We start from the raw sequence: 144179 nt of genomic DNA on the forward strand, positions 1-144179 counted from the left end.
GTGCTCGCTATTAGACTTGGAAAAACCCGCAAGGTTACACCAGGATGCGGTGTAAAAGGGCCCCGGCGTCACCCGTTTATACTCAATAGCCCTTTCCCACCCCATCGACGTCACCGTATGGGACTCTACAGCGCCCACACGCCTTCTCACCTCACCTCACCTGTCGCGTGATAACAAAAGAAAAATATATTGAATAGTTATAAAAAAAAATATCCTCCTTAGATCAATTATGTGATTAAAAGCATCGAAGGAGGGACACCGTAGAGGGGTTTACGTTCCTGGAACCTCCTGGGGCCTTCCTGAATAGCCTTCCGAAGCCTCCTGAAGCCTCATGGGGCCTTCTGAGACCTCGTGGGACCTTCTGGGACACGTGAGTGTAAATATCAGGTAGTGGTTACCTTTCTTGGTCATAGGAACGGTGGTGGTGGTGGCCTTGAAGGGACCCGAAGGAGAAAGTACTTTGGGGAAGGAGGGTGGGTGGGGTGATGGAGGGGTGAGGGAGGGATGTGGTGAGGGAGGGGTGAGGGAGGGATGTGGTGAGGGAGGGATGGTGGGGTGAGGTAGAGGGAACACAAAGAGGCAATTATGTAAGAGAGGCAGACCTGACAATACAGAACTGATGATTATGGCTGAGAATAACACACACACACACACACACGGTGGAGGAGTGGTATCGTTCTTGCAGGGAACCAAGTGATCCTGAAGAGAGAGAGAGAGAGAGAGAGAGAGAGAGAGAGAGAGAGATCACCGTGGGGTACAGGGCAGGTGAGGGCGGTACAGCAAGGTAGTGAAAGTACAGTAAGGTGTCATCATTACCTGGTGGTGGTCGTGGGGCACACAGGGGTGGTGTATTATAAGGTGTTACGCCATGTTGTCCCCCGTGTTGTGTGAGAGAGAGAGAGAGAGAGAGAGAGAGAGAGAGAGAAAGACAAACAGATGATAAAAATTACAGATAGAGAATAACAGAGAGATAAATAACTAGAACAACGAGAGAGGGAGAAAGATAGAGAGAAATTATAATACAAATTACAGTAGAGAAAGTAAGAAAGAGAAAGAGAGATAGAGAGAGAGAAAGTCGTTCGGTATGTACAAGTTAGTTACAGTTTTTTTACAGGAGCGGCTTCAAATACAGTGTCCACCCCAGAGTGTTAGGTGAAAGCAAGAGGCTGTTGACAGGTGTTCAGTGCTCAATGTTCTCCAGGTGTTCAGTGCTGATTGTTCTCCAGGTGTTCAGTGTTGATTGTTCTCCAGGTGTTCAGTGTTGATTGTTCTCCAGGTGTTCAGTGTTCAATGTTCTCCAGTGTTCAGTGTTCAATGTTCTCCAGGTGTTCAGTGTTCTCCAGGTGCTCAGTGCTTAATGTTCTCCAGGTGTTCAGTGTTCAATGTTCTCCAGGTGTTCAGTGTTAATTGTTCTCCAGGTGTTCAGTAATCAATGTTCTCCAAATGCTCAGTATTCTTCAGGTGTTCAATGTTCCTCAGGTGCTCAGTGTTCTCCAAGTGCTCAGTGTTCTTTGAGTGACAGAAGAACTCACAGAACACAGCTTCGTGACCCTACCATTACCGCCATGCTCGTTACTGGGTAGTACTCAAGTCTTAGGTGGCAACGATGACTGTCTGTGTGTGTGTGTGTGTGTGTGTGTGTGTGTGTGTGTGTGCTTCCGTGTTAAGGTAGGTAGATAGATAGATAGATAGATAGATAGATAGATATTTATTCAGTAAAATCGTAACAGTGACTCAGCCCCTATACATAGACAGTGCAGGTATATGAACAATGTACACTTGACGCCATGTTAGGTCATAATCTTGCAGTTGGTTTTAAAGATATTTTTTTTTTTTATGATTTATCACTTTCACTTTTAACATCCGGTTCGTTCACATCAGTATTGTGTGTGTGTGTGTGTGCGACCTCTGCAATCTCCAAGTACTAACGTCACACGCAGATCTCAACATCTGTCTAGCTACCACCTGCCTACCAGTGACAGCACAAGCACTCACGAACGGGTTACACATAATATAAAGAAATATACAACAGGTGGTTACTATATGGTTCAAGAGAATAAGGTGAGACAGGTTATGATAATGAGACTGACTGTAGTTTAGACACGTGACAGATATCTAAAAAGTATAAATAAAAGGAATTATTGATCAATGAAGTAATATGAACATAAATATATATAAAAATTATAATATTTGTAAAGTGAAAATGAAAAAAAAAATACGAGTTTCATCTGTTATGGTTCCTGGATTTAAGGATTCATTTGATGACACCTCAATAATAATAATAATAATAATAATAATAACAATAATAATAATAAAGATAATAATAAAACTGTAGATAATATATTAACTACATAAAATATACAGAAATTGTTAACACTAACGAAAGAAAATTAAATAGGTAGACTACAGGGGATACGCAATTAATCAAAACAAAATCTTTCGTTACAAGACATTAAATTTAAATAAACAAATAATATACTGTACTTATTTCACCTACCCGCCCCCCCCCCAAAAAAAAGAAAAATAAATATTCTGGGTATATTTATCTTGACCTTGGTTGGGTATTTGGGTATTTCCCGTGACGTAAACCTCGTACAGTAGGCCTACCCTCACAAAGACATTCTTAACACTTGTGGTGCACTAGGCTTAAAACGCTCCTCCATCCCCTCCCTTACCCCACCTACATCCGGGTTGTCCAACAGGCCTCGGTAATCCAGGTATCAGTAACTAACCGACCAAACACACGCCCCCTCCACCCCCGTACCCTCCCTCCTGCCCTCACCCCTCCCTCCTGCCCTTCCTTGTTCCTTTCTTCAGGTTATTGGGGATGAGGCTCTCTCTCTCTCTCTCTCTCTCTCTCTCTCTCTCGTGAAGGGAGACATACTGGTTAATTAAGGTTATTAAAAGATGGTGACAATTATTAACAAAGACGAGGATCTGTTGACCCCAGAACCTGTTGACCCCAGGACCTGTTGACCCCAGTACCTGTTGACCCCAGTGCCTGTTAACCCCAGTATCTGTTGAGCCCAGAACACCTCGACCCCAGAACCTCTTGACCCTAGAACCTCTTGACCCCAGAACTTCTTGACCCCAGAACCTCTTGACCCGAGAACTTCTTGACCCCAGAACTTCTTGACCCCAGAACTTCTTGATCCCAGAACTTCTTGACCCCAGAACCTCTTGACCCCAGAACCTCTTGACACCTAGAACTTCTTGATCCCAGAACCCCTTGACCCCAGAACCTCTAACCTCCAGAACCCCTTGACCCCAGAACCTCTTGACCCCAGTACCTCTTGACCTCAGAATCTCTTGACACCGGAATCTCTTAACCCCAGAACCTTTAGAACCCAGAATCTCTTGACCCCAGAACCTCTTGACCCCAGAACCGTAATTCCACGCACCTGGCTTCCATGACAATATAATCAATTACCTTATCATTTGGTACCTTAAAAATACAAACCTTTTAATTAACCTCTCTACCTTCTGTTGTACATTACCTTGACATACGAACACTGAAGTTAGCTTAAGCATTATTTATGGTCCATTGAACGATACACGGTAGAGCCAGCGACGAGAAAAATAATGCTCACGTGATGGTAAGAGTGAGGCAGAAAGTGAAAGTACGAGGAGTTCCCCAGGCGTCTCGGAGCAATGGCCGGCCCGGGGCTCTGGTTCAATGAGTTACTCTGGCTTTGTGTAACTTGTTCCTAAGCGCTCCATACCGCCACGATACCTACACGTGTTACTTATTTACTTATATTACTTTTTTTTATGTTCCTGGTGAAGGTGTAAGATCTGTGTGTTTATATTTATACCCATTTTTGAGAGGATAAGGAGTACTCTGGCCAGTCTCTATGCATGCTTGTTTCGTGATAAATTTGATTACTATTTGTCATTACCAGAGTTAGATGGTTACTGGTGCTGTTTAGTACATTCTGAGATCTATATTTATACATAACACACGATATTAACGGTGGACCAACGCCACAGTATAAGAGACAAGAACAGATGCTAAACGCCTTGATTTTCTTTCGCTCATATGTTGGAGAGACGGAGGAGGTGGTAGACGAGCTGGATCTGGCGGGAGGGGGATGCAAGGTGGAGGTGAGACCCAGCCCCTCCTACCTTCCCTCTCCACACCCCCTCTTACCTTCCCCTTCCTCGCCCCCTCCTCATCTCTCCTCCCCCCCCCCAGTCACACCATGAAACAAGACCACTTACCTGATATATTCTAGCCGACATGTAACATAATGGTCTAAATAAGCGTAAAAATAAGAAAATTACCTTTTATTCCACCGTGTTATTCTGGTTGCATGTGATTGGTCATTTTTCTTTAATACAAGACATCTCGTGATTGGTCGACGTGTGTTCCCTCCTCTTGTTGACGTTGATGTGATTTTGTTTTTCTATTTCCAGTACGATCAGCTGTTGTGTTGCTGGGGGATGACGCTTCCAGACACCACATCAGCTCCCAGGGTCTCAAATGTCCTTCCTTGTGACTGGGGATAAAAAGTACCTTCTAGTTACCGTAGAGACTTGATGTAATTACAACTCGACGTCACCTGGAAAAGGAAAAATAAATAACTGACGGTTTCTTGAAGGTGTGGAAGATTAACCAGGTATGGAAGGGTTGACCAGGTGTGGAGGGTTCACCTGAGTCTGGAATGTGAGAGGCTGAGGCTTCCAGGACGTGTTAGAGTGAAGGTTTCAGTTGGACGAGGAAACACGAGACGCTGAGTGAAAGTTCAACAACCAGGAAATATGAAAGATACTCCAAGACCTAAAATATTATTCTCTTGGGTCAAAATTCTTCACCTTTTTCGAACCGTAAACTGTACAACCATTTTCAGTCAACCCCAAAAAATAGTAAAAATAAATTACCAAAAAATATGATTGTTAAATTATTAGAGCCAACAGGGTGACTTAGGCAATTACGAATAATAAAAAAAATATAACAAAAATAATGTATTCTTTGTGAGGGTAAAGTCTATGTTGTTTTGTGGTGATGACTGTAACTGGTGGTGATAGTGATGACTGTAACTAACTGGTGGTGATGAGGATGACTGTAACTAACTGGTGGTGATGCTGATGACTGTAACTGGTGATAACTGTAACTGTCTCACTTCACACACACACATCCGGGATCTCTCTCACTCGTACGCAGCGTATTTCCTGAGATTACGTCAAGAGTATTGCGTATATAGACCACCTCGACTGTCTGCTCTATTTACCCGCCAAAACACTCACGGACGCCCTGTAACCTGCCAATTGTTTCTCTGGTGACGTTATGCTTTGAGGGTGACATTGAAAGCGATAGATCTACAGGCATGTACACACACACACACACAGAAGTATACGTACACGCTCACATACACACATATACACACACACGTACGTACAGACACACAGGTCCCTCTTCTTCTGGTTCTAGAGTTTACTTTTTAGAGACCAAATTTGATCTTTTACCTGCCCTGGTGACACTACACATCGTCTCCCTGTCTCTGTGATGCCCCCTGCCTGCCCTGGTGACACTACACTTCCTCTCCCTGTCTCTGTGATGCCCCCTGCCTGCCCTGGTGACACTACATTTCCTCTCCCTGTCTCTGTGATGCCCCCTGCCTGCTCTGGTACTACACATCCTCTCCTCTCTGTGATGCCCCCTGCCTGCCCTGGTGACACTACACTTCCTCTCCTGTCTCTGTGATGCTTCCTGCCTGCCCTGGTGACACCACTTCCTCTCCCTGTCTCTGTGATGCCCCTGCCTGCCCCTGGTGACACTACACTTCCTCTCCCTGTCTCTGTGATGCCCCTGCCTGCCCTGATGACACTACACTTCCTCCCTGTCTCTGTGATGCCTCCTGCCTGCCCTGGTGACACTAAACATCCTCTCCCTCTCTCTGTGCCCCTGCCTGCCCTGGTGACACTAAACAGCCTCTCTCTCTCTCCTCTGTGATGCCTCCTGCCTGCCCTGGTGACACTAAACATCCTCTCTCTCTCTCTGTGATGCCTCCTGCCTGCCCTGGTGACACTAAACAGCCTCTCTCTCTCTCTGTGATGCCCCCCTGCCCTGCCTGTGGTGACACTAACATCCTCTCTCTCTGTGATGCTCTTGCCTGCCCTGGTGACACTAAACATCCTCTCCCTCTCTCTGTGATGCCCCCTGCCTGCCCTGGTGACACTAAACATCCTCTCCCTCTCTCTGTGATGCCCCCTGCCTGCCCCTATCGTCGGCGGTGGTGGACGGGGGGGCGGCGAGGAACACTCCCTAGTATTACTTTTACCTGAGGAGGAATGTACGTGAGGTGGTGAGCGGAAGGATGCGTCACCTCTTACCATCCTGGAGAGAGGAGGATGCACAGTGCTCTCCCTCACCTCCCTTTGTCATCGCCTTCCTCTAGCACCAAAGAGAGAGGGAAAGAGATTGAGAGAAATGGAATGAATGAACAAGAGAGAGAAAGAGAAATAGAATGAATGAACAAGAGTGAGTGAGAGAGAGAGAGAACGTGATTGTGAAACATTAGAGGGAGGGCAGGCACTGGACTCGAATGGTTAACTACACTGAGTATATAGGTCGTGTCCGCTCTAGGGATCATGGCTGGCCCTCAAGAGCTTCACACACACTCACACCTTCCTTAACTTGTGCATTAAAACCATATCTGAGTTCCTTAACCCACCAAGCAAAGATGGTGATTAAAATTTTGCCAGACACAGGTGAACCAAGGACTAATTAGTAAGACACAGGTGAGATAGGGACTAATTAGTAAGACACAGGTGAGATTGGGAACAATTAGTAAGACACAGGTGAGCCAGGGACTAATTAGTAAGACACAGGTGAACCAGGGACTTTCTAACACCTGAGTCATTGTTGAGGTAATTCCCTCTGTGATTAAAAGTGCCATGCAGGTAATTCTTCCTCCTTCCTCCAGTCATAAACACACACACACACATACACACACACACACACACACACACACACACATACACACACACATACACACACACACATACACACACACACACACGTACATACACACAAACACACTCGTACACAACCACCATGACACACATACCCTTACACCGCCACCACACACACACACCCGTACACAGTCTCACGTCCATAAAGGGGTGGAGGGGGCGTGACACCTCGTGACGCGTGACACTTGTGGCAGTGAGAAACTTTTTATCATTAAGGTTTATAAGTGAGGTGTAAAGTGGCCCTTTAACACAGTCCTGAAGTGGTAGTAAGGCTGGTGGTCTCTCTCTCTCTCTCTCTCTCTCTCTCTCTCTCTCTCTCTCTCTGTCCTCTCTCCAACTACCCCCCCCCCCCCACAGCAGCGTGAGGTAGGTTTTTGCTCACGACACATGAACCCCTTTCTTTCAGACACACACATACGTACACACAACGCTTACACATATACGTACACATACCACACAACGTACACACAATTCTTTCAGACTATTACACATAAACATATATGACTACATACTATTTTACTATTTACAGATTTATATACATATACACACGTACACAGAACACCAATACAAAACGTACATACATACACACACATGTATACACGATGCACACATAGCTCTTCAGTCCTTTCCTTTTTCTTGTGTGTCTGTTTATTTTCACCTCTCCACCTCCCTCACCCCTCCCACCTCCCTCACCCCTCCACCTCCCTCACCCCTCCACCTCCCTCACCCCTCCACCTCTCTCACCCCTCCTCCTCCCCTTCACCTCTCACCTTCCACCTCTCTCACCCCTCCCTCTCTCACCTCCCACCTCCTCACCCCTCCACCTCACAGTCCTCCACCTCCCCTCACCCCTCCACCTCCCTCACCCTTCCACCTCTCTCACCCCTCCACCTCACAGTCCCTCCACTCTCTTCCCTCCACCTTTCACCTTGTGTACTTTCTATGATTTAACTCGTTTGATCAGAGAGTGGCTAATGTCTTAACAGAGAAAGTGAGAGATAAAGAAGTGAGAGGAGAGAGAAAGTGAGAGGAGAGAGAGAGAGGAAGTGAGAGAGAGACAGAGAGTGAGGGGGGTGGGAGAAAGTGAGAGAGAGAGTATTCTATGGTTATGGTCAACCTGCAGGGGTCAATAGACAGGGCAGTGTTATTGTTCCCCTCGTGACCCGGGTGCCGGTACCGGGAGTGAAGGTCGGTGAGTGACGGTCGCCCCGCCTCACACATATAAAGCAGCAGACCTGAGGGGTGGCAAGTTAGTCCACTCTCGCCAGGCGGAGAAGACGCGCGCTCCTGCTCTCCCGACCTCGTCATTATTTATTTATTTATTTATAGTAAATTAATTTCATATAGTGACATCAAGTGCCAATAATGAAGTTTAAAAGTGAGTATGAGATTTATTTCTTTTACGATTTATTTGTGGAAAAACAGTGAAAAGAAAGTGAATTCTGTGGATCTTTGTTGGAGGAAGTTTGTTGTACCTGCCAGGACGTGTGTGTGTGTGTGTGTCTCCTACAGCCAGAGTGAAAGTACCGTAACACTAACTTGTTATATTTGTCTGTAGGTGTGTTGTGTGTGTTGCTGCTGGCGGCGACGACGACTCTGGGGGACGATGACTGGGAGTGGGGCGCCGAGTCCTCCCGTCAGGCCAAGGACATCTTTGAAGATGCTCCAGCACCCGGCATTGCCACTTTCAGCGTCTCCGTCAGCCCAGAAGAGGAACCCCAAATCAGTGCCGTGGAGGAGCTCCTCATCCGTAAGACGTTGGGTGCTAACCCGCTGCCCCTCGAGCCCCACACCTCCTACAGCTTCAGTGTTGAAGCTGGGGACGGTGGTGGGGAGATCGTGGATGGCCTGGTAGTGGCCGAGGGCGGAGACCGCGAGGGACGCTTCCTGGGTATTGGAGAGAAGTTGTGTTCGTACGGGATCGGCATCAACGTGAGTATAGGGCGGCGCCTCACTTCACTTTCTCTCCTGACAAACTGAGTCTCGCTGGTGACTTTCTTCAAGCAACTGCTGCCTCCACACACACACACACACACACACACACACACAACCTACACGCTAGCTGTCCGTTGTACATATTGTTGCTATACTCTGATATTATACACGTTTGATATATTATACTTATGCTGATGACACTGAATTTTTATAAGTAATCTGTTGTTTGGTTTCAGTGTGACAAGAAATATCCAGTGCCTGTCAAGTCTTCTTACGGACCTCCGCCCCCCAGACCACTCGCCCCTCTCAGTTCCTACGGGGCCCCGGTGCCCAAACCCACTTACCCCAACAGGAAACACGGTCCCCCTCCCCCACCAAAGGCTCCATCTTACTCGTCTCCATTTAAGGGACTCTTGTCTGTCCTCGAGCCCTTCATTCCCGGATCTAAGCCCCAATTTCCTCCTAAAGTTGGCCAAGGAGCCCTGAACCCCTCCTACACCGCCCCCAACCCTAACTACGCCCCTCTCTTACCCTCCTACAACCCACCAGCCAACCCCACGTACATTGCTCCCAAGCCCACCTACAACGTCCCTCGTCCGGCTTACACCGCCTCACCACCCCAGTACGTTGCCCCAAAGCCTGACTATCATGCCCCAAAGCCCTACATTGTCAACAACAAGCCTGTTCACGTTGCCCAGAAGGTTGACTACGCTCCTCCTAAGCCCAATTATGGAGCAGTCTTTCCCTCTCATGATGTGCCCAAGGTGTCTTATGTTGAGCCAAAACCCGCCTATGCCAACCCCATCATAACCTACACCGCCCCTGCCATTAAGCCCACCGTGATCGAGCAACACACTCACTCCCACACACACATCTACCAGGACCAAGGAGGTTACCAGGACGATTACCAGGGACAAGGCACTCAGCAGGTCTTCCAGCGACAGGATGTGAAGCAGGATGTCAGTATTGGCTCAACCCATGAGGTAAACTTTGCAAAGAGTCATGGCAGCATCCAAGACATCCAGAACAGTCAGCATCACAGCTTCCGCCAAGAGAGTGCCAGTGCCAGTCACTCATCTCCCTCCATCGTGCCAGCTATTGTCGTGGGTCAAAAGTTCCTACCAGGCAGGATCGAGACAGGGTTCAAGCCAATGCCGTCAGTTTCACAGACACTTTTCAGGCCGCTAGGTCCTACCTACCGCGAAGACTGCCAGTGTGTCCCCAATGCCTTCTGCTCCGACCTAGATGTCGTCGCCCGCAACGCTCCTGGCGACATCAGGGAGCTCCTGGATGCCCGCAACAGTAAAATTGCTATTTACTCCAACGCTACTGATTCCCTTACTTCTGCCAATGAAACTGAAAATGAAGTCTCCAGCGAGAGACCTGGGCGACGAGGAAGAGTTCTGGACCTGAGTGTTGAGGCGGCCACAGAAGACGTTGAAGAGGTGACGGAATTAACGACAGAAGCGGAGACAATTGAGCCAGTGGCAGAAGAGGATGTAACAGAAGCAATGACAGAACCAGTGACAGAAGCAGTGACCGCAGAAGAAGAGAAGGAGGAGACACGGGTCAGGAGGGACGTGGACGACACGGAGGATGAGACCGTAGCACCAGATCCCGTCAGCGACCGTCAGGGAGTAAGTTGGTTCCCTGCTCTGAGGTTTTAGGGTTAAGATATAGTCTCTCTGTCTCTCACACAGTCTAGCAGAAGCTTTTGTTTATCTTGATCTACATTTAATTTGCCTTTATAACGTGTTGAAGAATATGAATGATGTCTAACACTATCTCGTCCTCAGCGCCAGTTGACAGGCTTCACTCCCGGACTCAACGGCTGTGGTCACAATCACGTGTGTTGCCGCAGACCCGTGTTTAAACCCCACCGTAAGCAGTACACCTGTGGTCGTCGCAACGCCGCTGGTCTCCTGGGTCGCGTGAAGACTGCACAGTTCGCCGAGGGAGACTCTGAGTTCGGAGAATACCCCTGGCAGGCGGCCATTCTCAGACGCGATGAAGGGAAGATTATGTACCAGTGTGGCGCCACGCTCATCGACGACAAACATGTTCTAACCGTTGCACACTGCCTCGAAGGGTCAGTATTTTTGTGATTTATTCTAAGAAACATATTTAATACATGTTTACCCATGACTAGAATTAACGAACTAAGAATATTGCATCAGGCAATTTCAGAAAAGAGTGTTTCTTGTAACATCTTTTGTACTGTGTTGCAGTCTCCACCCGTCGCAGATGAAGGTTCGTCTGGGTGAGTGGGACGTGTCGGGAGAGTCTGAGTTCTACACCCACCTGGAGGTGAGGGCTGCCGGCGTCTACCTACACCCTGAGTACTACAAAGGCAACCTTAACAACGATATCGCCGTCGTCAGACTGGAGGCCTCCATTGACTTCTCTGTACAGTGAGTATACTTTTCCTGGGCTGTCATATACAGCGCTGCTCTATGTACTGAAAAAGATGTTGCTGATTTCTTTAATCACATTTCTGACAACATAGTGACCAGTGCTAACACCGCCTCTCATCCCCTCCTCAGCCCCCACATCACGCCTGTGTGTCTGCCGGACAAGTTTACAGACTTTACTCATCAGCGCTGCCATGCCACTGGCTGGGGTAAGGACGCCTTCGGCAGTGAAGGCAAGTTCAGCCAGGTACTGAAGGAAGTGGAGTTGCCGGTGATGGAGGACCTCCAGTGTGAGGCCACCCTCAGACAAACTCGCCTGGGCAGAGGCTTCAAACTTCACGAGGGTAACTTGTGTGCCGGAGGAGAGGCTGGCAGAGACACCTGCAAGGTAAGATTACCTCACATGTTCTCTTGTTAATATTAAAGTTTGATCATAAGGCAGAAGATGAGAGTGATACATACAGTAGTTTTTAGCTCACATGAGATAATGACTCACGTGTGGTGTGTGTGTGTGTGTGTGCAGGGTGACGGTGGCAGCCCCCTGGTGTGTGAGGGGAGTGACGGGTCGGTGCAGCTGGCTGGGGTGGTATCCTGGGGCCTCGGCTGTGGTCGTCCCGGTATCCCCGGCGTCTACGTGAAGGTGTCTCACTACCTCGACTGGATCAGAGACATCACCAGGGCGTAGAGGTCTTCGTCAGGAGGCTCGTTTTATTACTGAATTATCAACAAAGGTAACCTCGGCATAATTTAAGTATGCCAAGTAATCCTCAGCGGACGGCTACAGTCGTGCTGGTCGTCACTACAATATCTTCCACTGTCAGGAGATGTATGTAAGCATGTAATGCTACTCCGTACTCTCAAGTTAGAGATTATTATTATTATTTTACCGTTAATAAAGTGTTATTTTATCATGTACGTTTTATTGTCACGTCGCCAGTAGGTATTAACTTTGAGAAACAATACAAACATTAAGTGTGTGTGTGTGTGTGTGTGTGTGTGTTTATCATCAGCATTTCCTCTCACCACTTTCATCAGCGTCCCGAGCAACACTTTCACTCCACTGTCAGGAAGTTTCTACCTCAGTAAAAGCAACAGAACAACGACCCCTCCCTTCACTTCTCCGCCACCCCTTTCAATCTCCCTCTCCCTCTCCACCACTCCCACCAACAACCCCCTTCTCTCCCCCCCCCTCCACGACCCCCAACTACCTTCGCCACGCCTCCCCCCCCCCTCTCTGGTGAAAGTGAAAAGTGATCACCAACAACACTACGGTAACGCCACTCCAGGTTTCATCCCCTTACGTTTGTTCTTCGGTGAGGCGCTTATACACTGAATACCTGTTCCCCGTGACAGGTTAATCAGGTGTGAGTTTCAGGTGAGTTGTCAGGGTATAGCTGCGTCCATTACCTGTGTCTTCGTTGTAATCTCTCTCTCTCTCCATATTGGCATTGTTGTTATGTAATGTACAATAAATAAGTTTTGTGTAATGTTAATTGATATCTTATTATTAAAAAAATCGTCAATCATGCTTACTTAACGTGATTTATTAATTCATATACATAATTCTTACTATTACTCATTGGCTATTCCTTCTTCTAATAGCCACAGTTTATTAAAGTAATATTGTATCGTGTTATCATATTGTTTTGGGTCTTGAGACAAACAAAAGTGAAGTGTATGTGTATTACGTGTTGACAGTGCAGGTGGAAGGAAGATGGAGCAGGGTGACCAACTGTTCCACGTTATTTCGTATAAAATAACCAAACACCACATTTGATACTCCTTGAATTTCTAAGTATGGAATGTTACATAAAAAAATAAATAAAGATTACGAACATTTATTCACTGAACACCTTTGATTTATACTGACTAAAATACTTAATTCACACTTAATTTCTCCATATATGTTAACCATTCACAATCAGTTATACGAGTTTATTCACAAAATTTCACACCTTATGAATGGGTTGCCAAGTACCACCAACCGGACAGAGTGGGTGTACCAGGTTCATTTGTCGCCAACTGTACGAAAATAAGGCAACTGTTGATTAGAGCATCATAGGTGAGTATCATAGAGGATTAGGGATAATTATGGATGATTATAGGGGATTACGAGTGATTATAGGGAATTATGAGTGATTATAGGGAATTATATAGGGTACATATAGGATATTCTCGTAATTAGTGATGGATTATATAGTAGATTATAGGGATAAACAGAGAGATGTAGGGAATAATAGAGCCACACACACACACACACACACACACGACAACAAACAAAGCAATAAACAGAGACAGTATAAACAATGGAACTTTCACCAACACCTCCACAGACTCTCTCTCTCTCTCTCTCTCTCTCTCTCCTGCTCTCTCTCTCTCTCTCTCTCTCTCTCTCTCTCTCTTTCCTCCAATATATATAACAACTTTCTAGAAACAAAAAAATAACACAAAAGGTAGAACAAGGACAAACAGTCACAACAATTACAGTGGCTTTTATTGTTTCGTGTTTTAAGTAACTGATTAAAGAGGAATAATGGGTTGTTTAAATGACGTCTGTCTGTCTGTCTGTCTCTCCCTCTCTCTCTCACTGTCTCTCACTCTCTCACACTAACTCTCACTGTCTCTCACTATCTCTCATTGTCTCTCACTGTCTCTCACTATCTCTCATTGTATCTCACTCTCTCACACTATCTCTCATTGTCTCTCACTATCTCTCACTCTCTCTCACTATCTCACTCATCTCATCTCTCACTCTCTCTCCTCATCTCTCACCTCTCACTATCTCTCACTCTCTCTCACTCTCTCAGCACCTCACAGTATCGAAGTCATCTCACACGCACACACATGGGGGAGGTGGCTGGGGGTGGAGAGAGAGGTGGAGAGAGGCTGGGGGGGGTGAGAGGGCTGGGGGTGGAGAGAGGGCCGGGGGGAGGTCAGGTGTCTTGTTCTGGGGATACAAACAGCCTCTTGTACGTGTCTTGTAAGTAGGATGGGGTCACCAGATAATTTGTGGACCCCAGTGAATTGTTTGTAGAGTCAAGAGAACTGTTTATGGACCCCTAAGAACTGGCTTAGGGACCCCTGAATTGTTTTAGACCCAAGAGAACTGTTTATGGACCCCAGAGAACTGATTTGTGGACCCCAGTGAATTGTTTGTAGAGTCAAGAGAACTGTTTATGGACCCCTGAGAACTGATTGTGGACCCCAGTGAATTGTTTGTAGAGTCAAGAGAACTGTTTATGGACCCCAGAGAACTGATTGTGGACCCCAGTGAATTGTTTGTAGAGTCAAGAGAACTGTTTATGGACCCCAGAGAACTGATTGTGGACCCCAGTGAATTGTTTGTAGAGTCAAGAGAACTGTTTATGGACCCCTAAGAACTGCTTATGAACCCCGAAAATTAATGATATCTGGGATGCGAACCAGAGACCCTTAGAACGAAATATGACAATCATATCCACTCGGCCATCACACTACAAGTAACAACAACATATGAATCAGAGCATCAACACACGCAACACAGTAGGACATGACGTGTATCGAACTCAAAAAAAAGCAACATTGACGTACGAGAATCACATAAGCCTCTGTAAATGTCCCGGATGTGTTGCGCAAGACAGTTGACACAGAGACAAGTGAGCAACGCACGCTGGAAACTCACCAAGATCCTACGAGAATAGATTTCAGCAACTTGTGGACTTTTTTTTCCCAGGTCAAATGAAATCTGTGAGAGTAGTTTTAACCCCTTTAGGACGTAGTTAATCCTGTGGGTATAATAATTTAGTTAGTTTATTGGTTGATATTATCTTAACCTCTTGAGTACGATGACTTGACCTCTTGAGTATGATGACTTAACCTCTTGAGTGATGACTTGATCTCTACGATGACTTGACCTCTTGAGTATGATGACTTAACCTCTTGAGTATGATGACTTAACCTCTTGAGTACGATGACAACCTCTTGAGTACGATGACTTGACCTCTTGAGTATGATGACTTAACCTCTTGAGTACGATGACCTAACCCCTTCAATACGAACACAACCCTTTGAAAACAATAACCTCAACATCGACGGTCACAAAGATATAGTCAAGTGGTTTGGTTAGGTTAGGTTAGGTTATTGATATACACGACTTTACGATCCAATGTGATTTATAATACCGATGATTGATTACTGTTTTGTGATTCTATGTTTTAGTGATCAATGATACGTTTACTGTTGTTATTGATGGTTATTTACTGGATTATAATGTTGTGTTTTCTTATAGATTAGGGAGTCCATCTGTTATATATGTTATTAGTGAGTAAATAATTCCTGGTTTGTTATTATTTTTTTTTACTCTGCGGTTCACCTTCAACTATAATACAACAAAGTGTGATTCTTAAGCTCTCGTAATGACACTATATTGAACTTTGACCCTAGTAGTGTCTGTACAATATTGAATACTTATGTCTGTGGAACAACTTTGTCTTAAGTGGTAAAAGTAGTAAACATCGCATTTAATTACCGTGACCGTATTCCAATCACTACCTTAGACAATTGTTTGAGCTGTTTTGTGACTTCATATACTTTGAGGTGTTGAAAATTAATCAAAAGTTAATAATTTATGTACTTGTGTTGTCTTATCGTGTCTCTTCTTTCATATTAACATTAAGTAACATATGATAACATGATTCTACACACACTGTTAAATTAACGATAAAAGAAATACATATCAGTGTTTATTTTAACCCATTAAGCGTCACAGCTGTTTTTAAATCCTTATTGTTTAGGTCAGATTACAAAATATATACACAGTGTTACATACATGTCTCTTTGTCTCATATATAGTGACAGAAAAAGTTACATATTTACACAAGTTGAAATAATTAAAGACAGAATATAATACAAATGACGCTGCCATAAAAAGAATTCATCGTAAAGTGACTATGATGTTATATTATCTTTATCAGCTAAACTATGTGAGATGATATTTGAGGTGGTAATGTAGTTAAGATAATGTGTAGATGTGTAATACATAACAGCTCTGACCTTGTTTACCTTAATGATATGGATTTTCCGAGAGGCCCCACCAACCTAGAGCTGTGTGTGTGTGTGTGTGTGTGTGTGTGTTTGGTACATTTCTAATCATATCCATGTTAAGAGGTCCCCTTTATAGCACTGTTTCTACGTATAATTCACTTATCTGTAGTTTATACCTAATCCGTAAATATAGTGATATATCTAAATGAACTTTCTAAATAGAGAAATTATTCCCATTTAACCTAATGCTTGGGTTTTTTCCTTATTTACATAATATTGTGATTAAATACAAGAAAATTGGCGCGTGTTCCCGATGTAAACATTACCAGCTGCCTGAGATGCATCGCGACCCTCATTTGTCTGGCGTTCAAGGGTGTCCAGCCAACATTTTATTGAGCCAACAATGAAGGAAGGTCTGAGCTTCCCGCCATCGCCCACCTCGTCATAAGGTTTTCTTCAGGTGGTCGGGAACCGTGTCGCCAGCCTGTGTCTTGTGAGACGCTCCGCTTCGTCAACATAATGATACAGATAGTTCAAGATCGTCCGGAAACTTGGAAATAAAATAAAGGGGTTAAAACACTCGGAAATGTGGTCTTTGGTGGATTGCTGATGTTCCTTTGTTTTGTTTTTGGTTTAAGAACGTTTATATTTTATCGTTTTATCGTAAGATTTATTGGTTCTTTTAGTTTATTTTTGGAGTGTGTTGAAAAGTTATTGATTTTCACACATGCAGAAATACAGATGTTGAGTGACAGTGACTAGGTGATTCTCGTACCCAAATTAGTGATTTACAACCTCACTGTAAATCAAAAGATTGTAATTTAACTCAAACTCCATTAATAAAAAGGTAAAAAAAAATCCTTTGTTAAATACTTTGTTGAAGGTATAATATGGAGTGGGATTATGGGAAAGGATGGTGGGTTAGGGAGAGGGGTGAGAGGGAGAGGGTGAAGGTGGGACGAGAGGGTGCTATACCTGACGTCTCTCGGGGTTCACACCTCACGGATTGACAACGAAGAGTGTACCAGTCGGATATGTCCTCAACTGTACGTAGACAAGACAGACATACAAACAACGTACTTACATAGATACTGTAACCCCCACTTGCATTTGTACTTATACTTGTATCTGTACCTGTATATATATTACCAGTAACTATACTGACACCTATACTGTTGTTTGTTAATTATAATGTAACAAAATGAACTTCACCTTGACACCAGCCGTCATTGTCCCGCCGTCAACAATGGGCGGGCGGACGTGTGTGTAATTACCAGTCAAGACCCAACACCTCAGTAACGTAACTTCCTGGTGTTGTTCCTCGAGTTCCTTAAGGCCCATCGTCCTGACACTTGGAGGAGCCACTTCTTGAGACATATAGACATACAGACATCTTCTTGGATCGTGAGACACCTACCAGCATGAGAAAGAGACGATGAGATAGATGAGAGAGATATGTAAGAGATATTAAAATAGATATATAGGAATTAAGTAAAATATCCATACAAGTACACAATGATTTACCTTCTATATAGACAATACAGGTATACAAACAATATACGTAGACAGTACAGGTATACAAACAAACGTAAGCAATATGCCGAAAAAAACGTCATATGCTTATACCTTGTCAAAAAGAAATTGTAAATCCAATTATCATCTCCAATATTGAATGATATCGGTACCAGGTAAAAGGCGTGATTCTTACAGGTAGGAAATAGTTCTAAGTTACCTAATTAGCGCAGGTAATATTTTGTAACAGGTGGGTCAGGCAGTGAGAGTGACCAGGTATGTTATAGTGTATACCTGGAGATTTACACCCACGTTATTCATTTGTTTTATAGATGCGTGAGAGGTCTGAGTAGTATTGGTTGTAAAGTAATTAACGAAGACACGTAAATAAAGACAGATAGTTAATATAGACAGATAGACAGACGGACAGACCCATACAAGTGCACACGCGCACACACACACACGCACACACACATACACACACACGTACAGCTCTAGGTTGTTATGGGCTCTCGGAAAATCCAGAATGGGAAGGTCACAGCTGAGGTATAAGAAGCCAGACGCGGGTCACAGCGGCCAGTTGCGGCACAGACACGAAGGAGTGTACACCTCCTCCATAACATAACTTGTTTATTATTTACATATTGATTTCTTTTCCTACTTGACTCGACACAACGCCTGAATGAGAGCAATACGAACATGTAAGTATTGTGTATTTTTGTTGACAACGAGATGAGTAGGTAAGCGCGCGTTATTTGTTGATATTAATTCTTAGGTGAATTTGTCAATCATCAATTCATTAGTTTTAGAAGAAATACTGTAACCTTCGTCTTCATCAAGTACTCGTGAACACTGTTTGTTATGGTGGTGATCCTCGTGAGTGTTATGACAAACATTTTGTGTGGTGCAGGTGTGAGGGCGGCGGTGTGTCTCCTGCTGACCACCACAGCCGTTTTATCAGCCGACGACTGGTCCTGGGGAACCGACGCCGCTTCTGCACCTGCTGCGTCGCATAAAGCTCTCCCCAAGACCCGGCAAGTCCACCTACCACCTCCCCTGGAGCCCCGCCCTCCTCAGAGTGTCCCCAGCAAGGTCTCCACTCAGGGGGACAGGCAAGGCAGGTTCCTGGGACTACAAAAAACACTCTGCTCTCTGGGGATCGGTTTGAATGTAAGTACTCCAGGTGTCCTGCCTCAGTGCCGCACCTGCCCCCCCTATATTGTCGTACGTTTCTGCTGGCACTAGTAACACTTTTGATGAGATGAATATTTGCTTTATAAGATGCATGACTTTAATGTTTTAAATATGATGATACCTGGAGCTGAATGCTGTACACACTGCGTTAATCTTCTTCCAGTGTAACAAGAACACTCAGCCGCACTACCCCAACACCCTCCCAGGTCAAGGCCTCATCTCTCGTCCTCACCCCACCCTGGGAGACCACCTACCCATCCCCCCGTCACCACTCGACGTGACTTACCATCACTCACACACACACGTCCATCTTCGCCCTGATGCCAGACCAACTTCAGTAACTGGTGGCTTCCCTCCTTTGGCTGGCCAACCAACACCACACGGGTTCTCCTTATACCACGATAAGTGCCAGTGTGTACACGCCTCCTTCTGCTCCTCCTACGATATCGTGGCCCGCAATAATCCCGGGGACCTTAGAGACCTCATCGATGCCCGCAGCCGTACATCAGACATCCTTTCTAATGAAACACACGTCGAGGAAAATGTTGCTACCACACCCGCGCCCGGTGGTCACGCCGCCCCTCACACCACTGGTCGTCAGGCGAAGATTTTGGATATCGAGTTAAAGAACGAGACCCGCGTTAGAAGAGACACGCTCGACAACACTCACAAACCTTTCAACGCCACACACGACACTGAAGCCGTAAGTTATACACACCTAGAAGATTTCATTGGTGTCTTCTTGTTTTCACTAGATTCTTATCGTTAATAATGAATAAATACAACTCAAGCGTGGTCTGATCTGTCCGTTGTTATTCCTGAGCAAATGTTGTCTAATAACCAATTTGTACATCTTCCAGCGAACATTATTTTACTACCCGGGAGCAGCTGGTTGTGGTGCAGCCTATGTGTGTTGCCGTAACCCACAAGTTCCTCCTCGACCCTCCAAGTACTCATGCGGCCGCAGCTATACAAGCGGGGTCGCACCTCGCATCAAGACACCACAGTACGTGAAGGGAAACACAGAGTTCGGGGAGTACCCTTGGCAAGCGGCCATCCTCAAGCATGGTGACGAGTACGTGTGTGGCGGCGCCCTGATCGACGAGCGACACATCCTGACTGCCGCCCACTGTGTTGACGGGTTAGTTTCCTTTTACCTGTACATAGACTATGTGTTTGCATCACTGACTGAGAGAAGGTATTAGTTACAAGGATTTTTCTAGGTTTATCACTGCTGTTTTGTTTGTGCAGATTAATCCCTCATCAGCTGAAGGTCCGTCTGGGTGAGTGGGACGTGTATGGACCCACCGAGTTCTACCGTCACGTGGAGATGCAGGTGGAGTTTGTCGCTCTCCACCCTGGCTACTACGCCGGCAACCTTCACAACGACATCGCCGTCATCAGGATGCACCGCTATGTTGATTTCTCAGCCCAGTAAGCTTTTTTTATCGTGCTAATGTTTACTCAGGACAGGTCCAATAGACTCGTGTTAATGTACAGTACCTACACCTCACCGAATGAACCCCTCACGGCCGTCTAGAGAGGTACTGAATGTTAGAATGGTTCTTAGTTTGTGAGTTATGAGTCACGTTAACGGCTGCTACATACTTTAGTGAGAACCAATGGTTTTACACTACGAGGAAAAGTTAATTTCTTACCTCCTTCTGAGTTTCCTTAACTTCCAAAGATGCAATTTTTTTATCCGAGGCAATTTCTATAAAATGAGTTGTATTGGGGTTATTTTCTTGCCTGGTGTCAGAAAAGTTTGTTTTACGTTTTAAAATATTCATAATGTGTCTAACGTAAGACACCTGTCGACGTCACACTATAATTGTCGACTAAATGGTAAAATCTTGATTAAGAGGGAAACTAAGAGTGACACATCACAGTCAACACATCTCTTCCCACAGCCCACACATCTCGCCCGTGTGTCTGCCAGACAGCTACAGCACCTTCGTGGGTCAGCGGTGCCACTCTACCGGGTGGGGGAAGGACGCCTTCGGCAGCCAGGGCAAGTACCAGACCATACTGCAGGAGGTGGAGGTGCCCGTGGTGGACCACTATCGATGCCAACAGGCCCTCAGAAGCACCCGCCTGGGGCCCAGTTTCAACCTCCAGCAGGGCATGTTGTGTGCTGGCGGCGAGGAAGGTCGTGACACCTGTCAGGTAAGGTTCCTCTCCCTGATCACTCACCTACACCTGCCAAAAAATGGCTACACTTGCGGGGATTCCTCTGCCCTCCTGCCTTCATCCACCTCATTACTTTGTTTCTTCTGTGTCAGGGTGACGGAGGCGGCCCCCTGGTGTGTCCGGGTCCTGAAGGCAGGTTCCAGCTGGCTGGCCTGGTGTCCTGGGGCGTCGGCTGTGGCCTGCGAGGTATCCCCGGCGTCTACGTCGACGTTGTTTACTACCTGCAGTGGCTTCACGCCATCACATCAGCGCCATAAATGCTCAATAAAACACAGCATCTCATACCAAAGAAACAACGGTGACGAGATGCTCAAACTGTGTCAGTAACAAGTGGCGGCTTCATCACTGTGAAGAGTCGTGTAGCATAAATTATGCAGTAGTGTCTTCCTTGTTACCATAATCAAAATAAAAACCCTTTTTTATATATGTGTCCACTTGATTTCTCCTTCATGATGATGATCACATAAACCTCTGGTGTTCTATATTTTTCCTCTTCTAATTCGGAACACAACTTGGCCTTAACAAGATAGCCTCAGTGCGTTGATCCAGCCGTCACCACCGCCGGAGATGATCGACCTCACAAGTTCCGGATCAGTCTCCTGTCCTCGTTCTTAACAATTTTCAAATGACAAAAGGCACTTCAATTAATTATGCATTTTGTAGTGTTAATACAGTAAACATTTTATCTTGAATACTGTAATTTGAAAGTGTGTGTGTGTGTATGTGTGTAGAGGAAGGAGGGAGCGTCAGCTGGTGAGGAGACTCGATGATTGTGTTACACCACCTGACACAACACCCTTCACCCCACCCCCACCTTCCCATCCCTTTCCACCCCACCTCCTCCCACCCCACACCTCAAGGTCACCATTACTGCTCAGTCCACTCTCACTCTCCTCCACTCTCGCTTTCTTACAACTCGTCGCGGTTAATGAGAGGTACCGGTAGTGAGAGACAGGTCACTCACCAGTCTGCCCACAGGAGAGTTCGCCCTTCAGGAGGATCAGCAATTTCCTTTTGCGGGGTGACGATGAGAGGCGCTGGCACACTGGAGATGCAACCAGAGCTCCCTGACCCGGGATACCACCTACTGGGCATAACGTGAGGGCAAGGGTGGCTAGGGTCGTGCCCGTGGGTGCTGTGTGGTCCAGGGCAAAGGGAGAAGGTTAAGGAAGGTCCTAGTGAAGTTGGGAGGTGTGCCTGTCAGTGCCTACAACAGATACAGACACACCTCCAACACACAGAGACAAGCACATCACCAACACACAAACATACTCACTGGTTGTGTCGCCCAATAAAGGTCTGGTACACGCGAGTAACGAGCGAGTGAGGCAGTTGACGGTAGTTAGCTAGTTTGTGTGGTGGGTGAGGACACACTTGGCCAGGAATATCAATAAACACGGGGCTCACACACACCAGCTGGTCAGAAAGAGTCAATTTGACCTTAAAACACTCTATCCGGAAGGGTCGCGAGTTTCCGAGCTAAAAGGACATATATAGCCAACTCCGGTCGGGGTCATTGATGAGAGAACTTTGTAATAGATTCGGTAATACCTGATCACTGACACCACACACGACAACAGGTGGTCGCTGTATACTCCTATACCACCAGTGTCAACCATAACACCGTCAATACCAGTCACAACACCACAAGAGCCACACAAACACCAAAACACACCCGAGAGCTGAGAACAAAACGCTCTCGGTGCTGCCCTCTATAACCTCCAGATTCTACCTAAATTTATGTTGACAGTTTTCCTTATTACATTACATTATACTAACACTTATAATCATACTTACGTTCATAAAAGTAACTAAAATTATTAGTATCTTTGTATATCATAGTTATATAGATAATTACATTATTATAGTTATTATTTATACATTAGGCAGTATTCTGAAGGAGGCTTGTGTATCCACGTCTTCATCTATACTTGTGTTAAATATGATGAGTTTGTCATTACTCCACACACTCAGGGCTGGTGGCATCAGGACACTTATTCCAAGACAATAATTAACCAAAAGAAGAGTGATAAGCGCTCACTACGGGACTAAAATTGCGATAATTCATTTAACTGTTGAATTTCCTTTAGTAATCCCGTAGAAAGACTTGCATCATCACTTAATTAAATAAAGGTAGCGTGTTGGAGTAGATTGTTTTATGAAGAAGTTGAGAAGGATACCCCCCTCCCTCCCCCTATTCTCTCTCTCTCTCTCTCTCTCTCTCAAAACAAAAACTAAACGCAGAATCTTACAGCAGGAACAATACATCACTGATTACACCACAACACTGTACAGTAAAGGTGTTGACAGGTGTTAAAGATGTGCTCGCATTTATCTCCGTTCAGGTCGTTCAAAACTCGCCTCTGCTGACCTGATTGATCTTGTTTACTTGCGTGTGAGGGATTTTATTTCAATGTGTGTTTAACGCCACCGATGACCTGTTGTTGAGCAGCTCCGTCGCTCACAACTTCTCACATACAAATTTCTTTGTAATGTTGTGGGAATCTTTTGTTGTGTTTTTCAAATGAGAGTCTTGGCTCACACAGTTGGTCACGACCTGACGTGTATAACTCATGTAACACAAACTTGATAGAGAGTGATCCCAGGGGCGTCTCCTCCTGGCTCCCCCGGGGTAACTCTTCCTTAAACTTGGGTGGTTCAAATTTCCTGTGAGATCTGTTTATCTTTCCACTCACTTAAATTAAAGGCGTTTTGAAAATAATGTTTTGATTATCACAAAGAATAGATAAACATATTACTAAGACATAAGGAAGAGAGATGTAAATTGATAATGCAGGATTAATTTAAATTATTTATTTATATAAATATAACAAAGCATCATGTTGATGAGCTGAAGACCAGCAGCCTCGACACAACAGGTGGACGTCAGTGGGCGATGGTGACTCCCACCTGGTGAAGCCACTCCAGGTAGTAAGCGACGTCGACGTAGACGCCGGGGACGCCTGGTTGGCCACAGCCGACGCCCCAGGACACCAGGCCAGCCAGTTGGAACCTGCCTTCAGGACCCGAGCACACCAGGGGGCCGCCTCCGTCACCCTGGCACAAGAGAAACAAAGTTATGAGGTGGATGCAGGCAGGAGGGCAGAGGAATCCCTGCAAGTGTAGCCATATTTGTCAGGTGTAGGCGAGTGATCAGGGAGAGGAACCTTACCTGACAGGTGTCACGACCTTCCTCGCCGCCGGCACACAACATGCCCTGCGGGAGGTTGAAGCTGGGCCCCAGGCGGGTGCTTCTGAGGGCCTGTTGGCACTGGTAGTGGTCCACCACGGGCACCTCTACCTCCTGCAGTATGGTCTGGTACTCGCCTTCGCTGCCGAAGGCGTCCTTCCCCCACCCGGTAGAGTGGCACCGCTGACCCACGAAGCTGCTGTAGCTGTCTGGCAGACACACGGGCGAGATGTGTGGGCTGTGGGGGAGAGATGTGTCATTGTTACTCTCACTGTTACAATTATCTCAAAAGGCAACTTTTGTAGTTATCCAGCGATTAACAAAGTTCACTTGACTTATCTAATAAGGTAACGTGTGACATATCTGTTACAGAATCAATACAAATAGTAACTGAAGAAACTGGTCTTTACTTCATTAAAGTTAATAATAAATCATGGAGCACTTGTTGAAAATCTTTCTGTCTATGGAACAAAGTTTAGGGATTTTGTCACCAGTATAACTTACTTAGACTGAAGGTCGACGTAGCGGTTCATCTTGATCACGGCGATGTCATTACGGAGGTTGCCGCCGTAGTACTCTGGGTGGACCACCACGAGCTCTGCCTCAAATTCCAAGTGATTATAGAACTCGGTGGGTCCGTACACATCCCAGTCACCCAGACGGACCTTCAGCGGCTGATGGGTCAGTCTATAAAAGAGAAAGAAGAAGAGAAAACTATGAATAACAAGACACTTGAGTCAACGTTCCTCTACACATACTACACTATAACGCACAAGAAAGCTGGAATAATGTACAGGTTAACTAACCCGTCAACACAGTGGGCGGCTGTCAGGACGTGCTGGTCGTCGATCAGAGCGCCGCCACACACGTAGTCGTCGTTAGGCTTGAGGATGGCCACATGCCAGGGGTACTCCCCGAACTCCGTGTTGCCCTTCACGTACTGTGGTGTCTTAACGCGCCCCAGGACGCCGCTGGAGTGTCGACGACCACAGGAGAGTTGCTGGCGTGGCTGGGGACTGACGGGGGTGCGGCAACACACATAGTTAGCGCCGCAGTCACTTACACCAGGAGTGTAGCCGCCGAGTTGTTGCTGGAAACAAGTGGAAAATGAGCACTTGATAATATATTTGTTGTTAAGATGTACACAGAACTATAACCTTTCTTTTTCCTTCACTCACTGTAGTGTCGTGACAATCCATAATAAAATTAATATTCAGACAAACGGTAACACAGGACTTATTTAGTTTCTTGATAGAATATTCACATTATATAGAAAAAAATTTGATGTCAATTTACTGGTCTTATATAGATATTTTTATCAGTAGTAATGAGGTACTGTACCTGCTGGGGGAAAGTGTCGCTGTGGGTAGCAGGGTGATGCAGGTGGGCAGCCCCCAGTGTATCTCTCCTGACGCGGGAGTCGTCGTCTGTGTCCGTCACGGCGGCAGCATCCTCTAGGTTGGTTGAATTTTGACTGGTGACTTCATCATCTGGGGCAACTGTGGTGGTCACCTCGTCCTCGACGTCTGTGGCGTTGGATAAAATATCTGAGCCACGAGAACGAGCGTCGATGAGGGCGCTGATGTCTACCTGTCCGTTCCGGGGTATGATGTCATAGACGGCACAAGCGGAGGCGAGCACACACTGGCAGTCCTCGAAGTATGGAGGAGTTTCTACCTCCACGATGTTTCCTGGGAGGTGTGGTGAGGGGCCGTGGACGGGGAGGTGTGGTGACGGGCGTTGGACGGGGAGGTGTGGTGAGGGGCCGTGGACGGGGAGGTGTGGTGAGGGGCCGTGGACGTCGGTGGTCTCCTGGATTGTGACAGGTGGCACTACACTGATGCCACTCACCGCCACCTGTGTGCCAGCGGGACTGACATCGGCGTCGCCAACTCCCTGGTAAATGTGGGTGTGAGTGTGGAGGTGTTGTACTACAGAGGTGGGCGTCACTTGACCATCTGTGTACGTGGGTGTTGGGACACCATAAGTTGGTTTAGGTGCAGCATAAGTGGGTGTTGGGGCACCATAGGTTGGCTTAGGTGCAGCATAAGTGGGTGTTGGGACACCATAAGTTGGTTTAGGTGCAGCATAAGTGGGTGTTGGGGCACCATAGGTTGGCTTAGGTGCAGCATAAGTGGGTGTTGGGACACCATAAGTTGGTTTAGGTGCAGCATAAGTGGGTGTTGGGACACCATAGGTTGGCTTAGGTGCAGCATAAGTGGGGCGGGGTTGTTTTGGGTGGTTGTGAGGCTGAATAATATCATGTGATGGGTTGAGGTTTGAGGGATCGACAAATGGCTTAGGAGGAATAAAGAAAGGTTTGAAGCCTATGTGAGACCCTTGAACTGGCGGGAGGAAGGTGTTGTGTTGGCTGTGGTCGACGTCATAGGGGAGGGAGGCGTAGGTGCTGGTGGACGGTGCTTGATAGTGAGACTCTACAGCTGACGGGTACTTCTTCTTACACTGTGGGGAGATGAAGGAGTAACTACAACCTCTAATGTGCTATGACCTAAACCATTGCAGTAAACTCTTGAAGAACAATTTTCATACTAGTGTCAGGCAATACAACAGACATTAAAACAAGACAGTAAACAATTTTTTTTCAATACTCACAAGTGCACCGATACCGAGGGCACAGATCCTCTCTCCCAGACCCAAAAATCGAGCATTTCTTCCCTCTACTTCCTGAGGCTCGACATCATCCTTGTTGGGAATATCAGACTCAACGAGGGATTCTTGGTCGACATCGGCGTCGCTGGGGGACGGGCTGGTGGACACAGTCGAAGTTAAGGACACCTGGGGGGAATCTTCGCCCCATGACCAGTCGTCGTTGGCGTGAACTCCGGCAGTCAGGAGAGCTTCAACACCCAGCAGGAACAGCAGCGGCCGCCACACTCCTGAACACATGATAAACTTTAAACACACGTTGAGCGTTACTGTATACCGGCAATACTAACAGATAACGACTTTGATCAGGAAGTTAGAAACATACGTCTATTGTGAAAACGTTTGTGAGTTGAATGATGAAATAACTTTATGGTGTTATTATTACTCACTTCCCATCATCATCTTCTTCTGAGACTGGTAGTAATAAGTTAATAAGACACACAGTGAGGTGAGGTGTGAGCGTGAGGTGCACTCGGCAGCTTGTGGCAGCACACCGGTCGCCTCCCAGTTTTATACGGCATCTGACCGCGACCTTCCTCCACTCCTCCTCCTTCTGAATTCCCAAACTCTAACGCGTGGGTCATCCCCGAAGGTCAGGTGAGTTACGGAAGGAACATAGGAAGGAAAGGAGTTATATCAGTCGGGAAGGAGAGAGGGAGGGAGGAGGGAGACGAGAAGAGATATTTTCCGATCGTAATTAAAAACTAAGAGTGTTTGGTTGATGGTCATCTACAGGTCAACATAGAGTGACAAGATATTAGTGAATGGAAGCCTAACCTTTAAAAATACTTCCTAAACCAATTCTTAGACAGAGATAAAGAATTTTAGATGGTTTTATATATAGGGACAACCATGTAGATAATCACAACACAGATTATAAATGAATAATATCGCCACTAATCTAACCCTCTGGTACACCGCCTCACCCTCCTTCTCTAGGGGCGGTGTGAGGCTGCGGGTGCTAAAGGCAGGACCTACAGTACTCATTTGTTGATTGATTGGTTGGTTGTTTTGGTAAAGTTTGGTCATATTATAATAGTACACAATGTCTTAAATGAGACCTAATCTAACCTAACCAATTTTACCATAGCTGAACATATTATCAATAACATAACAAACACATCAGTTGTATTTCCAAATTAAAGTTTAGGCACGTATCCCTCTTTATTGTAACATAATATACCCAAGATCTTCAGAAACGATTCCAATATTTTAAATGATTATATTATTAAAATGTGGGTATATTTTCGATAATTTTATGTATACTGAAATAAGAAGAGAGTATATGACGTGATAATCTCCTTTAAGCACGTAGTTCCTTGAATTATGTCAGGGCGACCTTGAGCTAATGCCAGTCAATGTTCTCATGCTTACAGATATTTCCTGCGTGGCGGAGGTGAGGTAAGGCAGCGAGGGATGGTGACCTGGTTCGTGTGTGTGTGTCATCAACTCTTGTCCAGCCAATATTAACACGGATCTTCGGCATATTAAACACCCTAGCTTATTTTAACTGAAGATTAATTTATTTAACCTAACACTATATCTGGAAGTGTTAGGTTAGGTTTAGTTAGGTTAGATTTGGTTTGGTTAGGTCAGGTTAGATTAGGTCAGGTTAGGTTAGATTAGGTTTAGGGTGATTAATCTTCAAGTGATCCTCAAACACTACATCATTTATACTCACTCTCCCTTTCTATCTCATTTCCCTATTACACAATCTACCTATCATCTCTTATTTAACCCACTGAGTCTCTTATTAACCTCTTCAATAGTCTCTCATTAGTTCTATTGTCTTCTCTATTGTTTGCTATCGTTCTAAACTCCTTTCACAAGCTAATGCGGCCGAATTACGTCACGCTGAGTTGTCTGGTGTGTAAGTGAACAGCGGGCCGGGAGAGGGGAGGTGTGGTAGGGACGTTGAGACAGAGAGATAGATGGATGGATGGAGATGGACGGATGGATAGATAGATAGAGAGAGAGAGCGAGAAACAGATGGATGGATAAATATATACGTAGAGAGAGAGAGAGAGAGAGACAGAGAGAGAGACAGAGAGAGAGAGAGAGACAGAGAGACAGAGAGAGAGAGACAGAGAGAGAGAGACAGAGAGAGAGAGAGAGAGAGAGAGAGAGACAGAGAGAGAGAGACAGAGAGAGGAGAGACAGAGAGAGACAGAGAGAGAGAGATAGAGACAGAGAGAGAGACAGAGAGAGAGACAGAGAGAGAGACAGAGAGAGAGAGAGAGAGAGAGAGAGAGAGAGAGAGAGAGAGAGAGAGAGAGAGAGACAGACAGAGAGAGACAGAGAGACAGAGAGAGAGAGAGAGACAGTAGATAGCTCTCCAGTTAAATTCTCATATACAAAATAATATACACTACCCCAGCATGTATACACACAACATAGGGTATACATTATACGTAGGCAGTGTAGGGAAATGTGATATATTGGTTAGGTTAGGTTAGGTGTTTGTAGAGTGAATTAACCATCTTGAAATTTATATAAAGAACAAATTTGTGTTTATTGGGAGAGTTAAATTTCGGAATTAGTTTATATATAAAAAAAAATTCAAGTAAAGAATTAAATTTCCAAAGATCACCGAATGGAAGAGTGACGTAATTGATAAAGGGAAAATATTGGTAATAATTGAAGTAGAAAGTGAAGAAACAGAATTAAGAATAAGTATAAATAAGAGGAGAAGAGAAAGAGAATGTGAGAAGTCTTAAGACACTCAGAAGACGTGTGTGTGTGTGTGTGACCTTGACGAGTGTGGAGGTGAGGGTCAAGGGGTGTAGTACCTTACCTGGAAGAATGTACTGTGTCAGCTCTCACTTACCTTGTTCCTCTTTCACTTTCATCTCTCACCTGTCACCTGTCCCTTACCCTACCCCCCTCCCCCTCCCACTCACCCTTGTCACTGTCCCTCCCTCCCTATACCTCCCTCACCCTCACTATTACCCCTCATCTCCTCACCTATCATGACCCTCACTTACCAATGCCGAAAACTTTGTCTTCTATAAAGCTGTAAAAAATATTTGCCTCTTGTTATCTTGTGTTATGTTGTCACGAACCACCAAGGAGTATACAGCCCAGGGAACAGGAAGGTCAAGGAATATAAAACTCAAGGAACATAAAGCCCAGGGAACAGGATGGTCAAGGAATATAAAACCCAAGGAACATAAAGCCCAGGGAACAGGATGGTCAAGGAATATAAAACTCAAGGAACATAAAGCCCTAGGGAACAGGAAGGTCAAGGAATATAAAACTCAAGGAACATAAAGCCCTAGGGAACAGGATGGTCAAGGAACATAAAGCCAAGGGAACAGGAAGGTCAAGGAACATAAAGCCCAGGGAACAGGAGGGTCAAGGAATATAAAACCCAAGGAACATAAAGCCAAGGGAACAGGAAGCCCAAGGAACATAAAGCCCAGGAAACAGGAAGGCCAGATATAGGAAAATCCAAGACGCCAAGATAATTATTTCCTATAAGAGAAGTATAATTAATGCTGATTGTAGGAAACGACTTAAAATGACGACTTTGTTGTTATCCGTGACGTCAATGGGGAGGAGTATTAAGTTCACCATACATTCCTACCTCTATATATACACCCATACATATACAAATATACATTAACCAACCCGTAGCTAAGGGGTGGGGGGGGCTGGAAGAGTCGATTGAGGCCCTGGAAAAAATACTGTATACTCTACCCTGTCGATTAACTCAGAATGTCAGTCAACTTTCTACTCTATATTAAGCAGAAATTGTTTAGAGACTCCTTGACACACACACACACACACACACACAGAGGTTGTATAAAACAGTATCACGCCCACCTCTGAACACCTTACAGGAGCCCACTAATTCTACGGGCGGCTACAACCCTCCCTCACTCCTGTCGTGGTGCTGCTCGAGTTCACCTCCTGCACGGATCTAGTCTCTGTAGTCTAGATGGTTAGGTTAGGTTAGGTTAGGTTAGGTTCAGGGTGGTTAATCTAAAGGTGAAATAAGTTAGGGACTAATTACTCATTATTCAGGTAATCCCAATTTACTGATGGGAAAATCACCTGTAGTAATGATGTACTCAAGTGTGTCACCCATTCAGTTCCGCTTCAAGTGTCTTCAGTCTGTGGCACTGGGACACCTTGGGGATGTGAGTTCTTTCTACTGTTCTTACTTGTTATACAGAAATGTATAAATTACACTACCTGTATGTGCACTGCTATTGGTGAATATATTACGCTCATGTGACTTGATTTACAGGATGGTAGTGACATCAGGCAGGTGTGTCGCAGTGTGTGTGGTGAGGATCAGCTGTGACCAGTGATCTTTTCTTCACCGTAGACCAGGAACAGACCTGTAACGCTTAGAGTCACTTTTAGAAGGAGTAAGAGACTTAGGTAGAGTGACATCACCAACACACTGGCTGGGACTTATTGTTTACATCGTGGATCTCTCACAGTTCAGTATTTAGGGTAATAACAAAAACACGATGATATAAAAATTTTAGCTTCATTGTCCATGACTATTTTTTTGTCAAATTTACGTATTTGATTTAGTGGGTTTTTTATCACAAGAGGGTGTTTAATACAGTTTACGTAGAAGTTATTCTTGGTGTTGAACTTCAGATCAGGCCGGACGTGGCAAGAAGCCACTCCAGGTAGTAAGCGACGTCGACGTAGACGCCGGGGACGCCTGGTTGGCCACAGCCGACGCCCCAGGACACCAGGCCAGCCAGTTGGAACCTGCCTTCAGGACCCGAGCACACCAGGGGGCCGCCTCCGTCACCCTGACACAGGAGAAACAACGTTTAATTATTTCAGATTATTAAAACAACCGTAAAAGGTGATTTAATTAATAAAAAAAGACCAAAAATTGATTTATATTTTATCATCTCCCTCAACTAATAAATGTATGCTGACAAGTAACTCCCATTAATGCTGACAGACCTCACCCCTGTATGGTCGCCCCTACCGCCTCTTCTTCACGTATTAATGACCAGCTACCTCAAACAGCGGCTGCCAGGGTGTTAATAATTATCCTTTCATAAAATGAACAAAATGTTGCGTTGCCGCCATATGCGTCTTTACTTATATTCTATAAGAAAAAAAATATGACTGTTGGGTGTTTCATAACGTCTAGTGAACATTGCTGGTTTACCACCGTTACTTAAGTCTAACTACTGGTAAATTAGTCGCTGTTTGTCAACTGATCTCAAGTGAACCCGTTGTTGTGTGTACTGACAGTTGTCTGAGACTGTGTCGACTATTGTTGGGCGGTGTTGGTGTCACGTCAGCTGTACTCACCGCCACCTGAACAAACACTCACCGTGCAGGCGTCTCTCCCTCCTTCACCTCCCGCGCACACCATCCCCGGGTGAAGGGTGAAGTCAGGGCCCAGGCGGGTGTGCCTAAGGGCCTCCTGGCAGTTGTTGTGGTCCAGCACGGGCACCTCCACCTCCTGCAGTATGGTCTGGTACTTGCCCTCGCTGCCGAAGGCGTCCTTCCCCCACCCGGTAGAGTGGCACCGCTGACCCACGAAGCTGCTGTAGCTGTCTGGCAGACACACGGGCGAGATGTGTGGGCTGTGGGGGAGAGATGTGTTGAGTGGGAGGTTTATCAATCTTACAACTGCCAAGTTATGTGACACTCTACAGTCTACACCTTCCAACTTTACTCACTGCTGCAGAAACACCAAGTCCTTACTTATGGTGGTGACCCCTGGTGAGTGTGTTACTCACAAGGCGGAGAAGTCGACGGTAATCTGGAGGGTGATGACGGCGATGTCGTTGTGGAGGTTGCCGGCGTAGAAGTGCGGGTGTGTGTGGACGGCAGCGACCAAGAGCTCCAGGTGGCCGTAGAACTCGGTGTGTGTCCTCACGTCCCACTCACCCAGACGAACCCTCAGCTGCGACGCCTGTAGCCTGTAGACCAAAGTGTCAATCTCCTGCCGTGTCTCCGTAACTTCTCCTTCATTCGCTTACTTACAGTTTGACTAATAATTTTTCTTCACAAACATGCTATAAGATGAACCAATAATCAGACTATAACAGGTAGGGTTCAGTCTACCACAACAATACTGACCGACTGACGCAGTGTGCAGCTGTCACGACGTGGCGGTGATCAGTAAGCGCAGCTCCGCACACATACACAACTTCACCCTCGTCTGCCTTCAGGATGGCCGCCTGCCAGGGGTACTCCCCGAACTTTGTGTTGCCCTTGACGAAGTGTGGGTTCTTGATTCGGGCCAGAACGCCTTGGGAGTGACGACGGCCGCAGATGAGCTCGTGGAGAGGTCTGGGGATGTGGGGACTCCTGCAACACACGAGCCCCGCCTCACAGCCGCCCTCACCAGGCAGGTAGCCGTCCCCCTCACGCTGCACACAAGTACGTATAACTTTACCAACTTTGTGTTCACTTTATCTGGGTTATTTATGTAATTAGTCATTCTTATTTTACTCCTTGAAATTTATTCGAGAAAATCGTCTCCATAATTAACGCGTCTAGCACATTAAACATTTAGTCCAGTAAAGTGCATCAAAACGTCTCATTTAAGGTTCCATGTCTCGGCAATTAAAATTAAACTAACATGAATTTCTTGCTTGCAGATGTCTCATGTGTTGACTTACAATGCCTTACAGTATACACCGTGTGTGAACCCTGCTTCTAGTAGCTATAAAACAAAATAATTAAGGCGATGAGTTATAGTGGTAAACACGTACTCCCTGGGTGGTGGCTGAGGGGAATGAGTCTCTCCTGACGCGGACGCTGCCTCCCCTACTGCTGGTGTAGTCCTCCTCCTGCTTCCTACTTGGTTTAGAAGGAATGGCGTCATCAGAGGAATTTGAGATAATTTTTACCGACCGAGAGCGAGGAACTATGAGGCCGTTGTAATCGTCAGGAGAACGGCGAGACACTACGTCGTGGGCAGAACAGTGGGAGGCGATCATACAGCGGCAGTCCTCACGGTAGGCTGGCAGCTGAGAAGTCACCTGTGTCGGGTTTACCTCGTCTTGCGTCTCTTGGTTGTGATGAGCGTGAGTGTGGATGTGAATGTGTTGTTGTACTGTGGTCGGTGTTAGTTGAGGAGCACCTGTGTGTGGGGGGGAGGGACGGAGGTGAGGGTGGGCGAGGTGGGGCCTCTCGACCCTCTCACTGGGTGGAGCAGCATCGGCGGGCCTTGACGGGCACTGAAATGATACAAAAGACATGAGGTAAACACCGAGTCGTCGACCCTATTGTTGCATCTAGACCAAGGCTTCTGTTGAGGCAGTTGAACCTTCTCTTAGACACACCACGTCATCAACATAACAGAGAATGAGGACTAGCAACATGTACACGGAGTTTGTTCATCTGTGTACACAAACTTACATTGACACCGACACCAAGCCTACAGAGGCCAAAGCTCCTGGGCTCCGTCTCCTCCATCTCTGACACGCCCCCCTCGCTGCTGACGAGGACGGGGAGCTGCTCGCGTAGCCCCGTCACCCTGGGGGACCTGCCAGCCTCCAGAGCAGCAGCGTTAGAGGATCCCCATGACCATTCCTGGGCGCAGGTAGCTGTTAGCACCACCAGTGTAGCCATCAGCACACACCATCTACCTGTACACACACACACACACACACACACACCAGGACAAAAGTAGAAAGAAATATTAAATGTCTGAAGGTTTATGTGTTTGTTCTAAGATACTTTGTAAAGAATATATCACAGAGCGACCTCATTCAGACATCATTAGAAATTAAATGTAACTAAGATATATGAACCAATGTCATCAGAATACTAAATAATAATAACAAAGTCAACAGTACTCACGTGTAGACATCATGACTCAACACACCATAAGTTTATGAATACTAAAATAAATAGTGTACTGAGCACGAGAAGCAATGCACCAAACCTCCTCCTCCACAGGCGTCCTGTACTGTAGGAGACTGACGACGTTCCATCCTTATATATGAGGAGGTCCAGGGGCGCCCTTCAGGGTCCAGACCCCTCCCCTCCCCTGGGACACTCGCATGGGGACGGGGCCGGGGGTAGGAGCTACACAAGTACTCACCAGCAACCTGTGAGATATCTTAACACAATACAAAATAATTACTACTACCCAAGACTCACATGATTACCTGACCTAATTAGTGTTCTCTCACGGCAGGCTAATTACCATGTAGGTAGTTGAAGGTGTAGCAAGATATAACTGCAAAAGAAAGACTCATTGGGTAGTTGTACCATTAATTATTACTTCATTAAATGTCCTATTTTTTTAATATAAGTTTGATTCAATATTATCAGTTCGTGGGTAACTTTGACACACTGGATACTATTGTCTTCCTTAGCTGGTTTGTGTCGTGGTCGTGAGAAGGAGATGCATTAATGTAACAGCCCAGTGGTTTGAGGTCCAGATTACACCAAGGTCACCCTAAAGCTCCTTGACAACGGTGTTTAATACAATCAAGTGCGTAATATAAGAATGCGAACTGTGAGAATGATAACAGTATATGATGCAGAGATGGATGGCAAGAAAGAGAGAAGGATAAAGAAAGTGGTTATGTTGTGAGGGTGGTGCTGGCTGGGGGAAAGATGAAGCAGTCTGTGGTTTGTGTGCATGACCTGGAAATATGGTGTTGGTGGTGTATGGTGATTGTTGTGTTGGTGATGGGTTATGTTGGGTTGTGTGGTGTATGGTGATGGGTTATGTTGGGTTGTATGGTGTTGTATGGTGTATGGTGATTGTCGTGTTGGTGATGGGTAATATTGGGTTGCGTGAAGCGACAGGAATAAACCAGCTGACTATTTTGGGGTCTTATTGTGTCGGGGAACCCATATTTTAAGGCAATTATTATGGAAGAAGAATCACAACAGGTAAATGAAGGGAGAGCCAGCCATCCAGCGTCACATTCCCAACATAATTTACTGTGATTTCTTTATATATAATACCTGTAAAATGCACAAAATGACATACACAACAAGAACAAGTATGGCCCACGACCACCACCAGGACACGATGATCCCCGTGGTCAAGTTTGGGTTTCCCAGGTAACTTATTTGGCCTTATCTTCTTCCTTAGGCCTACACATACAGTAGGTCCCTCACAACCCAGACCAGGAAATACCACATCTTGTTTGAGAATATTGTACAAGTGTGTATTAATGATCCTTGTTGCTGAGTGACACCTTCAGTTCTATTTTAGTTCTCGCTCGGCTTCGGAGTCACTACACGACCTGACCGCTTTATACTTCATGAATAATGTTACAGAACAACGGGGAAAATTGTGTAACAGAATTAATGGAAGGTTAGGGACACGAGGAGGTGGCTGGGTACACCCATGGGTGACCTTGAGGCGGGGTTATTACACACACGCCTTAGGATAAGGATATTCGGATTTCCCACTTGGCCGGGATACTCCTCCTGGGCCCAGGGGCGGGCCGACGTACTCAACTGTTACGGGCAGTAGGAAGTAGATTGTCGACAGTTGCCAGCCAGGTAAGTACTATATGACGTCTATGAAGTTTATATATTAGCGCGAATTCTAGTTTAACAAAGAGACTATGGCTAACAACAATTAAAAACTAAGAATGCTTCATCTAAGCAGCGATTCTAATACAATATTAGAATCCTTGATATGAGTCATCTCTAGTTACCACACGGTGAGGCTACCCAGGTACTGAGCTCACAACGACGCCAGTACTGTACAGGCGCGTCGGTCTCCTCGCAGTCATTTGGATTATTACCGCTGGAATTCGGTTCAGTGGATAACGCACTAAATTAAAATACATTTTTACTAATGAGAATATGTACAGAATATATTCTCATGGATGCTCAAGCAACTTAACATAATAACTAGAGGTTATATATATATATATATATATATATATATATATATATATATATATATATATATATATATATATATATATATATATATATAGTAAATCACTGTACAGTAGGTGCGCGTGATCCAGGTTATCAGCATATATATATATATATATATATATATATATATATATATATATATATATATATATATATATATATATATATATATATATATATATATATATATATATACATACAGGTATATTGATGAACGAACAGGCTAACCTATGAATGCGTAAGTGAAGCTTAAAACACGTTTTATCCACACGGGATACTCTGTTAATCAGTGTGTGGGTGAGAAGTACGGATGGGCAGTACACTTGGCTCTCCTGCATGCACAGCAGGCATAAAGGTACAGACCTACAAAAAACTAGAATTCATACTGACATTCACAACAAGGATCATACACTGTTTATAGTTCTTGATTCACAGTCCGTCTCCTCACCACCTACCCTGGTTACGGCAGCAACACTCGTTTTGTGTTGCTCTTTCCCTGTAAAACTTCCCGAGGTCGCAACACTTTCTCCTCGCCTCTCTGCCACACATTTTTTTTCTGCACGAAAATAAAAGCAGCAGACAATTGACTGGCAATGAGCTAATTTGTAAAAGTCACGGGCAAGTCTCGTAACTAGTTCGAATGTCGCAGTTTTTGTCGAGAATATCTATTACGAATTATAATTCAACAAATGATATTTTACGGTCCAGTAGTTCATGCCTAAAGAAAGTCAGCCGATGTTATTCATTTCAGCATTGCAGCATACAGTACATACTCACGTAGGCGTCTTTTGATAGTGATAATTGTATGATATCTGGCAAATTCGTATAAAAGAATCAGCATGGAGTGAGTTTTTTTGGGTCAATAGCATGACGCAAATTAATTACTTGTATGCAAGGGGCAAATTTCTCATGATAGTTGCACTTTTTGTTCTGCTCTTTTATAGTACTGTTGGAGGCAAGCTAATTCACTAACAAGATTTACTTATTTTGTTACTTACTAAACCCTGCTAGTTACACACACTCAAACTTTTGCTCAGACTTGTCTGCACAAACAAAAAGATGACATGAATACAGTAGTACATATAGAAGGGAATTGTGAGCGACACCCCCAGAAACTTGAATGTGACAGAAAACATACCCGGGTAGATAGCAACACTTCATCTGCGATAATCATGCTCTTCTGAAATTTCAGAGCGACCTGAGCAGTTTGTTGTTATTACTGCACGTCAACAATGAGGGTCTTTAAGCGTGTGATGTCTGTACAGTGGCAGGTTGTTAAAAAAGTTCCGTATAATAGCCCTCAAAAATATGGAAGTAAACATACTATCGCTTTGATGTCAGCAGAACCGCGAAAAGATTTTTTTAAAATTTCTATAACTTGAAAATAAAACATATCCTTTCTCTCTCTATATATAAATATATATTTTTTTTGAGGGGGGGGGGCAATAGCTTTGTAGTTTTTCGTGTTTAAAATCGCAGTGATCATTATTTTGTAATCACCCAGTACTGTACTTGGTCTTTGAGCTTCAAGCACGAAACATTTAAATGTTATGATACCTGTCCACAGATTATCTTGATACCAGGTCACCCTGTGCAGTCATTATCAGTTCGTCTTCAAGTTAACCACACTTAACAGAGGCCAACCCCTTTTAATCTTTATACAGCAGCCAAAACTAATTGGTTTCGTGTTCCTCCACTTTAAATTTGTGCACATTTTCCAAGCAATTATTCTCTAGGCAGTTTTAAATGGCATTTCTTTCGGTTTAATTTTCTAAACACTACCTACAGCAACCTCTTTAAGTTCACCAAAGACATTGTATAAATTGCCAGTGGTAAATGTTATGCAGTAGGCATCCCACTGCTCCCATAAACAAATCAACAACTACAGAGGTATGTATGCAACTGTGACTGGCAGGGACTTTCACTCACTCGCCAATTGAGTCAAAACTTCCAGGTACCGTATAGTACAGGAAACCTAACACAAACTGGCCCTTTTTACCTCCCACAATGTTCCTGCAAGATACAATCTTACAGCAAATGCTGGCTTTTAGGTACAGTAATCAATAATGCAAGGACAGTACAATTGTAATAATGCTACTGCAGCGAGCAGACAATGAATACAGTACAGTAACGCTGTTCCAGTTTCTGAAACTAATACAAATCATATTTAAGGTAAAGATATTAAAAAACAAAACAAAATATCCCCCTAACTTTATTTATTTTTTCACTTGTACATGAAAGGAAGGACATCCCAAGTCACTTGCTACACAGCAGCAGTGGCATTAGCAGCGGCATGCTTCTCGCGCTTTGCTGCTCTTTGATTCGTAATCTCTCGCTGTCTCTTGCCACTGATGTTGTGTTTGCGGGAAAATTTCATATTTCTTAAGAACTTGGGATCAACCTGTAATGAAAATGAAATACACAATATTTATAAGTTACTGTACATTACAATAATAATGGAAATATCCTTATATTCTATACTTCATAGCCCAGTAATGTGTCTACCATATTTAAAATTAAATTGGGATGAAAAAGTACTCTGGAAAATAGTATTTGCCTGCAAGAGATGAGTGAGAGCATTTCTTACCGAGTGATGAATTTGCAGTTATAAGTTGTGTTCAACTAGTAAACGAAATGACAACTTAATTCTGTCTACAGTTCATGCATTCTCTTTAGATATCAGATTTTGTAGCTTAATACACTTTTTAGTTTTCAAGTTCTTTTCAATGTCTGTCTTACTACAGTAAAATATGTATAGTATCTGTCAACCAAATAGTTTGGAACCAAGAGGCTTCTGTACAATAGACAATTCTGCAAATTGGATATTATCATGAATGGAAAGCATGTAATTAACCATAGTTATATGGTTATATTATTAAATTCTGCAAATTCCTGTACATTAACATAATTCAATATATTCTCTAACACACTCAATGTTATCAAGTCTACAAATAAACTTTCAATGCATTATTATTCTCCTACAATCAACATACAACTTATTCAAACTTAGGAGAAAAGTACAGTAGACACGTCACTCAAACCATCACACACACAGATAACAAGTTAATTACCCAATAGCTAGTCCAATTTCTCTTCATTTACACTTTTGTAAAATGAGGAAAATAAACTAAAATAATTGTTTTCATTATTCTTAAATTTCATGACTAGAGCGCAATTTTTTTGGGTAAAATAAATTATTTTGCAAAGTACTGTATGTACTTATAGATTTTCGGTTGACATATACCTGTACTGTACTTTTCTTAAATTTCATACCGAGAATGCTCAAATCTTTCATAAAGTATATTATTTTGTAAATTAGAATTGCAGTTGACATATACTTGAAAAGTTTGAAAGTAATTCCAGACATGAAACTTGATCACTTTTTTGGGGGGTTTGGCATACTCTGCCCTGAACTTGCACCTATTTCTCTGAGAGCTTATAGAATGTCTAAACAATATAGGCACATAAAACACAAAAGGTCATTCAGCAAGAAACATTACTGGGTGAAGTACCTACAATTACACGAATACTTTTATCATATACACATCATATACTGTACGTACAATGTGTGTACTATCTGTACTTATATCAACCATGTGGTTTGATCACATACACAGCAGTTCAGAAGGATTGCAAGCCAGTACACAATTTTACTTTTGGTCTTCTGCACATGTTAAGTTGACACAAAGCAATATAAACTTCAATGCATTTTAAGGTTGTAGTGACACATGAATACTTTTATAAACCCATCCATAACCCAGGAAGTGCTACGCTTTATACTGTATAATGGTGAACTGTGCCATTTGCCTCTGTCTACCCAGCAGCGATTGAGGACCTGGATGCTAATCAATTTGTGGATCGTATTCTGAGGTAATAGATAGCCAGTGCAGTTGGTGAGTTGTCAGGTCTTCTCAGATTATTCCTAAACACTGGGTCAGGCAGCTCATTAACTTAGTGTGTAGTTGTCGTGTTGGCGACAGCTTTTACACCTTGGTGGCCCAAAGGCCAGCCAGCCATCCTCGAACACAAACGGTAACCCTAATTATTATTATATAAATGAATAAATTATTCAATTAGCCATCCTATACTTATACCTTTTCAAAATGTGGTCCCCTTCTTCATGTGCCACTCAGTACAGTATAGCAGTCTTACACATACACATGGACTAAAGAGAAGGAATATACAACTCACCCCACGCATAGATGGATGCTTTTGCTTCTTGGGACGGCGAATGGGATTACTGAAAAATTAGGTACCATTAATATATTTACTGTAGTCTAAGGAAAGTGTTTTACTTCAGTATAGTCATACAAAGATTTATAAGAAATTTACTTTCGCAAAAGCAGGCAGAATGAAAGCTTCCCAACAAAACTCAAAGGTATATATTTTTGGCAATTATATAACTTCAGTTGAATGAACTACAACTAACCCTCAATGATCAACTAAATTAAAGACACGCAAATCCTTAAAATAACTACATAAAAATTTCTCTAATTTTCTGAGCCACTGCCATGCAATAATGAGAAACACAGAGCATTGTTAGCATGCTCTATCAAGAAGCTGTACCGTACCATCAACAATAACACACTCACCGGTGAGCCTTGCGGTTCTGATTATGATTGGTATGATTCTTGGACTTGGCCATTTTTTATTTCTCTCTTGCCTGAAAAATAAAATTAATTGTAGCAGGAACGAAACTATACAAAATCGGAAATAAAATTTATATTAGACACTGCAATTAAATTCTAGAGTGCACTTTTGTATGAAATTAAAAGGGGAAAGAGGATTCACTTTCTTTGGCATTATTTTTGTTTCGGTCATCTGGGGAATCTTAGGAAAAAGGTTAGATATCCAAACTTGTTTTACCAATGGTTTTTGACATAGTTTGAATGATTTGGACCTTTATATCTGGGTAATTTATAGCAGTGCACCGTTCTTTCTAGGGGTATTAGAAGTGTAACAAAAAAAAAAAAAAAAAAATCACCCCAACCCTAATCCAATGTAATCAGGTGGGGAGGGGGGGTGTTCCAGCGGGGCTCTGATTAAGTTAAGTTAGATAGAACGGTGCACTAATATACAAAGACCCATATATGTAAAAAATCAGTTTGGATATCTATATACAGGTATGACCGAAATTAAAACTTTACCCTTTCTTTCATTCTACTACCTTACTTCAATTTGGCATGAGATAAATTAAATACTAAAAGTGGCATCACCTTAAAGAAGGGGTTAATCACCACAAATGGTGTCTCATTTAGGAAAAAACCAGTAATATACATTATACACACGTCTAACAATAGCCATTAGTTTATTCCTGTTAAAATCTAACAGTTAATAGGATTATGTCACGCTGTTGTAAATTATTAGCAAACACTTGTTGCCTTCACCATTTTTTTCCCGCATAAAAGACTTCTACGTTAAGATACAAAGGTGTTGAGCTTCATCATACTGATTTAAACGGTAAAAAGCGCCATAACATCACTACAAACACAGCCTTAGCGTGTTTTCCCTGGCCTCTCCACCACACTGACATCAGACTACAACATATCCACCAGGAGTCACCGATGGAGTAAAATACATATGGAAATATGCCATAATATTAACATAAGGTTGTTTATTATCAATTATTCCGGCAACCAGCAAAACCTTCGTGATATAGGAAACCCATAGTGATGTTTCGAAAAGATGGCAAGTGTATATTAGAGAAAATACTTATGATTATGATTTTCATATCAACTGAAACTTACAATGTTTACCAAATTCCATCTCAGAAAATCACCTAAATTTTAATCATGTATGTAAATTTGTACATGTTAAAAAATAAAATATACCATACAACACGAATTGAAATGCACTACATCACTTTATAACACAGGATGATGAAGATAATTGACGGTACAAAATATGAAGGTTAGATCCTCACCCGCACGACAGTGGAGGCAGCACACGAAGGACGGGATGTCAACAAACACATGAGTATCTTTAATGAATTATATAAACTTCATACAAATAAAGATTTAATATAATTTTCTATACTATTTTTATTTATAATTAGAATTTATATTAATTTTATAATTATAGTAATGTTTTATAGATTCAAAAGCTAAGTTATAATATATGAAGTAATTGTTGCGCATCTGTGTCGTCTCAATTATATTATAGCTTTTTGAGAAGAAAATTAAGTTTTAATAATATAATGTATTGTACTAAACATGGTATAATTTAATTTAATAACATATATAACATGCGGAAAGCAGACAAACCTTTTAAATAAAATTAGAGTTTGTTTACGTTTGTGGCGGAAGGAGACGCGGGAGTGATCCTCTTAGGGGACACATTATAACACTATGTTTTATCATGTAAGGAAATATTCACCTTTACCCCTTGAGAACAGACTTATAAGTTGATTATATTTATAGATATAAGAGTAAATGAAGCACCGGTATTCTGTTGATAGAGTCGTCTAGTCCATAGTACTGTACTGTCAGGGTTTTATGCTTGACTATGATAATAACAGTAGTGGCTCAGAGCTCTTGGTATCTCACCCTAATGCTTGGTAATGTGTATAATTTTGTCATACCGTTATTGTGCACAACTACATGCTATCCGAGTTACATGGAGTACTGCATGTTGTTAAGCACTAGAGAGGGTAGTTTAGCAGAGAGAATATTGTACAGTGACAAGTGATATGAATGAAAAAGTAAGCAGGTGCTAATCTAGATGAGTTGTGTGCCTTTGCTTCCTACTTTTTACCTTATTTTCTTAATGGTCACTCAAATTAGAGGTGACCCTGCTGAGGGGAGAAGGCCAGTGGTCTTGTGTTCTATTGTACTGTACAGTATTGTCATGTGTAAAATATACCTGTAAATATTTATATTTTGAGTAAAATCCTTATACAAGTTCACTTTATCTTTTCACAATACTTACTAGGTATTTACCGTTCATAGAGTACCCTGTATTAAGGTTTTTTACACCTATGATCACATGGTTATTCCCCCTTTGACAGATCTCTCTGGAACATGAGATATTGTTACATCCAAGATACTTCGGTCCACAGTTAATGGACACAGTGCGACAGATGCTCTTTACAGAAGTGGAAGGAACATGTACTGGAAAGTAAGGAAAACAGAACTGCACTTTCTTGAATCTTGGTTCTCTCATATCTTATCATCACATTTTGTTAAAATGCTAATATTGTATGTATATGATATTCCCAGTTATGAAATGGAGTGTTAACTTTACCTGAACCAGCCAAACTCAATCTAACCTAACCTGGTTAAGCTAGGAGCCCATTTCATAAACTGGGCCAAATGACTGCCCAGTTCATGATCTGGCATTATAAAGCATATAATTTTTTATTGTTTTTAATATTAGATTGATAAACTATAGTATTTTGACAGATATGGGTTCGTCATTGCTGTAACAACAATTGATCATATTGGATCGGGCATGATCCAAGTTGGTCGAGGATTTGTCTTATATCCTATTAAAGTAAGTTAACAGTGTACTGTACAAATTATTCATTACTTGAAGGTAGTAAGTCTTTCTTATCAAAAACAGTGCAGTAATGAATACAAAATGTACAGTTATGCATATCACTTCTCTGGTTGTTCAGTCGTAAATGTTTTTGTTTTTTCATCAATTCCATTTTTTTTCTTTACTGTAATTGTCTCTCCATCCATGGAAAAAATAAGTTTAAAGATCATAGTGGCTTTCAACTGTCAGTTTGTGTGTGAATTGATCCATCCAACCTTCCCCTGTACTACAGTACGTACTGCGTTTGCTGCCCACTGTTTGCTCAATTCTCTCTACAGCTTCCATTTATTGTCACAAAAGTTTTCTTCTTATTTTGACTGATGAAGTTACATTTATATACTTTCTATAAAGGCTGGCATTTACCATATTATGTGTTCTTCATTTCAGTATAAAGCTATTGTCTTCCGCCCATTTAAAGGAGAAGTTCTTGATGCTGTCGTCACCCAAATTAATAAGATTGGTCTCTTCTGTGAAATTGGACCTATGCAGTGTTTTATTTCCAGACATGTGAGTTACCTTGTTAATATTTTTGTGAGGAAGTTCCCGTAAGTCTTAAAGCGTACACTAGTCATTTAAATATTGAATCAGTGAAAACATTGGTACAGTGTATATTGAAGGTTACCCTATAATTTTATATGCTCTAATGGTGACTTCAGTTAATGTACATTTCTCCAAACAGTTCAGAAATAGTTGTGAGGTGTTCTTGTAATAAACATTATGTATAGATAGTTTATGTGGTTCTCTCCAATTTCTTCGTCTTTGAGAAATGTCGATGATGGATATGAGTGTCACCATTGCGTACAACAGTGGTGGGCGTGATGGTGAAGGTAATGATGGTACTGAATTGTTTATCCTTATGTGGTTGAATAGGGTAAGGGCAAGTGTGGATTGTGTCATAAGCATACATGGGGACACCTTTACTAAAACTTTATGTGTGGATATAAAACAGTAATGTTCCAAAATAATTATAAGTCAGAGGTGAGAGCAGCCGAACATCGTAATTTATATAGAGAAGTATATGAAATAATATTTGTGAATTGTTCAAGCTCTGTGAAAGCCTCGAGTCACTTTTTCATCCTCACTATAACTTGAGTATAATTTTTTTTTTTTAGTAGTTTAACTAATTTATTTTTTTTAATAAATGTGTTCACAGAGTTGCTGAAGTTCTTGCTTTTTATTAATTCACAATATGTAAGCCACAGTTTCCTTCATTTCTAATTTCCTCAAGTCCTCTTTGGGCAGTTTACTTGGACATCAGAAAACACGGCCGGAATATAAAAAAATGCTGTGACACTAATCTTGTGTGTTTTCCTTCCTTTCAGTCTATTCCACAAGATCTTGAGTTTGACCCCAACTCCAATCCACCATGTTACAAGAGCAGAGATGAGGTAAGCACTCAAAAATAGATAATAAGGTAAAGGACTGCTGAAATATCACTCTTAAGTTATTCATTTAATGCCTTACACTCCCTTGAGCCCCCCAGTAGTTTCATGCCATTGCTTTACTCAAATTCACTTTTGATCTCTTACAAATTTGTATTGAAAATTTTTTAGTGTAATATTTTTTGTTTTGTATTAAAGTAAGTGCTTCATGCTTACTGTACTACTGTACTCTTTTAACATTGTCTTATCAAAGTAATGTAGTGAGCAGCTTTTCTTTAGAAAAATATAAGGAAACATTTTCTAATAACATTGTATCTCAACGTTTCCAGGAAGTTGTCATACAGACCGATGATGAGATCAGAGTGAAGATTGTTGGTACCAGAGTAGATGCTACTGACATCGTAAGTTATTGCATTCTTTGGCATAGCAACATTGTGTTTAATTTATGGTGTGTGTGTGTCTGTACCTTCAGTTGTCTCATATGAGTAATTATTCCAATTTTATAGACTTTTGTAACAAAATGTCTGCATAAACTTTCGAGTCTTCCTTTTATACAGTACAGTAGTCTTAGTTATATTAGTATGTCACTTATCTAAAATTCATGGCAAGTGTGATAGCTTTACGTCTATTTGTCAGTCAATTATCAACTACACCATCCCAAATTTAATCAAATTGTGTAAATGTTCTGTATGATTTTTTTATTAATGAACCCCCAGTTCTTAACATCCTCTGCCAGATGGTCAGCCCATCCTTGGAGGGATGTGTGTCTACTGAAGGGTTGTGTCTCCTTCAACAGATACACCCAGTAGTGTACTCATGTGTTATTGTTGCCTTGTGTAAAAGGAGGAAGCTCAGTCTTACACTCCAGTTAGGAATTAAATCTGTGACCTTGTTTATAAGATAAACTCTACCATTAAAATTGTTCCCTGGAAGGGATCTTGAACAGGTTTTATTTCCCACCACTTTTTGTTAAAATTATTATTTTACTTCATAAGCAAGTACTGTAGAGATTTATTGGACAAATATTTAATTCCTGGCAGGTTGGCTGTGATCTAAGAGTACACACACACACACACACACACACAGTCATTCATTCATTTGTTCAAATATTACTTATTATTAATGCAACTTATGTTTGTCTTCCTTCCAGTTTGCTATTGGCACCCTCATGGACGATTACCTTGGTAAGATACTGAACAGGGTTTTTTATTTTTTATTTATAATAAAAATAATCTGATTTATTTTATTTAAATTATTATTTTTTAATCAAGTTTTTAAAAAATTAAATAAGATTTTTTCCTTTGTTGACCGACAACTGTTCCCAGTTTTCTCTTCATATGGACTTAGTCATTGGAAACTTAGGTACCACCTTGGTACAGAAAAAGCGGCAAAACTTAGTCCTTTTTTTAAAGTCTTTGAATGCAGACACTGGTCATCGTTACAGAGATGCTTAATTAAATCAGAGCTTGTTGTTTGCAACTTGTTATGTAGCAAAGACTGAGAGATGTTACAATTTTATTTTTATAAATATTAAATGTGATGTATCCAAAAGTGTTGATTTACTTAGTTTTGCACCACCTTGCTTAGTGTTCCCCTTCATCTCTGACACAAAGGTGAGAGAGGAACAAAGATATTGAGATTTGATTTAGGAAAAATAATTTGTCTTAAAAAAATGATAAAACTTTGCCTTAGTCCATAACCACAATGAACTCTTGGTTAAACTTTACACATAACTTCATGCATGTGGGATCAAACAATACTCCTGCTTTAATTTAGTCTTGTTTATTTTGTACTCTTAATGTACTAAATTTAATACCTGAAGAATTAATACAAATTTGTTATTTGTAGCTTGTGCACCTAACATAGCCAATAATTTTAACTACTTTTCTGACATTTCCTCAATAGTTCATAATGCCTTACCTACTTTGAGTGACAGGTTTAATTGTTTGGGTTATTTCAGTTATCTTATAATTAGTAATCTTTATTACTAAAATGAAATTATATTTTGATATTAATTTTTAAACTAATTTAACTAAAAGTACATTTTCTATTAAGATAAATTTCAATTCCAGGCCTTACGAGCTAAACAAGAAATCCTCATCAGCCAAGACCACATCTTGCTCTGTACACAGTACTGTACTTGCTCCTCTGATTTTTATAGTTCATATTTATTTTTCAATTTTTTTTTTTTTTAAATATACTGTATGAGCTGTTACATTCCTGAAGAGTACCAACATGGGAGAAATGTCTTTTCCACTCTTGATGTGGATTCTCGCGAGTCAAATTTCCTCTGAAGTACAAGTTAGTGGTCAGTGGCCATACACTCCCAAACTCCAGACACATCTCTCAAGGGACTGCATTTCTGATATTGGTATCCTGTATATATATCTTCTCTCATATCCCAGGGTTTCACCTGTGTCTGCATCCTGAAGCAGCCCCCCCCCCCCATCCTGTCTATATGTTCCTGCTATTTGTATGAACAAATGGTTCTCTTCCCTTGTCTTATGGCCAAATCAGATGTGTTTGGTATGGCCAGATTTTGAAACCTGAAGCAGTCCCTCCATCATGTCTGTCTCCTTGTGATTGTATGTTAATTTCATCATTCATCTCATGGCCTTAAAAATGTTTTGTAACTACACTAGCAGGTCCTGTAAACCTGACACGTGAAATGATCATAACAAAGTGTTTTGGAAGTATTCTACCATACCTTCACACCCAACATTAACTTTGGAAGGAATTTGATACAGAATACTCATATACAGTACACTGCTGTACTAAAACTTCATTATTGTTGTGTGCATGCTGACTAGTATAAGTTATATAAAAAAAATGAATAAGGAAACTAAAAATGATATGGGAGACTTTAATTTTTCACATGTAATTATTATTTATACCAACAGGTATTAAAATATCTTAATAATAAAGTTTATAAATTTTCCTATTTTAAAGACTATAAATCATTATTTCTTCTTCTCATGCTCTTTTTATTGTCCTGTGCAGCCTTTCTCTTCTTAAACCCAATATTTCCAAGGCTCTCTCGATCACTTGATGAGAGAGTCACAGTTTTTTCTCTGAATGAGACTTCTTGTTTTCTAATCGACACCTCTGGACCATAATAACCTTCTTCAACAATTTGTGGGAGTTGATAGTCTACAGCAGGTTGCTGAGGTTCACTGAAAGATGAGAAAGAAACATAAAACAACTTGACATACTCTGAACTCTTACATATGAAACACAAGTTTAATTTTGTGTCAGGAGTGATTGGTGAGGCATTATTGTGCTGGAGTGTGCAGTGACCTGGCCAACAGATATGTTAAAGACCTAATTAAGTGAACAATCTTTAATTATCTGCAGTTACAAGCTGTGGGAAATGGTATAAAGATTGTTAGTCAACATAAAATTTATGGCTAGTTTATCTCAGCTAAAATGTAATTAGATATATTGTACCAGAAACATGTAAACCTTTAAATCCGAACCTGTCATCTACACAGGTAAACCAGTGTCAAAAATTTTCACCTCTGGTTTATTTGGAAATTTGATTGAAAGCTGTCTGGGACCCAAGTGTGGGCAGGCTGCTTCAAGGTTCACAGTAGTGGGCGGGGAACCTCAAGCTACAACTGAGTAGTTAAGGTGGGGTAGCTTTTAAGCACATCGTGGTCTAGTGGATAAGCTTCCTTACTACCATTGCTGGTGGTCTGGGTTCGAAACCCGGCACCCAGAGGTGAAATTTTATTTACGTGTCAACCTTTCTTGATTATTTCAATTGTTTCAAATATTCATAAACTTTACCAAAATAATTTTTACATACGGAAGAAGAAAAATTATATAATGATTGATGTCATATACAGTATCAAAAATAAACAAGCTTTAGCAACTGAGGTCTAAGAAATTATGAAGATTATCACGAATCCCTACAAATTCACTTTCTAAAAGGCACATCTATGGACCATGAGGATTAAAAATTATATATGGTTTTCTCTGGTTACTTTATTTGGAAAAAATATTAACAGGCAGACAGAAAAGGGATATCACACTACAGTACTGGAAGCCACAGTAATAGATATTAGCTCAGATGGTGCTGCTTTTTGTTCTCAGTGTAGGTCTTACTGTCATTTGAAAGCTGTAATTAGAATCTATGACAAGAGTATAAATATAATCTGTTTAAGCCATGGCGGGATATAATACACAACCTTAGACTGCTTACGTTTGAACTTGTTGCCAGGAAGAATATGCTTCAGCTTTCTTTGCTGGTCCATATGTTACGGGTTGAGACGATACACTGGTACTTTTACTGCTGGAGACTTTAGCTGCTGGTGACTCTTTTTTACTGATGCTGTTTTTAGTGTGTGAGTTTGAATCTTTAGTGTTTTTCTTGTTCAGTTTTTCTTGTTCACTGGTGGATAGAAATCCTTCCTCTGGCACCTCCCATTTAGACTCTGAAAGTAGGTAAAACTTTGAACACAATAATATTATAAATAGGTAGAGAGAGATTGATCATACTGGACACTCTCGAACATCTCATATCTCGAGCATAACCAACTCTGACTCTCGCACTGTTTCAAATAGCACCGAAGGATTGGTTTATATTGTGGAGGAGGCAGGGAGTAGTTCTGTGATATAGTGCCTAACACAAAGGGGAGGAAAAGTGCTGTACAATGACTTGGATGTATGGAGATATTACTATAAAATGGATTTTTTTTTTGTTCTTATTTGCCACAAACAGACTGTACTGTAGTAACATAGCCTTCTTACCTCCTGTCTCAGTGTTCCAGTAATAGGTGTATCCTTCTGGTGATTGGGCCTCATACCAGTTTTTTATCACGGGTGCATCTGAAGTCTTGGTGTCTTCTATCGTCTTTTTATTACCAACAACAATCTCTGCATTACTGGCTGCAGCTATCTCATTGATCTTGGTCCCCGTTAGATCAGGATTTGCTTCAATATCACTCTTATAGGCTTTTAAAGCAGCCTTTTTGAAAAAGAAATATTATTGTACATTAGTTTAAACATTAGTTCAGAATATTTTTTAGTAATATTAATGGAGTATACTGGAAATTAATACATACAGCACAATACTGTAGTAGCATAGGGCTTAATAAACATACTGTAATGAAAACTATATAATGTACAGTACTGAATTGAAATGCGAGAGCAGGAATTTCTTAAAAGTTTCACAACAGTTTATTAACTATATAGCTGTGAAAAGCAGTAATGGTCTGCAATTAAGGCTGCAATATTTCAGCAGGCAACCAAGACTCTTATATAAATTTTCAAATTTGTATGGCAAGTGACACATCTACAGTATACAGTGTCCCATATGCCACACCTCTGACCTGCACATTACATACACCATCTATTGTACTTCATGACATAGCTATAGGAGATTTTCCCCACTCCTAAACCAAACTAGATAAATTATTTATTTAATTTCCCATTAACCCACATGCATATCTTCATTTTTGGAAGATGATTTTTTATTTATTTTACTTTTTTAAGAACTTTCAACTTTTATGAACACTGCACATAGTGGAAATTTGTTTTTACTGCACACATCAACAGAAGGTTTATTGAATAAACATTGACAGGAACCCCCAGGATTGTGTGCCTGAATATTGTTGTGCAGTGCCAAATTGTGAGTGTGTTTCGGGTGGCTGTCACAAAATGTGTAGCTCAGAAGTGTGGACACAAGAGATTAAAAATGAAAAGTAGGAAGAAGGAATAGATTTGAGGTTGACACTGCTAAATAAGAAGAAAGGGACATATGACTGCCAATTACAAGGAAGACATCACAAGGGAGAAGAGGTACTGGACAGGGAAATTAGAAACAATGTCAAGAGAATGATGAAAGAATGTGAAAGCAAATGAAAGGCGAGGGGAAGGCTGTTAAAAAGGCTAATACTGTAACTTGTGGAGGAAACTGTATAGGGCGAGTAAACGATGAGAACAAATGGAAAAAGCAGTTACCCTGGTAAGAGTGAAAGAAGAATTATATCACAATAAAAGGGAGTTGTGGAAAGTATTTTAAACAACAAAATGAAATGTGAATGTGAGGTGGAGTTATTCCGAGTAAGACAATGTAGATTCAATAGTTTCAAAGCAATAAGTGAGGAGGAGGTAAGATGATACAGTAAACCTAGAGTAGCTGTTGAAATACAGTAGATGATCTTATAACTAATAAAAGATCACACGAGCTCACCTCCTCCATAGCTTTAAGGAAGTCACCTTCCTGTTGTTTAGCCTCATACTCTTCTTGTCCTTTCCTTCCCATCTCTGCCAGACGCACTTGAACATTCTCTTTGTGTCGTTTACCTCTTTCATGGAATTCTACACTGGGTTTGTTGTCTGCAATCCAACATTTACAAAAGTCGCAAAACTTGCGTGGATTTGACTTCCAGTATTCAGACCTGAAATGAATACTGTATAAACAACTAAGTCTTCATATTCAAGGTTCTTAATGTCCAGGATTAGCTTCTAGATTTTTTTCTATGGAATCATTATCAATTCTATTGTACGGTACGGTGGCCAAGACTGAGCTGCATAATCCAAGTGTGGTCTCACATACTCAAGATATAATTTAAGGATAACATCACCTGTACTGTTACTAATGCTTCATTTTAAGTTCCTATATATCAATACCCCTAAATCTTTTTCACAATCACATTTCTTCATGTCTGCAGAGAGCAGTTGATAGCTCATTTCTGTTTCCATTCCCTAGCCTTAGAACTTTACTTTTCCACATTAAACTGCATCTATAATTTTTCAGTCCATACTAAAAAAAATTCTTCTTATAGTCTAACCAGCATTGTAGGAAAGGTCTTGGATACCTTGGTGAGGAGGAAAATTGTGAACTTGCTAGAAGTAAACAACATTCTCTGTAACAACGAACGTGGCTTTCGGAAAGGATGATCATGTCTCACAAATCTCTTGTCTATAATAAATGACTGGATAGAGTTAAGTGACATGGGAAACCTCTTTGACACTATTTACTTTAACTTTGCCAAAGCCTTTGACACGGTTCCCATGGACAACTAGCCCTCAACTTCAGAATGTTGGGCTAGTAGACTAGTGCTCACAAGATAAAATATTTTCTCACAAACTGTCGCCAAACAGTAATTGTCAGAGGCCAGCATTCAATAATATCAGAAGTCATGAGTTAAGTCCCACAGGGCTCAGTTCTTAGACCCGTGTTCTTGATCTATATACGTATTAATAACGATCTTCCCAACAAACTCCATTCAAAGTTCAAAGTGTCATATCTTTGCCGATGACACCAAGATTTATAGAAAAGTTTGATCAGAAAAAGATGCAAGAGTTCTTCAAGAAAATATTCAGAAAATAGAAAATTGGTCTGATGTACGGCTTCTCTCCTTCAATGCAGCAAAGTTCAAAACTACACTTTGGACATGGTAATCAAAAAAAAAAATTTATATACTGTACTGTACTGTACTAGATAATAATCAGCCAATTGTAACTGGCACAAAAGAAAAGGACCTTCGAATCATCATCACAAATGACCTAAAATTTGGTACTAATATCAGTAATTGCTGCCAAAACAAACAGTTCCCGGTACATATATTGGATCTTTAATGCCGCAACTTCAGCTATATCAATGACAGAAGCTTCATATCTGTCAACAGCAGTAGACTGTAGAGTATACTGTGTACTGTGTCCAAGTCTGGTGCCCATATCTCCAACAAGAAAAAAACATTCTGGAAAATGGAGACTAAAAATGCTTGAGATTCCAAAGTTGACCGACACGGGACTACATACATGGAAAATTTATTGTAACAATTAAGATTATGAAATATTTAGAGAATGTTAAATCAGGCATTTATTTTTTTGCTCTAGGAGATACTGAAGCCAGAGGACATAGCTACACAAAGCTTGGACAAATCAGACCCATGCAAACAACAAAGTACAGTACAGTATTCTTTCACCCACTGAGTTGTTAACCCTTGGAACAGCTTATCACAAAAGGTAGTTGACTCTGAAAACATTATGATTGCTATATAAAAATGAGAGAACAAGGAGCGGGAAATATCTATACTACAGGTAACTACAAGCAGTGATAACCCATGTGTTCTAATGGTAAGTTCTTTACATTTTTCGGAGTCCTTGTTATATTTAATGGTACTTATTCCGCAAACAATTTATTAATGCAGTTTTATTAAATGCATAATTATTGATCTACATCCTTTCCTATTCTGTCAACATTAACCCCCAACAAAGATGGGCATGGGGTTGAAGTAGTGGGTAAATGTGGAATTAAAAACATAAGTAAAAGAACCTAACCTAACTTAATATAGCCAGCGTACTTATCTACTGAGTAATTATTCCAGAAACACTAGTATATGATTTAGGCAACTTACTTACACGCCTCCAAGACACATGAACCCACCTCATCTGGTAACAGTGACTGAAACAATGAATAAATACACGAGTTATATAAAGGAAATATTTACATTTTTCGTCTTATTTGAAACACACTATGTCTAGCCTTACATGTGTGAGTATTTCTCCTAAACTCCTCGACGGTACAGAGGGAGAAATGATGGACCAGAACCACAACCTTGTTTACAAACTTTGATAGTCTCTCAACTGACTAACATTTAACATGAGGAGGATCTTAAAAGTAGTTGAGTAAATTAAAAAGAATATATTGAAATAATGAAAAATATCATAATTCACTAAATATTATGTATTTATTTTCTTTATAAATTTAAGAAAAATATAAGAGGAATAAAAGTACTGTTTTGATAGTATTCCAATATTTTCAGTAACAAATGATGAGAAATATATGAAAAATAAAATAACATGGCAAGGTTGAGAAATATATTTTTAAAATCTAAATCAAACCACATACTTCATGTTTTTTAATTTGATATGAATTATTAATATTGTAGAAAATTAACTTTTTAAATGTTTTTGGGAACTCCATGAAAATTAGAGATAAAAATGCTCGCGCCTGCGCAGTCGTAGTTGTATTGTTTGGTTTGATCGATGCGGTTGTGAGTGAAGCTTGGATAAATTCCAAATTCATCTCATTTGATGCTCAAAAGTTGTCTCTCTGTACCCAATGATGGCATCCCAAGATGGTAGGTACATCTGGGAATAGCTAAGTCGTAGTATAATAGAGCTTTATCATATTTAGAGTCGTTAATATAATCTGTTAATGTGGCTGATGCTGTAGACTGCCGCTGGCTCTGAGGTAAATTATCTCAAACAATGTGATAATAACAAAGGCATTATTACTACGTGTAGGAAGGGAAACAACATTTTAATCGACCAACAAGTACATCATAATAGGAAAACACATTTTGAGAACTTGTCATAGAAACAACTTGACAATAATGACCTGGTTTGGTTATTAGTGATGTAGTGTCAGGCAAGGTGGTGGTGACTTACCTATTGTGTCTACTAACGTATTATAACCTGTTCTTATTTTGAAAAACATCATATTGGTGTGTCATTTGGTCTTAGATGTACACATTTGAGTATATTATGTATGCTATCTTTGTTCAGGACTAAAATCGACATCATGGTAATTATAATGGATGTTAGTATTGATGTTGGTTGGGTTTTTAATATTACCCGTGAGTGAGATGCGCCATAGTTTGTATAGAAATAATCATTTATGGCAGTAAACACGTGGTAGAGTAAATATGATCCACCCAGACCTGACCTGACTTGACCTGACCTAATGATCTGAAAGTTGGTTGTTATACCGTCTTGTGGGATTCTGTCTTTGTTTTAATCTATTTTTAAAAATTTTATGTATTTTTGTTTTTGTTTTTATAAGTGTCTAGAATTTCTTTTATTGTTTCTACCATTTTACTTTATTATTTTTTTGCATTTGGTGATACTGGAGGAATGTACAGTATTTACCTTAATTAAGAACATGAAATTTTACAATAGAAGATAAAAGCTTTCTTACCACCTGAAAATTCCATAAATTGATGAGCACAGTATTGGCAGTTTGGGTAATATACTCGCAGTTTTTGATTAATACAGCTGTATGATGTCTCTTGGTAAATGTATCTTCAATGTTTATGTTGGTAAGTACTTTGTTTCATACTGTTCCATACACTCACACACAACCAGCAACTTAAGAATGTTTGGGGGCAATAATCCAGATAATACCAACGGATGTGTTCAGTGGTGATATTCGTTTTTAGGGAAAATGTGTAGTTTAAGATATATGGTCCCCCCCTCCCCCCCAGAATACTAAATTCCCACACAAGTGAGCTGGGCTTTGAAGCTGGTGGAAAATGTGGGGGCTATAATTCAGATAACATTGACGGAAAACCACCCAACATAACCATTAATCACAGTAGGTATGTTTATGAAAATACTTTGGGATTTACTGTATTTTAGGTTAGGGTAAGATTAGGTCAGGGTTTGATTTGGTAAGGTTATGTATATTCATATTTTTAACCCCACAGTTTCAAAGCCTTGCCCACTTGTGTGGGAATTTAGTATCCGGTGGGGTGGCGGCATATATCTGAAACTAAAAATTTCCCTAAAAATGAACACAGTACTCAGTATAGGAAATGTAAACAGTGAAACCAGATACCAGATGAATAACGATGCCATTGTGAAATCCGACTGCGAGAGAGATTTAGGAGTAATGATAAGTAGGAATCTTAAGCCAAGTAAACATTGTGTTTTTGCTCGTAACATGGCTAATAAAGTACTTGGGTTCATACAAAGGAGTGTTAGTTACAAGACTAGCTAGGTCATCTTAAGATTATATCTAGCGCTTGTGAGACCTCACCTGGATTACGCAGTTCAGTTCTGGTAACCGTATTACAGAATGGATATAGAATCCTTGGAAAGAATCCAGAGGAGAATGACAAGACTTATCCCGGGCATTAGGAACCTTGAGTATAGAGACAGGTTAAAGCATCTTAATTTGCACTCCCTCGAGGGACGTAGAGCAAGGGGCGACATGATAGAGGTGTATAAATGGAAGTCAGGGCTGAACAAAGGGGACATTACAAAGGTACTCAAACTATCCAACCAGGAGCGAACTCGTAGCAATGGTTTTAAATTAGACAAATTTAGATTTAGGCACGAAATAGGTGAACATTTGTTTGGAAACAGAGTAGTGGATGAATGGAACAAGTTACTAAATATCATCATTAACTCGAATACGCTGGATAGCTTCAAACATAGGTTGGGTGGGTATATGAGCAATAGGGGTTGGGTGTAAATGGGACTGCCCAGTATGGGCCAATAGTCCTGCTGCAGTTTCCTCCATTCTTATGTTCTTGCGTTCTTGTGTCAGAGACGGGCTGGCATGATGACAGTGATATGTTGTGGCTTGTGTTAATCCGAAATGTTTTCCTGTTAATTAAACAGTTTCCTTAATTGGTTCCATGTACTGATGTGAATCTTGTGTTGTGCAAACTCATCTGAAGTGGGGACTGCCTGTGCTTATGGGTATTTACTATTAGATTTATTATACCGGTACTCTATTCCAGTGGTGTCAAACTCAAAACCTTTCGAGGGCCAATTCTTATTTTAGCTACCCTCTTCAGGGCCAACACAAGTGCCATATCACATATTTGCAGGATTGAAGTTTACAGCTTCACACATTGGTTAACCAGGAACACCTCATTTGGGTTTGTCTGATCTTAAGTATGTAAAATTCATTTTACATAGATAGATGTTTTATAATGTGCAAAAAAATAAAAAAAAATATGAACCTGGACTGAACCCGTACACTGGTGAACCCTAGCACAAGGCGGTGGTTAGCGGGTTTGATGCGACCGTCATGTGTGCAAAGTTTCCCTACAGATCTTATATATTCTTTTCATTTCTAAGGATTGACTGCACATCACATATAGTTAGTCATAGCTATAGATAACTGAGTGATTAAAAAGCGAATTATAACTCACGATTTCTCCAAGGAAATGGAGAGGGTCCAACAGCGCACATTAGTTCTCCTCGTCTGTTTAGCCTGGTGTTGTAATGTTTGGCTGCTGCCTTTGTTCTGATGCCAGTAATGGCTGCGGCTTCGATTTTTAATTCTTTAGTGATTTCAATTTATAAGCATTTTCCCTTTACAATAGTGTTATTACAGTGACCCCTCGGTTAACGAACTCAATCCGTTCCAGAAGGTCGTTCGTTAACCGAAACCATTGTTTCAATGGGTTTTTGGGTAATTGGTTCCAGCTCACCGAAAATTTCCTAAATTCAACCAAAATGGGAGAAAAGTTCACTTACTTTGAGGTGTGTATGTAGAAGGCTCCTGGATGATGATGATGATGGGAATTACAATGGGGGTGGAGGAGAAGGAAGAAGAGAAGTCACCCCATGGCACCATTTCACCCATAAAATTTTAGTTCTCTTGGTGTATTTCAAGATTATTTTCTTTAAATCAACACTGCACTGCATTATATATTGTCAATATGTAAAATATATTTCAAAATGACCAATAATTTGCTTGGAAACACAGAAAAAAAGCGTTTAGTTGAAGAGAGTCTCAAGCAAGATGTTACCTCCAGTGAAAACAGAGAGAGACTAACGCCTGTTTGCTGTGTTAAGAGGCTGGATGCTGCGCTTTAAACTAGTCACTTTACCTTCAATTATGTTCAATAATTGTTAAAATGACAAAAAAATTGAATATTAAACTTTTAAAATTATTGAATAGTATAAACTTCTTGATATTTACTAAAATAGTTAGGAATTTAAGCCCTAGAACCGATTAATGTATTGGCGGACTGATACTAAAGCTGGTTGCCCGGCCAGTGCAAGCGAAAACATGTTGAGGTCGGTTCGTAAGAAATTCATTAACTGAATTTTTGTTCGTTATCCGAATTGAAGATCCTTATGGAAGGCAGTTCGTTAACCGAAATTTCGTTAACCGAGGCGTTCGTTAAACGAGGGGTCACTGTGCTAGCATTAACATTATAAATTCAATTATTGCCACAATGATGTAAAGATCATTCCGGAATTTACTGACTTATTCGTATCTGTATTTTTTTCTTCATATCTGTTTCTATCATAATTTCACGGGCTGATAAATTTTACCATCATCCTGCGGGCCACACAGCTGACCATCCCAAGGGCCACATTTGGCCCGTGGGCCATAAGTTTGACACCCCTGCTCTATTCATTAAACATATACACTACAGTATGCAGTACTGGTATTAAAAAGGCATTCAGATGATGGCTTAAATGATAATGTTATTTTTAGGAGAAGTAGGATAGGGGGAAATATTGACGTGTTTTCGTGGCGGAGTGTGGACCATCACTGTGTGTGCAGCAATAGTCAGTGACACTGAGTTGATGTCAGTTATGTCTACATTGAATACAACACATTTAAGAAATCCACACTCAACTTTCAACTGCTGTCCTCCTAAATTTGAGATCTGCCTTAGGAGCAAACAGGGCAAAACTCCACCACTTAGCATTGTTTGTTTACAGTGCCGAACAATACATTACAGTGATGAGTTGCCATCTTGCAAATATAGAGTGAGATCTTCCGTCTTCCCTGCATTTTACCATAAAGCAGCCACCTTGTCTGTCAAGGAGTCATCTCAATGCTAAAAATATAAAGCCGATAATTTATCATGCTGAATTAAGAAGCACTAATACAGGTCTAAATCCCTGAAAGAAGTAAGTATTGTTGAATCACCTGAAAAAGACTGGTGGTAGCAACATACAATGCATTTATTTCTCTGTTAAAATGTGTTTCCATAGCATTTTTACATTTCTACACAATTCACCATTTAGTTAAGGCTTTCACAAGACATGATCCTTTTCCAGTTTAACACAGTCATTAGACGGGTATATCTTGAACAACGTTCCCTCGCGTCCCTCGATTCTCTACTACAATACAGTTCTCTGTTTTACTTGACCATTATTCACAATAGGAGTTTGTTGTATTGACATGCAAAATTTTGCTTTTCTTTCATGATTTGTCAGTGGCACCTCTAACAATCATGATTTCAAAACAAGCATGAAGTGCCAAGAGTTCTAATCACTGTAAACAGATGAGATCAGGCAAATGTTGCAGAAATGCATAATTGATACTGGGGAGAAGTGGAGGAATTTTGGGGTTGTTTAGCATTATGGGGCTGTCCAAAGTAGTCCGCTACTGTCACATTAATATTATTTTGAAAATTTAAGACTAAAACATAATTCCTCAACAATGTACTGTGTAAGTAAAAGAACAAATAGCAAGGCATTATATAGTGAGGTATACCTGTATACTATAAATATCTAAATACTGACTTTACAGTAGTATGGAATTGATCCTTGTTTATACAGGATTATTGTTAACATATCTCAAAAGACGATGGCTTCTTCCTATCAAATAAGGAGGGCTAGTTTTAGATTTGTTGTACTATTATTATAGGTAAGTTGCATTACCATAATATGCACTGAACTAATTGAAAGTACCTGTGCAGTGTACTGTACTTACTGTAATCAATAATATTGTCTACCCCAAAGTTTAATCTGTAGTGTTTTCCTCATTAGTATTGTCTGAGATTAATTTTGTTTTATTTGATCTTCGGACACTAGCTCATAATATTGAGCCTTAGTAATGAAATCAACATCTAACTCATCTCTCTACAGACCTGGGGATGCTTTGGTACGGAGTGACAGGAGTGTCGTTCAACCCAGCTGATCCAGCCGAGGTGATGCTGAACACGGGCACAACAGCTCCCCTGCTATCAGATCACCCACGACCACTTGTTCCTACACCAGTCTCCTACAGTGAGCCCACAGCTCCCCAACACACACAGATGGTACAGTATTTATACATGGTTTTATTGGTGATTTTATTCTTTAATGGCTCACATCTGTATAAACAATCTACCCACCTTCTAGTTTCTATACCTTTCTCCTGGCCCGATTATGTGTGTGTGTGTGTGTGTATAGTTCCTGGGGGAGGGGGGGGATACATGAATACATAACCCCTTACAATCAGGTTGGTGTTAAGTCGTCAACATTTCAAAGACACCACCAAGCTGAGAGACTAGACGTAAGATGACAGGATTTATGACCTTACGTGACAAGGGTTACTGCCACCGACACCAGATTATAAGGAGGGGGGTGGAAGTTATGGTAGGTGATCACAGGTGCCTGGCTCTGATGCCGATTCACCTTACAAAATAATTAGACATTCGTAAAATCATGAACAAGGTTGCCATCGAGCAACCTAGATGGATGTAGATATGATTACATATGAAAAGGCGTTTATTTAAGCTTAGGGGGCTGGTTATTGTATATGGTATATATTTTTCTATTTATTTAACCATCTTCATTCTTCTTAGGTTCATCTTTGAAGTCAACATGTCTATCTTTAAATGGAAGGTAAATTGTTGAATCCTCTCATTTAAGTTTAACCCTTTGGCTGCAGGAAGTTACCCTAAGCTGAATAAAATCGTCTGACGGTAGCCCGAATAAAATGACAAGTGCTGGAATTGCAGCGAAAGGGTTAATATTTCAAGCAGTCTCTATAGATGAATGCACAGAATTGATTTACTAATGCTTAAAATAAAAAAAAATAATAAATCATTGTAAAAAGTGGGCATCGTGGCATCAAGCTGAAATGGATTAATGTAAGTCCGGTGAGGTCATTGGGACAACAGGTTGTTTAATCCCCTAAAATTTCTTGACCAGGAGTCAGGTGTGAGGTCATGTTATTATGATGTAGAGATTACAGTACAGTACAGCATCTATAATGCCTTGATATACAGTACTGTGCAGTATTGTATTGTGTTGTCAGTCTGTGGCAGTCATGTATAGTCATTTAACAACTGCCTTCAAATGCTTTTGGTTGTGTTAATTTACCTTTTATTGTAGCCAGAATTGGGACTTTTTCTCTGGCTTTATTTCTGTTCCCCCCACCCCAATAAAATCGTGGATCTGCCAGTATTTGTGGGTTTACTTCACTGGACGACTTCAAATTATAATACAGTACTGTATTAGAAGCAATCAAACAAATTCTGTAAGAAACCTTTATCGTTTCTAAAATAATTTAAAAGATGAATTTTGGTATCAGACATGTGTTAAGGTTTCATGACGCCTTGAATAACCTTGGCTTTGGCTTCGAACCTGGAGGCGTGGCTTCATCTCCATGCCTGGTAGCTACATGCAGACAAAATAAAAGCTTACTGTAAGAGTGTTACTCCAGGATTACAACAGAAGTTAGTTATTCTTGCTCTTTGATTATGGAAAAGCTGCTGAGCACTTGGATCTGTTTTTGTTTTAATAATGTTTTGTTTTAAAATTTGGTACGTTAGGGTTGAGATATATTGTGAGATAGGGTCCATGGATGTTTGCCATATACTAAATTGCGATATATAATTACAGTACATGTAATCAATGGGAAAAATAGAGTTAGGTTCTGTAGGCCAATAAAAGTTACTAAACTTGAATGAACGAGTTTATTTTCTTACTAACTAAAGCACCAGTGAACACTAGACTCGGGAACACCATTTTCTTTCAATATTAATATCAAGAAACACCAGACTCGGCAGCACACGCCACACTGCCACCCTCACTTGACAATCCCACACCTACATAAACGAACAAACCAAAAATATTAGTGATACTATTAAATATTTTCCATTCTCTTCACTTCACTTTTCACGTCACTAGCAACCCATTTACACTCACCTTAGAAGTCGGAATCTGCAGCAGAGTTGGCTGCTGACCCGTCACTCATTCAGAAAGACTGTGCGGGCGAGCGTGAATGCATGAGTGAGCAGCCATGGTGGCACCTCTGGTGAGCAAATAACACATTTGTTTGCCATGGCGGTAAATTTGAAATATTTCTTGCCCGATTTCCCTCACGAAATAAATAGATTTATCGCTATATATTGGAAAATGTCGAAATTTTGGTAGTCGCTATATAAAAAAGTAAAAAATCACTATATATTCCGACCCTACTGTACAAGATAATACACTTTTATAATAACACCATATATTGTATTGTATAGTACTTAATTGTTACACGGTATTCTTCCCCTCTCTTCACCCACACCTACAAGCATCCCTATCATATTACATGTACAGTATGGTATCTCAGTGTCTTAGTGTTTGCTTAATGTGATTTCACTTAATTCATAAGTGTTTCCAAGTCAGTGGGACAATTGATGTGTAACCTGTACAGTATTCATGTTATAAAACTATGATTGTCACATGTTGATAGACCATTATATCAATCATTTTAATTCTTTCTCAGCTGTATGATCCCAACACCGGAGACTACATCACCCAGCCAGAGTATATGTATGAATCCTATGACGGTTATGATGAAGACTCGTCCGGTAGTCATGTTATGCAACAACAGGGAACACCACCCATCACCGAGCCTGGCATGGTGGGCCAAGCGGACGAGTCTCCACCGCCTATACCCAAGTCCAAGAAACCCAAGGTAGCAATCAGTGTTATGAGGTCTTTTAAGGACATTTTGTATGTATTAAATGTCTTGTAGTTGTATCATGAGCTAAAACTGATCTTGATTTACAAAGAGGTTACAGTACAATCCTGGAAAACCCTCCACAAAAATATATTGTAAACTATGGTCACCCTGTAAACATCCAAAATTATGATGGAAACTCTTCAGAAACGTAGTTTGACTTCAGTTAGCCAAGTTTCAGGTGCTGGTTTGTGCTTACCGGTATATTTATACACGATTAGAATGTATGATAATACTGTATGTCTAACTGTTTATATTATGTTTATACAAGTACTGTACACTAACTCAAACAAATATTTCTTTTGTTTAAGGTTCATCACCATCCAGCACTAAAGCTCAAGACTCCGATTGCATACCAAAAGGACACCGACCTCAATGCTATTCCAATCATGAGAGAAGGAATGGGTAAGTGTGGTTTCAGGATGGAGAATTACATTTATATTTATCATTCATAGTCCTTTTGTGAATTAATGAGCTATGTAAACCTCCTACCTTCCATGCAAATGCAGAACAAAATCCCTAGGTAGTGCAAAACAAAATGATTCCTGTTCATTAATATTCTGCTGAATCAATGGATATAATGATCTTGTCAATCAAATTCTGTCGATGTGATGGATTCATTATTTCATCAGTCAAGAAAATTAGGAGACAGTAGTGAATCTACTCACTGTGTTAATCTCATGTTCTGTGAGAAAGGTTGTTGGGCATGTTGTTTGCTAAAGTAGTTAAGGTACAGAGTCTTTTCTGCTTTTCACTCACAAAACTTTGCCATTTCTAAAGTCTTTCATGTAGTGGGATTTTAAATTTTCATCAATATTATTTTATTCTTTCATATAAAGTTAGATATACTGTAACTAGATGTATTTATCTCAAAACAGCTGTGTGTGAAAAGTGTGGTGCCATTGGAGTCAAACATGCATTTTATGGGAAGGAACGAAAATTTTGTAGTTTAGCATGTGCACGAGGGCCTCTGCCACCCTCCCAACAGGTGCTGGAGAATCACATTACTGAGAAGGAGGTAGTGGAGGAACCAGAGAAAAAGTCACTACCTGTACTAAAGGTAAGTAAAAAAATCATAAAGTTCAATTTAATACAGGGAATTTATTTTAATGTTTGCATCTTTTAATACATGTGTATGAACTCTCAGGTAACAGATCATGTTAAGAGTTCTTGGGTTATCGCTATTTACATTATTACAATACTTTAATTATCCACTTTTTTGTCCTTTAAATATTAACCTTAATGCCTAAATATTATGCTAAGGTAGTTTGCTGTTGGTATGCTGTATTGTCAAGATCTCCATTACTGTACTACACAACGACCCCTATGAACCTTTTTTTTTAGTACAGTACTCTCTATCCATCTGTCCTGGTCCAGTATTCAGGTACCCACTTAGTGAAATGAGCATTTACCACTCCACATAAATTAGTGGAGCTCACATGTGCTCGAAAAAAAAAAGCAATAATGGAACATTTTATCACATATTCTCAAGTTATCTAAAATATTTTTGTGTGTGTTGCAGGTTACTGGTCAACCAGCACTGGTGCCAGAACCAGCCAGTGACCTCCCACCATCCCCTACTGCAGCAGCACCCTCTAAACCTAGCCAGGTGGTGCAACCTCAGCCACCCACAGTGCCTCCAGAACCAGTTGCATCACCCAACTGCCTTCCCCCACCTGAGTCCACAGTCGATCTGGAAGGGACATTTTCTTGGTCTGTTTCATACCTCGAGGACTCCAATTTTAAAGCAGTGCCTGTTAGCTGTTTCAGACATGTAAGTATATCAAAGATGTTGTCCATTAGTGTGAGGAGTCTAGTATTGAAGAGACTGGGATTAAGAATGAGTTAGGTATTGTACTTAAGTATAATATATAATGTATGTCCTTATGATTGTAACATATTGGGGTAGATAGAGTGAGTTTTTGTGTCTTGTTGATAAACCCATTGCTTCTTATCCTGATCTCTATCTGGTGCCCCCCACCCCCCCATAATGCCACTGAGGCACAGTATATAAATGAATACATGTGGTGCAGACAGTAGACAAATAGCTGAAATATATAAATTCATAAAATGTGAAGCATTATCACTACAAACACTATAAACAATGAAGATGGTTGGTACAGCACATAAGAATACCAAACATGAAAACTTAGAGAAAGGAGAGTAAAAACCTATTTATGCTACAATATATTTAAAAGGCTTTACAGGGGCAGATCCAGAAATATCAAGGAGGGGGGAACATGGTGAGCACAGTATGGGCATTTTGAGGCCATTTTGAAGCCATGCACTCTTGATATTAGGAGATATTCTGAAGTCAATAGTAAATACTTTTTACTGTACAAAAATGCCTGAGTACAATACTACATTAAAGAAAAAGTATTGGAGTTTTCTGGTGAAAGGGGGGGGGGTTCTGGACCCTCAGGACCCCCTCCCTGGATCTGCCCTTGCTTTACCTTTTTCAGTTTTGAGTAGGTAGATAAAAAAAAATTCTCCCCTGGCTCTCCATATTCCCCACAATCTCCTCCACTTCCCTATCACCTACAGACCCCCATCACACACACTCCCTCAAGCTTTCAGTTCAGATGTTCCCAAAACTCCTCTCTTTCCTTCTCCCTTTTCTCATTTTGGTGCTTATGCACCAGTTTTTAAATCCTATTTTTAATGAGATCCATAATAATCTCAGGCAGATCCCTTAAATTATACTACACTACTACACATTTCATCACTGCCACATCTTTCACTCTTATTGTTTCATACACATCCTGACTCTATACTTCTAACATGTCCCAGCTCCTTTGCCATTAACTCTTGTTTTGCTCAAGAATAGGTCATCCAGGTTCGTTTCACTTACCACAGTTCCAGACTTGCACTTCTTGTCAATGATAACAACTATGCATATTCAAACTCTCCAATTTCACCCCTTTCCCCCTTGATAACTGGATATAAAGTGGTATTACCATCCCCACTCTCCTGTCCATAAACTTAACGTTATTAAAAGAAAGGTATAAAAAATGGGAATGAAAGAGAATGAATGGGCATGTTTGTTTTGGAAGACCATACAGGTAGCATAGGTAGCTTGATTATAGGACGAGGTGATTCAATCATTATGAAATAATAAACCTATAAGTTTTTAGAAGTCCAAGTGCACGTACAGTACAGTACATGTATAAGTAAACTACTTTGATGAAAACCTTTTATTTCAGTAGAGTGACTTGTACTTTTTTGTAATGAAAACAGTATAGTACTCATATCAAGTGAGTATATATGAGTACATAGTATAATTTCCATTTCTTTTATGGTATGAAATTCATAGATTTCTTAGGTGGGATGTCTAAATGCATCCTGTATTATTACAGTATATAAAAATGTCATATTTCACTAAAATGTGCAAATGTGATGTACGACAGGCACCCATGTCTGAGTGCTGGGAACAGATGAGTGCTGGAATGAAGGTAGAAGTGGCCTGTGGAGAGGAAGGTGTCACAAAGGATGCATTCTGGGTGGCTACTGTTGTTGCTATTGCAGGTAAGAACTGGATAATGTTTTCAAGAGGTTTTGATTTGTACACTACTGTAGTACAGTAATTCACAGGTTGAAAACCAAAGATGTTATGCAGAATTTTGTTGGTGTTATCTCTGTTTTTGTACAAATTGTTCACAGGTTTTTAAAACAAGTAATATATGTTTTGTTGTTCCATAGAGCATACCATTACATTCTATTGCATATATCACAGTTGGAAATACTCTTTGATAATGAGCAATGTAGTTCCTTGTTTTCCCATCCCCTTGTAATTATCTTCATAGATCTCATTAACACCAGACCTACTACAGTGTAAACATCAAGTATTAATAAGTCAAGGGTTCCCCAGTTCTCCTGAAGTACCACAGAAAAAATGCTAATGCAAATAGCAGTAGTGAAGAGATAAAAGATGAATCTGGCTGGCAAATTGAATGAGTATATTTTAAAAAGATTCTATCTATAGTCTTTAGGTATTGTGCATTTTTGGTGAGTTAGTGAGAACCTTAGTGGTGTATAACAACTTAGAGATCTTTCATATTGTGTTATAAGAAAGTATGGTACTGATAAGAAAATGGTGTAGTAAATTCATTGATCATGTTGAGTTAATATAAATTTCCCCCTTAAACAGTTTGTGGTATACCCGTACATGATATATTTTGTCACTCCCCTAAAGCTGATTATGGCTCGCTCTTTTCTTTTAGGTTACAAAGCTAAGTTGCGGTTTGAGGGTTTCGTGGAAGACAGTTCTAAAGACATTTGGGTTGATCTTTGTTCTGAAGAAGTACACCCAGTTGGATGGTGTGCAACACAGGGTCGTCCACTAATACCACCACGCACTATCCAGCATAAGTACCGGGACTGGAAAGAATTTCTGATGCGTCGATTGACCGGTGCTCGTACTTTACCAACCAACTTTATGTCTCGTGTTGTGGAAAGTCAGAAATCGAGGTTTAGGTGAGTGCGACATTATGTATGTATGTCCATAAAAGTACTGTATTGTGTGTTGAATATGAATAAGAGTACCCCCCTGTACGTTGCTCACACTGTGTGATTAGGTAGGAGGTAAAGGATAATACCATACTAGATAACAGCCTTTTTTTTTAAACTTGTATGTAGTGCAACTGTGATGTGTTAACCAAACTCTGACATAAATTAACTTGTTCTTTTCTCATATCTTATTTGTCAGTGATTCATTAAGATGACTGCTTTACAGACCTGGGTTGAATGTGGAAGTTGTGGACAAGAACAGAATTGCACAGATGAGAGTAGCCACTGTTACTGAAGTAGTGGGCAAGAGATTACATCTCAGATATCACGGAGCTCCTCCTGATGATAATGGTATACTTTGATCATTGTCGTTCATGGTTTACGGTCATTTGGTAAAATTTTTTTATTTAGTTTAAGATTTTCTTTGATTAATGATTGTGATTAATACCTTGGCTTTACATTATCCTCCTCTACTGAATTGCTTCTTCACCACCTCTTAACATCTCTACAGTTCATTTCCTTTACGTGCATACCATCTATTTATTGTTCTGTACAGATATGTCTCCGTTGGGGATACTATGCTTAAAAAAAGCAGTTGTTAATTATTGGAACTGTGTTACTACTGACAGATTATAAGAAGTCTTTTAAAGAAGATGGTGAATTATAATTTTATGGTGTTATTTTCTGTCACCATAGATTTATTTCATTATTTTTTGTACAGGATTTTGGTGTCATGAAGATGCTCCTATAATTCACCCAGTGGGATGGTCTCGGGAGGTAGGCCACGAGATTGTTGCCAGTCAGTCCTACCATGAGAAGTGCATCAGTGGGACCTACGATCCTAATGATGCACCGCCTGAATTATTTGCCATCACCCCAATTCCTTCGAATTTCCACAGCTCTAAGATGAACTTTTCAGAAGGAATGAAACTGGAAGCCATAGACCCTCTTAACCTGTCTGCCATTTGTGTAGCAACAGTCATGAAGGTAAGAAATAGTTAATAACATTTAAAATATTACAACTATGTCATCATCATAAACTTACATCACTCCACTACTGGGTGAAAGCCTCCTCCAGGAGTCTATATGTTTTCATAGTACCTGTACCTTTAAGCACCTCCAGATTCTCTAAAACTTTGTATACTTCATCTGCACAGTGCCTGTTATTTGCTCTCAGTAGTAATTTCTCTAACTTCATTATATTTTAAAATGTGTCGGCTAATATGAATACCAGTCCTGAAAGATTGACCAACTCATTTAGAGAGAACTTTTTTCCTGGCCTGCACTAACCAAATCTGTTTTACATGTTTATATGGAATACGACTAGAAATATATGGAAGAAAACTGTTAACCATAAATAATTTGATGATGTTTTTTATATGTAAATATCATACTTTTGTTTCCCATATAGGTCTTACACAATAACTACCTCATGATAAGAATAGACAGTTACGAGTCGGACAATACATGTTCAGACTGGTTCTGCTACCACGCTACTTCACCATGCATCTTTCCCGCTGGATTCTGTGAAATGAATAACATCACTCTCACTCCCCCAAGAGGCTATGAGGGACAGTTCTCCTGGTTTCTTTACCTCAAAAAGACTCAGGCCACTGCAGCACCACCAGCACTCTTCTATAGAGTAAGTAATTGATCACTAAATTGAATGCCACTTGGGCAGGAATTTGTTGAAGATTTTAAAAGTTGCCATGAACACACAAGTCAGCCTTTGGGCTGCAGAACTTTTTCAATAAACCATTAATTATTATTATCAGATAGTTGGTGAGCTGTTTACCTTATGGTCATTGAATGGCCCAGGAAGTCTTGATAGCCGAGGCCCATAAATATTTATATCTAGAAAAATGCTATAACCTATAAGCTGAAAGTCCTGAAAATATATGTAATTGAAGTGCAGTACCTAAGCACCTTAAGGTCACGTGTCCATAAACCACTAAAATAAAACTTATTCTATATAATAAACTTTTCTAAATAAATAAGAACATGTAATTGAGCATTGTGTTGCTGAATGATTTTATGTTAATTTTTATTCAGGAAGTACCAAGTCATGGGTTTGAGGAAGGTATGGCCCTGGAATCAGCAGATTTAATGGACCCAAGATTAGTTTGTGTGGCCAAGGTGAAGCAGGTGAAAGGAAGATTGCTCAAGGTACATTTTGATGGCTGGGAGAGTGACTTTGACCAGTGGATAGACTATCACTCACCCGATATTTACCCTGTTGGCTGGTGTGATATGTCTGGTTATAGATTGGAGGGACCAAAGTCTCAAGGTAAGAGAATCAAATAATTAAGTTTAAGGTTGTGTGATTTCAGCATATTTATCATAATTTTTCTGATAAATAAAAATATTCCTCGGCAGATATTTTTGTTTTGTTTTTTAATACTTATGATGATTTATACCTGTTACTTTCAGAGGTAATAAATATTGATTGTAATTCTGTTAAAAGATAAAGTAGAGTAGAAATTTCCTCGCTGATACTTGATAAGTAGACCCAAAAAGAAATAAGTGACATAACCAATTAAACACAACAAGGGGTACCTTGAACGATGTATTTCTTATCTGTACATACTTGTTCACCCTTGTATCCACATGTTTAGATGGGAAATACGCTAAAAGAGCTTCCACCGTCATAAAAAATCTCCGTGGAAAAAAATTTAAAAGTAATAATAATAAAAAAAAAGAAGCAAAGTAGGAATTGCTTTTTGTAATTACAGTTCTTACACCTTTAGCACCAAAGAGGAAAGTTAAAGGAGGGGCCAAATTCGGAAAAACTGGACGAAGAGGCAGACCCATGGGGAGCAAGAAGATAGGAAAAGTTAACTTAATGATGGCGAGTGCTTCAGGCCCAGCAACGGCTGTGTTTCAGAAGAGAAGAGGTCGTCCACCCAAGGACAAGGCTCAGACTATTGGAACAGGTTTTTCAGAATCTCTGCTGGTTCAGGACAAATCTAGTGAGAATGAAAACTCAGGTAAGGATTTATGTATCTTGTTAGTTTCAGACACATTTTCTTGAAATAGTTTATTTTTCCTCATCTATTTAACACTACTGTCTTATATAGAAAAGTAATTGAATGTATGGTTTTTTGTGATGTGTTATTAATACCAGAAGGTATTTTAATTTTGTGATATGTCACAAATATATGCTGGAAAAGGAAACCCAATATAGTTATATGTACTGGACAGACCTTCTCCCAACACCGGAGGTAGAGCATTCCTCAACAGCCAGTAGAGTTCGACGAGGCCATGCTAGAAAAGATGCAAGGCGATCTCCCCGGAGCACCTCAACCACGACCAGTAACACCAAGACTCTTCCTGTAAGAGCAACCCGAGCCAGAACTTTGCCAGCTTCGTACAACCAGTCAGATGAAGAGGATGTCTCAGGTACATACATAGGCCAAGCAAGAGAGAAAGTAATAAGATTTAAAACAAAAGAAGCATTGTATCCAGACAAAATTTATACAGTATTTACCTTTTTTGTGTTGATTGTGAGTGTAAGGAGAAATAAATCGGTTGCTATGTGTGTGTATGTATGCACTTGCTTGTATGTATGTGTATGTAAACAAACAAAATTTATTATTTTGCAACTTAGCTAAATGACAGTTTTTTCTAGTAAATATTCATGAAATGCCTTTTAGGTCTTGTGCACCACACTCAGAGGTTATTTGGAAAGTATCATTTTACTGTTGTAATAGGAAGCAGATTAACAATAATACAGCCCGACATAAAATAATGGATTCTTCACTGAGACTAATTAGAAATCTAGACCATGGAGTCATTTTATTGCCACACTGCTCAGCATCGATGGTCTGTTATATGATGATGTTGGTCATCCAGCATCTGTATGTATTTGAAGCCATTTTAGAATTTGAAATTTTGTGTTTTTTGTCAAATATCTTATGATAATCTGAATGAAATTATATCATGTTTGTTGCCTGTGTATCAGCATGAAATTTTGCTCTTGTTTAACTTCACCTCTTTCTTCAATTTGGGGGTATCTGTCTAAGAGCTTTCTTTCCATTGCCAGAAGTCAAGTCACACAATAACACTTTAATAAGACCTATTGTTGTGTTAAACTGCACACTATTCCTATAAGAAACAGCAGCCAAAAAAGAAAAAGAAAAAAAGAGTAGGATTATAATCCTAGGCTGGGGTTGAATTTTCAAAGGTTTGTGCCATGAGTTTCCCTCATAAATGGAGATTTAAAAACATTCAACTGACTGAATTTGGATAAGAAAAAAGTTTTAAACAGTCATTGAATTACATTAAATGTATGTCACCACATTAAGTACAGTATCTCCTCACTCTGACATAATAACAACTTACCTGGGATTTTTTCCCAGCATTTGCACTGGGGCCTGAGGAAGGGGGGATATACTATGTTGAAGGTAAGGTAAAGATCGTGATTCAGGAGACATCGTTGAGATTTCACTTGGTATATGTGCAATGGCATAAAAATGTTTTATACAGACTGTATTTGCAAGGTTGGGGGGGGGGGCAATTTTGTTTAGGAGGAAAATCTGGGTTTGGGGGTAACAGGCAAGAATTGCCCAAACCAAGTATTAGGTCATAAATGAAAGTTTGATACTGAGCTTGGATGATGTGACTCACTTGCCCTCCCTCCTCCAAATGGGTAACACTAAGTGGGGTGCAACTCAGTACTGAGTCTACTGACCCAGAAATAACAGTTTGAAATCAAAGCCAATGTGGAGTGCACTAGCTTTTTTTTTATGGTGAGGCTGATTACCTTGAGTGATAACCTTCATATCCAAAGGTCCCTTTTTAGATACCTAGGTATGGTGGGAAGGTAAAAACTAATTAGTGACTTAGATTCAGCACCTGGGTCAAGGGTTATAGCTTGGGTCTTCAGCCTATGGTCCTAGTGAGTTGTACGTGAGTCACCTGACTTGGTCTCAGTTATAGAATGGGGCTTTAGGATCAAGTCCTCATTTGTTATTTATATTATTTTTGCTGTTCTATTGTACAAAGTGTAAAGTTATACTGTATATAATGTTATAGGTATATTTTTTAAATTCTCTTCAACAAATATTTTACAAAGTGTTTTTGTAGCTTTTGACATAACTGCATATCAAATTATATTAAAAAAAATTACATTTTTGTACGGGAGGGGCTGGATGAACAGGAGCATCGAATATGTCTTATTATTTTCCTTATGTAAGACAAAAATTGGATTATAAATTATTTTTCTTCTGTAATCATTATCACCATTTGCTGAGTCACCAATATCTGGCACGTACTCTTCACCATTAAAGGACGCTAAGAAAACAGTAATTTACTTGCTGCATAAAAACTCAATACTGGGATGGTGGTGGAGAGAGGATGGGGAGTTGACAAGAATGGGGGACATAGTGTTAATTAGCAAGGAACAAATGGTCAACAGAGCCCTGGATTGCCATGAAGATATACAGTACTAAGATCATAGAATACCTAATCAAGTTTTTCTTGAAGTTATAAACATAAGAATCACCATACATACTGAATGTTTCAGATACAGCAGCATGTTTACTTACATTTAGTATAATTGCAGCACAAGAATTTAAACAATTATGGCGAAATTTTGCTTGCTGATTTGGCTTAAATATTTCCCCATTTTAATTTGTAATGAAATGGTTTATATGAAAACATGACAACTAACTAAATTCTTAAATACTCTTTTACTTTACAGATGAAACGTCTTCTGGAGTTGCATCATTAGATGGAAATGAGAGCTCTCGAGAACCTTGGGATGCAGATGAAAGATCATGTAACCTCTCGACTGCAAGTTCTCCACTACCACAGACTGATCTACAGAACATTACCACCCAGCACAACCTTACATCCTCCAGTGTATCAGAAAGCAAAGTTCAAGATAACAGAAGTCATCTTGTTCACACACATCAGAAGCCAAGTCATGCAAGTTCTCATCAGCCTATGTCTGTCAGAGAAGATAAAATTGAACCACTTCTGACCAGTAAACAGCTAGACTCAAAGGGCAGCCAACATACTCTACAAGCTACTACTCAGACCACTGCTACTCAGCCAGTCATTAAAAGCACCAAAATGCAGTTGACCTCACTGAAAGGCAGCACAACAGCTACTACATCAAGTATTCCTAAAGAGACCATTAAACCTCAAGTTGCAACTCCGCCTCCTACCCACAAGAATGGGATCTTCCAACAGAGTAAAACCACATCACAGTCTCCCATAGTCTCTTCCACTGTTACTACTCAAGCATGTAGCACCCCACAAGTGTCTGTTTTGTCATCTAAAGCACAAACTGAATCTCAAAAATTATATATTCCAAGACTCATAGGCGGTCCCATAAAACCTGGATCAAAAGTTCAGCCTAAACTCTGGACACCTCAAGATGTGGGTCAGTTCCTAAAGACAAATGATTGTGGCACATACTGTGACAACTTTGTATCACAAGTAAGTATTTTCTGTACATTAGATATATGACCAACCTTGGTGAGACTACAGACTCAGCAATGAAAGCACTCACACACTATCTTTAGTAAATTCTCAGAAATCTGTTAATCAATCATCCAGGGATCTCAGAAGACCTGTACTTATGTAGATAATATAAAAATGCAAAAAATAAAATTGTTGCTTGTGGACAGCAGGCAACACACTATTTTGAAGATTCTGCAGCCTGCGCTCTTGATGTAAACAGACAACAGCTAGCTTTGTGCGTGACAGTGCATGCTCTATGATTTTGTGGCCTTGCTCTGTGTAATACTGCCTAGCAAGTGCCCATGATCACTACAGTACTTGAATCTCAAGATATATACCGGTATATAAGATATTCATGGTACAGGTAGTTCTGCTATAACGCGATAATTGTGTTCTTGTAAAATATCGTGTTATAGAAAATCGCGTAATAGAAATAACAGGGCTTATGGAGAAAATAGGGTTAGGTGCAGATTACTCGAAATCGAAAAAATTTAGTAGTTAGCCTAACACAAAGGATAGCACAGTCTAAATAAATGTTACATTCATATCTAATAATGAAATCATACAGTAAATGTAACACTTTACTTGATGGGGGAGAAGGGTGATTTTGAGGTTGATAAAATCGAGCTTCTCTTCAAGTGTTATATCCTTTCTTTTACGATCATCACCGGGAATTCTATCACCAGAACGCTTCTTGTTGATATTCTTCTTTACTATATTCACAGTTCATACTGTACCACAAAATTGGAGAAATAGTAAGCAAAAATCGCGTTATAGCAAACAAGCGTTCGCGTTATACAAATATCGTTCCTAATTCATAAATCGCGTTAGAGCAAATTCGCGTTATCAAAACACGCGTTATAGCAGAACTCACTGTACTGAACATTTATTCATGAATTTTTTACTGTTCCTATGCTATACAGGGGTATTTTTAAGATGTAGGATATTGTACTTTATAGCAATGTATGTTAAACTATAATTTGCTTTTAACATTATTGGCAGGAAATTTAATGAAAATAAGGTTTAATTTCTTGTTTATTTTTGGAGTTTGATAACTGATAAATACCAAAGTAAATAAAAAAAAATTTAACATAGGTAGACTGAGAAGTTGACCTGACTGAGAACTTTGTGGGTGTGTGGCAGAGGTCGTGAGACATTCTCTCTTTTGGGAAATGTAAATGTTCAGTTTGGTGGTGCACAGCTATTAAACGTAATTGCCTTAAGAAATTCACAGACAGCATTCATATTACCTGCATCTAGAAAAAATATAGCGATATATTGTAGTGACATCCCCATTAGCCGGAATAATTGGTGCAGAGCTCTTCCGGGGATGAGATTTTGAATTTTTGGGGTTACTGGGAAAAGTTTCCAAGAGTCTAAACATTATTTCAACCTTGGAATTTGTTTCCAGACCTGGAAAAAAATTGGAGAAGTTTCCAGAGATTTCTCTTAATTTTCCAGAAAATGCTCCTGATTTTCAACCTAGGAATTTGCTCCCAGACCTGGGGGAAAAAGGAGGGGGGGCAGTTGTGGAATTTTATTAGAAAATGCAGCTGATTTTTAACCTTGGAAACTCATTCACAGACCCAGAATGGAGAGAGCTTTCCTGGAAAAATTCCGAGCCAATTTCAATTCCGGATATTGGAGAGTTCCAGCTAATGGAGATACTGTATTACATTGTACTGTACTGTGTATTTTGTATGAAAATTTTCCTTACTAATTATTCATTGCTAAACTGAACCTTGGTTTACCCTGTGAATATCAACTTAGAAATGCTTCATGGTTTTAAGGGTGGGACATAGAGGGAATGACCTCGTAAAGAAAACCAGGAAATTCACAGATCCATTACGGTCTTGCTCTTAACAGTGGCAGATTTCTGAGGTTATACTATAGTACTTGGAATTAGTTTGGTGCCTCAATGCTGCAGGCTGTCCTTAGTAAAACAACACACAGTCTAATAGCAGTACAGTACATGTTCACATACTACATGAATAAGATATTTCTGTCACCCACATTGCACTTGCTTGTATCTTCTTGCCAGCCTACAGATAAACCACACATTTCATTTCATATACGGTATATACAGGCATGTGGATTACACTTTTTATAAAATGAAAAACTGACGATATTTTTATTTATTTACTTATTTTTTTTTCATTTCATTTTTGCTGAAAGGATCATTTAAATTTTCCCATCTAAGTTTACAATTAAGACAATCTGAGCTGTAGTCTGTTTATTCTTACTGTATTATATGTTGGTTTTCTTCCACTACTACTTTTGTCAGTAGACCAATGCTGACCCTTTTAAAACATTTCTACAGATTGCACCAGTTTGCTCCTCTCACATGTTTACTCCTACAAAATTTCCCGCCACATTAAAGCTTGGTTTTCCTCTGTTTCTACTATGCCTTGTTTTTGTTAACCTTTTTTGTTCTCTCCTTTTCCATCTTGGCATGTGTCTAGCTTCTTCTCGCTCCCTTCTCAACTACAGTTCTACTAGCACTACTGTACCATATTTCTCTCATTATTCCCTCATTTATTTTATCATCCATCCATCCATTTCTTGATATTTACTTCCAGTTCTCTTCATCTCACCTACCTGAATACTACCTTCTCTGATACAAATATTTCAGTAGTGCTACACCTTCCAAAGATTTCAAGAGTCTGTTCATTGCTATTTGGGGTGAAAAAATTACTAGAAAAATGAGTGTTAGAAACGTAAAATACTTTAGGTGGATATGAAATTATGTTGATATTATTGATAAGGTAACTGGTTCAGATGATCTTGGAGTGCAAAGAATGTCTGTGATACAGTCAGTATAGATTACAGTAGAGATACAGAGTAAATGTGGGATTTGGAAAAGGAAATCTAGATACCTGTACTCCTATGCATAGTCATTATTCCAGCATCACCTTCAGACTAACTAAGTATTATTTAGCCTGTCAAACACTTTAATGACATTCCCGTTACTCATGCCAATTTTATTTTTTCCATTCTTGTCTTTTGTGGTCTCTCTATGCCCATATTAAACTATTTTGGCATTTTTCTCATCCTTTCAAGTCTTGAGAGATTTTGACTTCTCTCTTGACACCTTTAATTTCACAGACTCTTATCTTGATTGCTGTCACTCTTCATCTGCCCTGACTATGAAAAATATCAGTTTCATATCCATGCTCAAGTGTTAAGACACACCTCTTCATGTAGTCTCCTTACACACTTCATTCTTCATTTAAAATGAATTCTAAAGTGTATTTTCATAATTTTTCTTTCCTCAATTTTGTTATTATCTTACAGAACATCCATGGGTCCAAGCTGTTAACTCTCTCCCATAATGAGGTTATGGACTTGACGGGGATGAAGGTGGGACCATCCCTGAAGATCCACGACTTAGTCCAACAATTACTGGCTCTCGTCAACCCAGCCCAGGCACGCTACCAGGCCACCCTAATGAAAAGAGGCCTGTCCTTCACGTGAAACTGACAGTTGATAAGAAATTACTGAATATGGAGTTCCTTGTTTTAAGGTATCAGTACAAGTCTAATGAGAAGATTTGGGTAATTAGATTTGTTCTTTGCCAAGATATATATCTAATTATCTTTCCCACCTTTAGTTTCACTCTATATTTCGTAAATTTTATGTGATTAAGCTTTTTAAGCACATACTCAGGCAATTTAATGAGTCTTTGTCTTAATAAATGGTGATAGATTTAAGGCAGAAAAGATATGGGGTTTGTGCTTAAATTTGTTTCATCATCGATAGCCATACACTACCTGGAAGGTGTGAATGACATTGTAATTATTTATTTGTTAATGAATTGTATAGCTCTTTTTCTGCTACCAGCAAAAAAAGAATAATAAACCCTCTGATTTATTTAATCTCTGCATTTGTTTTTCATTCTTATGTCTGTGTGTGTCACAAAGAAGATGCAATTCATCTGTGGTTAGTTCATGCAAATGCAATATGATTTTTATTTGGTATTTAAAAATGTAATGGGTAATTAGACTAGCAGTTGCATCCATAGAAAAGCATTTTTTATTACATTTTAGAGTAATTACTTGAGAATTGTTTTGTTTGTAACATGGTAATGTGATGTATAGCTTCAACCAATGATTCATTTGACAGATTTTGTGTATGTAATGCAGTGTTAAGTTTAAGATATGCAATAGGATTGTCAGTAACTAAGTGATTGGAATAGAAAAAAATGGAAGAAAAAGGCTTATGGTTATGTGATATATTATCCACAATAATAATCATTTGGGACATCACAATACATACTTCAGACTTTTCTTTCATGACTTATCTACAAACTATGGAAGACACAGATCATGACTGTTAGAAATAAATGTGTATTTCTAGTTTTATACCAGTGAGAAAGGACAGGTATTATTACTCCAAAGTACTGTACTGTATTAGGTAACAAGATATATTGTATATTGAAATACTAAGGCTAGAAGTGTACATATTTGTATGATGTGTATATGTGTTAAGTTATATTGACTTAAGGCCACCGACATAAATTATGATCTTGTAGTTCCGCTGCTGCATTTAGGCTGATGTGATTAATGGCTTGGCCTAAAGTCAGCAAATTCAAGATATCAAAATAGCAAATAGAAACATGTAACTTCTTGACTGCAAGCAAAATCTCGCTTGTTACAGCCCTCTTCAATACGTAATCTCGTTCTCAGGGTTTCAGAGGGGTGTTTGCATACAACCAGCTTTTTTTTATCAAGACTCAACAAGATATATGTTTACACTATGATTAACAGTTGACCGCATGCACACTCATCACAAGTTTAGTGTTGGGAGTGCTTCTGCATATCAAGTGTGAGGCTTATATATATTTATAAACTTTCACTGTATCTTTGTAATTTCTTATGATTTTATAAACCTGTCTGGTAAGTTTTAGCTTAAATGCATGATAGCTGTGCATTCCTCTTTAATACTCTTTGGAGATAAACTATATATGAAACCCAGATAGATGGATACTGGTAGTTGATGCATCAGTGGAGAGGGTTCCTCTAAAATACACAAACACTTTTAACACACACTGGCTTTGGATGACTGATATCTATGATACTCCTGGTGTATGCTCAAAACTTTATGCATGTGTATTTTGTACTCATTATTTATTAATATTGCAGTATATTTTTCCTAAGTATTATTGTCTTATCTTATAACACTTATGTTGTATTTGATGCAGTTGGAATGGGAAACCAGCATCAGCTTTGCACAAACCGGTATAGGTGGAAGAATTCCATTAGTCTCCAGTACACATACAGTATCATTGTCATCCATTTAACTGATCCAAGACTTTCTAAATATAGCTTTCATTACACATAACCCCAACAGAACCAGACCTGAGTAAACACTGATCATTGCTTTGAGATCATTGCCTTGCAATTTTTTCCTCTAGCCCTTATCTGGGCCATTGGGCATTGTCATCATTCATGTTATCGATTCATCTGTCTGTCCGTGCGTCCATTTGTCCGTCCGTCTGTCCGTAGCTTTTAGCTGGAAATCAATATATATATCGCAAAAGATATGATATTTGCCCACTAGTCTTACACCATAGTTTCATTGGGCATATCAGAAAACTTTGATGATCAATGACCTTGATCAGCTTTTCGAGATCTCTGCCTGTTGTGTTGGAAATTCTCATTATCAAGATATTTAAATGTACTTGATGTACACTTGTCAACTATAAGGCCCAGACTACATTGTAAATACATTCACAATCAGTGGCTGACCTGTTTTTCAAGACCATACATTACTTAATATTCCAGAAGCTTTTGTAGAAAATATGCTTCAAGAAAGATACAATATAGACTACAACATCCTGTTGCCACCATCTTAAACAAATTTGATAATCAGAGATCTTGACCTATTTTTAAAGTTCATACCAACTGCTTTTATGAAATCCCTGTAATTCAAGATATCTTAAGAATAGATTTGACATACACACGCCTAGGTGTACACTGTAGCTTTGTCTGACAACCATTTCATTAATCATCAATCTTGACCTCCTTTCAAGGTCATGCAACTGTTTTAGAAATCCTGGTAATCAATATATTACAAGGATTGATGTAGTTTCATCAAACTCAAGCCTTAGTTTCAACTTATGAAACCTCTTGGACACATACAGTTTTTACTCCTCAGCCTGTTTCAGGGCAGGGGGTGTTATTGTCACACATATTAGTTGCCTGTCCTTCCATTAGCCTTTGAATGGGAATCAAGATATATCAGAGAAGATTACAGAAGATCTCACCAGACTTACACCATAGCTTCTTCAAGTCAGCATCTCAGACAAGTTTGATATCTGTGTGTGTGTGTTTATTGAGAATCATGTAAAAGTGGAGCATCTATGGAGACTAACAAAGGGCAGAGGAGTATTCCATCATTTTGTGGTGCTCATGATTATTTTTAACTGTGTTTTTAGTAACGGGATGAAATATCTTGTGAGGCACGTTATATCCTAGTCTTATGTGATAGAAGAACTCTCACTTTCTTTCTCTCTCTTTTTTCCATCACTCATAACCCAGGTGTTATGACTGAGTAAACCACATTATATCCAACTAAGTCCTGCGTTATTACAAGTTCAGGTGTCCCTCGATTTACGATCACTATTTATGTATAATATTTTTAATTAACAAGATGCACTGTATAAACAATTTACACCTTTTAAATTTATGATAGTTTTTTATTTTACAATATTTATATACATATATTATCTTCTATTTTGAGGGCGAGGGGTGGGAAATTTTTTAATACCCATTATATCTAAAGAAAATTTAAATTAAATGTGTTACAATCACTTGACTGTTTGTAAGCCAAAGGAATCTTTCAAATCCACCTCCACGCTTGACACAACTCTCCAGTAATTTTTTGGTATTTTCCAAGCAATTTACCATTTTAGAGATGTCAGGAAAGTGACCAGTAAGTAAAATGAGCAGCAGCAGTGGAAGGAGACCTCATAAGCCATCACTTTAGATATTAAATTGGAGGTGATAAGATGAATTACAGTTCTGTTTTACATTAATTTGTTGCCTAATTGTACTACTGTATACCTATAATGAATTTTTAATTTTTATGCCTGCAGAAATTTTAATTGTGTTGCAAAAAGTCATTTTATTATTTATTGGAGCAACATTTTCTCCTCCCAAATAGGATTCAATTTATGACAGTTCAATTTACACTGGGGTTTTCAGGAACACAACCCTATCATAAATTGTGGGGTGCCTGTACTGTACTTTCTTTCTTATTATTACTACTCTTTTCATTAATACTGTATTACATATTTTGTAATTAGACTTACAGCTTTTTACCTTATACTTGTAAGCTGTAATTTCTGGTATTTAGTTGGTAGCAGGTAAACAGCATTAAATGAAAATTTTGAAATTATTTCTGCAGAAAATTACCATTATGAGCATGAAAGGTAAACAATGATGACACTTCAGTACTATCTGTCATAATGTAAATGTAGTTAAGCAGGTGAACTCCTCCATTGCCTGGTCAGTGGGCAGCACTAGGGCATGAGCATAAGTCGAAGTCGTTTCCCCGTGAGGCAGCACCAGGGCAACAGTAGAAGCCCAAGTGATCATCCCTCCCCGGGCAGCAGTAGGTTCACTTTAGTAACTCACCGATATTATGCAAGAGGAATTATCAGCACCAGTCCCTCGCTACTCACTAGGCATTGACTGTAATATGCAAAGTACTTGATTCAGGTGGTGTGAAATATTGGGTAAGCTTATAATAATCTGACCAAAGCTTTTGATGTTATATTTTTTGTTTTTGTTTTTGTTCTTTTTATCTAGCATTGTGGATTCTAGGAAAGCTGCATGAATTGACACAATAGTGTAGAGCTTCATCATCCACATAGTAGTGAGAATTATGAATTGTTATATCTGTAATGAAGTATAATTTTTGTTTTCTTAGTTTATAATATTTATGCAGAATTTCTCATCATAAAAGTGCCTTTTAATGAAGGCCCTTTTTCCACTGTTGTTTTTTACAGGGCTTGCAGTGAAGATGACCCCAATATCTCCTTTTTACCTATGTGCGGCTGTGTTTTGATATTTTGTTTTATTTTTTGATGTTAAACCCAGTGTGTTCAAGTGAACTGCTAACTGCCATAAACTTATAGTAATGTAAGGAGGCGCTATTGTCTACTCATTACCATTGCATGCGTACACTATTGTACTAAGAAAATCATTTATACAGTAAAACTGGTCTAACTTTTCTCTGTGTTTGTTTTTATCTTCTCAGGGTACTGATTATTATTCTGTTAAATGTAATTCAGGGAAAATTTTGTCTTTATTGACAGTCAATTATCATGGGGGAAAATTGTCCTTGCAATAAGGGTATGCTTATTAAAGGTGACCAGTTCTGCACATGTTGCCCTGTATAGTCTGTAAGGAACAAAGAGGTCAGGGAAGGTCTCCCCTGTATGAAACATGAAAGTTTGTATGTTGAGACTGTGCAGCAGCTCAAGTCAAAACAAAAGGATTCTGTGGTACAAAAGCTTTGATGGTGAGCACTATTTTTTTCTACGAAAAATCTGAACATTTCTCCTAAGAAATCAACTTTTATAATCTTTAAATATGCTTCTCCTCTGCTCATATGTAGGGTCTAATATACAAGAATATGGATAACTATGTTTAGTACTGTTATTTTTGTGCTTACGGTGCATTCGAAAAGTGAAGTGTGAGATTCCCTCTTTAGAACACCCTCTGGCAGAGCTTGCCTTATCCAAGGGACACTGCATTCAGGTACAGTGTCTTGGTAGATCAAGTGTAAATTTGTGCATGAAAGCTATTCACTCATTCAAATCAGGTTAAACAAAGAGTTTAAACCTCAATCAGGTGATTGCTTTGAAAGCCAGTTTGCCTTAAGCACATTAGAGTAAATCCTGAATCTGTTTCACTTGACTTAACCCCACCTGTTTCATTGGGAGAGTTTGTTTAACCAGTTGCTAAGTCAGTGATATGGTATGTGGTAACTATGCTGTATCCAGGCTATCTACCGTATTCTTCTTGGTTATAGCAGCGGACTACCTCAGAACATTTTTCTTGCCATCTCATAGGTGGACACCTTCAGTTCTAAAATAAAAGGGCTTCTGATGGAAATGAGTGTTGTCATTGTAGACAAAAAGGTCCGGAGACCATGATAGTTTTCTTAACAAAAACATAAAAATTTTGTCTTCATGTTCATAGAAATTATCTATAAGGGAGGGCCTTTAGGTTGGAATGTTCATTACCTTTGACCTTTTGTTTCCCAGTATTTTACAGCAACTACCTACAATGAGTTAAAAAAGACAGCAAGCACTATGAGTAGCACCACTCCAAAGTTGAAGAGTACTGAGGGTCTCCTGTACTTTAGCTAAGTGTGTGTGCAGGTAGTCCCTTAGTTTATGAAGGTTTGGTTTAAGAAAAAGTAAATTTTGTCCTATGATTCAATTTTCAAGCAAAAAATCAATAGTTATAAAAAAAATCTTATTTTTTGTAATTTTTTCCTAGGTAATAATGAAAATAAGCTAAAGAATTTCTTTCTCTCAAAACCAATATGCTTACATATTTCATTATTTTCTAAAACTTTCAATGTTATTAAGTCTAGAAATAAACTTTGAACATGTCATCATTCTTCTACAATCACCATTTACTAATATATTCCTCAAACTCACTGGCAGCAAGTAGATTCATCTCCACCAACCCAGTTACTCAGCCACTTGCCCAAATGTTTGGAGGTGTGGATATTGCCGACAATACATGAGAGCAAAAGTGTAGTGTCATCTGACTGATGGCAACGTTCATGTAGTGTAAAAAAAAGCAGCAGAATTTTAGGATGACACAATAACTCATCAGAGGCCAAGTATGAGATTTTTTTTATAGAGAACCTATCTCCAATTACAGAATGGAAATCAATATGTTACTATGGTAATATATTTATCATAGATGTTGACTTAGTGTTTCATACTGTTCACTTTGTTTCAAATCTCATTGAGTTTCTCCAGGTATACAATTATTATTGTACTGTACTGCATGTATTTCACTTATTATGTTTATTATTGGTTTAAAATCTTTGTGTACCAACAATTGTCCTTAAAACAAGTTGTGTGACTTTTTAAAGATGTTTTGGGGAATTATATTTTCACAGGAATGCATCTCAGCTTTATAATGGGAGTCTATGGGGAAATGTGACCCAATAAACAAAAGGTTTTTCAGGAAAAAACCCTTTCATAGACAGGGAATGCCTATTCATGGAGACATGCCAAGTTTGGAATCACACTGTAATCTTTAATTTTGATTTACAGTATATTGGGAATGTGACTTGTGATGGTAAACAAATTCCCAACTCCATTTGCAGTGCTTTACTCACCTGAAAAGTTTCTCTCATAATTTATAATTAAAAATGTAATTTACAACATTTCTCATGCTAACCCACGCAAGCGTGGAAAATGGTCATAAAACGTTGATGATGATGATGACACTTCAGTTACCGTACACTAAATACACTACAAGTGGTGTATCAGTAAATAATTTATCCCAAATCTTTCATTCGAGCATACATCACTGATCATCTAAAACCACTCTTTTCTTGTAATTAATGTGTACTGTACAATGTTTAAATACAATACAGTACAGGTACCCTGTATTGCCAAATTTTCATTCTTGAGTATTGGTGCTGTGTAATAAAAAGTGACTGACTTGCAGATTCATAATCAGTGAGTTGTCAATATTTTTGTGAAAATACAACAATGATAAACCTTAAGGATAGTATTAATGACATCTTTTGATTGTGTGAGTTTAATTATTAATGATACAATATATATTTTTTTCAATATTGGTATTTACCTACTATATTACTGATGAGTAAATATGGTATTCAAAATATCATTAGTGATTACAGAATACGTATTGCCTTTCCCGGTGAAGGTCAAAGCCATAAACCCACACAGGTAGCCTCCTTCATCATAGCCCAGGTGAGTGAGGTGATCAGCTGTACACCTGGCTTACTTGCCTTTAGGCTTGAGCATCATAAGGAACTGACTTGGGCTTTGGTGTAGGAGACTACCTGTGTGCACATACTGACTGTTTGGGTGAAGCAAAGGAATGCAAGGCTGTTTTTATCCCCCAGAAATGAAGAATTGTTTTTTTTTTATACATATACCGAGAGTGGTGATTTGGTAAACATAGTAAAGAAGGAAGATTCACAATAGCTCTGCAAATTGAAAACAAACTGGCATAGAGGGTAATTTATTACTTTTGTTCCTCATACTGTACTGTACTGTACCTGAATTATAGAATCAATCAGTGGTGTGTTGTATTTAAGATGAACAATAGAGTACAGTACATGAGGTTATGTGGACCATAACCTTGTAAAAGTCGCCCCTTCTTCCCACACCTATTGCCTCTTGATTCCAAGGCCGAGGAAGCGTGAAGTAAAAGTTTTTTGGGGGTAAGTTCACAGTGCTGGTGTGGGGTGTGCTTCCCCCCCATGCTAAGACGCCCCAATGGTAGCGTGCAGTGAGTGATGTCTAGGGAACTGTGTGATCCTGTGTGTGTGTGTGTGTGTGTGTGTGTGTACATTATTTTGCATGCAATAATCTTTGTTTGTATTACCATATCTTTATTTCCAACACACACACAACTTTTTTTGCCAGAAAATGCAGTTCAGATGAAAATTATGGTGATCACTATAATCTCTTGGACGTTTAGGGTACTGTACTGATATGATTATGATGTACAGTTGTCCACAGGTAGTGACCTTTCTGAACATGTAGCATCATCGGTATCATTGTCAAACCTTCCTTACAGATACCGGTATTGCAAGTATCTTATCTCTTAGCACAAATCTCGAGAACAAATATTATCGAAAAAATATTGTTGGCCATATGTTCTGAAAGGATACCGAGGGGTGGAACACTATACTACCTGCGGTCTGTGGGGAACTGTACATGAGTATCCTATATCAAAATATTAAAATTCCATCAAAATCTAATGTCTCTAAGTTGCTAAGGCTATGATGATTTTCATGATTACTAATAATAATGACAAGATTGTTAGTATCTCTTTATGGCAACATAATCTTGAGTTTGTAAGCTCCAATTTATTACAAGAATAATTGCACTATCACAATCACTTTGAGATATAGTGAGTTCTATTTTACAAAACTTAACCACATTTTCTGGTGTTTTCCATTTTTGGCTCTTGGGAAGTTATGGTCCACATGGCCTCATAATTACTATTTTTTATGTAAATTTTAATTGTCAATGAGACTAAACCCATAATTTTATTTACATTTTAAATACAGTAATTAATGTAACATCTATAGAAGGCCATTTTAAATGCAGTGTAACAGTATCTATAATGTAATACAATAATTGAAGAAGCTATGTAATCCAACATAAATCCTAACATTGAAATCCCACTGTAGAAGAAATTAAAACAAAAATGAAAGCACTGTACGTATATTTCAACTGTATGGACAAAATATACAGTGCTCTCGATTGTGTGTTGTATCTTCTACAGTGAGAATTTAACAATACTACTTACAAAATGAAGATGTATTGAGCCCATGCTACAGTACCTTTATCATAATCATGTAACTTTGATATATTGTACCGTACTCACCAGTGGAGTAAAGTGACTCGTAAGACAGAGAGAATCTTAATCTATTGGATACATTTGTATTGTCACATTAATATATTTAATCTTTCGACAGAAGGAAAATTCTGAGGAATCTGCTCGAACTTTACTGTACACATAACTAGGGTGATAAAACTACCAGCACTGGTATTAATTGATATTAACTCAAACTACTGGTAGATATACATTTACCTTAACACACAAAACCAGAAATTAATGGCAGTATAAGCCAAGAGATTACCCACAGCATAAACTCATCTCATTATGTAAAGCATAAATATTACTGAACATTAAGTCTGTATGTGTGCTTAGTAGTGTTGGGACAAGAACATCAGTACTCCATAATATTGTATGCGATTATTTTTTACAGAATTCCCTAGATCTTGCAACACATTAAGATATATATACTGTATATACAATTGTTTCAGTGTCAATAGTTGTAAACTTACGAATATTTCCAAATTCAGTTCAGTAATGTACAGTACTATATCCTAAATTGTGAATCATAGTGAATGGAGTACACAGAGTACATCAACAAAGGTATGAGAAAGAGAGCAAACACATTTGAAGCACAGTACAGTACTGTACATGTGTTATAAAATAAGACATTCTTGGAAGATGGCCAGCTATTTTTAATTTGTTCACTTTATTATGACTAATAAATATTTTCAATGTGAAAAAAAATTATCTTATGGAATGTCTGGTCACTAACAAACTTAATAATAATATTAACATTAACCATTAACTGTTCATCAATTAACAAAATTATTTCACAAAAATTTTCTGAGCAGTTCCATACAATTTGATAAAGCTTTAATGATCACAACAGATGACAGTGATTGTTGTTGGCTGGACAGTTTCTTCCACTGGCTGTTCGGTACACAAGTACCTAGCTGGACACAGTTGTTATTGTCAGTCTTGTTTCTTACTTTTCTTACTGGTGACCAACATATGTACTGTCCACATTTTATCTTAATTGTAGTTTGTGGTTCTGCAGCCAGTTTTCTGCTTCATTCACCTGTAAGACAAATTTGTATACTGTACAGGTACTTAAAAGTATGCTAGTGTTTTAAACGTCTTCTTGTATAAAATATTAATGAAATGAAGATCATACTATATACCCAACATACTGTAGTTCATACATGACGTTTGGTCAGATTTCCTACAGTTGTGGCTTCATTACACTATTGGAGGCGGTGCAGAAACAAAATCACACGTAGTCAATCATTGCATTATAACAATACTTGCAAACCCTTTTGGAAAGTGGTGAAAATATATAGGGATGATAACTGTGGGTACCAGAAACTATTATACTGCACTGTACATTCTTAATTTCTTCATTTTAGCTAGGGCATATGTAACCAAGGTTTGCTGCTCACATTCCCACATGATCCTGTACCATTTATATCTGGAACAAGTTGATCATGTATGGTAAACACACTATTCTAGCTGGAAAGTAAACCAGGACCTTGATAATGAGAGACCAGTACCTGAACAGGGTGTACAAATTGTATTTTAGAGACACTTGAGGGTTTAACTTGTTGAACTACTCAACTCATGGTTCAAGATGTTGCCTTCACAAACTTTTACATCAGCCTTGTGTTATAAAAAGCTGTTGTGCTGCTACAAGGCAAAATTACCATATTCTGTTAATAATTCTTTGTTATCAAGAGAATGGACAGGTAAAACTCTTTAAGTAACAGTCTAGTATCCTGCTGGAGATAAGATGGCTTAAAATACAAAAGCAGAAGTCAGGTCATAAGTTACCTATACCATGTGAATGTTTCAGTGCTTTCTGCTTACAGGCTGAGATATTACCGAGTCAAGATTCTTTGAAGTAACATTTAGGTAGCAAAAATAAAGTGTCTAAAGTGTGGGAGAAAACACTAAAATCACAGGATAATACTTAAAAGTTGTAATAAAGTTCTCCCACAGTACCAAAGACACCAGATAGGTAAGACTAAACATGAATAACATTTTTAGTGGGAAAATGTCAGTGTTGAATACATTAATGTATCTCTTATGTCACGGTATTACTGGTCAAAATAATGGGATAAAAGCAAGGACTAGCTTATGCTCATACAGTCACAGGACAATACACTGTCTTCTAAAGTATGTTGGAGGATAATAAACTAATACTGTATTACTGTATATAATATGTACAGTAGTACAGTACATATTAGTTTATTATCCTCCAACATACTTTTTATCTTGAGTGCCATGATTACATCTATGACAACTAATTGTTATGTTACCTTTTTGGACTCAAGTAACGTACCTTGTAACCCATGGGTCCTTGCTCGCCTTTATAAACAATAACTCCATTCAAGATAATGAAAAGCCTCTCCGGGAGAGCACCATAAGCATTGTTAGCTTCATCTTCCAGACGATCCACCATGACAGGACACTTCAAGGGCTCCATGTCCAACATTGTTTGTGCTGCCAAGAACCTCTCTTCCAAAGTTCTGTCAAAGAAAGGTACTGTAGTTAAAATATGATTTCTAAAGTGAATTATATTTTTCCACTAGTACTCTTGGCCTTAAAATTCCAATCTTTACCAACTCCGTTTTTTCAATAATTTTGGTATGCCATATATTATACATTATCAACTACTGTCCAGTTTTCTGTCTAGTGTTAAAAGTTTGTAATTGAGATGGAACAATTACAGTATATGTACTGTACTTCACGCAGGTTTCTCGGAAAATTTCATACTTAACGGTTATCATTGTCCAAGATTCATAGAGCACCTCCAACTCTTCCTGTTATTAATCTGTAACTTTTTCTTGCCAAGTATCATTCTTTATTACATTATACAGTAGGTCCTGCAGTCACACACAAATCTATTCCTGTAAAATTTTTGGTTATAGTATATTTTAGTCTGAATTTGTTTTGGCTATGCAGTTTAGTTGTATACAACACCTGAAATATGAATAGCTATGCTCAGCACACATAATGTACATGCATATTCTATGACTAAACATATGAAGAATCCACTTCTATCATGTAACAAGTAATGGTACCCAAACTCATGTTGGCAAGAAAAATGCACAAACGTGGTGGGAATATCACCACAACAAGTTCTGGTGGGAGGGCGGAAGAGAGGGAAGTTGTGTCATACTTGTGCTTGTTTATCTCGATGTTGTCCTTGAGGGCCCATCCATCACTTGGGTGAGCCTCAGCGATGTAAACCATCAGGAAGTCTGCCACCTGGGAGTATTCCTCTGTTATCTGTTGGCAAGACAAAAATCATTGTTGTTTGAATAAGTTGTAGGCCCAAAAAATTATGGTAAATTAATCTTTTACTTGCAACTGCTACCTTCTTTAGAGATAAAATCAATGTATCAAACGAAGTGAGAAGCCCAGTTGTAAAGACATACCCTGTGAACAATTTCTGTAAAGACTTAGTGATTATTAAAGCAGACTACAGATCACAAGTGTGTTTCTGTGATCTGGTGGAAATCTGCTTGCCTGTTATTTTGTCTGTACTGTACATTGATACCAATCGTCAGAAAATTACCGGAAACTGGCGGGACAGCCAATGGTAATTCGACGACACTTGTGATAAAACTACTGCTTCTGTATACAGTATACGACCTGGCCGCTGGTAAGTGGCAAAAGGGGTTTCATAACAATACTAAAGAAGTTTTAAATTAATGAATAAATAGAAACATGTGTTATATTTAAAAGTATTATTGTTTTATGATTGATTCCAATTTTTAATTAAATATTCAACTCCTAATATGAAGCTCATTGAGCTCTAATCCAGTCAGCTAAGCTTGCCGTCAAACCGTTGTCCATTTCTCGCAACAGCCGAAATCTTGCTGCTTACTTGGGAGGAAAGTGCCCAGTGTGCCGCCACCTTTATAGTAAGTTGCCACTTTCAACCACTGCTATAACCACAACAAGTTGCATTAACAGGCAACTAAATTATTAGGTCTTATAAGAAGGTCGTTCAGATATCTAGACGGTCCGTCCCTCGTAACAATCTTCAAGAGTGATATGCTTCCCTGTCTGGAGTTCAGTACTGTCACCCCGTCTGGCCCCCAAGATATGCTAGGGACTGTCAATTAATTGAAAATGTCCAAAGGAAGGCCACCAGACTGGTGCCTGCACTTCGGCACCTCAGTCGAGTGCACTTACCTGGAACTGGTGGACATTCGCCCCATAAAGGGTCACAGCTCAAAGTTGAAGAAGCTGCAAGCCCAGAAAACTGCGAGGGGTAACTTTTGGGAGTGAGAGTTGTGAACTCTTGGAACAATCTGCCAGAGAGTGTTGTGATGGCACCGAGTGTGAGCTCTATCAAGACCAGATTTGACCAACACTGGAGCAGGTTCAGATACATTCAGGAGCCAGTACTTGCCAACAGTGTGTATCAGAGACGTGACCGATCGCCAAAGTGGCTAACGAGCCGATTAGTGGTGAAGAGGATAAAAGTAAAAAAAAGTAAAAGTATGTGAATTTTACTGAATGGTGGTTGTGGAACACTAGGAGTAATTATCAACTGAAAAATATCTTAAATATTAAAATCAATACAGATAACAATTATAAATCTAAAAAAGAATGACATCTCATGATATTTTTATCTTTTTTACATGAACACTGAAGGTCATACCCATTGTGGTCATGCTGTTAGCATTTGAGTCTGGCAAGTGGCAACCTGAAGTGGTACAGTACTACTACAGTCACGGACAAATCTTCGCTCCCCGTGGTGAAACTGAATCTCCGAACTTACCTGACTGTCATCTGGTGTGGGGGTGGTTTTATTTAATTTGGGGAGGGAGCGAACTTTTGACCTCAACTGTACAGTGGCTCATATTCTCAGGAACACTGTTAGCTGCCCAAAACTTTAATACTTTACTGATCAATGCACATCAATGAAAATTCGAAGTTATGAAAAAAGACCCATTTTTTGTTTATACAATTCCTTAGGGTTTTTTTTTAATTCATTGCATCAAAAAATACTAAGGCGCTCACACAAGCATCTCAGAGCTTCCCATACCGGACCTGGTCAGTTTATAAACACAATTAAACTAAAAGCAATGTACAATACAGTAATGTACTGTATGAAGATTGATTAATTAGGCTAAAAACTAAAATGCATACTTATAGTGTTTTAGCTATCATGACTCACAGGGTCACTACTTGAAGCAGTAGCAAAATGCTGACTCAAGATAGTTTGGGAATACCCTACTGGGCTAATGTGTTTAGAATTCTCGAGTTTGATTTGATGTCAATAAAATTAATAAACTGTTTAGTGGATAAATTTAGCATTTGTTCTTCGTTTTAGGATTATTATATTTACATAACTATCAATGATAACAATAGACAATGCAATTCTTAGTTAAATAATGTAATACACAATGATTAAGTGTTAATACATTAGGTTGGGCTAGATAATATTGTACTGCATTAGGTTAGTTTCAGCAAAGTTTGCCATGCAAAACACAAGAAGCAGTGTACCTCACAGAACCTCTCCAGGTTGGCCATGAACGTGGGTCAGGTACAGGAGCCGAAGTTGATGATCAATGGTCGGCCTGGTTTGGCCTCATCCAGAAGATGACACTGTGACCTTCCTTCCAGCCGCATCATCACTGGGTTGGGTGCCTTTCCGCCCAATTCTGCCAGCATATTGACCTCTCGCATTGTACTGCAATATCATGTCACCATAAATCACAAGACAAATTACTGTTAAAACCCAGCAAGAACCCAGTGCAGGCCACACTGTGGGAGGAAAATAAGTAGGGTTGTCATGCGATACTCCATTAGGATGTCTGTGATGTAACATACTTGGTTCACAAAGAACAAAGGCTTCAGGTAAGAATATCCAGATATTCCTCATTTATATTACTGTACACTAATTGGTGCTAAAGAGGTATAAGGCTATAGTGGTTTTCTCCATATATCCAGAGCTTAGTAATCTTACATGATATCTTAAACTATTCACCCATTATACAGTACAAACTTCTGATAATAAAGGAAAATACAGGAGTTATTTATTGTGAGCGCAGTAAGTTCTTAGGTATATAATAGTCAGTCTTCCTTTCCACCAAACATAATGGATGCCACACCAAATGCCATCAGACAAATACCATATTTTAACCCTCTATATGTTTGCGACTCTCACAAAAAAAGAGGAGGGGAGTGGGGAGCTTTACCTTGTGATTCACCCAACACTGCCTACCGTTACGATGCTGCTACTTTTCTTTTCTATTTCTAATTTATTGTTATTCTTATTTTTTCGCCCCCTAGGCCCTAATGTGGATCTATGACCTGAGCCCGGGTGGGATATTCCCCGTAAAAAAAAAATACTCTACAGTACAGTATATGCTGTATGCTGCCGCGAGACTACCGAATTAAATTTCCAATTTCTTGATTTCATTTTAACAACCTGGACTTGCAGTTATTTCTGGATATGTACTCTGCCACAAAAACTGATAGTAAATCAGTATAAGGAAGCCACACAGTGTACGATATAAAGAATGAGAATGAGCAAAATTAAAAAAAAAATTGAGAAGAAATAAGAACCGAACGTGATGACTGTTAAGAAATGTCGCATGAAGATCATACACGACAGTCGGTCTGGTTCGACGATTATTCACTCAGACATTTAAAATTTTAAATGGTTGTACAGGTACAGTACAGAGTTTACTGTATATGAATATGGTATGATGTCCTCGTGTGCTAAAGGACGTCCATGCTAGTGTTGAGAAGAGGGTAACGATTCAGTAACTGGGCTAAAGAACTTCAAATTAAACTAGTTCTTGTGCGAAATTTCACCACAGAACATAAATGCTTGTTTACGTCATGAAACTGATGAAAAGGCGCGAGCATTACGTTTTGCATAAATCACTTTACGCTTTTTTACTAGGAGTGGGACTGCAGGATTTGGGTTGGTGGTGCCGCCTTCGTGTAGGCTATTGAAGTCGAATGAAATCGTAAAATTTATATAATGTAAAACGTATTGCTCGTGCAGTTTTCGTCTATTTCATGAGGTAAGAAAGCAATTATGTTCTATTTACTTATATTTGCATTCCCTCAGATGTGCTGACTTTTCACCAAGTTTTGTTTGGTTTCACTAAATTCACTGTCTTGATTTATTACAGCAAGTTCTTCAAGTTGTTACGATTCCTCACGATCAGTAAGTCCCTATATGAGTATATAGCAGACCCTACCTTCTACTGCCAGCCTCAACGTTTACCCTGAGAAATTTTAGCACTTGTTATACACACCTCACCATTGTGTCTTGGTCAGGGGCATATTCCACTGTGGGGAATGAGGGTTGTAGATTAATATTGGCTGGATATCTGCCCGTTCGCCAGTTTGTTCCCTGTCAGAAGTTATGCGTGACGAGGCTACCTCAATATTCCCGGTGGAGTCTCCAGAGATCATTATGAACATTGATCTCACATAATGCACCCCCTCCCCCATGCTGCCATTATCGTAACCCATTACTCGTCAGGGAACGCTCTCTCCATTACTGTCTCTGGGCTTCACTTGATCGTCAAATTTTGTTGGGATGTAATTGATAAGGAGTTAAAAACTTAAAATCCTCCCTGGACTCCCTGCCCGGACAAAGTGGTCAAGTTTCATTTCTGACAAGAGTATGAAGGATATAATTTTTTACTTTTTATTTACTTGTTTGTTCATGCATTTACAGTATGTGTTTACTCATTTTCTAACCCAGTTAAACTGGTAACATTACTAGTGTCCGACAGAACGGCAATATATTGTCAAATATTGGAACTCATGATGTGACAGTACTAGGGTGGACAAAAGTTCTTTCTATCAGCCAGCCACATTGTGACTGATTCACCTAAGGTTCGAATAACGAAGCAACTGAGGGAAGTGCTGTAATCGTCCAACAGATGGCGCACTGCATAGTGCGCAGGGCCGGATTAAGCTTAATAGGGGCCTGAGGCACAGATCAACTTGGGGGCCCCTACCCTAAAGGTATATATATATATATATATATATATATATATATATATATATATATATATATATATATATATATATATATATATATATATATATATATATATATATATATATATATATATATATATATATAGCAAGAACAAAATATACCAAAATTTATCAATGATTTCATCAATATTAAGCTTCTGCAAAATAACACATTCAATGTTCATAAGAGACAGAAAAGTGAGACGTTGCTAGGACATCGTTGAACGAAGTTCATGTTTTATATGCTTCAACTTCGAGAATGTTTGGATTTGGGGGCCCCTTAGAGTCGGGGGGCCTGAAGCCAGTGCCTCTAGTGCCTCATGGTTAATCCGGCACTGGTACTAGTGCGTATAACGGGGGATGGAGACCAAAGGGGGGTTGGGGAAAGAGAGGGAGGGCTGAGGGAAAGGACTTTGTCCACCATAGTACATCATGCGACGGGGTGTCAGGTTAAGTTTGATGTTAAGTGATTAGATTAAGTAATACCTCAAAGTATTTTGGGTGGTATCGTATACAATAGGTTAGATAAAGATTTTTTCTTAATTAACAGGCAAAAGAAAGTGGGTCGCCAAATGGAGGGTAGGTCACTGCGAAGTTAGCTCGGGTAGTTCGAGTTAGCTAATTAAGTTAAAGTTTGCTAGGTTAGTGTGGAGGTAGAAGCTGTGGGGCGTGGAGAACCCTGCTGATTAACGTGGTGGGTTAACAAACATTTCCCGGAAGTTGCGAGCTGTGATTAATGGTCCTTGTAGGGGGAAGGGAGCAGTGTACACTACCCAGGGTAAAGTAGGAGGGATTTGGCGGTAAAACGAGGCATTCTACTATTACAGAACATTGCTTATTGATGACGACGGGAGATGCGAGGATATTGTAAACGTGTTGTTTGTGTGTGTGTGGGTAAAAATATTACTGTATATATAAATGTTATGTTATTATTATATTTTATTTTTTATTCATAATATTAATATTATTACTATTAATTCACATAAGTATTATCATAATTACTATTGTATTTATTTTCTACATAATTATGCAGTATATCAATAATATTAATTATGTTAATTGCAAAATGAATATCACAAGTATAATTTACAGTTATTGTAGTAGTAATAAAAGTAATAGTAGTGAAAGTATTAATAATATTATCATTAGCAGAAGTAGTAGTAGAGTTTTGGAGCTGTAGAGAGCAGCGACCAAGATCACTGGACTCAATCACTACAAGGTTACATCAGTCTAGGTGGCAGGCGTGTGAAAGGGCGCGTTACTGGGTCGATAGTCCCATCTGTATCACAATGCATGGTTACAGCGCTATTTTACCACAGTTCGTTGTTCTCAAGGTTTACTGGTCACGTCTACTCTAACCTAACATTTTCTAACCAAACCTTCTACTCCAATCTAACCCTCGGACCGATAAATCAATGGAACACAGATAGGTGATAGCATTTTGAGCGGTAAATTGGTAATCTGGTTGTCAGTCATTTGAGATCAATATTGAGAAAAAAAGTGGTGAAATGTGATAATAAATAGCATCGCTGTTATTTTTCTTTTTAGGAACAACTGTGACCAAGAATTTGCCATTAGCTACGTTAAGTTACATTATGAAAGAAGCAAAACGTTCCTAATACACAATAAACATAAATTATTCAGATCAGGAAGTTCGAGTCCTGCACTGTGTTGACTATATAAACACAGTTAAAAATTGTATGACTGTATGTGTATTGTAGGAAATTCTTTTAAAAAAATTTAAAAATATTTTCAAGTGAATGAATGAAGGAAGGAATGACTCATCGTGCCTCGCGGGGTCACCTTTATTCCTCTCTGGGCCGATATTGGTGAGGAGCTGCAGTAGTGTTGGGTGGTGGCAGCAGGAAGTGGACCATTATTTATGCAGTGCTTCGACGACATTGTGGTGAACTTTGACGTATTAAGTGAGTTCCTTTCTTTAGATCATTCCAATATAAACATCGACAGAAATAGGATTTTCCATATTATTCGCGTAGTATATAGGTCCTTGTATATACAGAAAATACGGGAAACTATGTGTATGTTTATTGTATTACTACTGATCATCCCTGTATGGCAATGGGTTACTTGAATAGTCATAGACGATTTTATGTGTCCAGTACGGAAATACGTCACTAGCATTTCAGGAAAGCTTCGTCTCCAACACATCGATGGACGCCGTAAATATCCCATAATGCTCTACCTTCCACGGGGACTGATAAAAGCGTGGGAATAATTGACATACAGAGAAGGTGAAGTCCTTGTGGGTTACCTGGTTGGTTAATATATTATTGGCATGTTTTTTCACCAAGACGTGTGCAGGATTAAAGTATCGGCTATAGTTTAGACTTCAATCTCCTCGCCCTGTAGGCCACACGAGTAACAAGTGTGCGTGATCATATTTTCACGTGTAATTTGGTGTTCACTGGACACTCCCAACACTTGAACTTTGTTGGATATCTGAGTTTTTATATTCGATGTTCAATACTCGGAAATGGAAAATATTTGGTGATCAATTTTATATAATGTTAGCGTTTATAATTTTCAATTTAGCCTCATAAGATACTGAATTCTACTGACTAAAATGACAAGACCGGATACTGCGTTGAGACTTTTTTTTCAGTTTACTCCTTTTATCCTGTCTTGCTATAAATTTGTTCTTTATGCATTAAACAGTTTTTATCAGCAAAAATGCCGTTCAAAAACACGAATGTATCTAGAATAATATATGTACAGTCTCTACATATTCAAGACAAAAATTAATATTGGTCTGTCATTTTTAAACATCCTTCCTCGTCTTTCACTGTTATATCATTCAGGGAAAAAATAAGTACACGAGTTTATTTCGTAAGTGCCGACCTTCCGACATATCACTTGGCAAGCGAGGGGTCACTGGCGGCATCTCGTGGATTTCGTTTAATTGAGATTCTTTTTGAGGACTTAATGTTCCAGTCTCCCAAGTATAGTACTTCTCCAGTCATCTCTCATCAATTGGCCCAAACTGATCAGAGAGCAGAAAGGTGTAAACTCCTTGTATTAAATTAGAATTATGTTTATGACGTTAATGTTGGTCACATGAGACACCGAACCACAACAACGCGTTAGCTGAACCATTTTTATGACAAGATATTGGTCGTCATACGTTAATATAATTACCAGAGCTTCGACCAGTGTAGTCATTCTACCTTATTTCAAGTAGTAAAAGAGAGTTACTTCAGTACAAATATCGCTAATGTTAGTTAAAAAAATTACTTTAGTGCAAATATCACCAGAAGTGGTTAGTAATATTAATAGGCCATTACGTTGTGGCGTGTGACCTTCGCTGACCAGCCTAGCCCCCCCACTCAAGTTGAATAGTATTTATTCCTGTGACCAACACTCAACCTTTGAAAGAGTAGTTTTTATCGCCATTTGCTCTTCTGCTACACAGGATGTCTCAGAAAAAAGTATACACTCTGCCTTACAGATCTTGGTGGGGATCGCGTGAATTCTTGTCTTTGAGCGGTAACATATTCCTCACCTGTTGATTGAAGCTTGAGGTCTCCCTCACTGTCACAGTGTTTTTGTTGTAATACAAGTATTCACGCGATCTTCACGAAAATCTGTAATATAGTAGGTGTAAATTTTTTGAGACTGCATTTATCTTTTTTTTATATAGGTAAACTGATAGACACGGGTGGAGTCCATTACATCAGTCCCTCCCACTAGTTCTTATGCCTGCGTGTAGTATAGATATCATGTATGAGTTGTTTTTTACACAGTAGCATTAGATAAATATGACCTGATTCTTTTGTGTGTAAATATTAACCAAGGTGAACCGTCAGTCCTTGCATTACGTGTTATTAGTGCTGTACGTGTGTTTGTTTACCCGCTCCTCCTTGCCAGTGTCCGATACCTTTCACCTGACTACAGAAACAACTTGCATCATACAAAGAGAATTTCTACAAGACAAAAATTAGAACACACACACACACACATACACATCATAAATCACTCGAGTAAAAAAGATGTACCCTGAACACAGGTTGATGCACCATTATTATAACACGAGTACAGTATATGAATCACTGTGCCTGTTCTGATGTCTCCCCCCCCCCCACCCACCGACCCTCTGGAGGTGAAGGCCACGGCGCTAACTGCTGAGGATAAAGAGTGACAATAGTTAGAAAGGGGTGAAAGTAGTGTCATGTTACCTGTGTGTAGGTCAGGTAGGACATCTGGCCAGGTAGGACATCTGATTACCTCCTTCACGGGTGTAAACTAACTGGACCTTAATTATAAAATTCTATTCAATACCCAAAAAGGAGACGGGGAAAGTCATAGTGCAGTTTTGACGCCATTTTGCTCATCAATATATTGAACCCAAATCCCGTCAATCCTCAGGTGGTGGAGGTGAGAGGGGTGGGAGAGGTGAGTGGGAGAGGGGATGGGGGAGGTGAGTGGGAGAGGGGTGGGAGAGGTGAGTGGGAGAGGGGATGGGGGAGGTGAGTGGGAGAGGGGTGGGAGAGGTGAGTGGGAGAGGGGATGGGGGAGGTGGGTGGTGAGAGGGGATGTAAGATGGGAGGAGTCAGTGTAACAATTTGGACGGAGTTTCTCAACGATTCCTCCACTAAATATTCCCCCTTACTTAATACTTGAGAAAAAGCCGCCGCCAATATTTCATCAAAACCAAACAGGGACTCTTACCTCATCTAATTTTATAATACAAAATTAAAGGAATAAAAATACACTGGTTAAAGCACTGAGATGACATGGTTACGTATATGTGAGGACCTTTTGGCGTGATGGACGAGAGGAACCCAGTATCGCTTGAGAGGGAAGGTCGCCAAGTCGATATTTCACCGCATTGTGTGTGTTCGTGTGGCGCTATACGAGAACTGTGATATCTTAAATAATACACGAATACCTGTCGATATTCCCGTTACACGAGTTGGACTAACGTACACCCAGACACCGAAGGAGGGCGGCGGCGACCACTTCCTGCATGGGTCACGAGAGAGAACTGATTAATATTATACACAAACACAGTTGGTCCCGATATCTTCCCGCTAGATCTGATAACCTTCCTACACTGTCTACCCACTGGCCCCGTTATCCGTCCTACATTGGATCCGTTATCTGTTTTACACTGGACCCGTTATCTGTCCTACACTGTCTACGCACTGGCCCCGTTATCCGTCTTACACTGGCCCCGTTATCCATCCTACACTGTCTACGCACTGGCCCCGTTACCCGTCTTATACTTGCCCCGTTACCCGTCTTACACTTGTCCCGTTACCCGCCCAACACTGGCCCCGTTACCCGTCTTACACTTGTCCCGTTACCCGCCCAACACTGGCCCCGTTACCCGTCTTATACTTGCCCCGTTACCCGTCTTACACTGGCCCCGTTACCCGTCTTACATTGGCCCCGTTACCCGTCCTACACTGGTCTCGCTCACGTTATGGAAATACCTCATCGATATACAATATGTTGATCCAACTAGCAAATGAATGAATCGACTGACCCAATCACCTATACCTGTTAGAACCTACATAATATATCAGTCGGTTATCTATAATCGTTACAAACATAGAATCAATCATCTATAATCAATGATACTATATAATTAAATTCCCTAAGGCCAGTAGCCATTACAACTATGTATAATTAACTAGTTACAATCAAGAAGATTTAACCTACTACCTCTCTCAGTTCACACCCTCAACTTAACCTGTACACAAAACTAGAATACCATACTTGAAGCAGATTTGAGTTATTCCTTGACAACGATACTCGAATGGACATACGTACAGACGGAAGGATACGCGGAAAGACATCATACAGACAGTCGGAAATGAATGCTATACCCCTGATCACTTCGTCTGAGCGAGGGGTAATAACCATGGTAGAGATATCAACATTGTCAACACTGTACCTTTAGTATATTGTAAACACTCACGACAAACACAACAGGACTTGCTTAAACTATCAAACAAAACACAGAAGTTGTTTTAATAAAAAAAAACAATAGTTGTCCATTAACCCCCCCCCCCAAAAAAAAAAACCAAAAACCATTGCTTAAACTAACAAACACAATGTTTCTTTAATGACCTATAGATTAGATACATCAGCTTATTACATCTAAAGATTAACAATTCTAATACTAAAGACGCTGTTATGGTAACCTAACCAGAGTATAAGTCTGGTTAGGTTACTCAGGTTAGTTTAAGTTAGGTTACGATAGGTCTAGTTACATTAGATTAGGTGAAATAAATTGGGGAGTTAAATCTTCAGGTGATGCCATTTATCTTAACAAACCACAACAACTATGCGTGACGTGTGTGGACTTCAATAAATTCCAGCTAGATTTATGTATGCCTAGTACCTACCTGCAGTACACGCCAGAGGACTAACATTAATCTCGACCTTTTAGTAAACTGACAACTGACGAAGAGGATAAACTAATGTGAAAATAACCTAACCTAATCCAACTTACCCTTCCCAGATGGCCTTGCTCTTCTCCTTGGTATTGGCGAAGTCGAGGGTTCCTTCTATGGAGGAGAGGAGACGTTCCCGGGATCTCTGGGGAAGGTCTGGGTCCTGCCGGTTGAGCACCATCTCCCGCACCCGGTCAGTACCCAGCGCCTTGGTCACACACGGCACCACTGCGGGAACACACCTTTAATCACCTGGCCATTCATTAACAGGTAAAGAGGGGAAATGTTTGTGAACAAAATAGAATAAATCGTGAGATGTTAAGAGATAATTGAGGAAATATTTTTTGTTATAAGTTAAAAAAGTCTGGTTAAGTATTATTATCTGGAAGTAAAGGAGACCTGGTGAGAGAGTTTGGTGAGGCAGAGAAGGTACAGTTTACAGTGTAACATTACTGTGCATTACAGAACACGACAGAAACATGATATGTCCACACACACACGTCACCATCTTGCAGTAATGTTATTCCAATTAACCTATTTAATAAACTATGATAATGAAAGGACTGTATAAATATATCATATACAAATGGCTTATAACAATTACAATCAATTTGTAAATGATGTACATTAACTCTGAGGGAAGCTTTGATGAATCGAGTTATGTTTTTTTTTTTTACGAGATTAGCTCACAGGGCACAGGTCAATGACCTACATCAGGGCTTGGGGGCGAAAATATAATGACAATAATAATAATAATAATAATAATAATAATAAAGGACCATAAAAAAACAAACTAAAAAAAGATTAATAGTGAGAAACAATATATGTATGTTGTGTTGTTAAAATAAAAGAAACAATTGAGACCCTGCAATTGTGTGTAAATGAGGCAGAAAGTCAGATCAGCAACCTGGGACTTGGTCACAATTCTCGTGATGCCATATGGCAGCAGGGTCTACCATGAGACAACACATTATGCTTCCAATATCTTCCCAGGCGGTAGTACCTCCTTGTTTGATAGCTGCCTACTACCTACTACTGCTGTTTTCAATATTTTAATTACAAAATAGAGACTATGGTACACATATGTAATGTAAAGTACATTTACGGTGTAAAAATAGAGTGATTATATACTTCGTCTTTCAGCCTTAAGAACACATACTGTACTCTACTTTCCTCCAGTCTTAAGGAAGCTATCCAAAATTATACGTGACTTAACCCTTTATTTACATACTATAGTTCCCTCTTCTTACCAACTTCCTTTTTTTATCCCATTTGAAAAGATTTAGATTCGATGTATGGTCCAGCTGGGCTTTGAACCAGAGTGCTTCAGTGTGCGTGAGGGAGCGTGAACTTTGAATGATAAAGTAACTGGTCGACTCCTCACACACACACACACACACACTCATTCTACATGCATCAGCTAGCTCTATGGATGTCGATACCCTGATAAAAAAAATCCTCTAGTAACCCTCACTAAGTCAGCCTATGACCAACTACGATATATTCTTGTGGGTATGGGTAAATGGGGCAAGATTCTGATGCCCGTATAGTGTATAGGGCTAAACTTTTGAATTCCCCGGGTATAACAGTGTAGGTAGAACAAGGGATATAACAGTGTAGGTAGAACAAGGGATATAACAGTGTAGGTAGAACAAGGGATATAACAGTGTAGGTAGAACAAGGGATATAACAGTGTAGGTAGAACAAGGGATATAACAGTGTAGGTAGAACAAGGGATATAACAGTGTAGGTAGAACAAGGGATATAACAGTGTAGGTAGAACAAGGTATATAACAGTGTAGGTAGAACAAGGGATATAACAGTGTAGGTAGAACAAGGATATAACAGTGTAGAACAAGGGATATAACAGTGTAGGTAGAACAAGGTATATAACAGTGTAGGTAGAACAAGGGATATAAATAGTAGAACAAGGGATATAACAGTGTAGGTAGAATAAGGGATATAACAGTGTAGGTAGAACAAGGAGAACAGTGTAGGTAGAACAAGGATAAGTACAGTGTAGGTAGGAAATAAGGTATATACAGTGTAGAATAAGGATATAACAGTGTAGGTAGAACAAGGTATATAACAGTGTAGGTAGAACAAGGGATATAACAGTGTAGGTAGAACAAGGATATAACAGTGTAGGTAGAACAAGGGATATAACACAGTGTAGGTAGAATAAGTGATATAACAGTGTAGGTAGAACAAGGGATAGCATGAGGTAGGTAGGAATAAAGGATATAACAGTGTAGGTAGAATAAGGGATATAAATATAGTGTAGGTAGAACAAGGGATATAACAGTGTAGGTAGAACAAGGGATATAACAGTGTAGGTAGAACAAGGGATATAACAGTGTAGGTAGAACAAGGGATATAACAGTGTAGGTAGAACAAGGGATATAACAGTGTAGGTAGAACAAGGGATATAACAGTGTAGGTAGAACAAGGGATATAACAGTGTAGGTAGAACAAGGTATATAACAGTGTAGGTAGAACAAGGGATATAACAGTGTAGGTAGAACAATGAATAACTATATATTTTTAATTACTGTAGGTGTACATGGGGACTCACCTGTTCTCCGTCAAGGATTATTACAGACAAAAATGCAGTGAATGTAGTTTAGCAAGTTGTTATCATGTAAATTCTCTGTTAAATTAGCAATAATATCGCACACTCTTTTGTACAGGTAGACGAAAGTTTTAATTCCCATAATGGTGATAATTTCTCTTTAATAATAATCACCCTGTCTTTGTTAGTTATAAGTACCTCATAATTTTAATTTGCGCCTTGTTATTACGGTAATTATTTTCTGTTATCAAATTAGCAATAGCGTCTACTGCTCTCTCTCTCTCTCTCTCTCTCTCTCTCTCTCTGGGGGTTCAGAGATACAGACACAGGAACACTCACAATGGCCTGGCCCCTACAGTCTAGACGAAGACACTTAAATTTTTTCTATCACGTGAAGATTGGCCACTTCAGCTTATTCCACCTCCTGATTAAACCTCCTAAAGCTGCTTGGACGAAGTGGGATACTTTACATTAGGTTTAAATTAGGTTAATGTTCGGTTAGCATAAGGTGTTTCAATCATCAGGTGAAATAAACTAAAGGGTGCCTAATCTTCATATGATCTGAAATATTTTAGCGTGTGTGTGTTGTACGTATACAGTATATAAGCTCTCTGCGTCACTAGCAACTGCACGTATATAATTTATTCACTAATACATAAGCAATGGTGAATTTTTATGAGCGGCAAATTAGGTCAGGTTATGTTGGATACTACTATAAGGTCCGAGACGTGAAGCGCCTTATGTGTTATTCAGATAGAACTGATAGATAATTGGGTGGTAGAGGGTCGTGTTATACCGCTGGTGAAGGTGGGTGAAGAGGCGTGCGGCTGTGGTAGGGAGGGAGAGGGGTGGTGGGTGAGAGGAGGGATGGGAGAGGGAGAGGAAGGAAGGGGGAGAGAGAAAGGGGATTACGAGAAAGGAAGGAAGGAGAGGTGAAGAAAGAGACAGAGAATAGGATGGAAGGAGAAAGGAAGGGAATTGGAAGAGAAAAGAATTATGACAACTGAGGGAAGAAGGGATAAAGAGAGAAAGAAAGAAAATGAAGAAAAGGTGGACGGAAGGAAAGGAGGAAGGAAGAAACCGAGACAAAAGTAAGTACGGTAGTAGGCAAAAGTAAGTACGGTGGTAGTCAAAAGTAAGTACGGTGGTAGTATAGTGTCTTGAATCAATGGCGGGACTTTGATGTTATAACGATGATATAACCACAAGTGAGGAGCCAATAACAGTGTAAATCAATACCTCGAGTTACTGATGTTGTGACGTGAGGCTAATGGAGACTCACTGACCTCCTCCTCCTCCTCGGGTACTGGGTCATGGCCGTGTGTGTGTGTTGACCTCCTAGTGATGACTTAAGGTGACCCTCCATCAACCACAGGGAGTTGAGTTGTTGACCCATACGATACTACAACTACCCTTAACTAGGTGATTGATACTAATTCTAACGAGAGAGATAGAAGGAGGGAGAGAGACTGAGAAGCTGAGAGACTATAGTATTGGTCTTCAGAATTCGTTCAATATCTCCAAATGTCACCGCCTGGAAGTGGCTCATCAAACTGGTGACCAATTCTCGAGGGTAAATATTCCTCATAGGGGGAGATTTAACGACACCTAACTACTTGACCTTATCCTAGAGCACAATTTAAACCCTAGAGAAATGGCTATCCTGAGACCCTGAGACAATACTGTACCTTAACTAGTCACTTCACGAGATAAATATTACCCAAGAAAGTTTGTAAAAGTTTTGTGGGTTAATTTCGTTTCTTGTTAACTGGTCTCAAATGAACTTATCTAGCTATGGTCGAGTCTTGGTGTAATTTTTTTGTTATTTTTGTTTTTTGTTTTTTAGGGTAATTTTGTGTTTAATCTTGGTAGGAACAGTCATACATTTTCATTGTTTGGGGAAGAATTCATACCAGATCACCTGTAGACACCGATAGCTTACAACACCTGATGATTAACCACGGAGGGAAGACTGGACCTGTACACACTTCAAGTATAGGTTAGGTTAGGTTAGGTTAGGTTAGGTTAGGTGAAAATAAGCTAAAGTGGGCTAATCTCCAGGTGAACCCAAACAGCACTGCTCTCTCTCTCTCCGTCGTGACTTGTACTTTAACTCTTGTCAAGTATGAATAAGTTATAACATCAGTGTTTCCAGCATTACTGAACCCCTGAAGTCGTTTATATTCTCCTGCCATTGACCAGATGAACGGTAGGACACAAACTTTGATTAATTTGTTGTATCATGCATTATCTTACTGTATCGCGATCTATCTTGTTGTATCATGCATTATCTTACTGTATCGTGATCTATCTTGTTGTATCATGCATTATCTTACTGTATCGTGATCTATCAGGCATTAAAACCCATATTTTTTATCACCTGAAGATTAGCCCTCCCAGCTTATTTCATCTTAAGATTAACATCCCTAACCTAAGCTGGCCCATACTTCAAGAAACATATATCATGGAGCCACAGTAAACACTATTACACTCAGCATATACGATTGGATTGCATTTAACTCCTTCATTACGATGCCAACCCCCTTGCGTTTTGTCGTGAATTTTCGACTTTATGAGTACTGAGTATAAAGATGTGACCCCCTGAAGTTCAATAGTTTAATCCCTTGAGTACGATATTTTAACCCCTGGAGTACGATAGTTTATTCCCTTGAGTACGATAGTTTAATCCCTGGAGTACGATATTTTAACCCCTGGAGTACGATAGTTTATTCCCTTGAGAACGATAGTTTAATCCCTTGAGTACGATAGTTTAACCCCTGGAGCACGATAGTTTATTCCCTTGAGTACGATAGTTTAATCCCTGGAGTACGATATTTTAACCCCTGGAGTACGATAGTTTATTCCCTTGAGTACGATAGTTTAATCCCTGGAGTACGATATTTTAACCCCTGGAGTACGATAGTTTATTCCCTTGAGAACGATAGTTTAATCCCTTGAGTACGATAGTTTAACCCCTGGAGTAAGATAGTTTATTCCCTTGAGTACGATTAATCTCTTTGAGTACGAAACTTAACCCCCTTGAACCCACGACTGCAGCGGTTACAACTGATCAAATACAACAGGAACACGTAAATCACAACAAGATACATAAGATAAATTATTATAAAGTACCTAATCTAAAATTAAAGCTCCAGTAAGGTGTTAATCGAAGCTAATTTAAAGCTACACTGTACCTTGACTGGCCAGCTATACCTTAACCTGACAAAAAAGAAAAACTCACAACAGCTGATGCCGATAATCTTGCCGACGCCTTTAGGGACGGCCACCAGGTACTTGAACAGCGTAGAGATCGACATAACCATGGATCGACTCCTATCCTCAGCTATTCTCATGAAGTTGTTGACTTGTGTTGGCAAGAACTGGCGGCCCCGTCTCTGCTCCACCTGACAAATATTTATCAGTTCTACAATATGGCTAGTGTTTAAGAAGAAAAAAATATATATCACAAGCAACTTAGCATAACATCGCTAAACCATTTATTATTTTTTAAGCGACATTAATCAACCACACTTACGATCCTTAGGTTACAGTTGTGTTGTCTGCTTTAGAAAATGAAAAACTCGGCCTTAGCGGATCTCTCTCTTTTATTACTAGTTTCAACACCAAGCCATATAGTACAGTTATATATTCTATCTTATTTATTCATTTATTGCTAAGGCAGTATCAACACGCACACTGCTTCTTTGTTTTTTCTTCACGCCATGTGGGAATAACTCGCTTATTCAGAGAGTGAGGCCAGGCAAATATATGCAACATTTGATGATATGATGAATTATGTATAAAAATAACAATTATGGATGTTATGTGGCAGAACGAAGACAAACACGCATGGCAGGGCGTCGTGTACCACTGTGTTTTTAGTGTAAATATTCCCTGAACCTATTAACCGGAGTAGTTTTTCCAGGAATCCACTTAATTTTCTTATGATTATGTAGTATACTCGAGCCTTATTGATTATATGCTTATGTTATGCACTGACTAAGTACTTCGCTGTGAGCCATTGCTGTAGCTACGGAACTTTATCCACGCTGCTTGTAAATATCCAACTGCCTCACAGATAACCAAACAAATATCATACTAGTCCTTTATTTTTCCTTAATTTATTATTGTGTAACAGGAGCAAATTACTGGTTGAAAACGGGAAACTCGAAGTCATTTTTAATCATGAATTTTAAAAGTCCAAAGAAATCTTTAACCATCGCTCGTGTTTTGTTCTTTTACCGTGAAGTCTATGGATAAAGTTAACAGTAACTACTATTGTAATTCACCAAATAACAATTAAGGAAACACAGTACTACTCTTTCAAATAACAAATATACCTTCAAAAACTTTATTTTCACCTCACAATATTGGAACACAGAGACGCACCTTGCATTTGTATACATAGACTAAAAATACAAATGACCATACTTACAGCATTTTCACTTATTAAAAACATTCTCTGGTATGTTACGAATAAAAACCCGCAACAAAAGATACATGAAAGTAACACGGCTTCACCATTACACTACTCTACCTGCATAAGCTACTACATACAAGTATAAATAAGTTAAGGAAATGGGATATACAGCGTTATGGTCCGGTAATATCAATAACTTACCATTGATATTTCCGTTTGCATTACGCCGTTCTTAACATTTCAACTTGATGCTTTTAGCCCGCCACATCGTATGCTGTACGTTCTTGAAGTTCAGTCAGATTTAGTATATTCCATCTGATCCTTTGTACTGTACCACCCTCACTGATATAATAATAATAATAATAATAATAATAATAATAATAATAATAATAATAATAATAATAATAATAATAATAATAAAAAATAATAATAATGTAATAATAATGTAATAATAATAATAATAATAATTATATTTCCAACAGTGGTGACCTTTGACCTTTCCCCCTTATAATCAATAGTGACCTTTATCGACTCCACAGCACTCATATTCTAGTAACTTAAGGATATAATTAGTGCGGGGAAAGTGGACATGCAGACAGACAAAGAACCAAAACAAGGTTAAACAACAGCACAAAATCCGACTAACAAAGAATATAAAGTAACAAGAACAAGTTTACACGTAACCTAACGTCACCTCACCTGGTACCCCCTCCATCAACACCCTACCTGTTCTTAGTTGGACACGTGTTATTTGTCTACCTGGCAGGTAATACTCCTACCTGTGGCCTCTTAGTGGAGAAAAATCACTGGTGGCCTGTTTAGAACCCTTATTGTTGTTTAAAAATCTTCCTATTATTGCTTAAAATTTTAGTATTATTGTTTAAAATCTCCTTATTATTGTTCAAAATCTCCCTAGTTCTCTTTAAAATATCCGTATTACTATTTAAAATTTCCCTACAATGTTTAAAATCTGCTTTTTATTGTTTAAAATTCCCCCCATACTTTTTTCAAATTTCCCTATTAGTATTTAAGAATTCCCTTTTGTTCTTCAGTGTATTCACGTTGTTCAACACTGTTCTCGCTTCCAACTCTTGCGGTTTTTCCTCGCCACTTCGCTATTCTTAACGTAACCAACAACACTAGTGCCACAGAAACACAAGTGCCTCACATCACAAAACATCTACCATGCAACACAATAACTGTCACATAACACAACAATTGCCTCAACACAATAAGTCATACAACACAACAGCTTCTTCACAAGTGCCACCCAACACAGCCTTCCCTTGATACGCGTTCAAAACATCCTTGACCCACACACCCAGTCAAAATTGTAACAACAGTCATCCACCTACAACAACAACCACTAGTAACAGTAACACTCGGCGCCAGACATCCACCTACAACAACAACCACTAGTAACAGTAACATTAGGCGCCAGTCATCCACATACAACAACAACCACTAGTAACAGTAACACTCGGCGCACCACCATAACGCGGAGGCAGTCACTCTCTGGCGTCGGGGGAGGAGTACCGGGGAAGTGCCACGGTTAGCGAGCACTGCCTTGGCCACGCTTCACGACCACACACTGACTGACGCACCTCAACATCCACACGACCCTCACCTAGCCCCATCACCCTCACCTGGCCCCCCCACCACCCTCACCTGTCCCTACACCACCCTCACCTGGCCCCCACCACTCTCACCTGTCCCTACACCACCCTCACCTGGCCCCCATATAAGATAGTAATAAGTGTGAAAAGGTGACTCAGGCAGACATTCAGACCAGTGTGAGGGAGATCCGTGACTTAGGGTGTAGCTCTACATTATCCACGAGCTGCAGCCTCCGTGTTCCCAGAAACTGACTCGATCAAGTTTCAGGTAAACTGTTGACGTGGTCTTCCATCTGACCTACTCACTTGAGCTCTGGGTAATATTACTTTTAGCGTCACAACTCGAGTATAGAGAATGATGAAATCTTCTCTGCTGACAGATTAAGGAAAATATATACTATTCTTTTAAAATATGCTACGAGTACTGAAGGTCGTAACGTGATGGTAAATTGTGTTCCATTGTATTAAGTTCACTCAGTAACGGTGGTAGTGACCTATAATACCATAACCTATATTTTACTGTCTAATATAACACAGAGAAAATACTGTAAAATATGGACAGGTTCAGATAAGGATAATTTGGTTTAGACACAATTAGCTATTTTTTTTTAGTTATATGAGACTTGAGGGGCCGCTAAAATATCCCAGTGCTCCCAGTGAAGTCAGGTCTGTCTCTGAAATCAGGTCACCCTCTATACTTAACCCCGGCCAGTACACCTCTCTTAATGGTCTTCTTAATCCATCATAATTCGGTCAGGTGTACCCAGACCTCCTCTTCGATTGACCTTGGATTGCTTGATTGAGGTGGGACAGTCAAGCAGTCAACCGTAGTCTTTTTTGAGCACTTTCCAAAAAGGGGAAGTAAATGTGATCAGGGAGAGGGGGGGGGTTGGATACGTTCATTAGATACAGTTTTCTTTGCTGGTGAACAATTAGATTCGATTTATTAATGTTAGTATATTTGGGTTGTGTCAATTAGGATGAACAATGCGAGGCAGCTCAGGTTTATACATCATTATCACGTATAATAGATCTAACCAACTTGCATTTATTCATGATTTGAGGGAATAAATATTGAGCCCCCCTCTGTCTTTGTCCAATGTGTGTGATCTATACCGCCTCCGTGGTAGTTGTCATTCCAAGTTGAGTGGACTGGTGGTGCACACGTAAGACACCAGACGAATGACAAAGGCTTCAGTAAAAAGGAAAAACAACATTCATATATTTAATAAGTCGTCACTATTGTACATAAGAAGTAAGTATATTGAACATGTATGTATAGGTGGTGATAGTTACACCATTATGTAGGTACAGAAGGTGGTCTTGGCACCAGTAACCAGAGCATTACACCACCATCGTGATCATCTGTCCCCGTAAGACACAGACAACAGCCACCCTCGCTGTCGTTCCCGGTGGCCCCGACGTCCCTCCCGCTGTCAACAATCTGGCTGTCGCTTCTGCCGTCAACGTTGTCAACCCTGGTGTCACCGTTCTCACTCACGGTGACACTGTTGTCACTAGAGGTGTCACCGTTCTCACTGTTGTCAATAGAGGTGTCACCGTTCTCACTGTTGTCAATAGAGGTGTCACCGTTCTCGCTGTTGTCAATAGAGGTGTCACCGTTCTCGCTGTTGTCAATAGAGGTGTCACCGTTCTCGCTGTTGTCAATAGAGGTGTCACCGTTCTCGCTGTTGTCAATAGAGGTGTCACCGTTCTCGCTGTTGTCAATAGAGGTGTCACCGTTCTCGCTGTTGTCAATAGAGGTGTCACCGTTCTCGCTGTTGTCAATAGAGGTATCACCGTTCTCACTGTTGTCAATAGAGGTATCACCGTTCTCACTGTTGTCAATAGAGGTATCACCGTTCTCACTGTTGTCAATAGAGGTGTCACCGTTCTCACTGCTGTTAATAGAGGTGTCACCGTTCTCACTGCTGTCAATAGAGGTGTCACCGTTCTCACTGTTGTTGACGTCCCCGTTAGTGGTGGAACTTGTGATGACGACGCCGGCAACTGACCTGGTGAGAGAGAGTGTGAACATCACCAAGTGTTAACTAAGGCAGCTGGTTACCAACATTGTTTACATAACATGATAGATAGACTTATATTAAATTGACTGGTGAGTAAGACTGAAGGAGTCACGTTACAAAGCCTGTCTGTGTTCATGAAAGCTAAAGACTCTTGGTAATTATATAACATGTAAGTATTGTAGTAATGATCAGTTTACATAAAATTACCTGGTGATGTCGTCGAATAAGGATCTGTTCCTCCAGACAACGATGTCATCTCGGAGGTGAGGCAGGCGTGTGTAAGAACCGGGGTACAGCGGGCAGCGAGTGAAGGGGTCCGTTGGTGACACCAGCAGCAGGTGTACCAGCGTCGACTCGTCCACTATCATCTTGGATGACTTTAACAACACCGGCGCCTCCATCACTTGCTGTGTCACGCTGTCTATGTACATCTCTGGGCAGTTGTCTGTCTGCTCCTCACACGGTCTGGGCAGATGGTACAAGGGGTACCCGGAGTCTGCCGCCTGTTGGTTTATGGCAGAGAAACACTGACCGTGGTTACGCCGCATCACCGCCATCACAGACTGAGGTTCTTCCTGGACTGCCATAGTGCCAAATAAGTCATCCATGTCAGTGAGGAGCCAGCGGTAGCTCTTGGCGTCCTGAACTTGTAATGCAGTGGCAGCATTTACGATGGACGATGTGGCAGTAAAGAAAGAGGCAGCGGCTGTCTGGACCAGGCCAGGACACTCGTAGGCCGCCTTGGTAGGTGAGCCAGTCAACAAGAGTCTAAACAAGATGAAAATAATTTCAATCACTTCTATAATCAAAGAAGCGCCCAAGGAGCCTTCCTGAAACCATTCAACAAGCTGCACCACTGTTTGGCTCGCCACCTCCACCAGTCGGGCCAAACACTGTACCTCAGGTCCTACCAGCAAGTTCTTCACTTGGCCTATGGCGGCGCTAGCGATGGTGACCAGTTGCCCACTTTTAAAGCAATTATGTAGTGCCCTGGTGAGTGAATACACGAAACTGAGGTGCATTTCATCAGGCAGTACATGGTGAAGCTCTAAGCGAGAGGTCGTGGATACCAGACCTATTGCTACTTGGTCGCCCACTCTCTTGCTCCGGAGGTCCTCTTCTGGCCACATTCCAAAAAAAAAAAGTAGCTCTAAACGAAGGCGAAAGTTTGGACACATTTCAGTGTCATTAAACACACGAAGTATCCACAGTTTCGAGGCCTTGGACTGAAAGATGGTAATGCACTTTCTAAATTCAGGTCTCCAGAACTTTACAAGGTACATGACTGCCCAAAGGATGGTCTCCCACGTGTGTGTGATTGGGGCTGGTGGGCCCTCCCGAAGCTGTACCATACAATTGGCCAGGAATAATCCCAGTGACGTCTTGTTCAGAGCCAAGAGTTGAAGGTTACCGGAGAAGATAGCATCCAGAGCCTTATCAGCCTCCTGGATCATGAATAAAAAGTGGTCTGCACACAACGTCCGGACTTTGAGCAAAGCGGTGGCCTTCTCGTACTTCCTAACCCAATCTTCATTGTGTTTTTGGTTCACGTGACCCACGGAGGCAGGAACTACACTGCTGGTATCCATTCTAAAGGTTCGCTCACAACACTGCTAGATAGTTCTGGCCTTCCAAGACACTGTATTGGTCTACAAGGACAATGCTGGACTAACTGTGGTCCTTCCATGTCCCTGTATATGTGAAGGTGTTGCTGAACGGGGAGGGGTGACCTCAAGGATGAGAGCACCTAGGAATGACGTGAGGTGAGGTCCCGCATCACCCTACACTCTGGTGACCTAACCTGACCTCACTACCATGTTACTTTTGGCCTCGAGGGCTAAAGTCATTACACCTTCTCAAACAATTATCTAAAATCTTCTCCCCTTGAATTCCTTCAACCATTCGAGGAAAAAACGCACAAAATTTTTTTAAATTTTTTTTTAAAATGTTGTTAAGTTTTGAGAACAGGGTGACTTAACAATACGGATGAATAAAATATATTTTGTATTCTTTTGTTCTTCACCCATATAGGGACGTCTTGTTTAAACATAATAATCGTCCTACCACCTCTGTTAAATATGGGAGACATGTGAACATCATTGTATCTTGTTGAGGTGATGTGGTGACCAGAAGGTGCCCGGGAGTATTAAGGTGGATTATAATTTATCCGGTTTGAATACAGCCGTGTCTCTTTTATGCAAAATTGCAGGGGCGGATCCATGGCCTCAAAATGCCCCCACAAAAAAAACCCCCGCTGGGTGAGGCTCGCTTTATTCGCCAGGTTTACTCGCCCACAACTACTTGGACTTTTGATGTTCCTGGATCCGCCTCCGATTTACACATCTATTAAACAGTATGGTAGAAATATTGAAGAAAATAGATAAAGCGAGTCAGTGGTGACTAGTAACGACGTTCGTAAACAAGTTGCAGGGTCACAACGGTTTCTCTTAATACTCAGATGATCTTCTGGAAGAGGCTCACGCCTGTGACTCCAGCTCAATTGCCTCTTCTTTAATGGCATCGCACATACATATTGTATACCGTTTATCACTCTATTTATTTTTAAATTTTTGTTTTATGGCCATTATTATTAATTATATTTTCGCCCCCAGGCCCTGGTGTGGGTCTGTGACCTGTGCCCGGGTGGGCTAATCCCTGTAAAAATTCACCAGGACCCGACGAGGTGTTTGCCAGAGTATTACGGGAATGTAAGGAAGAGCTTAGCAAGCTTGTTAAACATGTCATTAAAAAAGTGTGAAGTACCAGAATCCTGGAGGATAACAAATTTGATACCGATTTTCATGAACGGAGATAGATCACTATAGCTCAGTTTAACATCAATTGTAGGCAAATTGCTGGACGCAATATTTTCTAACTCAAGTTGATCAATGATTCTCAGCAAGGCTTCACAAGTGGGCGTTCATGTCTGTAAAGGTCTGGGACTTAGGGATAGAAATCCCTTACCAGCCTAATCAGGATCTTATAAAAAGAAAGTCAAGAACCATGGTTTTCCGAGGAATAACAAACAAAGGTTCGATATTGACATTTTACTATAAAAATATAACAAAACTCCGACACCACTCAACAAACATGAAATAACAATTACGGGAGTCAAACAATTAATGCAGTCAACAGTTAATGGAGTCAAACAATTTATGGAATCAAACAATTAATGGAAGTCAACAACTGATGGAATCAAACAATGAACAGATACATCCTCCGGCAGCGGCCCTGGGGATGGTTCTGAAAAGCAGGGATCCACTCTCAGGGGGTAGAGGTCCATTCAACTCCTCACTCGAGTAACAGCAGTCGTGGTCTTGCTACAGCTGGAGAAACACCGGGGAGGAGATGAACTGACGGTCGTGGCAGCCGAGGTAGTGGTTTGGGGTAGGTGTCCAGAGACTGACAGGCGATAGGTGAAGGTCTGGGGACACAGCCCACGAGTCCAGAACCTTTAATGAGAACACCACCAGAATTTGGGGCTGGTGTGTCTGATTTGAAACTGGGTAATGTCTGTCCCGGTGTCGCTGGTAGCCGCGACTTCCTCACCTCCGTCTAACCCCCCCCCCCCCCAAGTGGGGGTCGCGACAGCAAACGAGCGAGAGAGCAGCGGTAACGAGCGGGAAGATCGTTGCCGCCCTTACAATGTCTGACAAATCTGTTATCATTGTTTTCAACTGTTTTCAAATCAGTGGCCGACGGACACGATTATGATGTGATTTACCTCGACTTTAGCTAAGCCTTCGACAGGGTCCCCCACGAAAGGTTAATATGTGAAGTGGGGGCTCATGGAATTGGATATATTCTAAACTGCATTAGGGCGTGGTTACAGGACAGGAAAGTGAGTCAGCAATAATGCCACTAAATCCTATTGGAGTAACGTCACTTGTGGAGTACCCCAAGGCTCAATACTTGGACCATTATTATTTATTATATACATAAACTTCAATCAGCAACAGAAGTAAATTTGCTGATAACACTAAACTAGGGCGTGTAATTAAATCTGACGTGGACTCCGCAAAACTACAGGAAGATCTAAACAAATTTTTCGCATGGTCTGAAAAATGGCAGATGAAATTTAATGTGGACAAATGTAAAGTAATTAGTCTAGGAGATGTAAAGAGAGATACCAGATGAACAACGATGTTATTGAGAAATCCGACTGTGAAAAAGACATAGGAGTAATGATAAGTAGGAATCTTAAACCATGACAACAATATGTATTTGCTCGAAACTAGGCTAAGAAAGTATTTGGGTTTACACAAAGAAATGTTAGTTACAAGACTAGAGAGGTTATCCTAAAACTATATTTTGGGCTTATAAAACCTCACTTGGATTACGCGGTTCAGTTCTGGTCACCGTGCGACAGAATGTGTATAGAATCTCTCGAGCGCATACAGAGGAGGATGACAAGACCAATCCCGGGCATTAGGAACCTTAAGTACAGAGACAGGTTAAAGCATCTTAATTTGCACTCCCTCGAGAGACGTAGAGTGAGGGGCGATATGATAGAGGTGTATAAATGGAATTCAGGGCTAAACAAAGGTGATATATAACAAAGGTACTCAAACTACCCAACTAGGAGCGAACTCGTAACAATAGTTTTATATTAGACAAATATAAATTTAGGCGCGAGATAGGTAAACACTGGTTTGCAAATAGAGTAGAATCCAAGTGAGTATTACTAACGCGTGGTAATGTTGTAAAATAACTTTAATATACCTGTTACCTGTAATTCATTCGGCTGATTACGTTCATTCGTTCACTGTTTCATCAGGGTTATGTTTCCATTATTATTTATCCCCTCATCTTTATGTTATTCAGTTCATTATCGTTATCTTTACTGTTACTGTCATTATCACCAGCGAAAAAATTATTAATTCTTGTTATTATCTTTGTTATCACCATCGTGTTACAAATGAGTGTGTTGGTGGTGGTGGAAGGGAGAGCATGAGTGTGTTGGTGGTGGTGGAGGGGAGAGCATGAGTGTGTTGGTGATGGTGGAGGGGAGAGCGTGAGTGTGTTGGTGATGGTGGAGGGGAGAGCGTGAGTGTGTTGGTGATGGTGGAGGGGAGAGCATGAGTGTGTTGGTGGTGGTGAGAGGAAGGGAGAGCATGAGTGTGTTGGTGGTGGTGGAGGGGAGAGCATGAGTGTGTTGGTGATGGTGGAGGGGAGAGCGTGAGTGTGTTGGTGATGGTGGAGGGGAGAGCGTGAGTGTGTTGGTGATGGTGGAGGGGAGAGCATGAGTGTGTTGGTGGTGGTGGAGGGGAGAGCATGAGTGTGTTGGTGGTGGTGGAGGGGAGAGCATGAGTGTGTTGGTGGTGGTGGAGGGGGAGCATAAGTGAGTGTGTTGATCCATAAGTGTAAAATTTACAGGATCAACAGGTGAGTTTTTCATCATTAATACTCAGGTGAAGTCCGAGGGAGGGAGAGATATTAGTTGAGATGGTCTTCCTTGTACCAGGTCACATCGGGTCACGTCACTACAGGTCACTCCAGGTCAGGTCACGTCTTCCTATAAATGTATACCTCACTGTGGATATAGAAATTAAGCTACAGGTACATACATAATTATCTATATATAAACATTCATAAAAAAAAACACGTTGGCTAGAATACTCAATTAATTAAAACATTATACCCGTGGTCACTCCCATCACCTACAGCTGGTATACTACACAATGGCCCCTTCCGCAACATGTCAACCAATTATTTATTTATATATTTCTAAACTCATCCTACGTCTTGTCCTCCTTTACTTACGGGGTTAGGTTAGGTTAGCTTGGGGCGGGGCAAATCTTCAGGTAACCCAAATTAATACTGTTCCCCAGATGTGTATGTGTGACGTCAACAAAATAGTGAGAATGTTAGGGTCATAGTGAGTCTTGTTTAGTGATGTAACATAAGTGTGTGTGTGTGTGGGTTCGTGTACGTACGTGTAGGCCTATGTGTGTTTGTTTGTTTACGTGACTTGTTCCAGCCAAGCAGAAGTTAGGTAAGCGTAACTACGGGCGTAACCAGGAACGAGGCGTTTTGTGTACTTGTCCACGTGACCTGTTCCAGACATAGAAACTAGGAACGTTGTCAAAATGTTCTTACCGGGATAGATAAGCTTAGGTGAGTCAGAGGCAGGTTATGTGTGGGGTGGAGGGAGGGAGATAACACGGTCTTGCTTATCTCTCTCTCTCTCTCTCTCTCTCTCTCTCTCTCCTGAGCAGTAATGATTCTGTAACACATATCACGACCGTACAAACACCCAGCTTCCGAGGAACACATCATTTGGTACAACTATTGTCTGAACGTTGAAAATGAACCTTCGTCTTGATCGATATATTTGTGGGTTTAACTAACTATAAAACACCTTATACTTTGATTAAAAAAATGCCATATCTAACGAGAATTTAAACCAGCGGTAAAAAAAAAACCTCTAGTGAAGTGTCTAAGTACATATACCGTAGTTATATAATAGACAAATGTATTATAATAATTGGTTTCCTCTTTTATTCGAGGCTTGCCGCACTAGGCCCATAATGGCGTGATTTTTCTTTAAAGGTGTAGAAGCTGTCGCCAACACAACAACCACACCCTGAGTTAACGAGCTGTATGACCCACTGTTAAGGAATTATCTAGGAAGACCGGACAACTCGCCAACTGCACTGGCTGACCATTAAATCGTTTAACATCTAGGGGAAGGAGGAGTGTGAGGAAGTGAAATAATGGGAGTTTGAGAGATAGAAAAAAGAGGAAGGGGTGATAGAGTGAAGAAGAAGGAAAGAAGAGGGGTTGGAAATAGAAGGAGGAAGAGTAGTGAGAAAGATAGGGATAGAGAGAGAGAGGAGGTGGGTGAGAGAGTGAGGGTAACAACCAGCAAGTGGCCTCAGTCTGGCAGCGTCAGTCAGTGTGTGTTTACAATTGGTCGCGGCAGGATCGAGGCTGACCGTACACTAGCGTCTGTTGTGTCAGGTGAGAGTTGCTGTCACCATCACATACCTTAGTTAGGTGAATGTTAATACTTGTTATACATGTTATTAACGTATTTGATTGTCTGGTTAATGACGGATTTGTGAAGGGTGTACTGTGGGTATGTTTATCCACGGGTCAGTTAATTCACCTGTTCTTACGACTAAAGAGGCTGTTACGATGTATGTCAAGCTATTAAAGAAAGATACAGTGGTCAAAACTATATTAAAACACAACGTTCTTTAATAACAACTACATACACGTAAAACAAAAATCGATCGAATCTTTGATAACATTACCGAGGTCTACACACATCAGTAAATTCAATGTCATTCTTTAATTAGGGACAAGAAAACACGTCTTGTGAGTCTCGGTGCAATATATACGCCATTTTCGTTACCGGATTTGTATTGTAAATTGTAACTGAAGTGAGCCAAATAGATGCATTGTCAAGTCATTTCTCAAGAGCGAAAAAATGTCAACAAATTTAAGAGTTCAGCGCCTGAGTTCTCAATGTTTCGGGCGTTTCAAATTTTTCCCTGTAGCTGGAGATGTGACATACTTACACCACAACACAAAGAACAACTTCTAATATGGCATCGAAATTGCACTGAGACGCGACTGTAATTATCGTCTTTAATCTCCAGTTACGAGGAGGAAGAGAATATCTATATAGATGCTTAGTCTATCCTAACCCTGACCTTGGACGCTGGTCATGCATCTTGTAAACAGAGTTAGCGCCATGTCTTGAAGAAAACGACCAAAGGAAAAAAATCTCAGAGAATACGTCAATATTTTTTGCTAGAAGATAAAAGTCACAGGGAATAGTTTTTAAATGGAATAAAAAAATAGACTGGATGAATTTGATGCGTTCTGTTATTCTAAGTTTCGTAAATAAAATTAATGTATGAATTTTGAAAGACTCTGATTTATGGCTCGTAATCATATCAGTTTCATTTTGTCAGTGCTTCAATATATCACCGCTTCACAACATCAGTTTCACCGTCAGCTTCACTGCATCACCACTCATTTGCACCATTACTTCATACGGTGTTGAGACAATACTGAAAATACGTTACCGTTCCTAATATCCACCTACTGTGTGCTAATTTCTCCAGTTTACCCACGTATCAATGTACTCAATATCCCCTGACCCTAAATAAGCATCCAGGTGAACGAGGAGTGTTTATCATGACCAGTGAATGATAAGTTTTAATAGTTATCTCCGCGTTATCTCACAATGAAGGCGGCTGTACTCATCATCACGAGACTGAAGGAAGAGGTACCCCCCCCCTCCTCCCTGGTGCAAGTCTATGTACAATTAATTATTTACCTTTATATTTAATACTTGTCCCTAACCTTACATTACCAACTTCTAACATTATTAAGATGAATTAGTCGTTTGGGATCTAATTATGTGTACTCAAGCCGACTGGCTGTAAGTAACACGAAGCGGCCACCAACCACCACTAGCCAACAGTGCCTTAATAGAGAACAAACCAACGACCCGCATACTACTACTCCCCTATACGTAACTCACTCGCCGTACACGTCACGAGGGGGGAGTCAAATATCCACACTGACCCTCACTATCTGTTTCTGCCAATAGAAAAATATTACGTAGTCAAGAAACGACGAACTTTTGTGTTGTTCTCCTGTTACTTATTATAATGTTACCCTGACATAAACGTACCCAAAGACTCTTTCTTCCTTACATCACCATACCCCACAGCGATGGTCACAGTTTGCTGCCCAGCGCTATTGGGTTTACGGTCCTCAGGGTTGGGGGTGATGAGGGCAGATTATCTAACACTTGTTGTCGCCTCACTCAACTTTGGTGACTGGGGGGTGATAACACGTGGGGTTGCCTCGCCAAATAAGATTCTCGTGTGTGTGGGTTTTGTGGGGGGTGCTGGAGGTAGGTATTGTAGGGAGGTACCACGGTGAAGTACTACAAGTAGGTATTGTAGGGAGGTACCACGGTGAAGTACTACAGGTAGGTATTGTTGGGAGGTACCACGGTAAAGTACTACAGGTAGGTATTGTAGGGAGGTACCACGGTGAAGTACTACAGGTAGGTATTGTAGGGAGGTACCACGGTGAAGTACTACAGGTAGGTATTGTAGGGAGGTACCACGGTGAAGTACTACAGGTAGACGCTACGGGGAGGTACTACAGGTAAGAGGTCATAACAGTAGTAGGAGCGTTAGTAACCAAGGATCACTTCCCTATGCTCACCCCTGACACGTTTGTTAACAAGACAATAATAATATTTAAACAAGAACACAGACTGCACTTGTGTGTCGCTTACCCAACCTAACATAACATAAACTAATCTACTCTCTCTCTCTTCCAGGGTGTTAACACAGAGATGGTACAGTTTATCGGGACTTACAAGCACGAGAGTGATGAAAACTTGGAGGAGGTATTTATTAAGATGGGTGAGTTGAGGCGTCTTATGCTGTGTGTTGTACTTGGTGTGTGTTGGTGGTTGGCACACCCATAACTCACTACACCTCATAACTCTGTTGTTTATCTTCATAGTCACAGTAACCAGGGGAACTTAGTACCAAACTCACAATTTCAGAGACAGATCTGTAAACACAGAAGGTTTATCTTCACGGGGACAGGCGGGGGTATAAACTCCTTCCTTATTCTCTTCGCCGCTGATCGGCTGGCTAACTGCTTAGGCGATCAGTTATTTCTGTAATACGCATTGATGGCAAGTACTGTTCTGGGCATACATGGGTTCTAGAATATACCAGAACATGTGCCAGTGTTGGTCAAATCTGTCATTAAATGAGGTCACGCTCGTTGCCATCACAACATTCCATGACAGTTTATTCCGATAATTAATAACTCTTACTCCAAAGAAGTTGATTTTGACAATTTTCCCTTTCTTTAATTAGAGGCTGTGGCCTCAAGTGGGGCGGGCGTCCTGTAGCTACTGATATGAACACTCGACTGACTAAGGTCCTTTGAGGTACTTATAAACTTCTATTAAATCACCCCTTGTCCGCCCACAGTATAAACAAGGCTACTAAAGGCGTTCTAACCTCTCATATTACGTAAGGAGCTTAAGTGCAGGGACCAGTCTGGTGGCCCTCTTTTGGATGTTCTCAGTCAACTGGCAGTCTTCAGCACATCTCGGGCACCAACAGTATGACAATATTTTAAGTGGTGAAGCACCTCACTATTGAAGAGCCTTACGGGAGACGGACCATCTGGGCATGAGCCCCAATAGTATACATTTACAGGGACAAAAAATCTAAACTCACATGATGTAGTCTGACAGGGGCAGAGATGTAAAAGCTAAAGGTGTATCTTCACAGGAATGGGGTTCCTGATGCGGAAGCTTGCGTTGAGGAGTAAGCCGACGGTGGAGGTGGAGGTGGACGGGGACACGTGGACCATCACGACCAAGGTCACAGTCAGGACCATGATCTGGACCTTTAAGCTGGGAGAAGAGACCTTCGTCGACAGCACCGAGGGAACAGTCAAGGTACTGTACGATGATTGGCATTATACTGTATTACTGAGCTTTAACCACTAAGGTCTTTAAGCGTGATAAGTTTGTGAATTATCATGTTATATTGTATTACTTTTTAACAACTGAGGTCAATTAGCTCGTTTTATAGGTTAGTAAAGACTCTAATCACCAAATAATATAACATTAAAGAGTCACATTATTGGTTGTATGATTAGGAGATAATATTGAACGGTGAGAGTAAACTAAACTATGCCCCCACACACACACACACACAGCCTCTCGCCAAAACCCAATTAGTAACATAATTATGATATAGACCGTGTGGCTGTTTGGGTCTCAAGCAATCACTAGTGAGTTTTGACACTTAATATAACACGCTGAACTGCTCTAAATCTGGGACCCCTTAACGCCATCCATCCATCCATACATACATACATACATACATACATACATACATACATACAATCCACGACATTCGACCTAGTTTCTACCTTAACATTCAACGTATAATTTGTCAACACGTACACAAGACCACAACTCTATTGACTCCTGTGGGGGGATAACCCTTAACAATGTCTCATAAGCTTCTCCCTGGATGCGTTGCCAAGTATGTGTGTGTGTGTAGTTGTAAGTGTATGGCATAAGGGTATACAGTACACAGTTTACCACGACAATTAGATAGAATCTTGATACAAATCCCTGCCTCAAATTTAAGAAGCTACACTTTTAAAAATTTTCAGGTCAAGCTTTTTTTTGGGGTGGGGGTCTTGGAATAACTTGCTCGAGAGTGTTGGGGTCAGTACCGGGTGTGAGCTCATTCAAGAGCAGATCTGATCAACACTGGCACAGGTTTAGATACATTCTGCAGCCAGTGTATGACCAGTACTTGCCAAGAGGCTAACATACCGATCAGTGGCGAGGGGGATAAAGTAAAGTGAATTTCATTTTGATTCGGCGTGTATTTTGACGGTGCACTTATACAAAGAACTGTAAGATAGACAGTGCATGATTACATGTTTCGGACCACACGAAGATATTTGGGAAGGTAGCAAGTCAAGACTGTCGCAACAATGCAGAAAGACCTACTTGAGCTCTACAAATGGTCTCGAGACTGGCAAATGCTCTTTAACATTACGAAATGCAAGACCCTACACGGAGGATACAACAATCTTAATCACAACTTTTCTGTTAATAACACTTTCCTGGATACTGTCGATAAGGAGAAAGATCTTGGCGTTATTACAGATCTTTCATTGAAGGCGGCGCAACAAGTGAAGGCAGCACTGAGAAATGTAAATCGACATTTGAGAATTATAAAGCGCACCTTGGGATACAAAGACAGGTAAATGCTCTTTCACCTGTACATATCTCTAGCACGTCTTGGTCTGGGTTACTGTATAGAGGCATGGAAACCCTGTTACCCCCAGAAAGAAAAAGGTGCAACATAGAGCGACCAAGATGATTCCGGAGCTATGTCATCTCGATCATTCAAGATCATCTCACTGAAACATTAAAAATCCTGAAAGGAATAGAAAACGTGAACCAGGGACATTTCTTGGTGATGTCACGCACCACCAACACGGGGGACATAACTACAAGCTCGCCAAGATGCAGAAAGAATATAATGAAATAATTTTCACACAGAGGCTGGTAGACCTATGGAACGGTCTACCAGCCCAAGCTGTGGAATCAAGAACAATAATACTGGGCTTCAAAAATTGCCCTCGACAAAATTATCAAGACCAAAGGAGGGATCTTACACATACCACTGGTCTCCTCCCCTCGGCAGGGTCACCTGTAGTGAGTGGTCAGTAGGTAAATAAGGCAGGTAGAAACAATATACACAGATTACACAATGGTACACAGTAAGATAATTTAACCAATGATACCCCCCAACAATACCATCATAATCCTCCCCTCAACAGCTGTATTGTGATGGATAATTGTTCTCATGAGGATGTTTGTGGCCAGGTGGTGTTCTCGGTGGAGGATGACAAGCTGATACAGACGCCCGTGGAGAACCAGGGAGACCGAGTCATGACCTCCGTGCGGCATTTCACTTCTGACGGCCTTATTCAGGTCAGTGTTCTTTTTTATCAAGTTTCTGAAAGTCCCGTGTCTTAGACCTGTTCCTCGACTTGTTAACTTAAGCTAAAAAAACCATAAAATTATATTAAAAATGACATCAGAATTGCACTGTGACTGTACCATAGCAAGATACACCTGCTTGAATACCAGGTAAGGCATAAAATGAACCTGCAGAATCTATTTGAATCACCACTGATCCAAATTCTGAAATGATCACCACATTAAAGCTATCAGCGATCATAGAGAGGTGAGATACTAGACTGTGACTAGATCAAGTAACGGTGAAGTCTCCTTTAAGTTTTGACGCTATTTTGTTTTTTTCATCGTGGGTGGACGGACCAGCAGTGTCGTCTGCACATTCTCAGACTATAGGAGAATTGGTTACTTCTTTTTATTGGATGTGAGAATGTATCTAAGTGATTAATGTTAAATACAAAAAGAAAAGAACGTCCTAAAACAGCTAGATGAGTTCTTTTAACACCAGCTAGAAGACAAAATTAACGTAAATCACCACTGGATGTGATTCTGTACCGCAATAGTATCCTCTTATTGGTGCAAATACTTTAAGATAATGTCTGGGTATATTTTTGATGCTGTTTTTGTTGGATGTTATTTTTGTGTTTATTGTCGTAAGTCACACACGTCGGTACAGTTTTACATCTTCACTATAAGGGATGTTCATGGTGCAGTCATGTGAGAATATGTGATCGTTGCAGACACTGACCCACACGGCCTCAGGCACCGTCGCCACCAGACACTATAAGAGGGTCTGAGGCATCACTGCTGAGATTTAACATAATCCACACGTATGGGGGTATGGGGTGAGTTGATTGGTTCTTGTCCACTGTAACGTCTTCTAATGTTTCTTATACCAAGTTTAAATTTAATCTAATATACATTATCGAAAGTAATATTATTTACTCTCAACTTCACATGAATAGGAGAGGACTACCCCATGGTAATAGGGTGACTGACACATAAATTATGCATTTTAGGAGGTGATGGATGAGAGCTACAGCTACAGTATGTGCCACTGGCTGCCTCCATCTGTGCTGCTAACACAGGCCGGAATTGGTCTTCTGATACTTTTTCAACAGTTTTAAATAAATAAATTATTTTGTCAAAATATTCTTGTTTATTTTTACGTCCTATAAAATGTACTGAATACCAACTTAACTTGGAAATGTATATTTTTTAAAACCATTGGAAGCTCATTTTGTCACCCATTTTTAAATGCAGAACCTGAAAAGAAAGTAACTATTTTTTCCAATACTCTAATTAATTAGTTTGTCAGTAGTGTTCTACCCCCGGCCCTCCTACCCTACAGTGCCTACACCATGCAGAAGAAATAGCAAACTAAGCCTAGAAATGACAGGTGCCCATCACATCCAAGTTTAATAAGAACTTCTGTACATACTATTATTCCCATATATACATATAAACCCTATTGTCTTCCTTTCACACCTGTTGAGTTAGAACAACATTCATCAACATAAAAACTATAACATGGCAGGTCCAGCTTCACCCAGTAATCACTCCTGTCACAGTAAAACTTAAATATTAGAGACAGTAAAGGCCTTGGAAGGTTTAGGGCAGAAACAGGCATACGTGTACAATCGCCTGCACTTTATATATGGTGCAATGGCTGACATTCTGTGAGATGTGGCACCTCTGTGTTTACTTCACATCAAAACTTTCAGAATGGCCTTAAGAAACGTTGCTTCAGTAGCCAGACTATGGATGCTAGATATGCATTCCACAGAGTGCCAACATCTCTCAAAGCGTGCCAACAACTGTATCGGGTGTAAGTGCAGGCGACTGTACTGAAATATTAACTTTTGTTTAATGACATTTTAAGTATTGCTGATGTGAGAGATTTGATCCCCGAGGACACTTATCATTTCGCCACTTTATTGCCTAGTATTAGTACAGGAGGAACCGGAGTACCTGGATAAAACCTGTCTTGATTGGTTGGGTCGCACGGGATAACACCTATCTCACGTTTGTCAAGGGCCGGGGATTGAACCTTGAGAGATCTGTGGGTTTCCTCTGTACTACCAACACTCAAATAATGGATACTGTAGGCCTGTTTATTAAAAAAAATGCAATAAAAAAGTGTTGAGATTTTGTTTACATAACATATTAAATACTAACACAAAACTATTTTTATTATTTTTATTTCCCCACAGAAAACTTGGTGTCTGTATTTTATAACCCTACGTACGCCACACTTCACTTTTCAAGTGTATAGATAAATTAAGAGATGTTCATGCAAGGTGAAGTCTTTATAGCTTGGAGACAGACTTTAATTTAATTTTCGTCACTTCTAAATTAATAACAATAATTAGTTGATATGTGTGTAGTCGTTTCCTATTTAATGAGTTGTACTGTATATACTACCACTAGTACAATATTGGGACCATCGCGCGATATATTGTAGTGATAACTCAATTTGAAAAAAAAAAAAGCAAATTGTGAAACAATCAATATTTAGCCCATACTTAAATGTTTATGTACAGTACATTCACTGCTCACCATGTATCTATTCGTTAATTTACTTTCAAGCAGTCAGGTCAAATGGATAAACTATTAACAAATACATTACAATAAAAAGAAAAATTATATATATATATATTATATATACATAAATAAATAAATATATAAATATATATATATATATAATATATATATATATATATATATATATATATATATATATATATATATATATATATATATATATATATATATATATATATATATATATATATATATATATATATATATATATATATTATATTTATTATATATATATATATATATATATATATATATATATTATATTTATATATATATATATATATATATATATATATATATATATATATATATATATATATATATATATATATATATATATATATATATATATATATATATATATATATATATATATATATATATATATATATATATATATATATATATATATATAAACCGTTCCTTTAAAGCGGCATTGTAGTAACGTTATCAATATTCATCATACAGCATTCCCTGGAATTTAAAGTGTATACATTGAATTGAATTAGCGATAACTGAATATAGAAGTGTTTATAGTTAAGGTTATACGTTGTAAAATAAAGATAAAACGATAAAGAGAAGAGAGTAATAACGGTTGTGTTGGGCCGGGAGGTAGAGGGCAGCACCACCACAACACAGCTGACCGCCACTCTTCACCCCGGCTTTGAATATTTTGTTACGTATAATCTAACATTTGTGTACAGGTCAGTATATATTATTGTTCAATCACACCTGTGTGATATAATGTTTGAAGTAAGACGTGTTTGTGTGCTGGATGATGTTGTTTAGCTCTACAGTGGCAGGGGTTGTGTTATTGAGCTGTTTGGGCGCGTTGTTGGAGCCAATCCAGGAGTTGGTTTACAGTATACAACATTTTATAACATGGATAGTTCTGCTCTGTTTGGAGAAATTTTAATGATATGAAGTGCTGGATCCTTACAGTATATGAGTGTGTTGTATTTATGGGCGTTAGTGCACGTAGGAAACCTGCACGACTTCATGTTATTCAAAACTTTAATTAAAGAAAAATATTTGGTTAGGGAAGTAAGCTGGTGACTTATTTTATCTCCCCATTGTTCATGGTGAATTTACCCATCATGGGTCAATGTTAGTAAATACAGGAGGCAATTGGAGTGCTCTGAAAGATCCTGCAATATTCGGTAAGCCAAGACTAGACCAGCAGTCACACCATTTGAGTTTGTTTAGGCTATAGTGTAGTGATAGTCAGTAAAACATTGTAGTGGTGCAACATCAGGTAGTAGTGGAGGAGACGTTTAGTAGTAGTAATGGCAAAATTTTAGTTTCGTTCATCCCTGTATTTAGATATCCAAACTAACCTAACCTGACCTGACCTAACCTGACCTGACCTGACCTATATCTAACCTAACCGGGGATTTGCCCCCCCCCCCAGACAGGCGGTAGTAATTACTTATGGAATTGCACTAAAATTTCTTGAGATTCAATTTGCCTGAAACCAAACAAGAAAATGGAAACAATAATGCACATTACCTAACAGAATCTGACCTAACCCACCAAACTATCCTAACCTTACCTAACCTAACCTAACCTAACCTAACCCACCAAACTTTCCTAACCTTACCTAACTTCCTAACTGGGGTGCTCTGCCCCCTGGCATATTAAGCAGAATGAATTTACTTTGATATCAGGTATACCAATGAAAGCATTTTTATTGAAGTGGTATTATGTAATTTTAAATTTTTTTTTGGATGTAAGAGTGCGATCGGTTGTTGCACTGGACCACATATTTCTGGTTCACTGTCAGTACTGTGCCACATTTTGAACACTTACACGTCCTCCCAACTAGTCCGAACTTGGTTGGACGGTAAAATAGGTCAAGTGCTGTTAAGCTGGGTCACCTGGTAAAACAGTTTGTAGTTGTATACAACAGGGTTGTTTATTGTTTCATTGATGATATACCTGCCTCATGGGCAGGTAAGTGATTAAGGCACTATACATGTTATTGCACTGTACAGGCATCTGTATTTTCATTAGGGAAAATACACTATTGATACCAGCTATGAGTCTCTCTTAGAGCTTTTGTTTGTTTCTGATATTTGCAGTACAGTATTTGATTTAAGTAAATTTATAATACATATTTATTGTATAATATTGTATTATGGACACACTTTGTTACATTGCCTTGGAATGTAATGAATATCATCATTTATTGCCAGGGTTAAAAAAGTTACAGTACCTCTTTTGGTTATCTTTTTATCTTTAATTATCCTGATGAGAAAATTTATATTGCACCAGTACAGGTATATACAGGCAGTCCCCGGGTTCCGTACGAGTTACGTTCATATGGACGTTCTGAAGTCGAAAATGTACTTAAGTCAAACCACATATCCTATGTGCATACTGTACTTGCAGAACAATGTTTAAATCCCTTTATTATCATAGCCTAAGTTCTTATATACATCTAAATATCTTAATTAAAGAGAAAAGAAGAAATAGAATGACAAAATACAGTAAATGAAAGTTAAAAATAAGTCATCAGGTAAATAAAATACTGTAAATTTAAAATTTAACTTTATGGGACCTCGTTCATATCAGCGGAAGTTTGTAAATCGGATTGTACGTAACCCGGGGACCTCCTGCACACTGTACATTGTTAGGTATAAAAGGCTTACAGTTCTCCCACTCATTCTGTGGATTAACTTTACCTTGACTATTTTTCATCCATTTACCCTCCATCCGGTCTAGACCAGCACACATGTTCATCCTCCATACAGTATTTAGAAAGTCTCATTTCCATTGCTCACACACTCCTAATGATTTCAAAATTGTACGCATGCTTTTGTTCCATATATATGGCTAGGCTGAATTGTGTCCTCTCAGTAGTTTCCTTCACATCAGACTCCCCTCAGTGTCTTCTACTCACTGACTACCAACTGCTCACATCCCTGCATACATCCCTCCTCCTTCATCAATAATAAGAATTCAGCAGATGCCTCTAAACCATTATAATGAAATGTTAAGTCATATACTGTAACATCATTAATGTCAGTCACATTTGCAATAGCCAGGAACAACACTGAAAGCAGATGCTTAACTTAGTCTGGCATTACCGCTCTCTGAAGACTTGGTTTGGGAAGTACCTGGAGAATAGTGATTCGAGGATAGGTTTTATCAGTGTCCAGAACCACACTACTGTACTATATATTTTGAAACAAATTGTTTTGTGGGGAATTGCGCATCAAGAAATTACCATCGTAATTTTAGATCCTTCTTTTTAATTGGTACAGTATCCTTATATCTGTCTACCAACTTATGTATCTATCTGTCCAATCCTCACTGATTATGAAGATTCAGGTCCACCACTCCTCCCTGGAAAAAGTGTGTGGTACTGTTCAAAAATATTATTTAACTCAGTTGAGTAATTTGTGCTGTATCTTATTACAGTGTTTAAGTTAAAAATACAGTCCACTACTGTACTGTATTGCCACCAGCAGGAGCAGTTCTGTAAGTTATGAATACACTGAATATTAGTTTTACATTAGACCATAAATTTTACAATGAAGTTTGAATTGCCTTTGGGAGACATGATCACCAGATTGTTGTGTGTGGGAGGTACAGAACCAACAACATAACTGACACAGCCGTATACTGTAGATGTTTGCTCCCATGTTCCATTACCATATTTTTCAGGCCGTGGCCAGTTTGCCCTGACATACATCTGCCGATAAGTTATACAAACATGACGTAAGTACCTATGAAATCACACTAATATAATATAAATGGAAATTAGTGTTTAGTTAATATGAAAATGTTTCAAATGATGCACTTATACAGCATGCTTAAACACGGCTGGGATTTGTATGTACAGTACTGTACTTTACAGTGAGATTTTCAGGTGAATTTTGATACATTACAACCATTATTTCATCAGTGATTTAAGGAGTTTGAATGTGTAGAAAGTTGCAATGCTTTTTGGATTTGTCATTTAATAACTAATATGTATTGTTGTTTCTTCCATGGTTCTGTCGCATTTTTTCCTAGTATGTACTGTATTTTACTGTATATGTATATAATGTATTGGTTTTTATGTGTTGAGAATGTGTATGAGAAGACTTGTGTTTATGAAAGGGGTTGCATGGGTTCCAGTCATAATGATTACTGTACATTGATGAATTTCAGATTACAGTATTACCAAAAAAAGCTTTCCCAGTCTTTTATGTATTTAACAACAACAAAAAGCATGGACATCTGGAATTATTAGAATGTGTGTTTTATTACTGTACTTTTAAGGTGTGGGGAAGGAGGGTCAGGCCTTATGGAATGGAGCCTTTGTCGTCCTCTTTGTCTGAGGCGACTATAAAGATTTTTGTTAACCAAGAGCCTGCTGGCAGTGGCACTCCTCCAACTTTGTCATATTGATTATGTTTCTACAGGTACTGTATTTGGGAGGAATGTGGGATTCATTCTCAGACATACAATTTTTATTTTTTTTTGTCATTGTAAGAATTTTGAAAAACTCTGCTTAAGGTTTTTTCATATTGTTTACTGAATCGTTTACTGACCACAAAAAACAATGTCTTTTTTTTTACTGTTATATTTTATTTATAATAATGAACAGTAGTGTAGCATATTTTACGTAACTTAATTGTATTGTTTTGGAAATGTATAGCTACAGATATATTTTCAACATATCATACATCAGCCCACTGGTGCAAGTATTGTGTTGTTGTTCAGGTTAGGTTAGTGTAACACTGTAGTACAGGCTTGGGATGTTGAAGAGAACATTACGCAGGTCCAGTATGCGGAATGAAGAGCAAAGAGAGACCATACATCATTCCCCTTACCCTGGTACCTCTCTACTGATGCTCTGGTTTACCACTTTGATTCTCTCATTTGTCTAGTCAGTAAATAACAAAATCGTCCTTACTGAATGAGTCACCACTTCATGATTAATATAACAAGTCTGTAGAATGTGGGGCATTTCATATATACCAGGAATGGCAGAGAGGTATGTTTTAGAATATAACTCCCAAACAGATTTGATCACTGTGCCTTTTTATATGCTGTCCAAAACAAAGCTGTAGTGTTTGAATTTTTGTTACCTTACAGTGCATATTAGTACAGTGCAGTATGTTTTGTTGTAAAGTATTTGCTCTCTCTCTCCTCACCTTTTGATGCAGATAAATTTACTTTTAATATGGAAGGTATGAGGATAAAATAGTTTTCACCAGGGACACAGGATATTCAAGTGGAAAATGAAGAATAAAAGACCAAAGAAAATAATAATGGTGTACTTGTCCTTGGAAATTCATAGCAGAGCGCCAGCAGGTTTGCAAAATTATGCTTTTTTGTCAAGGTTTATCAATTCCTTATGATTTCAAGCTTAAAAACGAAAATGTAGAGAGTTACTTTGGAGATTTTCTTCACCGATGAAAAAAGAAAATGTGCAACTATACTGGGTATCATACACTTTTCTTGTTAACATGGTAATGAAATCAAAGCGTACGCTGATGGAAAGACAGCACAGTATTATGTACAGAAGTGTAAGCAGGGTTGTCATGATTTAAATCAAATGGTTTAAAACATTGATTTAAATCAGTAATTTTGGACACATTTAAGTGTCATAAAGGAATATTTTCATGTTGCAGTCCATACATTTTTATCTCCTCTTCAACCATTCTAAAAACAAATCAGTGGCTGAAATTAGCAGCTGTAACTCAAAAATAGAATAAGAAATTATTTTGTATGAAGACAAATTTAACAGTGAAGTGATTTGATTACGGTATTTCCTGTATTGGCTATTAATTTCATTATTCTCTGTAAGAGCATGCTTTAAAATGCAGTAATATCTCCGTTAGCCAGTATCCCTCTTAACAGGAACTCTCCGATAGTCGGAATTGAAATTTGCTTGGAATTTTCCGGAATATTCCGGGCTTGGGAAAGATTTTCCAAGGAGCGCATTTTTGGGGAAAATTCCAGGTTAGAGAGATGAAATAATGCGCCATTTTGGAAAATTCCGTGGGTAGGGAATTTTTTCCAGGTTTGAGAAAAGATGTAGTAATGCGCAATGTCCGGAAATTCTGAGAAAAATTTCCCGGCACGTACCTGGAAAATGTGGGGGATGTGGGAATTTTTTCTTGGGTTGAGAGAGTCGTCTTGTTACCCGGAAATCTCTCATTCCCTGAAATGCTTTGCATCAATTGTTCTGGCTAACGGAGATATCACTACTTTACATGAACAGAGGAATTCCTGCCACTTTGTAAATTTTACTCTTATTAAAGCTTTGTTCATTGTTACTGTATGTTTTATGGTTTTCACGTATATACAGTACTATACATGTAAGTAAATTTGGATTGAAATGAGCTTTAAAAGGTTATGGCATAATTGAGTCTCAGCTTGCAAATACAGTACTGTACAGATATAATATGTTTGGTGACAAACCTTGGCATTTTTGTGAGTGTGGCCAAAGGAGAGCACAGTCAGTGACAGAAATATGTCTATGATCAGGTACTTTGAAGTTTTTACAGTCCTACACATTGGTGGTTCCATGGGTCATCACGAGAAGATTATACATTACTTAAATGAGTATTGAAATTCTATTTCAGAAAGATGAGTGAGTCTCGCATGGAATTTCGTCTTAAGAACACGCCGGGTGACTGTATACAAAGTGTGAAATTTGGGCCTTCGTCGTCACAGTTTCTTCTAGTCGCATCATGGGATAAAAGTGTTCGCCTCTTTGATGTTGTCAATAACAACATGCGATTACAATACCAGCACTCGGGTCCAGTGCTTGACTGCTGTTTCCAGGCAAGTGGTTAATCACATAAGAAGAGAATTTTTGTCTACAATTCATGCTTATTTTGATTATAAAATTATAGATGATTTTGGCATTTTATATTAAAATACAGGTCAAACCCCTCCTACCTGGCACTCAGGTTTAACATGATTTGTGATGGGCTGCCTGAGTATTAGTTCCCTGCTCTCCTTCAAAGTTTGTTTACATCTATCAGTCTGAGTGTGTTCTACACCAGGGGATGAACACAAGTCTGGTGACCTGGTTTCTTTTAAGCATGTTGAAGCTGTCATATTGCATTTGACAACATATTATGATGTTGGATGGTGTTTGATTTACTTAGCATATGTGTGTGTGAAGTTGTGGGTATTGTTATGTGTGTGTAAATATTTCACTTTTTAATACTGTATATACAGTACAATATTTTGTATTGCTTTACTTTTCATATTGTAGTGCATTTTTGCCAGAAGTTGGTACTATTTGAATGTGTGCAGACTTCCCATATATACAGTAAAAGCAATATTCAACTTGAGCATTATGTTCTGCTGAGTTAACTGTAATTAATTTACAGGATGCAGTACATGCCTACAGCGGAGGCTTAGACGGCCACCTCAAAACATTTGATCTCAACACAAACACAGAATCAGTAGTTGGTACCCATGATGCCCCTATAAGGTAAGACCAGAATGTGTTTAAAAAGACCCAAAGCACACAGTATTGATATCTTCACATGCCTGAAAATTTTTTCATGGACATCTACAGAACCACAGATTCTTGAATGGTTTCTGAAGCTTTTTAACTGGTTACACTTTTATTGTTTACAACCAGATGTGTTGAGTTTTGTCCAGAAGTGAATGTGGTGATTACTGGATCGTGGGATTCCAATGTAAAACTTTGGGATCCACGTGGACCACGTGAGGCAGGCACCTTTCAACAACCCAACAAGGTTTGTACAATATTATGGTGTGGATGTAAATTACAGTAGTGTATAGTTGGTGGAATGTAGTGGACTGGCAGCCCCCATTGTGAAGGTTATATGTGATTCCTAACCAGTGTGGTAGTATGGCCTTAGTATAATATTTCCACTGGCTTGTTGCCCAAAACCTGACCTAAGCTAACCTAACTACGCATACAGGGAGGAGATGTACCTATTTTAACTTGTGCATATGTGACCCCAGGCCCATGTGGCTGATGCCCTGGATTGACCCATGAAAATCATGGTGTATAAGGAAAGTTATCTTCAATATAGATCACCTTGTGAGTGCATAACCTTGTATATATCTTGCCTAGGTAATAGCAAATTAAAGGCGAAGTTGTACTCTTTTTATTGAGCATGATTACTTGATTGAAATTTATGTTTCAGGTCTACACAATGGGTCTTAGTGGAGAGAAGCTTGTGGTGGGGACATCCAACAGAAAAGTGATGGTGTGGGATTTACGCAACATGGGCTTTGCTCAGCAACGCCGAGAGTCCTCACTTAAGTATCAGACCCGCTGTATTCAGTGCTTCCCAAATAAACAGGTATGTATGTTCAAGTTATTTAGTAGGCAGTTTATTGAACATATTTTTGTGAAGACAGTTGACTAGTTACTGTCAGACTGCCATGTAAACACTACCTTTAAAGGAGGAATGAAAAAGTTTCCCTTCTGCCACTGATGGCTCTACCCCTTTGGTATGTTCTCACTGCAGCACCATGTGGTAGTCTTCTACACATTCTCACACAATTTTGCCTTGCCTTAGTAGAAGGATATGCAGCCTTTAGGCCTTGTCAAAAAAATAATAATCAGTCGTAAGAAACTTTTTAATTATTTACAATATATTTCTAAAAAACTGAAGTTAGTGCTGTGGTCTGCTGTGTGTCTACACTTTAAATTTGACCCTGTATTAGTTGACCACCTCACCTTTTTTCATTATGATATTAATGAAGGACAGATGAGTGTTCTACTTTTACAGTTCTGAGTAAAAGTTCTCTCTCTCTTTTGTTAACCCTTCCCCCCTGGCTAGGGTGCCGCCGGCCGTACCTCCCACGAGAAAAATCAACTTTTCCAAAAATAATTTTAACCTTTATAAATGGTAAACCAATAAAAAAGACGCAAGAAAAACTATACATTGTCCCTCTTTATTCCTCCGTGGCTCCTCAGTGACGAGACATTAAGGGGAAAGTTTTTTTTTTTTACATCGAGCGCTAGCTGTCACTACGCACTTGGGGGTAATTTTCCGCTTGCCTTTGTGTCCGGGTTGGCTAGTAATGCATTTATTTACTGATCATAATATTATTTCCTATAAATAATTCATTTAGACTTTATTTTATTTGCATTACTCTTCATAAGAAGTTTTCAGTAACACACACACACAACTTTTAGTAATATTACTTTGATAGAACATGATAAAATAGACAAACAATAAAAAAATATAATATTTACCGAGAAGCTTCCCTCTGACCGGGCATAAGAGGGGGGGGGGAGATAAGAGGGCTATTTTTAGCCCGTCTTTTTGTCAGAAGTGGCCAATAATGCATATATTTACTGATCATAATACTTATCTCCTATAAATAATTCATATAGAATTTATATTTTTACATTATTTTTCATAAAAAGTGCTAGGCGACGTACAGCAGTCTGTCGCCAGCTCTCTGGCTGTCATTGTGTTTGGTGTAGCAAGTAATACATAAAATAATAATAATTCCACAAATAAATACATTTATAACATAATCATAGCATTATTATCCAGTAATACTACACTACTTTTAGCAATATTACTTTGATACAACATGATATAATGGACAAACAAATGAAAATGAAACAAACAAATGTAGGTAATTACGTTCAGGAAGCTTCCCTGTGGCCGAGGTGTGGCGTGACAGGCAAATAGTCACACGGGAACCTGATAACCTGCGCTGGGCATTTAAACAGTGGCGGGAAAAGGCGCGCGTTCTGGAACGTCACCCGGGGCCTGAAGGTTAATACAGTAAAATGTTTATGCTTTTGTATTGCTCTTTGTATAAACTATGAACTGCTTCATAGCTTATTACTGAATAGTAAATTATTGTTCGTACATAAGTCCAAAATTATTGCTATAAACAGTGTCCTTTTATTTTCAGGGGTATGTAGTGTCAAGTATTGAAGGTCGGGTTGCAGTAGAGTACCTTGACCCTAGCTCAGAGGTTCAGAAAAAGAAGTATGCTTTCAAGTGCCACAGACTCAAAGAAGATGGGATTGAGAAAATATTTCCAGTTAATGCTATCAGGTTAGTTAAAATGTACCTTAAATGCCCACCAGCATTTATCATTTTCAAACTGGAGCACTAGTGAATCGGAAACTCGTAGTTTTGGGGCTTAATAAATATAAATAACATAAAACTCCTGGGGATGGAACAACGATAATCTTGAAAGTCATAATATTATGTTAAGTTGTATCATATACAGTAGAATCTACAAAGAAGACAACTTGCCAAACTAGAGCATTAGTGAAATTGAGATTCTTGGTTTTAGGTCAAATGCACTAATTAAAATTGCAAGTAAAAAAGCTTTAGAGGAATTATTGAATATTGATAAATTTTTGCTCTTTTTTCAGTTTTCACAATGGATACAACACATTTGCTACCGGTGGTTCTGATGGATATGTTAATATCTGGGATGGGTTCAACAAGAAGAGGTTGTGTCAGTTTCACCGCTACCCAACCTCCATATCCTCTCTTTGCTTCAGTAATGATGGTAATGTATTCATTGAAATTTTGCCAGTATAAACTATATTTTGTGGGAGATATGGGTTAGATTTATTTGAGAAGCAGTTGAAATACATTATACAGTATATAATTATTTAGGAGATATAGAGTTTAGTGTTTATAGTTTGTGGAGACAAAATAACCAATTGAAACCGGTAAATATTTGAATAATAAGCAAGAATATACTATGTACAGTTCATATACTATACTGTACTGTATGTCACATTGACAGCAATTGTAGGATTTGCTGTTTTGGACAGTCACAGCATGTGTGAAACATGATTATTGTGTTTCCAATATTAATATGAGGGTTAATAAAGGAATACATTTAAAGGAACTGATCATTAGCTTTAAAGACCTGGAGAATTACCAGCAAAAGAGTACTGTATAAATACAAATGTTGATGTTTTCACAGTAATTTATGAGGTGAACTAATTTTCACCCAGAAAATTTAAAATGAGAAATTAGGTGTAAATTAGAAAGAAAAATTTGTACTGTATATACCTGTACAGTATTGTGATCTAGTATTTTTAATCCCGCACTCATACCATCTGTGGGTTTATGGTATTGACCTATTTTTGGAATGATCATTTAGAAACTTGTTAGGTACAGTATCATCATTACCAATCAGAAAGGTTTATGAACTTATTTGGCATGTTGTGGAGTCTGAGATTGGAATTAAAACTTTTGGACAAGGAGACTGAAGGATCTACTGTGAATTTTGGAAGTACAATATAAATTTTGACATACTACATTTTGAAAATTTTGTGTGTTGTACTTGCTAGAAACTTATAATGGAAATCAGGAGCTAGTTGTTGTTCTTATATATACTCCATTGTAACAAATGGTAAAATAATTATTCTTTAATGCAGGTCACCTGTCATGGACCTCTCTGGGTAGTTATGTCTTAAATCATTTGACATAAATGTTATTAAGATTAATTATATTTTTTCTCCTCAGGTAACACACTTGCTATTGCTTGTTCCTACATGTACGAGCAAGAGCAGATAGATCCTATGCCAGAAGATTGTATCTTCATCCGTCGTGTGACAGACCAGGAAACTAAACCCAAATAAGTAGATGTAGAGCAGCAGGAAGCCACAGTCGTCCACCCAATAATCATCCCTCTCGTATATTTTACCGCTGAGGGGCAGTCCATAACACGGGTCCAATGTGTGTTGGTGGGCTGGTGGGACATAGCACTCATAGTTCAGTACCTTTTTTTTCTAAAAGATGGTGCCAAAAAATGCCATTGTAAATATATGAAAATTTAACAACAAATTTCATTATGATTTGGCTGGAAATAGTTTGCTACATGTACTTTTTTAGAACTGTTTGATAACTTTCTTTTGTCATTAGAAAACTATTTCATAAATGTCGAGAAATTTTGCTAGAAATTGTTTAATAGGCATTTGTGATGTAAAGTTTTGTTATTGAACTAAAATGAAAATGTTAGCTGGATAATTTATTCAATGATTTGATAAACTTTAAAATAATGGGCCTATGGTTCTGGAGTATGGTTCAACTTTGAATAAGTGTCTGGAGTTGAAGTTTTATAAAAAAAAATGTTTTTTTTGAATGACAATTATGGAAATAAAAAGAAGTCGGCTGTATGAAATGGTCAGTTTTAATGTGAATTTTAATTTAACTTAAGAATCTCAGCTTTCTAGCTATTATCATTTGATCATAAATTTCATTCACAATCCATTGTGAATTGCTAAGTAAATACTGTATGAGGAAAAAATTCTGATTGATCAATCTTAAAATTGAGGGCTTTATATAGGGACATTCTTCTTGAGGTACAGTCTTGTAGCAGTTGAAGGTTAAGTTGAGTTACACCGAGGACTCTCTTTGGTGCTGGACCTACAGTTCAAGAAGCTTAGCTGATAAAGGGAAAATACTTTTGGAAGTTGACATGTATACAATGTTATGCTACCCGAGTTACATTAACAACAAAGTATTTGTTTTAGAATGAAAGCAATAATGAAGTAGAGCTTTGCTCCATTTTGTAACAAGTAGGCTATGTGCATGTTTGAAGTACATCCCACCATGCTTTACCTACACAGTCATGTTTGTAACTTAGTTTTCCATTTTTTGTGCAATGCTATCACGTGTCAATTATGGTTGCCAGCAAAATACTTTTGGCACCTGGCAACATCTGCATCTACCTGTGTGTCAAAATTTATGAATGGTTTATAACTTGTAAACACTGCTTTTCATTATAAATCATGTCAGGATTTATTGCCTGAATAGAATTATAATGCTGTACAAATAAGATATGGAAATGTTAAAATACCAATTTCCCTTTCTTGTATGACCCTAAAATAAATGACAGATTTTGTCAAATGTGTCAAGGAAAATTGTCTGCAACTGTACGTAATAGTAATTGCATGATCTGCCCAGTCACTATGGTAGCCATGACTCCAGACATCTCTGTAAGCTCAAATTCTTCTCACCACTGTGGTAATTTTGTCTTTTACTGTGACATTAGGGTTCTTCATCTTCTGTATTATACTGTACTAGTACATATTCTTTTAAGCTAATAATCTCCTTTTCTCAGCTTCCAAACGACTTGAGTGTTCCCACTTGTATGTATCCAGTCAACCTCAACTATTCAACTGGTTCTGTGTACAGAATCTGAGTTTTCCTAAGAAACTTCATAATTTCCATAATTCTCTTTAAAAAACAAAAACATTTTGGCTCTTGCCCCCAACAAATATCTAGTCCAATTTTTTACCGTTTTTGTCAATATAAACATGTGAATTAAGTATATAAAAGCAATGATGACATTACAGTACCTTAAGGGAATGTTCAGGTGCCTTTGGAGCACAGGACTCGTGTAGGAGTGGTGACTGTTGTATTTGAATATTTAGATACAGGTATGGAATCCCTTGTTTGGTGTCCTCTGTCTGGAAGTACAGGTACAGTACTCAAAAACCAGTTATCCTTGGGTAGGATATTGGTGGTAGCACTAATGCACACTTAAGGTTAAGTGAGCAGCTCGTGTAGACATGTATTTGATAGAACCACACTGGATAACACAAGTCTCGCGTTCGACCCAGGGATTTGAACCCAGGACATAGTAATGAGAGGCAGGTATACGACTGTACCAATGACAATATAACTCATTTCCTTTCATTATAATGTACATAGGGTATACAATATACTTGTTTATTATTCATGTTTTACTGAGATTAAATATTGAGCTTTTTGCAAAGTGATTAAGATTATAAAATGAAATTATCAAAATGCCAAGATATGGTATGAATCCTGGTAAGAAATCAGATAAATTTAATTTAGTTGTAGCTACCATGCAAGAATTGAGATAAAATGGTCTAGGTTGTGTTCCTAGAGGTTATTTTTAATGACATTTTTCTTGCATAAATGGTACGTTCTGTACTTCACTTCACACTTGTAAAACTTTCATTAATAATTTTAAAACAAATTGAGATTTACTTTGAACACACAAAAAATTTTCTTCAGAAATAATGTTAAATGACTTGTTCAAAATTAGAAAATGCCGGGATTTATTTTACTCATTACGATTTATGTAGAAGTAATTTTGAAGAAAAATAAATGTAAAAAATATAAAGACATCAGAAATGGTGTTAAGCCATGAAGCGTCCATCAGTTCTGGTAAAAGTCATCCTGTTATGTCCAGAAAAAGGATTTTTTTCTTAAGACAGAAAGCTTGCATAATTTTGTACTCGAGACATTTAAACCTCCCACTATACAGTACATCAGTATGTGTGCGTGTATTTTGGGGGAATTCCCCAGGGCCTCTCAGGCAAGCGAGCCAAATAGGAATGTAAAATCAATTTTCTCTTGCACTCATTAATATTTTATTTCTTTACTCTTATTACTCACATACATGCTCATGGAAAACTTTTTTTTTCTTTTTTTTTGGTTTAACTAATTTATTTTGCCATTACAAATGTTTTTACTGTATATAGAATAACAAGGACCACACGGCAGCAACACTGTCTGGCCTGCCTGACTGAACATAAACAATGCTTTATTTTAGTTTTCTTTCAAAAAATTGCATTTTATGTTGTTTTCTACCTACTTACAAAAATTATATTTATTTTTATTGATTTATATAATTTCTCAAGGAATAACATGATAAAGGCAACACCTCTAACCCCTACATCACCACACTCTACCTCACGTCACCAAAACAATACAGTTGTCTTAGTAAGTTTGATATGAAGAAAAAAAATATGTTGCAATATAAAGACACTTAAATAAAACTTGTGATGACACCTAAGCTATGTGGCATATTGGTGTTACGGAGACAGTGAACAAAGGAGGGAAGCCAGCTTGCCCCTCACACACACCCTCCCCATCCCACTCAGGCTACTGTGACAGTTGCCACAAGTCCCGTTTTCACTTTAGACTGTCACTAGTGAGCGCAGGATATTCGTAAATATATCAGAGTTTTAAAGGAGCAGTGACACCATATACTGTACAGTATATATAATTTTAATGAAAACACAAGACCTCAAATGTTTAACATCGATTAACATAACATAGTACACTGCCACTACTTTGCTGTCACTTGGAACTGAGTATGACGATCCTCCAGCTTTAATAAAATAATATGATTTATTAAGGATGTCACCTTTGTTGGTGAGTTCTGAGTTGATTAGAGAGGCTGATACTGGACCGGCAGGGTCGTCCACAGATGTTGCATGTGTGGAGGGTCACATCTAGTGCGGGAGGGGCGGCGGCGGCAGCGTCTTTCCGGCATTGGTGCTTTATTGCCTTGGCTTGCAGTCGAGCTAACTGGAAAGTATTGACACCTCATGCGGTACTCCTTCATGTGTTACAGTGTGCAGCAATCGTTTTCCAGGTGAGGGGGTCGATTTGGCACTTTTTCAGGTTTGTCTTGAGACTATCCTTATACCTTTTCAGTTGCCCGCCAGCGTTACATTTACTATACGTTTGGTGACTGTAAAGTAGTTGCTTTGGTAGTCTACTGTTGTCCATGTGGGTAACATGGCCAGTCCAACCTAGTTGTTCATGGTTAATGGTAGCCTCAATGCTCCTGTAGTTGGTGTCAGCAAGAATACTGGCATTTGTTTTCTTGTATTCCCAGCGAATTCAGAGGATGGAACGTAGACTATGTTGGTGAAAGTTTTCAAGTGCCTTGAGGTGCCTCCTGTATGTGATCCATATCTTGCTGCCATATAGCAGGGTGGGGAGGACCACTGCTCGATAAACGTGCAACATTGTGGATATTTTCAGCTCCCTACAGCTGATGACACGGGTACTGAGTCTGCCTAAGGCTTGAGATGCATATTTGATCTGATGTTGAATCTCTTCATTGATGTCCATGGTGGTGGATAGGTGGGAGCTGAGCTACTGAAAGTGGATAACATTAGAGAGGGTAGTACCGTTAAGCTGAATGGATGGTGGTGGTGTGACTGAACTAGGGGCAGACTGAAAGAGAATCCGAGTCTTACATACTTTCACCTCAAGACTGAAGTGTGCATACGCATCTGCGTAAGTGTTCAGGATTTCCTGTAGGTTGCATTCAGTGTGAGTGACAAGTGTAAGGTTGTCTGCATACTGAAGTTCAGTTATGGAAGCTGTCGACACCTTTGTTCTTGCCTGGAGTCATCTTCTGTTGAAAAGACCCTTCATCTGGTACTGGATGTCCACCCCCGCCGACTTAATTGGCACTGGCACGAGTAAGGAAGGCAGCCTATAAAATGGAAAAGAGAGTTGTTTTAACCCTGTTTGGATGGGGGAAGAACTCAGACTGTGTGCCATTGTGCAGGACACTGCCATTCATGCCATCATGGAGTTGCCTCACAATGGCGATGAAATTTGGGCTGAGAGTCCGCCAAAGGGCTTCCCTGTTGACTGAACCGAAGGCCTTGGTTAGGTTGATGAAGGCCATGTACAAGCATGACACTGTTCTCTGCACTTTTCCTGTATCTGGCGGGCAGCAATGATGATGTCAGTGGTTCCACATGATGGTCTAAAGCCACATTGAGATTCTGGGATGAAGTTTTCTGCCTCAGTAAGAAATCTGTTTGGGAGGACTCGGGCAATGATCTTGCCAGCTACGGACAGCAGAGAGATCCCGCTGTAGTTGCCACAGTCTGACCGGTCTCCCCTGTTCTTATAAATATTGACGATGGAGGTGTCTTCAAGAGCGTGGGGGATTTCCTCCTTTTCCCATATATTCTCCAGGAGAGAGTGGAGATGGCTGGTAAGCATAGGTCTCTTGCTTTATACACCTCAGCTGGGATTCCATCAGGCCCTGGGGCTTTGTTATTCTTCATCTGTGCAATGGCAGTAGCTACCTCATCCAGGGATGGAGAATAGCTGAGGTGGGTCAGCTCTGGATGCTGAGGGACCTGCTGGGTAGTCAGGTCATCCACATCGGTGTTTCGATTGAGCAGTGAATGGTAGTGCTCTTTCCAGTGCTGAAGGAGGCTTTTTGTCCTTTTTCAAAACACGGTAACACGTGGGTACTCATGAACTTCAACCCCAATAATATACAGTGCAATTTTTAAATTGCCTCACATTGGTGGTGTTAGTGCCAAGAGGAAGTATTTCTTACTCAGTTCTGCAGAAAGTTTAGTTAAAACGTTTATATAAAGGT

General features: G+C 39.6%; 9 protein-coding genes across 18 annotated transcripts; 5 read left to right on the plus strand and 4 right to left on the minus strand.

Annotated features, from left to right (window-relative positions):
- Window positions 1–8217: 8217 nt before the first annotated feature.
- On the plus strand, window positions 8218–21663 carry LOC121861801. The gene is made up of 14 exons (XM_042359724.1): window positions 8218–8353; window positions 8534–8907; window positions 9147–10547; window positions 10707–10999; window positions 11139–11321; window positions 11454–11709; window positions 11845–12005; window positions 14530–14654; window positions 18766–19025; window positions 19213–19752; window positions 19910–20190; window positions 20301–20483; window positions 20960–21215; window positions 21332–21663. The coding sequence occupies exons 1-14, from the start codon at window positions 8341–8343 to the stop codon at window positions 21494–21496; spliced, it is 4491 nt and encodes a 1496-aa protein (XP_042215658.1). The 5' UTR covers window positions 8218–8340; the 3' UTR covers window positions 21497–21663.
- A 2375-nt stretch (window positions 21664–24038) lies between these two features.
- On the minus strand, window positions 24039–34668 carry LOC121861802 (serine protease filzig-like). The gene is made up of 12 exons (XM_042359726.1): window positions 34456–34668; window positions 33169–33461; window positions 32826–33008; window positions 32414–32669; window positions 31721–31874; window positions 27486–27575; window positions 27043–27326; window positions 25771–26892; window positions 25236–25519; window positions 24934–25116; window positions 24412–24667; window positions 24039–24296 (listed from the first exon to the last, which is right to left on the minus strand). The coding sequence occupies exons 1-12, from the start codon at window positions 34666–34668 to the stop codon at window positions 24126–24128; spliced, it is 3489 nt and encodes a 1162-aa protein (XP_042215660.1). The 3' UTR covers window positions 24039–24125.
- Window positions 34669–39153: 4485 nt separating this feature from the next.
- Window positions 39154–42934, minus strand: LOC121861788 (60S ribosomal protein L29-1-like). Of its 2 annotated transcripts, none has more exons than XM_042359699.1 (4): window positions 42881–42934; window positions 41550–41620; window positions 41149–41197; window positions 39154–39358 (listed from the first exon to the last, which is right to left on the minus strand). In XM_042359699.1, exons 2-4 carry the CDS (start codon window positions 41600–41602, stop codon window positions 39221–39223), a joined length of 240 nt encoding a protein of 79 aa, XP_042215633.1. In that variant the 5' UTR covers window positions 41603–41620; window positions 42881–42934; the 3' UTR covers window positions 39154–39220. The 2 variants fall into 2 exon arrangements, with proteins under 2 accessions (XP_042215633.1, XP_042215634.1); XM_042359700.1 differs by lacking the exon at window positions 42881–42934 and adding an exon at window positions 42821–42845.
- Window positions 42935–43181: 247 nt separating this feature from the next.
- LOC121861789 (DNA-directed RNA polymerase II subunit RPB7) lies at window positions 43182–48795 on the plus strand. Its single transcript, XM_042359701.1, has 8 exons — window positions 43182–43316; window positions 43964–44073; window positions 44358–44448; window positions 44881–45000; window positions 45816–45881; window positions 46205–46276; window positions 47026–47059; window positions 47948–48795. Exons 1-8 carry the CDS (start codon window positions 43305–43307, stop codon window positions 47959–47961), a joined length of 519 nt encoding a protein of 172 aa, XP_042215635.1. The 5' UTR covers window positions 43182–43304; the 3' UTR covers window positions 47962–48795.
- On the minus strand, window positions 48725–54330 carry LOC121861803 (WW domain-binding protein 4-like; the record flags this gene model as incomplete). Its single annotated transcript, XM_042359727.1, has 5 exons — window positions 48725–49048; window positions 50080–50311; window positions 50628–50844; window positions 52072–52279; window positions 54245–54330. Coding segments are annotated over 5 exons (966 nt in total), but the record flags the coding sequence as incomplete, so codon positions are not given.
- Window positions 54331–54837: 507 nt separating this feature from the next.
- Window positions 54838–82524, plus strand: LOC121861790 (MBT domain-containing protein 1-like). Of its 2 annotated transcripts, XM_042359702.1 has the most exons (16): window positions 54838–54970; window positions 60462–60634; window positions 63079–63270; window positions 63627–63720; window positions 64194–64375; window positions 64838–65089; window positions 66723–66840; window positions 67536–67788; window positions 68048–68172; window positions 68543–68808; window positions 69233–69463; window positions 69874–70108; window positions 70569–70808; window positions 71023–71220; window positions 73523–74265; window positions 77584–82524. In XM_042359702.1, the coding sequence occupies exons 1-16, from the start codon at window positions 54952–54954 to the stop codon at window positions 77761–77763; spliced, it is 3501 nt and encodes a 1166-aa protein (XP_042215636.1). In that variant the 5' UTR covers window positions 54838–54951; the 3' UTR covers window positions 77764–82524. The 2 variants fall into 2 exon arrangements, with proteins under 2 accessions (XP_042215636.1, XP_042215637.1); XM_042359703.1 differs by lacking the exon at window positions 71023–71220 and having other exon boundaries at window positions 54860–54970.
- Window positions 82525–85072: 2548 nt separating this feature from the next.
- On the minus strand, window positions 85073–109916 carry LOC121861791 (type I iodothyronine deiodinase-like). Of its 6 annotated transcripts, XM_042359707.1 has the most exons (7): window positions 109796–109916; window positions 107128–107290; window positions 101374–101542; window positions 92391–92577; window positions 90049–90158; window positions 89209–89395; window positions 85073–87948 (listed from the first exon to the last, which is right to left on the minus strand). In XM_042359707.1, exons 4-7 carry the CDS (start codon window positions 92415–92417, stop codon window positions 87898–87900), a joined length of 375 nt encoding a protein of 124 aa, XP_042215641.1. In that variant the 5' UTR covers window positions 92418–92577; window positions 101374–101542; window positions 107128–107290; window positions 109796–109916; the 3' UTR covers window positions 85073–87897. The 6 variants fall into 6 exon arrangements, with proteins under 6 accessions (XP_042215641.1, XP_042215642.1, XP_042215643.1 ...); XM_042359708.1 differs by lacking the exons at window positions 101374–101542; window positions 107128–107290; window positions 109796–109916 and adding an exon at window positions 99840–99893; XM_042359709.1 differs by lacking the exons at window positions 101374–101542; window positions 107128–107290; window positions 109796–109916 and adding an exon at window positions 99802–99887.
- An 8900-nt stretch (window positions 109917–118816) lies between these two features.
- LOC121861793 (fatty acid-binding protein-like) lies at window positions 118817–125615 on the plus strand. 2 transcript variants are annotated; one of them, XM_042359710.1, is made up of 6 exons: window positions 118817–118912; window positions 121266–121350; window positions 122242–122411; window positions 124371–124478; window positions 125204–125308; window positions 125483–125615. In XM_042359710.1, exons 2-5 carry the CDS (start codon window positions 121281–121283, stop codon window positions 125258–125260), a joined length of 405 nt encoding a protein of 134 aa, XP_042215644.1. In that variant the 5' UTR covers window positions 118817–118912; window positions 121266–121280; the 3' UTR covers window positions 125261–125308; window positions 125483–125615. The 2 variants fall into 2 exon arrangements, with proteins under 2 accessions (XP_042215644.1, XP_042215645.1); XM_042359711.1 differs by having other exon boundaries at window positions 125204–125301; window positions 125484–125615.
- A 2033-nt stretch (window positions 125616–127648) lies between these two features.
- On the plus strand, window positions 127649–139194 carry LOC121861794 (mitotic checkpoint protein BUB3-like). Of its 2 annotated transcripts, XM_042359713.1 has the most exons (9): window positions 127649–127771; window positions 130737–130790; window positions 133652–133853; window positions 134411–134514; window positions 134668–134785; window positions 135203–135361; window positions 136941–137086; window positions 137413–137552; window positions 138524–139194. In XM_042359713.1, the coding sequence occupies exons 2-9, from the start codon at window positions 130786–130788 to the stop codon at window positions 138637–138639; spliced, it is 990 nt and encodes a 329-aa protein (XP_042215647.1). In that variant the 5' UTR covers window positions 127649–127771; window positions 130737–130785; the 3' UTR covers window positions 138640–139194. The 2 variants fall into 2 exon arrangements, with proteins under 2 accessions (XP_042215647.1, XP_042215648.1); XM_042359714.1 differs by lacking the exon at window positions 130737–130790 and having other exon boundaries at window positions 127666–127771.
- Window positions 139195–144179: the final 4985 nt, after the last annotated feature.

This window comes from Homarus americanus, unplaced genomic scaffold (genome assembly GCF_018991925.1).
Source record: "Homarus americanus isolate GMGI-L3 unplaced genomic scaffold, GMGI_Hamer_2.0 scaffold8148, whole genome shotgun sequence".
Taxonomy (NCBI): Eukaryota; Metazoa; Arthropoda; class Malacostraca; order Decapoda; family Nephropidae; genus Homarus; species Homarus americanus.

Bases quoted from the DNA above. Each gene is read 5' to 3' on its own strand.
- LOC121861801 (XM_042359724.1), top strand. The intron at 11,710-11,844 runs GTAAGATTACCT...GTGTGTGTGCAG, and splicing joins CTGGCAGAGACACCTGCAAG to GGTGACGGTGGCAGCCCCCT. The intron at 20,191-20,300 runs GTTAGTTTCCTT...TTGTTTGTGCAG, and splicing joins GCCGCCCACTGTGTTGACGG to ATTAATCCCTCATCAGCTGA.
- LOC121861802 (XM_042359726.1), bottom strand. From the start codon at position 34,668: ATGGCTACACTGGTGGTGCTAACAGCTACCTGCGCCCAGGAATGGTCA. The intron at 27,576-31,720 runs GCCTGATCTGAA...TGCTGCCACAAG, and splicing joins GTGGCTTCTTGCCACGTCCG to CTGCCGAGTGCACCTCACGC. The intron at 25,520-25,770 runs GTACAGTACCTC...ACTTGTTTCCAG, and splicing joins GCGACACTTTCCCCCAGCAG to CAACAACTCGGCGGCTACAC.
- LOC121861788 (XM_042359699.1), bottom strand. From the start codon at position 41,602: ATGGCCAAGTCCAAGAATCATACCAATCATAATCAGAACCGCAAGGCT. The intron at 41,198-41,549 runs GTGAGTGTGTTA...CTAATTTTTCAG, and splicing joins CAGAACCGCAAGGCTCACCG to TAATCCCATTCGCCGTCCCA. The intron at 39,359-41,148 runs GTGAGTTGTATA...TTTTCATTACAG, and splicing joins AGCATCCATCTATGCGTGGG to GTTGATCCCAAGTTCTTAAG.
- LOC121861789 (XM_042359701.1), top strand. The intron at 44,449-44,880 runs GTAAGTTAACAG...TCTTCATTTCAG, and splicing joins TTGTCTTATATCCTATTAAA to TATAAAGCTATTGTCTTCCG. The intron at 45,882-46,204 runs GTAAGCACTCAA...CAACGTTTCCAG, and splicing joins GTTACAAGAGCAGAGATGAG to GAAGTTGTCATACAGACCGA.
- LOC121861790 (XM_042359702.1), top strand. The intron at 64,376-64,837 runs GTAAGTAAAAAA...TGTGTGTTGCAG, and splicing joins AGTCACTACCTGTACTAAAG to GTTACTGGTCAACCAGCACT. The intron at 74,266-77,583 runs GTAAGTATTTTC...ATTATCTTACAG, and splicing joins GTGACAACTTTGTATCACAA to AACATCCATGGGTCCAAGCT.
- LOC121861791 (XM_042359704.1), bottom strand. From the start codon at position 108,528: ATGCAAACGGAAATATCAATG. The intron at 107,291-108,507 runs GTAAGTTATTGA...AATATTTGTCAG, and splicing joins TGCAAACGGAAATATCAATG to GTGGAGCAGAGACGGGGCCG. The intron at 92,578-101,373 runs GTAAGTTGGATT...ATGATATTGCAG, and splicing joins AGCAAGGCCATCTGGGAAGG to TACAATGCGAGAGGTCAATA.
- LOC121861793 (XM_042359710.1), top strand. From the start codon at position 121,281: ATGGTACAGTTTATCGGGACTTACAAGCACGAGAGTGATGAAAACTTG. The intron at 121,351-122,241 runs GTGAGTTGAGGC...GTATCTTCACAG, and splicing joins GGAGGTATTTATTAAGATGG to GAATGGGGTTCCTGATGCGG. The intron at 122,412-124,370 runs GTACTGTACGAT...GTTTGTGGCCAG, and splicing joins GCACCGAGGGAACAGTCAAG to GTGGTGTTCTCGGTGGAGGA.
- LOC121861794 (XM_042359713.1), top strand. The intron at 134,515-134,667 runs GTAAGACCAGAA...GTTTACAACCAG, and splicing joins ACCCATGATGCCCCTATAAG to ATGTGTTGAGTTTTGTCCAG. The intron at 137,553-138,523 runs GTAATGTATTCA...TTTTCTCCTCAG, and splicing joins TCTTTGCTTCAGTAATGATG to GTAACACACTTGCTATTGCT.